This window comes from Selaginella moellendorffii, unplaced genomic scaffold (assembly GCF_000143415.4).
Source record: "Selaginella moellendorffii unplaced genomic scaffold, v1.0 SELMOscaffold_0, whole genome shotgun sequence".
Classification (NCBI taxonomy): Eukaryota; Viridiplantae; Streptophyta; class Lycopodiopsida; order Selaginellales; family Selaginellaceae; genus Selaginella; species Selaginella moellendorffii.
Genome location: NW_003314261.1, coordinates 2,809,589 through 2,929,939, shown reverse-complemented (window position 1 = coordinate 2,929,939; position 120,351 = coordinate 2,809,589). Strand labels below are relative to the sequence as shown.

The 120,351-nt window shown below is 45.9% G+C and overlaps 28 protein-coding genes and 1 long non-coding RNA gene across 40 annotated transcripts; 14 read left to right on the top strand and 15 right to left on the bottom strand.

Annotated features, from left to right (window-relative positions):
* Window positions 1-10,875: 10,875 nt before the first annotated feature.
* LOC9641776 (protein RETICULATA-RELATED 4, chloroplastic) lies at window positions 10,876-12,697 on the bottom strand. Its single transcript, XM_002960233.2, has 8 exons — window positions 12,046-12,697; window positions 11,901-11,969; window positions 11,700-11,831; window positions 11,594-11,647; window positions 11,501-11,545; window positions 11,283-11,422; window positions 11,110-11,235; window positions 10,876-11,048 (listed from the first exon to the last, which is right to left on the bottom strand). The coding sequence occupies exons 1-8, from the start codon at window positions 12,637-12,639 to the stop codon at window positions 11,000-11,002; spliced, it is 1,209 nt and encodes a 402-aa protein (XP_002960279.2). The 5' UTR covers window positions 12,640-12,697; the 3' UTR covers window positions 10,876-10,999.
* Window positions 12,698-27,568: 14,871 nt separating this feature from the next.
* LOC112345088 (D-3-phosphoglycerate dehydrogenase 3, chloroplastic-like) lies at window positions 27,569-28,053 on the bottom strand. Its single transcript, XM_024671135.1, has 2 exons — window positions 28,018-28,053; window positions 27,569-27,910 (listed from the first exon to the last, which is right to left on the bottom strand). The coding sequence occupies exons 1-2, from the start codon at window positions 28,051-28,053 to the stop codon at window positions 27,569-27,571; spliced, it is 378 nt and encodes a 125-aa protein (XP_024526903.1).
* A 322-nt stretch (window positions 28,054-28,375) lies between these two features.
* On the bottom strand, window positions 28,376-29,736 carry LOC9641775 (tetraketide alpha-pyrone reductase 1). Its single transcript, XM_024671061.1, has 6 exons — window positions 29,628-29,736; window positions 29,391-29,536; window positions 29,124-29,312; window positions 28,911-29,073; window positions 28,664-28,853; window positions 28,376-28,590 (listed from the first exon to the last, which is right to left on the bottom strand). Exons 1-6 carry the CDS (start codon window positions 29,734-29,736, stop codon window positions 28,434-28,436), a joined length of 954 nt encoding a protein of 317 aa, XP_024526829.1. The 3' UTR covers window positions 28,376-28,433.
* A 9,246-nt stretch (window positions 29,737-38,982) lies between these two features.
* Window positions 38,983-43,227, top strand: LOC112347190. 2 transcript variants are annotated; one of them, XM_024677661.1, is made up of 17 exons: window positions 38,989-39,077; window positions 39,131-39,158; window positions 39,210-39,969; window positions 40,025-40,277; window positions 40,332-40,755; window positions 40,863-40,986; window positions 41,041-41,237; window positions 41,285-41,385; window positions 41,439-41,672; window positions 41,738-41,901; window positions 41,982-42,185; window positions 42,234-42,299; window positions 42,346-42,482; window positions 42,532-42,614; window positions 42,671-42,896; window positions 42,951-43,048; window positions 43,116-43,227. In XM_024677661.1, the coding sequence occupies exons 3-16, from the start codon at window positions 39,715-39,717 to the stop codon at window positions 42,952-42,954; spliced, it is 2,472 nt and encodes an 823-aa protein (XP_024533429.1). In that variant the 5' UTR covers window positions 38,989-39,077; window positions 39,131-39,158; window positions 39,210-39,714; the 3' UTR covers window positions 42,955-43,048; window positions 43,116-43,227. The 2 variants fall into 2 exon arrangements, with proteins under 2 accessions (XP_024533423.1, XP_024533429.1); XM_024677655.1 differs by having other exon boundaries at window positions 38,983-39,077; window positions 39,131-39,969.
* A 1,699-nt stretch (window positions 43,228-44,926) lies between these two features.
* Window positions 44,927-45,570, top strand: LOC112347206. The gene is made up of 2 exons (XM_024677698.1): window positions 44,927-45,424; window positions 45,493-45,570. Exon 1 carries the CDS (start codon window positions 44,978-44,980, stop codon window positions 45,401-45,403), a length of 426 nt encoding a protein of 141 aa, XP_024533466.1. The 5' UTR covers window positions 44,927-44,977; the 3' UTR covers window positions 45,404-45,424; window positions 45,493-45,570.
* On the bottom strand, window positions 45,361-47,461 carry LOC9641774. Of its 2 annotated transcripts, XM_024677686.1 has the most exons (5): window positions 47,355-47,461; window positions 47,008-47,294; window positions 46,555-46,832; window positions 46,349-46,412; window positions 45,361-46,285 (listed from the first exon to the last, which is right to left on the bottom strand). In XM_024677686.1, the coding sequence occupies exon 5, from the start codon at window positions 46,219-46,221 to the stop codon at window positions 45,541-45,543; it is 681 nt and encodes a 226-aa protein (XP_024533454.1). In that variant the 5' UTR covers window positions 46,222-46,285; window positions 46,349-46,412; window positions 46,555-46,832; window positions 47,008-47,294; window positions 47,355-47,461; the 3' UTR covers window positions 45,361-45,540. The 2 variants fall into 2 exon arrangements, with proteins under 2 accessions (XP_024533454.1, XP_002960277.1); XM_002960231.2 differs by lacking the exons at window positions 46,555-46,832; window positions 47,008-47,294; window positions 47,355-47,461 and having other exon boundaries at window positions 46,349-46,423.
* Window positions 47,462-47,709: 248 nt separating this feature from the next.
* LOC9641773 (zinc finger CCCH domain-containing protein 18) lies at window positions 47,710-50,098 on the top strand. Its single transcript, XM_024677677.1, has 8 exons — window positions 47,710-47,813; window positions 47,904-48,836; window positions 48,901-49,077; window positions 49,146-49,325; window positions 49,386-49,435; window positions 49,495-49,602; window positions 49,656-49,764; window positions 49,811-50,098. The coding sequence occupies exons 2-8, from the start codon at window positions 47,914-47,916 to the stop codon at window positions 49,878-49,880; spliced, it is 1,617 nt and encodes a 538-aa protein (XP_024533445.1). The 5' UTR covers window positions 47,710-47,813; window positions 47,904-47,913; the 3' UTR covers window positions 49,881-50,098.
* On the bottom strand, window positions 48,648-49,711 carry LOC112347208. Its single transcript, XR_002992704.1, has 4 exons — window positions 49,641-49,711; window positions 49,432-49,581; window positions 49,112-49,377; window positions 48,648-49,049 (listed from the first exon to the last, which is right to left on the bottom strand). It is a non-coding gene; the product is annotated as an uncharacterized LOC112347208 (long non-coding RNA).
* On the bottom strand, window positions 49,743-53,479 carry LOC9641772 (uncharacterized protein sll0005). 2 transcript variants are annotated; one of them, XR_002992700.1, is made up of 15 exons: window positions 53,195-53,479; window positions 52,988-53,137; window positions 52,754-52,930; window positions 52,559-52,702; window positions 52,384-52,489; window positions 52,181-52,329; window positions 51,997-52,122; window positions 51,808-51,951; window positions 51,653-51,740; window positions 51,224-51,597; window positions 50,846-51,166; window positions 50,532-50,789; window positions 50,286-50,476; window positions 49,912-50,170; window positions 49,743-49,846 (listed from the first exon to the last, which is right to left on the bottom strand). XR_002992700.1 is itself a non-coding variant. In XM_024677669.1 (13 exons), exons 1-13 carry the CDS (start codon window positions 53,393-53,395, stop codon window positions 50,336-50,338), a joined length of 2,379 nt encoding a protein of 792 aa, XP_024533437.1. In that variant the 5' UTR covers window positions 53,396-53,479; the 3' UTR covers window positions 50,229-50,335. The 2 variants fall into 2 exon arrangements, 1 of the variants encoding a protein (XP_024533437.1); XM_024677669.1 differs by lacking the exons at window positions 49,743-49,846; window positions 49,912-50,170 and having other exon boundaries at window positions 50,229-50,476.
* A 156-nt stretch (window positions 53,480-53,635) lies between these two features.
* LOC9662996 (sorting and assembly machinery component 50 homolog B) lies at window positions 53,636-55,436 on the bottom strand. The gene is made up of 4 exons (XM_002960229.2): window positions 54,972-55,436; window positions 54,417-54,902; window positions 53,851-54,348; window positions 53,636-53,788 (listed from the first exon to the last, which is right to left on the bottom strand). The coding sequence occupies exons 1-4, from the start codon at window positions 55,434-55,436 to the stop codon at window positions 53,708-53,710; spliced, it is 1,530 nt and encodes a 509-aa protein (XP_002960275.2). The 3' UTR covers window positions 53,636-53,707.
* Window positions 55,437-55,480: 44 nt separating this feature from the next.
* Window positions 55,481-58,803, bottom strand: LOC9662995 (biosynthetic arginine decarboxylase). Its single transcript, XM_024671945.1, has 9 exons — window positions 58,040-58,803; window positions 57,816-57,970; window positions 57,576-57,758; window positions 57,350-57,421; window positions 57,121-57,300; window positions 56,934-57,068; window positions 56,797-56,883; window positions 55,938-56,738; window positions 55,481-55,883 (listed from the first exon to the last, which is right to left on the bottom strand). Exons 1-9 carry the CDS (start codon window positions 58,593-58,595, stop codon window positions 55,542-55,544), a joined length of 2,511 nt encoding a protein of 836 aa, XP_024527713.1. The 5' UTR covers window positions 58,596-58,803; the 3' UTR covers window positions 55,481-55,541.
* Window positions 58,804-65,604: 6,801 nt separating this feature from the next.
* On the top strand, window positions 65,605-67,520 carry LOC112345018 (pentatricopeptide repeat-containing protein At1g56690, mitochondrial-like). Its single transcript, XM_024670894.1, has 2 exons — window positions 65,605-65,685; window positions 66,045-67,520. Exons 1-2 carry the CDS (start codon window positions 65,605-65,607, stop codon window positions 67,518-67,520), a joined length of 1,557 nt encoding a protein of 518 aa, XP_024526662.1.
* On the top strand, window positions 67,506-69,265 carry LOC9662994 (protein APEM9). Of its 2 annotated transcripts, XM_024671350.1 has the most exons (7): window positions 67,506-67,637; window positions 67,687-67,866; window positions 67,911-67,988; window positions 68,040-68,295; window positions 68,356-68,654; window positions 68,704-68,844; window positions 68,901-69,016. In XM_024671350.1, exons 1-6 carry the CDS (start codon window positions 67,585-67,587, stop codon window positions 68,813-68,815), a joined length of 978 nt encoding a protein of 325 aa, XP_024527118.1. In that variant the 5' UTR covers window positions 67,506-67,584; the 3' UTR covers window positions 68,816-68,844; window positions 68,901-69,016. The 2 variants fall into 2 exon arrangements, with proteins under 2 accessions (XP_024527118.1, XP_024527125.1); XM_024671357.1 differs by having other exon boundaries at window positions 68,704-69,265.
* LOC9662993 (9-cis-epoxycarotenoid dioxygenase NCED4, chloroplastic) lies at window positions 68,764-70,679 on the bottom strand. Its single transcript, XM_002960227.2, has one exon. It carries the CDS (start codon window positions 70,662-70,664, stop codon window positions 68,856-68,858), a length of 1,809 nt encoding a protein of 602 aa, XP_002960273.1. The 5' UTR covers window positions 70,665-70,679; the 3' UTR covers window positions 68,764-68,855.
* Window positions 70,680-71,027: 348 nt separating this feature from the next.
* On the top strand, window positions 71,028-72,662 carry LOC9662992 (hsp70 nucleotide exchange factor FES1). Its single transcript, XM_024671342.1, has 7 exons — window positions 71,028-71,293; window positions 71,347-71,438; window positions 71,508-71,658; window positions 71,717-71,844; window positions 71,910-72,068; window positions 72,135-72,317; window positions 72,377-72,662. Exons 1-7 carry the CDS (start codon window positions 71,038-71,040, stop codon window positions 72,578-72,580), a joined length of 1,173 nt encoding a protein of 390 aa, XP_024527110.1. The 5' UTR covers window positions 71,028-71,037; the 3' UTR covers window positions 72,581-72,662.
* A 1,974-nt stretch (window positions 72,663-74,636) lies between these two features.
* LOC9662991 (protein TRIGALACTOSYLDIACYLGLYCEROL 1, chloroplastic) lies at window positions 74,637-75,891 on the top strand. The gene is made up of 2 exons (XM_002960886.2): window positions 74,637-75,620; window positions 75,677-75,891. Exons 1-2 carry the CDS (start codon window positions 74,637-74,639, stop codon window positions 75,818-75,820), a joined length of 1,128 nt encoding a protein of 375 aa, XP_002960932.2. The 3' UTR covers window positions 75,821-75,891.
* A 38-nt stretch (window positions 75,892-75,929) lies between these two features.
* LOC9641770 (pentatricopeptide repeat-containing protein At1g06140, mitochondrial) lies at window positions 75,930-77,891 on the top strand. Its single transcript, XM_002960885.2, has one exon. It carries the CDS (start codon window positions 75,930-75,932, stop codon window positions 77,889-77,891), a length of 1,962 nt encoding a protein of 653 aa, XP_002960931.2.
* A 28-nt stretch (window positions 77,892-77,919) lies between these two features.
* On the top strand, window positions 77,920-80,386 carry LOC9662990 (malate synthase, glyoxysomal). The gene is made up of 3 exons (XM_002960884.2): window positions 77,920-78,504; window positions 78,641-79,294; window positions 79,692-80,386. Exons 1-3 carry the CDS (start codon window positions 78,136-78,138, stop codon window positions 80,337-80,339), a joined length of 1,671 nt encoding a protein of 556 aa, XP_002960930.1. The 5' UTR covers window positions 77,920-78,135; the 3' UTR covers window positions 80,340-80,386.
* Window positions 80,361-82,244, bottom strand: LOC9641769 (mitochondrial inner membrane protein OXA1). The gene is made up of 9 exons (XM_002960226.2): window positions 81,739-82,244; window positions 81,581-81,671; window positions 81,473-81,520; window positions 81,358-81,416; window positions 81,229-81,304; window positions 81,038-81,169; window positions 80,879-80,986; window positions 80,767-80,821; window positions 80,361-80,706 (listed from the first exon to the last, which is right to left on the bottom strand). The coding sequence occupies exons 1-9, from the start codon at window positions 82,221-82,223 to the stop codon at window positions 80,525-80,527; spliced, it is 1,236 nt and encodes a 411-aa protein (XP_002960272.2). The 5' UTR covers window positions 82,224-82,244; the 3' UTR covers window positions 80,361-80,524.
* A 36-nt stretch (window positions 82,245-82,280) lies between these two features.
* Window positions 82,281-83,758, top strand: LOC9641768 (sideroflexin-5). Its single transcript, XM_002960883.2, has 3 exons — window positions 82,281-82,796; window positions 83,160-83,393; window positions 83,531-83,758. Exons 1-3 carry the CDS (start codon window positions 82,321-82,323, stop codon window positions 83,730-83,732), a joined length of 912 nt encoding a protein of 303 aa, XP_002960929.2. The 5' UTR covers window positions 82,281-82,320; the 3' UTR covers window positions 83,733-83,758.
* A 26-nt stretch (window positions 83,759-83,784) lies between these two features.
* On the top strand, window positions 83,785-86,548 carry LOC112346362 (poly(A) polymerase I-like). Of its 2 annotated transcripts, XM_024675166.1 has the most exons (15): window positions 83,874-83,942; window positions 83,997-84,116; window positions 84,215-84,305; window positions 84,413-84,523; window positions 84,578-84,675; window positions 84,724-84,807; window positions 84,868-84,995; window positions 85,059-85,131; window positions 85,190-85,235; window positions 85,291-85,400; window positions 85,455-85,562; window positions 85,612-85,674; window positions 85,731-85,792; window positions 85,843-86,140; window positions 86,208-86,548. In XM_024675166.1, exons 3-15 carry the CDS (start codon window positions 84,257-84,259, stop codon window positions 86,430-86,432), a joined length of 1,455 nt encoding a protein of 484 aa, XP_024530934.1. In that variant the 5' UTR covers window positions 83,874-83,942; window positions 83,997-84,116; window positions 84,215-84,256; the 3' UTR covers window positions 86,433-86,548. The 2 variants fall into 2 exon arrangements, with proteins under 2 accessions (XP_024530929.1, XP_024530934.1); XM_024675161.1 differs by lacking the exon at window positions 84,215-84,305 and having other exon boundaries at window positions 83,785-83,942; window positions 83,993-84,116; window positions 86,208-86,537.
* A 1,601-nt stretch (window positions 86,549-88,149) lies between these two features.
* LOC9641767 (protein SRG1) lies at window positions 88,150-89,494 on the bottom strand. The gene is made up of 6 exons (XM_024670748.1): window positions 89,249-89,494; window positions 89,179-89,196; window positions 88,955-89,040; window positions 88,569-88,893; window positions 88,407-88,514; window positions 88,150-88,224 (listed from the first exon to the last, which is right to left on the bottom strand). Exons 1-6 carry the CDS (start codon window positions 89,492-89,494, stop codon window positions 88,150-88,152), a joined length of 858 nt encoding a protein of 285 aa, XP_024526516.1.
* A 223-nt stretch (window positions 89,495-89,717) lies between these two features.
* On the top strand, window positions 89,718-91,460 carry LOC9641766 (angio-associated migratory cell protein). Of its 3 annotated transcripts, none has more exons than XM_024672506.1 (10): window positions 89,718-89,831; window positions 89,887-89,997; window positions 90,065-90,198; window positions 90,275-90,419; window positions 90,477-90,560; window positions 90,609-90,703; window positions 90,759-90,820; window positions 90,905-90,998; window positions 91,061-91,215; window positions 91,273-91,460. In XM_024672506.1, exons 1-10 carry the CDS (start codon window positions 89,732-89,734, stop codon window positions 91,340-91,342), a joined length of 1,050 nt encoding a protein of 349 aa, XP_024528274.1. In that variant the 5' UTR covers window positions 89,718-89,731; the 3' UTR covers window positions 91,343-91,460. The 3 variants fall into 3 exon arrangements, with proteins under 3 accessions (XP_024528274.1, XP_024528269.1, XP_024528260.1); XM_024672501.1 differs by having other exon boundaries at window positions 90,056-90,198; XM_024672492.1 differs by having other exon boundaries at window positions 90,044-90,198.
* A 2,100-nt stretch (window positions 91,461-93,560) lies between these two features.
* Window positions 93,561-95,643, bottom strand: LOC9641764. Of its 4 annotated transcripts, none has more exons than XM_002960223.2 (10): window positions 95,322-95,643; window positions 95,141-95,247; window positions 94,954-95,076; window positions 94,775-94,868; window positions 94,650-94,724; window positions 94,514-94,596; window positions 94,255-94,459; window positions 93,914-94,187; window positions 93,764-93,849; window positions 93,561-93,709 (listed from the first exon to the last, which is right to left on the bottom strand). In XM_002960223.2, exons 1-9 carry the CDS (start codon window positions 95,557-95,559, stop codon window positions 93,771-93,773), a joined length of 1,278 nt encoding a protein of 425 aa, XP_002960269.2. In that variant the 5' UTR covers window positions 95,560-95,643; the 3' UTR covers window positions 93,561-93,709; window positions 93,764-93,770. The 4 variants fall into 4 exon arrangements, with proteins under 4 accessions (XP_002960269.2, XP_024527823.1, XP_024527830.1 ...); XM_024672055.1 differs by having other exon boundaries at window positions 93,561-93,700; XM_024672062.1 differs by having other exon boundaries at window positions 93,561-93,849; window positions 95,322-95,483; window positions 95,520-95,643.
* LOC9641763 (condensin complex subunit 3) lies at window positions 95,542-99,274 on the bottom strand. Its single transcript, XM_002960222.2, has 14 exons — window positions 98,867-99,274; window positions 98,577-98,771; window positions 98,382-98,524; window positions 98,063-98,328; window positions 97,939-98,015; window positions 97,731-97,878; window positions 97,246-97,673; window positions 96,742-97,199; window positions 96,638-96,698; window positions 96,369-96,584; window positions 96,187-96,320; window positions 96,007-96,134; window positions 95,888-95,950; window positions 95,542-95,833 (listed from the first exon to the last, which is right to left on the bottom strand). Exons 1-14 carry the CDS (start codon window positions 99,230-99,232, stop codon window positions 95,607-95,609), a joined length of 2,910 nt encoding a protein of 969 aa, XP_002960268.2. The 5' UTR covers window positions 99,233-99,274; the 3' UTR covers window positions 95,542-95,606.
* An 80-nt stretch (window positions 99,275-99,354) lies between these two features.
* LOC9662988 (anamorsin homolog 2) lies at window positions 99,355-101,142 on the bottom strand. Of its 2 annotated transcripts, XM_024672074.1 has the most exons (9): window positions 101,025-101,142; window positions 100,708-100,967; window positions 100,503-100,633; window positions 100,282-100,407; window positions 100,135-100,207; window positions 99,915-100,070; window positions 99,717-99,847; window positions 99,590-99,664; window positions 99,355-99,522 (listed from the first exon to the last, which is right to left on the bottom strand). In XM_024672074.1, the coding sequence occupies exons 2-9, from the start codon at window positions 100,847-100,849 to the stop codon at window positions 99,484-99,486; spliced, it is 873 nt and encodes a 290-aa protein (XP_024527842.1). In that variant the 5' UTR covers window positions 100,850-100,967; window positions 101,025-101,142; the 3' UTR covers window positions 99,355-99,483. The 2 variants fall into 2 exon arrangements, with proteins under 2 accessions (XP_024527842.1, XP_002960267.1); XM_002960221.2 differs by having other exon boundaries at window positions 100,708-101,142.
* A 674-nt stretch (window positions 101,143-101,816) lies between these two features.
* Window positions 101,817-102,606, bottom strand: LOC9662987 (mitochondrial import inner membrane translocase subunit PAM16 like 2). The gene is made up of 4 exons (XM_002960220.2): window positions 102,522-102,606; window positions 102,380-102,467; window positions 102,182-102,315; window positions 101,817-102,113 (listed from the first exon to the last, which is right to left on the bottom strand). The coding sequence occupies exons 1-4, from the start codon at window positions 102,522-102,524 to the stop codon at window positions 102,003-102,005; spliced, it is 336 nt and encodes a 111-aa protein (XP_002960266.1). The 5' UTR covers window positions 102,525-102,606; the 3' UTR covers window positions 101,817-102,002.
* A 116-nt stretch (window positions 102,607-102,722) lies between these two features.
* LOC9641762 (phosphomannomutase) lies at window positions 102,723-104,204 on the top strand. Its single transcript, XM_002960881.2, has 11 exons — window positions 102,723-102,876; window positions 102,933-102,977; window positions 103,032-103,098; window positions 103,194-103,270; window positions 103,328-103,363; window positions 103,430-103,485; window positions 103,547-103,646; window positions 103,699-103,794; window positions 103,853-103,942; window positions 103,993-104,044; window positions 104,104-104,204. The coding sequence occupies exons 1-11, from the start codon at window positions 102,820-102,822 to the stop codon at window positions 104,160-104,162; spliced, it is 735 nt and encodes a 244-aa protein (XP_002960927.1). The 5' UTR covers window positions 102,723-102,819; the 3' UTR covers window positions 104,163-104,204.
* A 6-nt stretch (window positions 104,205-104,210) lies between these two features.
* On the top strand, window positions 104,211-105,617 carry LOC9662986 (dolichyl-diphosphooligosaccharide--protein glycosyltransferase subunit 2). Its single transcript, XM_002960880.2, has 8 exons — window positions 104,211-104,265; window positions 104,313-104,451; window positions 104,508-104,619; window positions 104,688-104,768; window positions 104,815-104,895; window positions 104,958-105,185; window positions 105,243-105,365; window positions 105,442-105,617. The coding sequence occupies exons 1-8, from the start codon at window positions 104,253-104,255 to the stop codon at window positions 105,556-105,558; spliced, it is 894 nt and encodes a 297-aa protein (XP_002960926.2). The 5' UTR covers window positions 104,211-104,252; the 3' UTR covers window positions 105,559-105,617.
* The last annotated feature ends 14,734 nt before the right edge of the window (window positions 105,618-120,351 follow it).

Sequence of the window (120,351 nt, the reverse complement as noted above, 5' to 3'; positions counted from 1 at the left end):
AACCCTCGCGTATTGAGACTAGTCCCTCAATATCACTAGATGATAGCTTACCGTGTCTGCCAAACACCCTCGCTATCATGCCTTTTGTGTTAGTCTCATTTCGGTCCCAAATGCTATTTATGGAAAGTGTCTAGATTCGCTCATTTGGCATATCTATGGAATGTAGAGATTGGCCTGAACACAATGGTGTTCATCCCGTGTCCAAATTCGCAATCTAGCGCCATTCCATATTTAGTAAGTTTTGAGCTTGTCCCAGAGACTAACTCCTGATACTAAGGGAGGCTTGGGGTGAAAGCCCAAAGCGTGTGTTCCTCAAGGGGGGGAGGGGGGGGGGGGGGGGATATGGGGGGTTCCAAATGTATAGTAGGGATAGTGGGTAGGTTGGGCATGGCTGACCAACCTGAGGCATAGTTTAGCTCCCGCTTGCGTGCCTATCTTTGTTCTGTGTCCGGCTTGGGTCTAAGCCCAAGCTCCACACCATGCTAGTTGGTGGAGTACCTATATCCTCATGTTATGCCACTGGTATGCTGAAATAGTGCCAAACTCTGTTTGGCTGCGTTTTACGTGCTAGTCTTGGCATTAGGATGTTGGTTGCTCTAGGACTATTCCAAGTCGCTCCGGGCTCCTGTCCCTTCGCTCCTTGGGCTATATGCTCGAGAGTTGCTCCGTGGTCCGGTTCCATCACTCCTTGGCTCTATACTTGGGAGTTTGGCACCGTTCCTTCGTTCAGTGGCCCAAGGCCCTAAACCTCGGGTTCCGCACCATTGTTCTTTGGACACGTGGTATATGACACGTGGCATAAAGAGGGTTTAGGTTCCGCTTCGTGGTGTTATCCTATGGTAAATCACCATAGGATGAAGGGTCAAAACCACGTGCACTACACACTAGCTATTCTTAGCCAAATTGATTCCACTAGAGTCCTCCCCTTATTATCTTTTTGGAGCTCATCAAACCCCCTAGGGTCTGGGAGATGATCACTTTGGGCTTTCACCCTTGGACTCGGACTCAGTCTTGGTCTCAGTCTCGGTCTTAAATTTGGACTCATTCTTGGCCTTAGGCTCGGTTTGGTCTGGGTCTTAGTATCAATCTTGGACCCAGTATTGGTTTCCATCTCGGACTTAACTTTGGGCTCCATCTCGGACTCCATCTCTATAGCGCACTTGAATTTGGAGCCGAACTCCAAGCCTGTTGTGTTACGAAATAAGGGTTCAATACACTCACAATCCCACGACCACTAGCTCCCCATATTTAGCACCTACATGCTAAATGGTGTTAAACAGTGTTTAGCATGATTTTGGCACACCGGTGGCCTAACGCGAGGAGGAGGGTACCCCACCAACTAGAGCAGTGTGGAGTTTGGGCTTAGACCCAAGCTGGATGCAGAACAAGGGGCGACACAACCCAATGAGAGCCAAACTAATGTCTCATGTGGTCAGACTTGCATTCCAACCATTATCCCTACTATACATTTAAAACCCCCATAACCCCCGTACCGTTGAGGACACACGCTTTGGGCTTTCACCCTTAGCCTCCCTTAGTATCAGGAGTTAGTCTCTAAGACAAGTGTGAAACTTACTAAATATGGAATGGTGCTAGATTGCAAATCTGAATGCAGGAACAACACCATAGGGCTTAGAACACTCTATATTTTGTAGATATGCCTCTTGGACAGATTTAAACATTTACCATAAATAACATATGGATTCGGAACGAAATCAACATATAAGACATAATAGCAAGGGTGTTTGGTGGACATGGTAAGTTACCATGTAACAATATTGAGGGACTAATATTAATATCTTGGGGGTTCCCAACACTAGCAAGTGCAAGTTAACGAGTGAGTTTCTCTAATCAAGTCAAGTATACTTGACTAATAGCATTTAGGAATTCCATCCTTATGCTCATCTAGTCAAGTGCACACGCAATGACCAGTTTCTCAACTAGCTTGAGTGGAGACTATAAAAAGAACCAGCAATACCAACCTCCTACCGTCATGGCAGTAAAGAAAGAGTGTCCATAAGGACTACCCAACAAATATCTTTCGATATTCGAAGTCATATTTGTGACAATCTTAGACTCCTTTTAAACTCTAATTGGACTTTATCTTGAACTCCTTCTTGGACTCCATTTTGCATTTATCTTAGACTCCTTCTCAGACTTTAACTTTAGAGTCCATCTCGGACTCTTTCTCAGACTCCATCTTAAGTCCATTTTAGCTCCATCTCAGACTTGATTTTGACATATACATGTTATATATTGGTCCTCTTGTGTTCCTTTTCTAGAAGCTCACTTATTGATCATTTCGTGCTCATTCCTCGAGCACTTCATTGGGAATTCCACTTCTTCTCTCAACTTTTCAAATTAGAGATTTTAGTCCAAATGTATTATGCTTATTTATCTTCTACTATATGGCACCCTTTTGGCTCCACTTTGGGGCTTAGGGATTTGTGTCTCACAAATCCACCACCCATAGATGAAGTTCAATGTCCTCATTGAGTGATAAACAATTTCATAAAGTAGCTCTATCATGGATTACTATTTTCTTTAGCACCAAGTTAATATTTAACATTAGAGCCTTACCATGCCTTTCCCATCCTCTAAAGAACATAGTCTCTCTAACTTAAAGTTTTATTAGATCACATATGATGATTCTCTCCCTTTGTTTGTTTAGTTTTCACTAAACCCATTAAAGACACCTTCTTTATCTCAATCTTACTATTTATTCTGGAGTAATCTTAGCCTCCATCAACATAATTATCATACTTTAGAATTATAATATTTATTTTTCAAATCAATTTTCTTACATTGCATATATCCACTTAGAGTTTTTGCTCTCTTCACCCTACCCCTCAGGTTGAGCCCAGCGGGAGCAAATTGGACCTGTTAGATGTCAATCAACATATGTGGTGCCATTCTTTTAGCCAACCAATAGAGTCGGATCCAAGACCGCTCCGATACCAAATGTAAGCTCCTAAGTTTGGACTTCCCAGAGGTCACCCAACCCAATACTATTCAAACCCAAAGACGCTTAACCCTAAATATCCCAAAACCCTTAATCAATTGGAAAAGGGGGTGCACTCTTGTAAATGGGCCCTTTCCCTTTATATTTAAACCCTATGGATCGTATTTCGAGTCATTCCCTTTGGTTGCTTACACTTGGACTCCATCTCAGACTCCATCTCGGCTCCATCTCGAATTCCATCTCAGGTCTATCTCGGACTCCGTCTTGGGTCCATCTTGACATTTCCACATGTCATGTGTTGGTCCTCTTATGTCCCTTTTCTAGAAACTCACTTATTGCTTACTTTATGCTCGTTCCTCGAGCACTTCATTAGGAGTTCCACTCCCGCTTTCAATTTTTCAAATCAAAGCTTTTAGTCCAAACGTGTTACTCTTGTTTAGCTTTCGCTTTAGCCACTACCATATGGCACACTTTCAGCTCTACTTTTGAGGCTTTAGGATTTGTGTCTCACAATTTGGTTATGCCCCTCAATTCTTATAATTCAATTTTATCCCTTTACTACTCACTTTTTGGCCTTACACCTTCCCTTGCCTTAGTAAGTATTATTAGGGATGAATCTACTCAATAACTTAAGGAGTGGTTCTTAAATCTGGATATGCTCACTGTGTAATCCCATATATTGGGATTAACGTCACTATGCATGGGCCTCTTTATACCTATTGCTAACCATGCCAAAATCCCTTTTTGGTTTTATCCAATTCAGATAGACAGACTTCTTCCGTCAGATAACACCTTTTATCCATTATTTGTTAGGGACTTAGTCCTTTGGGCCTTATCTAATTCCTTTATAATTCCAAATACCACTCATTTGTATTTTAGAGTGTTTTGGTATCTCAATGATGACTTTTTTTGACAATGAACATTTTTCTTTATGACATTGACTTACTATATCTTAACATAAGCAATTTATCCCCCTGAAGGGTACATTTAACCTCCTTACCTCAATAAAAAGTCTTGGGTAGTTAGCTTTTACCAATCCAATCAATTATTTTGCACATTTTGCTTAGTTTATTTATAGTTGTCAAAGTCTTACAACTCATTGCTAGTGCTTCTACACCTCAATCATTATTTGGGTCACCACACTCTAATTGCATGCCTTCCAACTTAAGCTATACCATTTTCATTTCTATTGGAATTTCTTTGGTAAGGGGTTCTCATAAACCCACTAACTTAATCTCAAGGCATCACACCTTGGCATATTTGGTGTTTCCACACCATCAGCTTTACAAGTTTACCCTTATGATACTTCCCACTAGTGTTTAGGTATTTGCCAAGACCAAAGTAGCCATTTGTCATGCCAATTATCAGTTACCACTACACTTTAGTGTTCATATACCTTTACCATAACTTTAGTATGGCACATTCTGTCATCAAAGAGATACCCACTATTCTCATACTTAGATTTTATAATCCTCCTTGTCCTTTGTAAGATATAACACACCTTAGTCCAAATGCTTTCATTAGTCCTTTAGGACCATTTTTTGATTCCACTCAAATTATCTAGCTTTTTGGACTTTGATAATTCAATGACTCGTAAGGTCTTATCCTCCTGGCTAATTTTGAGGTGTTAGTTCACTAGAATATATCTTTTTGTATTCATGTCCTACTCACAAGAACTATCTTTGCAAGTGTTACTCCAAGACTTGATTAGTTTTCATTCCTTGTGGGCTATCTTTACCCTTTAGGATTATCTGTCCATATGATGAGAATACCGATTCATCTTCTAAGTACAACCTTAACTCTTTGGGTTTATCCCACCATTTATAAAAGTTAGCCCCAGCTACCATTTCAAGGACTTATGTCCTCATCTATATTTGACCTCTCACAGTTATTAATTCTAGTTTTAAATTCATGGGCATCAACCTCAATTATATAAGGATAATTTTGTGACTCCTTTATTTTTTTGGAGTCTCTATTTTTCCTATGATCCCACATATAATTGTTTACCAAAACTACATTAACCAGTTTGCTAAGTCAAATGCTCATCTAGATCATGTCCTCAACTCTCTAAGGAAAACTTTATATTGTTCCCAAAATCCTAAAGTCGTTCCTAATTGACCCCTTTATATCCACTACATTGCCAAGATATTCACTTATGGACTAAGGTGGAGAGTCATACTCTTTTGACATGCTACTTCTCTTGGGACCTTTCAATTCCAATATTAAATGGTGATATATTTGACCACCAATAAGAGTTGGACTAAGGAATAGCTTCAATACTAAATTGTAAGTGATTAATTTTTTCATTCTACTTTAATCACTTAACCACAACTTCAACCACTTGGGGGAGTCTTACTCACAACCTTAGATTCCAACTCGGACCCCATCTTGGATTTTATTTTGGGTCCATCTTGACACTTCCATGTGTCATGTATTGGTCCTCTTGTGTCCCTTTTTTAAAAACTCACTTATTGCTCGCTTCGTGCTCGTTCCTCGAGCACTTCATTGGGAGTTTCACTCCCACTCTTGACTTTTCAAATTAAAAATTTTAATCCAAACATGTTATTGTTGTTTGGCTTCTGCTCTGGCCACTACCACATGGCACCCTTTTAGCTCCACTTTTGGGGCTCTAGGATTTATGTTTCACATAATGAAGCTCTAGAAAAGTCTTTGAGTTGCTCATTATTTCCCAACACTTTACCACAATTTCACATGTATGTAAAAAATGTAATATTGTTACCTCTTTCAGCAATCAAACTGAGATTCAAAGAGGGTGAGAAGACACTTGGGCCACAAAAGCTGAATTGCATCATTGGTGCACTCCCTCACTAGCCCTACCTATGATGCTGCTGATGCACCACAAGCAGAGCAGCCATGGAACTCTAGAATTGCATGGTGTAACACTTATCACCACACCCTCTTCCCTTCCCAGCCATATGTGCATGCCACCCATTAGCCACCATAACATTGAGCTAATATTCCTAAAAATGATGGCTATTGACCTTGGCCTAGACTGGGATGGCCTTCTATTTTTGAGAACTATAGTTTTGAGGCTGCAAGAGGTTGGTTGTTTTTATATATATACATTATTAAGTTTCACATTAGAGCAACTTGCCATGGTTTTTCTTCAGTTGTGGATCTCAGCTCATGCACTAGTTCATTGATGCTGCTTGGGAATGTCAGGAAATCTTCCTAAAGAAAATACCACCAATACAGAAATTGAAATTGCAATCATACAATTTCCCTTACCGGAGATTCTTAGAATATTTAAGTACACTCTAGAATAATCCTCAAACTATTATATTAAATCATTTAAATAGATATAAGCTCATTGTGTACAAATAACAAGGTTAATATTATTCTGTATATACTTCATGAACAGTATGTATGTATAACATTAAATTAAGTAGTATTTTACTTTTTCCTGATATTTTGAAATTGGTTTTAATGGTTATAATAAATAATATAGAGAACTGGCAAAATGATATTTTCAAACTATTTTTATTTTTATGGTGTAATAATATTTATTTTTAACATTAAATATAAGAAAGTAAATACAATTTTTATTATATAGTCCTTGCTAGAGAAATAATTATTTAAACTTTAATTATATATACTTTTGAAACTTTTTCTAAAACAAATCCTGTAAAATCTTTTAGATTATTTATATATTATTAAACTTTATTTTTAATAAATAAATAAATATTTACATTTGTTACAAGTTCTACAATTGGAAGCTCACTGTTATTAATATTATATCTGATAAATTTAATACTCCATTCTAGATTTATAACTATTTTATTTTATTAGAAACAAAAAAAAGTCCAGATGTACAACTATACTATTACTAATATAGCAGGATTTTGACAGTTGTTATATTGAATTCAATCCAAACCACTCATTCTTTTATATTAGAAAAGGTTTTAAGCTATTACAAATATGAGTATTCATAGTTAATAGAGAAGGAATAGATATATTATTTTCCAATTTATTAAATCTAATTTAATATCCCCATATAAAAGAAATAACTCATTAATTAGAATTATAAATAATATTTAATAAAAATATTTAATAAAATATACTGAAATGCATAAAAGAAATATTTTATTATTTTTAATTTTCATTTTCTTAATAACAGTAAATAGCTATAAATCTAGAATTGGAAAAATTGGAATATTAGATTCAGCTGATGTTAGATTAATAATAAGTAGTTTAGAATCTTTATTAGTGAAAATTTTGACTGATGGTTCTCAAGATCCATATCCATCTAATTATGCAGATGGAGATTTAATACCTACTTCTGAAGGACTTGTACATTTAATGATTAAAACTAAAGATCAATGTTATATTGAAAGTCCAGATGGAATTACAGGAATAGCTTTAAGAAGAGGTTTCAGAAATATATATAATCAAATTTTTTCTGAATTATCAGAATATTGTACAGACAATTTTCTTAGAGAAAGCAACCATTATTTAATAACATATAAAATTACAAATGATTGGGAGTTTGAGTTTCCAAACTCAATTGTAAGTACTACTTTTAAAAAATATAATTTAAAATGTCATATTGAAGCTTCTATTTTATATAATCCTGCAATTTTACATACTGAAATGTTTTTAACTTCTTCAAATGGTAAAAATGTATTATTATTTCAATCAAATTGTAAGCTTGTTTTGTTCTCATTAAAAAATAAGGTATGGGAATCTAAAACTAAAACAGAAAATATTTTTAATTGTAAGTTAAAACTTCAAAATGATGGTAACTTTGTCATATATTATAACAAAGAACCTCAATGGTCTACAAATAGGTATTGTAAAAATTGCATTTTTCCTGTATTTCTTGTTGTTCAGAATGATTGTAATATAGTAATTTATACAACAAAATTTCCAAACTATATAATGTGGGATTCAAATACTGAAAAGCATATTCTATGTTCACTATAATGTTTTTATAAGCTATTTTGATAATTCAACAGCATATACAATATTTTAATTATTATTTATCATATTAGCATTGCATGGACAGCATTTAATGGGATTAGTAGCATCACTTGGCTGCTTTGGTGTTATATTCTTATTTTTATATAAACCCTACTAACTCTTTAGCTAAAATACTAAACCTTTCTATGGTGATCTAGATGTAATGATGCTTATACTATTTGACCCAATTTACTATAGATAGTGATCTCATGGTAAATTATTTTTATCTCAGAACTAAATATTGCCATGTTTAACCATATTTAGTATAGTATTAAGTATAATAATAATAAGAAAAACAAACCTTACTTTTACTTCTTTTCTGTTCTAATGCTTTTAACTTCTTGCAATCTAATCTTAAATTTATTAATTTGTATAAAAGAGGCTATTAATGCAACTACACATATACCGAATAATATCACATCACATTTTTGGCCAATAAAAAAATTTATATAGTTTTTCAGCCACATGACGATGTTCCATATGCCCACATAGAATAAGAGAATCATGATAGGTGTGGAGAAAACGTGGAATAAAAATCAAAGGCACTACCAATCATAAATGATTATTAGGATCCATCTAAGAAGGTTGTTTTAAGGGTAATATTAAGAATGTAAATGCTGAAATACCAAGTCATCAGCAAATGATATAAGATTTTGAAACCTATTGCAAAGCCTTCAGATTCATGGCTCAACCTTTTAAGCTTAATAAACCTTATCAAAAGAAAGTAAATCTTACTCCACACTTTGTGTACATTAAACATCAAGTATAACAACTACCAATAGCACAAAATCCTCATTCAAAAAATTTATATATACTGAAACAATAGGCTTGCTAAAAGCATGAGAAAAAAGCGAAAAAGGAAGAGGAACTATAGAAAGGATATCAGCATTAGCCATTCCCCAAATAATGAATAATATCAAAATCATATATTTGAAGCTTCAAAGCCCACTGAGTAGTATAACCAAGAAGGTTCTTTCACTTTAATAACAAAGTAACTATAGCATGATCACCTTTTAGTAATGTCCGAGAATTATGTAGATAAGCATGAAGTTTTTTGAAACCCTAAATTATTGCTAAACACTCTTTTATTGTGGAGTAGTTCACCTCTACCAGTTGTAATGTACAATTAATGTATGCAATGGGATGGTGTTGACTAGGCACATTTGAGCTCTTTTGCATCAACACATCTCTAAGACTGATATAAGAAGCATCCATGAGCAAAATGAAAAATCGAGTGTAGTTAGAATATGCCAAAATTAAAGGAGTTGTCAATAGCTTTTTTAGATTTGTAAATGCCCCCTCACAATACACAGACTAAATGAAAGATGATGTTGACAACTTCAACAATACTTACAATGGTGCAATACGATCAGAAAGACGATCAACTAAATGCCCGAGATATTGCACCTTGCCTAAGAAGTGCTACACATCATTCACACACTTTGGAGTAAAAAACTTGAGAGTAGCCATAAATTTGTCATGATTAACTTACAAATCTTCATAAAAAATATGGTACCCAAGATAAGTGGTGTTTTTGGACCAAACATGCACTTTGATTACTTCAGCTTTAAACCAACTTCTTGCAGCCGATTAAATACCTTACGAACATCACAGACGTGTTCCTCTTATATCCCCTCCAAATGGATTGAAACATCATTAATAAAATCAATAGTCATTTTTGGCATATTACAAAAGAACTTCATCCATCATCCACTAGAAAGTCATTGGAGCATTGTTTAAACCAAACGATATCATTAAAAACTTATACAAACTAAATGGTGTACAAAAAACAGTCTTGGGAATATCTTTCTTAGCCATTAGCACTTGTTAGTACTCAAAAGCAAGATTTAACTGTGAGACACAAATCCCTAAGCCCCAAAGTGGAGCTGAGAGGGTGCCACATGGTAATGGCTAAAGTAGAAGCCAAATAAGCATAATAAGTTTGAACTAAAAGTTTTAACTTGAAAAGTCAAGAGCAGGAATGGAACTCTTAAAGAAGTGCTCGAGGAAAGAGGATAAAGCAATCAATAAGTGAGCCTTTAGAAAAGGGACACAAAAGGACCAACATATAATATGTGGAAGTGTTGAGACCAAGTTCGAGATAGAGTTTGAGTTGGATCTGAAATGGAATTTGGGATAGACCTGAGATGGACTTGAGATGGAGTCTGAGAACAAGTCTAAGATGAAGTTCGAGATGGAGTTTGAGATGGACTTTAGATGGAGTTTGAGAAGGAGTCCGAGATGGACCCGAGATGGAGTTCGAGATGAACATGAGATGGAGTCTGAGATGGACCTGAGATGGAGTCCGAGATGGAGTTTGAGAAAGAGTTAGAGAAGGAGTCAGAAATCGAATCCGAAATAGAGTCTAAGATCAAGTCCAATATGGGAACCAAGACCAAGTCCAAAATCAAGATTAAAACCAAGACCAAATGATTAAATCAATAATACACATCATCCCTAGGACTCCTATAGAAGAACTCCAGCTAGACGCCAAGATTGGCAACAAGCTATACCACACATTGTGTATACTGCTATCAATTAAGTCTGATTATTTAATTGGAATCATATAGCATCAAGCAATTGCATTAACTACTACTCTAGAGTTAAAGGAGAAAGAAGCTACTACTTTGCCATGAAGATGAACAAAAAAAATGAAAAAACAAAAGAAATGAAATAAAAATAACTATAAAGAAATAGAGATCTAAACAATGCAAAAACTAAATTTAAACCAAAATCCCAAATCTAAACGCTCATCAGGACAATCAAAACTACCCCTCATCTCCACCAATATGAGTGTATAGAATATAAAAATGGAATACAAAAATATACATATCAATTATCCCAATAACCTTCAAGACCAAATGATCCAGATTGAAATTAATTTGATAATGGTTATCAAAATCCCATTATACTAATAATAATATACAACATTGTAACCATACATTTTCATTTCACATATCTTAATAATATATTAATAATTTTAAGAATATCCTAGAGCATTGATTGTGCAATTTCAATTTCAATTTGCTTCTTCAGACCACGTCTTGTTCAACAAGATCATTCACGTATTTTCTGAACACCAACCCATCGAGCATAATCTACCCACCTGTTTACAAGCAGCAGCATAAGAGGAAGAAGAGAAACCATTTTTACTTCTTTATACTCACATAAGGGAGCCCAGAAACGTGTTGCCTGTTCGGACCGCAAAGCAGAGTACACTCAGGGCAAGCTTTTTGTTGTGAAGCATTGGCTCCAAAATCCGTTGCTCCACCACCCCAGCCAAAATTTGGTACCTGCACACAATCGTTAGCATGAAAAGCCGAACACCAGTTTCTCATACCGCAAGTTACTCGACACTGCCATGTAAACGCCATATGCCAGACTTGTAGAGAAAATCGGCACATCTTCAGCCTCACCGGCGAAGTTCTTGTCCAGTGACTTTCTCACACTGATGAGACCATTCGTTACCGCTGTGCCAACCTGAAAGAAAAAAGAAAAGGTCGCAGGAATGGAAAAAGCAAAAATCTGAGAAAAATAGTGACAAAAATGGCGGCTTACCAGAGATGCAGTAACTCCAACACCTAAAAGCTTTGCTCCATTTCTCTGAAAGCCGTGGACGTGAGCGGTTGCAGAAACACAGGTTTTACTTACCCCAATAGCTCCCATCCGCTGCAGTAGAGAGTAAGAAGTCCCTCTAATGGCAACCTGGAAAGAACACAAGAGTTGCGTTTTGGCAACGCTTTGAGCAATACTATACCTGAAAAGCATTGTCTGGACACCCATAGAAAAACTTTGCGAGCTTGCCAGCCTCCATTGCAGGCGCCGCGCGCAAGGACACTGTCGGAGCAGGAAGCCAAACAAGCATAAAGTCGGCAATCAGTGCCATCACCTGTCACAAAGAAACACCGGTTCAAGAGAGAAGGTAACGAAACACAAAAAAGTATATTAGAGAACTTACAATGTCTGCAAACACGAAATCCAACTCCTTGGAGAAGTTCTCCTTGCGTCGCTCCAGTTCTGCCGCAGTCTAAGTACATTTGCGAATCACTCACGAGAATGCAAGTAGAAAAGAAGAGAAGAAGAGCTCACTTGCCCACGCATACCTTGGTGAAAATCCCCACACCGCATTCGATGAACACCTTGGTGAGGAACAAATCGTCGGCCAGGAGTCTCTCCATGAACCCACTGAACTGGAGCAGCCATCCTCGCAGCGGGGTCTTCTCCAGCAGCACAAATCTCTCCACAATGGCCGCTGTCACCCTTCCATCCTGGATCGCGTAAGCCAGGTCTCGCGGGATGTTGTCCAGCGATCTCCCAAGGCTGGCCAGCGCGAGCAATGCCTCTGTCCTGTTCTTATCGCTGCTGGAACCATCGTCTCCGCCGCCAGAGCCGCCGCCATAGCCCCCTGTGGAACCATTGCCGCCGCCGCCGCTGCTTCCATCGTCTAGCTCCATGGACGCGGATGCCTGGCGGGGCACGAATCTCGACCGCGGCCCAGCCATCCTGGCGGCGAACAGACCTGACGATGCCGCCGCGGCGAAGACGAGCTTGGGGGTTTTGGATCGCGCATGCCGGAGATCGACGCGTTGCCTCTGAGAGAAGATTACCAGGCGCTGCTGCTGCTGCTGATGCTGGGAGGACGCCACGCCATAGCTGGATTGCGACGATGACGCTGCGGCTGGGATGCACAGCGCCATAGCCGTCCCCTTCGCAGGGGAAAAAGAAAATGGCAATTCCAACCTTTAGTTTTCTAATGAACCCTAAACTCTTAACGGTCCTAGAGAGATCTTTTGCGATCGATTGAGGAGCTCGCGGCGTGCTCATTTACAGCGATCGATCGATCTTCCACGCCTCCATCGATCGCCTGGATCGGTCTTCCTGGAATGTGGGTGAGAAATATCTTCGTTGTCTCGACTCACAGTGGGGATTTCTCAGCGATGATCCATTCCGCAAAAGAAAGAGCTCGATCGGCACGCGATCGCTGCAAAAGAACGCGAAAAATCTCTCGCTTTCCCCCACATTGTCCGATTGTTTTCGATCGAGGGCGACAATAAGAGGTAAATTACTTACCTAGCGTTTTAACTTTTTTTACGCTAGCCTTTATAAATCTGCATGTAGGTCTTTCAACAAGGCGGCGGTAGTAAGGTCTTTTCATCGATTCGAGAGGAGTCGAGTTCTTAGGCGGCGACGAGCTTCTTCGTTATCGACCGCGGCGTCGGTGAGTTTCTTCTTGTCTCGCGTTCTTGATCGTGGTCGTAGCAGAACTCTTGAAGAGATTGCTCGTTTTCCCGTCTTTCCAGTCTTTGCCATCCAACAAAGCCGCGAGCTTTGCGCTCCAGGTGAGTCGATCTCTCGTTTTTCCTTGCGAGCCTCATCGCTTTCTTCGAAAGGTGAGCCATGGGTGGAGGATGGGATGACGATGGTTTCGAGTTCGTGGAAGAAGTGGAGCGTGACGAACAACCGGCAAGAGAGGACATAGAGCTTGATCTGGTCGTGGTTTCTCCCACTGCTGCTAGCGCCGCGGCCCCCTCGAGGGAAGCTTGCGCTCTCTTCAGCCTCATCGAGGTGAAGTCGGACAAGCAAGACCTGAGCTTTGTGGAGAAGGTGCTGCTGTCCGAGTCCCAGATCTTTGAGCTCTTCAACAAGCTTGCTCCTGGATCCGTCCGGGTGGAGGATCAGCGATGGTTTCTCGACACGGGACTTTTGGAGGCTGTGTCGCTGGAGACGGTGGGTTTTTACGGGAGCAAGGGGTTGATGGTGGACATCTTTGCGAGAGAGAAGGCTTTCGTGGAGGAGGACATCGCCAAGCTGAGGTCCGACCAGCTTCCGGCGGGTCTCTACGGTGCCTTGCACGGCCGCAAGCTCTTGATCTTCTACTGGCAGCCGAGCAAGAAGTTCACGGATGCGAGGAGGAGCGACATCTCTTGCAACTTCATACGCTACTTGGTGGAGCTGTGCGATGTGGTGTATAGCTGCATTGAGCTGGAGAATGGTGGCGCGTCCATGGCCTCCATTGGCACGTCGAGCAGCAAGAGAAAGCGGACTCAGCGGCTCCAAGTTTCCATGGTGAAGTCGAGCGACAACGATTTCAACGTCAGGAGAGGCTTTCGGTTGCCTGCCGGAGGTGGAGCGTCGAGGCTCTCTCCTCGCAAGCTTAGTGAAGGCTTCTATCGCACTGGGCTGCTTGAGACCGAGAAGTACACCCCCAAGGAGTCTTTCTCGCACGATCACGCGACCGTGCCACCGGAGAAGCTCGGTGAAGTCGTGAAGAGCTGGGGGGACGTCCAGATCGACTACACGGGGATGAAGGACGAGGACTTTATCCTTTTCTGCGAGAGCGCCATGCCGGATGTTGGTCAGGAGCTGCGTGAGGCATTGGCAACTCTGGATGACAAGATCAGCGCCGCGGGTAGCGAGTTTTCCAGCACTGAAGAGCTCTTCAACAAGGAAAAGGAGGAGGTTCTCTCGGTGTTTGCAAGAGGTCTGAATGCTTACTTGAGGCTTGCCTGTCCATGGGAAGAAAAGCTTCTTCTGGGAGGTGGCGAGCAGCGGGCCTGCACAGGCTCGGTGGACTTCATCAAGTATCACGAGGGGTGGAACGAGCAGTCCATAGAAGCTGACGAGAAGGCGCTCTCGGAGATGGAGGCGAAGCTGCTCGAAGTTTTGGGAGCGGACAAGAAGAAGAAAGTATTCATTGGATCGAAAGTCTCAGTGCAAGGCTTTCCGGGGTTCTTCGTCATTGCTCGAGAGGGGAAGCGGTTGTCCGGGCCTATGACTTATGGGGAGACTTTCACCGCAATCAAGGATCACTCTCGGGTTGAGGCGCGTCTCTTAACAAGAAATGGTGGTCCTGAGGTGGTTTCATCCGACAACTTTGATCTATTTGCCGGAGACAAACCGGTAGCGAGGAACACCAGGTTCCTCTCCGTGGATTATCCAGCAGGAGATCATTTCAGGCAGTGGCTTGGTTTCTGTGCGGAAGAAGTGGGACTCATGCTCAAGAAGAAAATCCAGCTTGCAGCTTCTCTGAAGGACCAGGTGGATGCAACCGAAGATTACCTTTTGCAGTGCATTCTTGCGGACTGCCTAGACGAATTCGGTAACGTGGACTTCGCCAAGAAGCTGAAGGAACTGCAAGGCCGTGAAGTGGAGGATCCCTGTCTGTCGGATTCAGTCCGGTCTCTCTGCATGGGAGCCTACGTAATGAGACGGCAGCAGTTCATGGGGATATTTCTGGACTTGGTGGAGGACAGTCTCTTCCATATCCTCAAGTCCAAGGTGAAGCTGGAACTGGAAGCGCAGCATAAGGCACGGGTGGAGTCTCTGAAGCAGAAGAAGTCGGACGTGGCCTCGGGTTACAAGATGAAGCTTTCGCAGAGCGATGCAGAGGCGCTTCCAAAGATCAAGATCAAACGCTGCAGACCAACAAGTGGTGGCTCTTCGTGGCGAGTTTTCAACCTTCTGAAGGGTGATGTGCCAAAGATCTCTATTAGCTTCCTGAGGCAGCAGACGCACAGTGAGCGGATTATCTGGAAGGTGGTGGAGTTTCTACCCCAGAAGAAAGAGCTGGAGTTGCAAGTGGCCAAGAGCGAGCATATCATCGTTCCAAGTAGTTCCGGGCTCCAGACCATTGCTGATATCGACTCCCAAGAGTATACTCTGAGCAACGTGATTCTTCTCAAGTCTGGCCAGGTTCTACTTTTCGTTAAGGGCGTGGTGGAGTCGTGCATGGCAATCTATCTCTGCCAAAGTCTTGGTAGCAGGATTCGCATTCCTGAGAGGGAGCCTATGAAGGTGCTCAAGAGGGGCTTCGACTTGGCTGCTTTCGATGAGGCGTCCAACTTCATTGCCTTCTACGAGCAGTCCCTTGCAGCGATCAAGATTTTCCGCTTTACCGATGGCTTCCGTGAGCTCTTCTGGACTGGCGTGGACATAGAGCTCGACAAGTACCACGGCAGTACCACTATCACTGGGCTCCACCTTGTTCCATCCAGAGCGGAGCTTCTGCTGTTCGATGCAACAGGCTGCGTGAGGGTGTTTGAGGTCGCTCAACCAGCGATGATGAAGCCTCGGACGATCCAGTTGCCGGATTCTTTTCTCAAGGCCTGCGTCACGCCGGATGGTCTCTGCCTGGTGGCTATTTGCAAAGGTGAGGAGATTCCAGAAGCCGAGAACTTCCAGACGCTTGTAGCTCAAGTATACAGGCTTGACGACACTTGCGAGCTCATCAAGACAGTGACGGTGCCGGATATCTGTGCCAGTAGCGTGCATCTACTCGAAGCACAGGTCGTCTTGTTCGGAAGCCAAACGCATCTCCTGGTACTTGACGACGAGAAGAACGTCCTCCAGTCGGCCGTGCTGGACGTAACTTTGGCGTCCCAGACTTGCCAGATTCGCCTGCGCGACAATCGTGACTCCACGGAAGAAACACCCAAGTCGACGAGCTCCTGCCACGAGCTGGATTACCTCTACCACATCTTCGACAAGTACGCAGTGAGCCCTTCTCTGCTGAGAGCGTCGCCGAGGTGCATTACATTTCGGATGGTCGTCAGAGTGCTCAATGGATCCCACGACGGTAACGACGCCGAAGTCGTGAAGCATGCTAAGATGGCGCTGGACAAGCTTCGTCGAGAGAAAGGAAAGGAGGTTCTAAACGTGGACATCTCGTTCGAGGCTGAGCACTTTGATCGCAAGCTTGAGGTCCGGACAAGCCGGCGCTGCCTGGGAGATTTCTTGCGACGGCTTTCGTGCCTGGTTCCCGTCCAGATTGCTAGAGCAGAGAACAACAGCTTGCGGCCTCTGATCAACGGCATGAGAATGGCAGCCGATGTCAACTACGCAGACTCCATCTCACTTGCGGAGATCGTCCGCTTTGGACTTTACGACGCTGTCATCCAGAGCTGGAACGGGCCTGTCAAAGTTATATCCTCCATGGGGAAACAAAGCAGCGGGAAGTCCTACCTCCTGAATCATCTCAGTGGCTCTCTACTGGATGTAGCAGGGGGACGATGCACAGACGGTGTGTGGATGACTACTTGCACGGCGGAGGATTGCTTATATGTCATTCTCGACTTCGAGGGACTTGGAAGTTTTGAGAGGAGCGAGCAAGAGGACATGCTACTCTCGATTCTTAATGCTGCAGTCAGCAACATCACGGTTTTCAACAAAAAAGTGAGTTTTGTAGTGAGACTTTCATTGTTTCGAGCTTTCTGATATGCTGACGTGCAGGACTTCCACCTTGATAAGGAAACCGAGGCTCTGTTCGATCGGTTCCAGGCAGGAGTGAGCTTGGTTAAGCAAGACGAGAAGCTCTTCAAGGGTCTGTTCTACATGGCTATCAAGGACGTGGACGCAGCAGACGTCGAGGACCTGAGGCACGAGTTTTACTCCAAGATAGCGCATATTTGCAGCAAGTCGGAGGAGAATTTCCTGACGAGAATGTATGGTGGGGAAGTGGAGATATGCGCTATGCCACCTTTCAACCGTTGCGAGTTCTACGAAAGCATCTCCCAGATTGCTCACTGCGTGGAGGAGTTGGAGCCGGTTCACACGAATGGGAAGAGTTTTCTGCGGGACCTCAAGCTCATAATCGCTCAAATCAGCTCAAAGGACTGGTCGCCGATTGATTCCAAGAGGATCGCCTTCAAGCTCACCATGCTTGCCAAGAACTTGCGCTCAGCCGTCGTCCAGGGGTGTATGGAAGATGGCAAGCCTCTCGTCAACTTCGACACCGAAGAACAGATCGACGATGCAGCTCTCGGTATTGAGGGTCTCGCTTTCAGTGTTGAGGATGCCGGCCTTCGTCTCGGCTGCTATGGTGACTTGGATTTATCCAGAGCGGTGCTGGAGCAGCTGCTGGGCGAGTTTGAGAAAGTGATGCCGCGGACTGGTAGAGGTGATGAAGAATGGCACAGGAAAGCAGAGATTTTCCTCGTGGAGCTCGTCGAGAGGCGCAAGGACCGTGTCACAAAGTGGATCGGCTCCAACACTGCTGCGTTTGCCACCGAAGGCGACGTCCAGAAGCTGGTGCTCGAGGCGGCAGCGATGATCTCTGGCATGAAGGAGAGCTTGGCTCTGTGCAGCTGCAAGTGTACCCGCTGCTTCCTCCGGTGCTCGTTGGAAAAGTCTCACAAGAGCTCGCACAGCTGCAACGGGAACCACCGCTGCTCGGAGTTTTGCACGTACTGCGTGGAGGAGGGAACGAGCTCCGCGAGCCACTGTGCGGACGTTGCAGGTCACGAAGGCTCCCACGACTGCAAGCTCAAGAGCCACACCTGCGGCCACGAGTGCGAGCTCCTCGGCGCGTCGAGCAACTGCAACAAGGTGTGCTCCAGGAAAGTCGGCCACCCGGGCGAGCACAAGTGCAACTCGAGGCAGCATATGTGCAAGGAGAAGTGCCAGCTCCCGGGCTGCGACAACATCTGCGTCTCACCGAGCGAGCTCGATCACAAGCTCCACGCATGCCACGAGAAGATGTGCCCGACACCGTGCTGCATGCCGGCGTGTCACCGCAAGTGTGCCACCGCCGACCACTTCCACTCGATGAAGAGCGGTATCCAGCACTTCTGCGAGAGCGAGCACCCGTGCCAGGAGGCGTGCCAGTCCCCGGGGATTTGCGACGTGGTGACGGAGGTGGTGAAGAAGACGAAGACGTTCGTGGGGAAGCGGTCGCAGTTTGAGTACGAGCACGTCTCGGAGCAAAACGGCGTGAGAAAAGGATGCTGCGTGCCGGTTCCAGCTTTCAACAATACCCATTCTGGGCCTCACGTCCACACGACGAACCCGAGCGCCATCCACTTCTGCCCGGTTCGCTGCCAAGGCTGCGGCTACTTTTGCAACCTGGCCATCGGACACCGCGGGCTGCACGACACCACGCACGGGAACATGACGGACAAGTTCTTCGCGTCCGAGACCGAGGAGGTGGACATCCTGGACCGGAAGTACTCGTGGGGGGAGTCGGGCGCCGCAGAGATGTGCATGATGCACTGCAAGGCCCGGGGCCGGGGACACGTTCATCTGGCGGTGTGCGAGAGGAACAAGTCCGTCTTTGGAGTGTGCAAGGCGATCTCCATCCCGGACGGTGCCAGGCACGAGACGAAGAAGTATGGGCCCGACTTTAACGTCGCGAAAGACGAGCTCACTCACGCGGCCTACTGGAAGAACATGCGCTTCAAGGACCCGTGCTCGGACGAGGATCAGCGCTTGTTTGCGCTGTGTGCGCACTCTTGTGCGTCGTCCGAGCACCGCGGCGATGGAGCAAACGAGCAGAGATCTTACTGCACGGAGAAGCTGTGGCACGCGCCAGTGAGCTCCATGTCCGGAGTAGCGGGCTACGTGAGCGAGGACGGGCATGTCTTCGTGTGCAAGCACCTGAGAGACGCGGCCAACCACGTCGTGTTCGTGATCGACAAGTCGGGATCCATGGGCTCCCCGGATGCGAAGCCGAGGATGGCGAGCTTTCCTCCCAGCCGGCTGGGATGCGTGTACGAGGCCATGGTGAGGTTCATCCGGACGAGGCAGGCAGCGGGGATCCGCGATTTCATGTCGGTGGTGCTGTTTGAGAGCTCGGCGGTGATAGCTATGGAGAAGGTGGCGATGGCGGAGTCGCAGGTTTACGCGCTGCTCGGACATGACAGCTCGGGTGGGACGGTCTACTCGGCGGGGCTCCAGCTCGCGGAGGAGATACTTGGGAGGTCTGCGGGGGATGCGAAGGCTCCGGCGATTATCTTCTTGAGCGATGGTGGGAATGCTGGTGGGAGTGATCCGGTGGCGTTCGTGAGGAAGATCAAGAGCGTGGAGCCGAGGCTGGTTGTGCACACGATTGTGTTCGGGAGTGACTTGTTGCCGAGGAAGGTGTTGGTGGACATGGCTCGCGAGGGCGGGGGTGTGTTCCAGGTGAGCTTGGATGAATTGCAGCTGGGCAGGAGCTTCGAGGCACTCGCGAAAAGTCTCCATCCCACGGTGGCTTCGCTCGTCTAGAGCTTAACGAAGGATTCTCTTTGTCTTATACGTTTTGCTAAAGGACAATTGGTTTTGTTTGAAGACTATGGTTTCAAGTGTTTTCAAACTTTTAGACCACAAACTGGACGGTCTCCTTCCTATGCTTGATTATTCTTATATTTGCAATCCTGGAGATTTGTGATATTGACCAGGCAGATTTAAGATATCTTTTATCTTGGTATCCTAGAAATGTGCACATGAGGGGCAACATTTGCCCCGCTACAATATCCTCACTCAGGCGAGGTGATGTCTTACTAAAACCACCATGCCCTACTGTATTGTATACATTATGCTAGAATCCTGCAGGGGCGAACCATGGGTGATATTTAGAGCTGTGCATCACTAAAACCACATGCCAATCCTAGAAACATGCTCTAAGACTCTATAGTGTATGCATTAAGTACTCTATACTGTATACTAGAAACCTGCACAAGGTGTGAACTGTGGGTGATATCTCTAAGTCCCAGGATCATGCTCTAAGATGCTGTACTGTATGCATTGACCATATATTGCTGATTTGCACTAAAGCAAATAAGACTTTCAAGATGGTATTAATTATATTTTTCCAACACCAATGCTAACCATATGAAGAGGCTTAAAGATACTATACTAGTGACAAAATTTAATATAGTACCTAAAGAATAGTAAGTTGCTACACTCATCTCAGATAAGACTCAAAACTTTGAAAATTTTAGTTTCAATTTTGAAAGGAGGAGAGTTGAAAATATGAGTGATATAATTAACATTATTCCTACAAAAATACAATTTGTTACACATTTATCTTCAATTTATTATCATTATCTTTATTATCCTTTTTTTTCTCTTATGTGGTTTAATTGTGTTACGTAAGGAGATAGTGATTATAGCTCTTGACTCTTACCTCAATAAAAAATATCACAAAAGTTGAAATTATCAATACTAAAAATTATAAATATTTATGTATTTCTCTCTCTTCAAATGAAAGTGAGAGTTAAGATCCATAAATTGTAAACATCAAATCTTTCAAAATAATATATTTTAGAGAAGAATCAAATCTCTATTATATATATAATAAATTTATATTAAAAATTGTACTTTACCTTTCAAACTATTGCATTGCTTTGTAAGAGAATTTTATTTAAAATTTAGTAATTTAAATTTGTGAGTGCTTGGAATATGGAAAGGGAATACAAAAATATGCATATCAATTAGCCCAAAAACCCTAGCTTATATACAGGAGCGAGTGGTCCGGATTGAAACCAATCCGACGGCTACCAAAATCTTATTATGCTAATACTAGTATACGGCATCGTGGCCGTACACTTGGCCCTCATATCATCCCCTCCTCTCGGAATAATGGAAGACCATCAGGGTTCTCTTGTAGACGGGCTGGGATCTAGAGGAATATCAAGAGGAGGCATCGGCGGATCTGTAGATGGTATTATCCGCTCCTGATCCTTGTGTATGAAGCGTTTCAACCGCTGCACATGCACAATCTCTGGAGGATTGGCCTGCTGGACGTCATGCCAAACCTCATAAACTTGTGGTCCAACTTGCCATAACATCTTATATAGTCCTTTCCACTGTGCAAGGAGCTCCTTAGATAAACCATGTACCGTAAGATGCGGAAAACAGACTAACATCAAATCATCAACATTGTACTCTGCATGTGGACGATGATAGGAGTTGTAGCGCCGTTGTTGTCCCACTTGTACGCGGCCTAAGTGTTCGGCAGACTCCGCTCGGATAAGTGGAAGAATGCTTGTCAAATATTGATCCCGTGACCTAGCATTTGCAGCTCGTGGCAATCGCGAAGGTAAACCCAGCTTCGTTGGTAATATTGGATCATGATCATATAGGAGTTTATATGGTGAAGCACCAACAGAACTCTGCACCCCTGTAACATATGCATATCGATGAGATAGCAAATAACTATCCAATCTGAATGCTGAAAGTTCACATACTTCGCAATCATCCCCTTGAATGTCCAAACAAGCCGTTCCACCAGACCATCTGATTGTGGATGATAAGCACTCGTGAAAGTGTGGCGAATCCCCAACCGAGACGTCAAAACATGAAATGCCTCAGCCATAAATGCGGGACCATTATCTGAAAGAATCCGCTCAGGACAAGAATGCTGGAACACCACTCGATTGAGGAAGAAGTATCCAACAGCAGTTGCAGAGGTGCTAGCAAGAGCACCAACTTCCACCCAACGAATCAAATAGTCAGAAGCAATAATAACATACTCATTACCAACAGTCGACCATGGAAAAGGTCCCATAAGATCAAACACCACCAACTCAAACGGACAGGAAACTGCAATTGATTCCAACCGTCCTTCCGCAGCCCGAGGGGGAGTATTACGAGCTTGGCACCAAACGCAGCTACGCACATACCAGATAATATCACGTCGCATCTCTGGCCAATAGAAAAACCTGCATAGCTTCTCGATTACACGACGATGTCCCATATGCCCATCTAGAACAGGAGAATCATGGTAGGCATGGAGAAACCGCAAAATAAAGATAGAAGGCACCACCAGCCGTAAATGATCATCAGGATCTGTCCCCACAAAATAAAGAAGGGCATCTTCAAGCCAATATTGAGAATGTAAATGCTAGAAAGACAAGTCATCAACAAGTGATGCAAGATTCTCAAACCCATCTCGAAGCTTTCGAATCCATGGCTCAATCTTTTGAGCCTCGCGAACCTCATCAAGCGAAGCTAGATCTTGCTCTGCACCTTGTGGACACTGAACGTCAAGTATAGCAACTGCTGACAACACAAAATCCTTGTTTAAAAAATCCACAGATGCTGGAACGACAGGCTCATCAGAAATATGAGAAGAGAGTGAAGAAGGAAGAGGAGCTCGAGAAAGGGCATCAGCATCAGCCATAGAACTCCCTGGGCGGTGAACAACATCAAAATCATATATCTGAAGCTTCAAAGGCCACTGAGCAGTACGACCAACCAGGTTCTTCCGCTTTAATAACAAAGTAACAGCAGCATGGTCACCTTCAAGTAACGTCCGAGAACCATGTAGATATGCATAAAGTTTCTCGAAACCCCAAACTGCTGCTAAACACTCATTTTCTGTCGTGGAGTAGTTCATCTCCACTGGTTGTAATGTACGGCTTATATATGCAATGGGATGGCGCTAACCAGGCACACTTGAGCTCTCTTGCATTAACACACCTCCAAGACCAATGTCAGAAGCATCCACACGCAAAATAAAAGGTCGAGTGTAGTCAGGATATGCCAAAACCGGAGGAGTTGTCAATAACTCTTTGAGATCCCCGAACGCCCGCTCGCAATCCAGAGACCAGATGAAAGATGACGTTGATGACTTTAGCAACGCTCACAATGGTGTAGTGCGATCAGAAAGATGATCCACAAAACACCCGAGATACTGCACCTTGCCCAAGAAGCATTGCACATCATTCACACACTTTAGAGTAGGGAACTTTAGAACAGCCACAAGTTTGTCAGGACCAACTTGCAAACTCTCACGAGAAATACAGTACCCAAGATAAGTTGTGTCCTTGGATCCAAACACGCACTTCGACCGCTTCAGCTTTAAATCAACATCGCGTAGCCGATCCAACACTTTACAAACATCATGAACGTGTTCCTCCCACGTCCCCTACGAGTGGATCAAGACATCATCAATGAAGTCAGCTGTCACCTCTGGCATATCACAAAGAACCTCGTCCATCATCCGCTGGAAAGTTGCTGGAGCATTGTTCAAACCAAACGGCATCACTAAGAATTCGTACAAACCAAATGGTGTACGAAAAACAGTCTTAGGAATATCTTCTTCGGCTATCGGTACTTGCTAGTACCACAAACCAAATGGTGTACAAAAAGCAATCTTAGGAATATCTTCTTCGGCCATCGGTACTTGCCAATACCCAGAAGCAAGATCTAGCTTGGTGAACCAACAACTTTGCCCCAGACGATCCAAGAGATCAGCATGTGCAGAAGAGGATACACATCTGGGATCGTCACTTCGTTTAACGGACGATAGTCGATGTAGAAACGAATACTCCCATTAGGCTTCGTCACAAGATGAGGTTCACATGCCCAAGGACTCTGCAACTTCCGAATAACACCCTTCTCCAACATCTCCTTGACATTTGCACGTAAAATCTTGATCTCCTTGGGTGACCGACGACGAACAGGAACCTTGATTGGACAAGCATCCCCGGTTGGAATTGGATGACATGTGGCAATCTTGGCCCCACACGATAGGTCAAATTCAAAGAGATCAGAATACGCTTTCATGAGCCGGTCCACTGCTGCAACACAAAGATCGTCGGAGGGATCGGAAAAGGGAAGAGCAGAACAAGATGGAAACATAGGAGGAAATAGTGGGGAAACAAAAGTAATGGAAGCAGAGGTAGAAGTAGATGAACAAAGAGGTACAGAAGTGAGAGGAATGGATGAAACATAAGGAAGTATGAGACAAGGGGGAGAAGCTTCAAAATCACACTTGGCATGATTGCACTGCAACCAATCCATACCAAGAATGAGGTCAAAAGCTTGACTCGGCACCACCCGCAATGACTGCAACTCAAGCTTGAGATCGCCTATACGCACAATCAGGTCCACCTCATCCCATGCACAGGCATCCGTACGGCCGTTGCCATAAAAAATGAAAACTGGTTCCGCCGCATGACGCAAGTGTAAACGGCAACGTGTGGCAATAGGTCGAGCAATAGAAGATAAACTCGAACCTATATCAACCAACACGGAGAGAATAATAAGAGACCTCTTGTTATAAAAATGAGCTTTGAAAGTAAACACTGGATGAACCGATGCTAAGTGAACCCCTTGATGATACTCTTGAAAGAAAGATGGAGGGGTCACTGACTTATTCGCGCAAGGTCCTTCCGTTACTTGTGCGACTCCTCATTTCCCGGATGCACCTCGGTGTCCAAACCTTCCACCGCAACAGCACCAATGGGACGTTGCTGACGCCAAGGTCTCCACCCAGGAAATGGAGGTCACCAATCCGGAAAGCACCGACAACGCCGATAAGTATGACCAACTTCATCACATGCCCAGCAACAAACATCACGGCCACGACCACGTTCTTGCCCTTGTCCTTGGACTCGAGTAGCAGCAGCATCAACCTTCATTGGAACAGGACCATCACTCATAGGAAGTGGAGCGGAAGGACATGCAGTAAGAAGTGGAAGAGGTGACGTCTCATAAAGTTGTGCCAAGCGAAGAGCATTGTCAAGGGTGGTAGGAGCAAGTGCATGCATAAGGCCGACAAGATCTTGACGAAGTGCTGGCCACAACATTCCTAGCTTGATCTGCTCCGACAGATTGGGCTCCACACGAAGCAAAAGACTTCGGAAACGAATGCCAAATTGCATCACCGACTCAGATGGCCCTTGGCGAAGACGATGCAATTGTTGGAAGGCATCATCACAATCGTTGGCATCTCCGAAGGCGCGTTTGAAGACGTTCGGAAGAACACTCTAATCCTCACGAGTGGCCGCACTCAATCCATTGTACCACTGCAATACCGTCTCTTGGAGACACGTGGGAAACTCATGCAAATGTCGAGCATCATCCCAAGAATGATATGTGGCAATCACCGTGAAATGATCGAACCAATGGTACACATCATCCCCAGGATTCCCACGAAAGAACTCCGGCCGAATGCGAGGATTGGCACCAAGAGCAGGACGAGTTGGACCACGTGCCGTGAATGTCGCTATCAATTGAGTTTGGTTGTTCAATTGCAAGCACATAGCATCAAGCAATTAGACCAACTGCTGCTCTAGAGTCAAAGGAGGAGATTGCTGATCTACCATGAAGACGGACGAAGAAAGAGCAAAAGAAGATAAACGACAAAAAACGAGAAGGAAATGGGAGATCTAGACAATGCAAAAAGCTAGATCTAAACCAAAATCCTGAAAGGGAAGAACAAAAGAAAGGAAATAAAAAAAGCTAGATCTAAATGATGCAAAAGCTAGATCTAAACCAAAATCCTAAATTCAAGCACTCCTCAGGGACAATCAAAGGTGCCCCTCACCTCCACCAATATGAGTGCTTGGAATATGGAAAGGGAATACAAAAATGTGCATATCAATTAGCCCAAAAACCCTAGCTTATATACAAGAGCGAGTGGTCTGGATTGAAACTAATCTGACGGCTATTAAAATCCCATTATGCTAATATTAGTATACGGCATCGTGGCCATACACTTGGCCCTAATATTAGTATACGGCATCGTAATTGTACATTTGGCCCTCACAAATTTAAATAAATTTAATATTTAAAAGCCACAAAATACATAATACAAATTTTAAGGAACTGATAAGATTCTTTTTTTTTCAGAGAAATTTTATTTTATTATATTTTTGACCAAACTAAATATTTAAATTCTTAGATAAGAAATCTTCTTGATAATATAAGTATAAATAGTTATAAAAATATATAAATTTTTTAATTTATAATATTTATAGTGCTTAATGACTAATTGAGGTACTTTCATGTAAATAATACAAAATAAAACATTTTAAATTTATACTGACTTGTTTATTAGGATAGGTATTTTTCATTTCTTTCAATGAAGTTTCTTTTGATTTTATTTAGTATTTTATATGATAATATCCTTAATAATTATTTGGTGAAATTATGAAAGTTAAATAGTTTGTCCTCCTTACAACTTTTATGAAGTGTTAATTTTATAATTTGTAACTAAATTTTACTACATATAAATCAAAATTACTTTAAAAGATCATATTATTTTCTCATAGATGTAACTATCTAATTTTTGTCCTCAGCTTTATTTATATTGTATTTTTTAGATAGATAAAATTATTATTTTTTAATATAATAAACTATAAATTTAATTAAATATATACTACATACAAAACCTTAAAATAATACTAATTCAAATAAGAAGATTGACTAGATAACAAAGAGCTAGAAACATAAGTTGTAAAATTATATTCATGCTAGCCAACTAAAAAACTAACAACTATTTACATTTTATGTTTTTATTATTATAAAATTAATTTAGTTTAAATTTAAAATATAAAATTAATAAATATAAGCTTTAAATATTAACTTCTTGCGATTGAAATAAATTCTATCCATTTATAGTTTTGAAGTTATTTAGATTCAGAAGAAATACTATTTTCTCATTACTAGTAAACTCATTGACAAATTTTTTATTAACAACTTTATTTTTCAAGAGAGATCCTTTGTAAAAAATTTAAAAAACTTATTCTTCTTTAGTTAGGCAAGAGCTTTTCTTTTTGAATTTAAAAAAAAATTGCTTCTATACGAATGGCATCCATCAAGATCACAGAAAAGATTCAACAAAAGAGAAATACAAAACAAACTCAACTCAAGAAAAAAAGACATCAAGCTCTAATTGGAATGGGATATTGACCTTGAATATCACACAAATAAAAAATATCGTAAAAGGTCGTGTGACCATCACAAAAGTATATACCTGGTTCGCCCACAGTCCCAACGACGCCTCCTCCAAAAACGACTAGTGACACTCTGACCATAAGACCTCGGGTCTCTCACACAAGAATGATCAGTAACTACTTTCAAACCTTGTCAATGCTGTCATTCCCTTCTCTTGAGCAATGATCTTCCAGAGATTGCCTCTCAACCTGTGATAGAAGGAAGCTTCCTACCGTTGGGATGGCCCGGATCCTGTGCAGCACTTCCTTCCTCATCCACGCCTATTGCCCTCACTGCCTGCTTCCTGGGCGATGTCATCCCCACGCTCATGAAGCTCACGTTCACGCTGAGCAGACCGCCAGCTTTCCCAATTATCCCTGGCTGATCGACCTGTTTACACAGGATGACCGATCCCTCCAGTCTCAATGCTAAACTCCCCGACCTGCAAGAGGTGTGGAAACCCATCCTTGATCCTGCCCACCACCACCCCGTGAACGTGGACTCCACGTTGGAGATCTTCACCACGATGCTTTCCAGCGGCTGGGCCTGGGTGCTCCCCCCTTCGGCCGTCACTGTTCCTTAGTAGGCTGATGAAGGCGTCCGAAGATGCTTAAGGACAACAAGGTGGTCCAACACGACAATGTGATAGTTACTCCGGAAATATGTGGAAGCTTAGCAGCATTCCTCATGGCTAACAAAATGGAGACCTTAGATTGCTGAAGCTATTGACGTGGAAAGCTTTCTGCTACGCTCCAATGGTTTCCTCCAAGGTTTGCCAATTTCTCCAGGTTTTAATAGCCGGCGGGGGCGGAGTCAAGGACCATCAGCTATAAGTCCGCCCGGCCCCGGACGATCTCGATTCCTAGTACCTGGTCGAGCCAGTGTAATAAAAAACACAAACCTAGACTTGCCAACTTGTTGGTTCGACAATGACACCACACCTCTAATCTGGAGCAATGTCAGCAATACAAAGTTAAACAGTTGCCATACATGAGCTCATGAACTTGCGGAGACAGAGAAAGATATTACTCTTCGACATTTATCTTCTATTGAATCAGAGAGATTTGATTCAAGGAGGAGAAAGTGTGTTCGTGTTGCCTTTGCGATCCAAGCTCGCAATGCAATCGTCAAACATTTGCTCCAGTGACTTGAATTGGAGCCCAAGATCGTCTCGAAGCTTTCTGGAGCTGAATCCCTTGAAATTTGCCGGAAAGACAACCTCGATCCTGCAAGAAGGCAAGCGAAGGCATGAGTATAAAGCTACGAAATAAAACTAGTCTTTTGTTTGCGTGATCTTACTCGTCGGTGGAGGCGATTGGGAGCTTGGGATAACGCTTGGACATGAAGCTGGCGAGCTCGATAGCACTCATGTTGATCGCAGAACAAACGTATCTTCCACTAGCGTTGGGATTTGTATAGGCAAGGAGGTGAGCTTGAGCAACGTCGTCGAGATGGACGTATCCACCATGATCGAACCACCGCTTGTCTCCTACAAGGTGTTTGGAATCTCAAGAACTTTTTTTTTCTCGAGATTGAAAGGCTTTACCTTTGAGCATTCGGACAATGTCGGCAGTACTTGTGGTGGCGCTGGACGAGAGAAGTTCTCCAACGATTAAGCTGGGAGAGATTGTGATCACATCTAGGCCGTTGTCTTTCCCAAACTCGAGTGCTGCTTGCTCGGCTAGAGTCTTTCCCAGAGGATACCACATCTAGACTTGAAAATCTTGTAAGAATGAGCTTATGGAAATAAGAAACTTGCCTCAAGCTCACGGCAGTAGTCTAGGGAGCTCCACACCGATTCATCCAAGACGTCATCGGGCTTGAAGCCGTCCCTTACACGAACAGCACCTACGGATGACGTGCACACCACTCGCTTGACTGTCGTGGATCTTTTGCAAGCATTGAGCACGTTAAGAGTTCCAAGCAGGCATGGATCCACAATCTCGGTCTGGAAGAACCAAAGAACAGGTAGAAGCTGTAGACCAAAGCTGCAGAGAGCTGAATCGAAGGGGTCAAGCAAAGTTACCTGGGGATCCTTCTTGTAGATCACAGACACGGCAGCCGCGACATGGAAAACTCCATGGCAGCCTTGGACAATATCGTCAAAGGCGCCTTCAGTGACAAGGTCGGCGTTCTTGAGCTCCAGCCTCTCACTAGCCCCTGGAAGCTTTCACAGGTGGGAAGTCTCCTCTATCACAACAAGAGAAGCAATTTCCAGTTACAATCAATTCGCATTCTTGTCTTCCTTCTCATTTCTACGTACCTGACTCGCGTACAGTCCCGACAACGTGATATCTCTCCTCCAAGAGCCGCTTCAAAGATGCCAGGAAGCCAGCAGCGCCGGTGACACACACCTTCTTCTCGTTCTCCATCGCCCGTTGACTTCGGCTCTCTCAAGCAAAGAAACAATTATCTCAAACCTTTCAATAGTGAACAGTGTACCCCAATATTCCCTGAGCGATGATCTTCTGGAGATTGTCTATCAGCCTGTGATAGAATATCCTAGAGCTTGAGCAAGGATAGCCCCAATCCTGTGCATGTTCGGCTTTGCTTCTTGCATCCAGACGTAGTCAAAGAACTAACAGTTCGGGCTCCAATGTTTTGGGGTTTAGGGTTCTAAGGATCCCTCTGCCCGGCGCCCGCCAGATGGGCGACGCCACAACGAGATGGCCGCCAACAAGCCATCAATACAACTATCCCCGATTGCGCAAGAAACTCCGCGCTGGAGCGGTGAGCACGAGGACAAAGGGCGCGACGAACCGAGGCTGGGTTTCGAGGATGGACAGACTCCTCTACGCGTTCGTTTCCCGAAGAAGTACCTCCGTTCGAGCTCCAAGGTTTTCTATTTTTCTAGTTTTATGATTTGTCTATGCTTCTCGAGAGGCTGAAATAGTATATATTGGATCCTATGCACTTAGTCACTCGCTTGGCACATTCTAACGAAGGATTTGGTTTGTTTGGAAATAGGTTAGCAGATGCTGAGATCGCAATCGAGCAACCGTTCGTAAAGTTCACGACACCGGTCACTGGTTCAAGCTTACTTCCCCGAGCTGCAAGGCCCAAACCAAAGATTGCGCCACTGGTTGATCGCCCCGTGAGTCCCATTCTACCAGAAGGCTTTGTTCTCAAAGCTCCAGTCTGTGGTCATCCTTGGCCTCCGGAAGGAAAGAACACCAACAAGACTGACATAAAGGTGGCGGTGACAGTTAAAAAAGGTGGTTCCATTTGGAGAGATCAGACTTAAGGGGAGATTCAGTTTCTAGCTCTATAATTCTTTTCATTTGATGTGGTTCATGTTTGATTTGAACTTTTGCGTTCTTTTCGCTCTTTCTGTGTGGAATGTGGAGTCTTTTCCATTGAGAACGAGAGGTAAACTCTACTGGCCTAGTTACCTAGCGTTTTAACTTTCTCTACGCTGCCAGCCATCATAAATTTGCATGCAGGGTCTTTACCAAGGCGGCGCTAGTAGCTAGTGTCTTGCTCTTTCTAAAAATCTCCAGCTCTTCGGCGGTGAGCTTTTGTTTCTCCGCAGTGAAGTCGATCGCACTCCCGACGCCATCGCCCGTTAAAGATCGAAGAACTGGTGAGGCATTTCCAGTTTTTGATCGTTCTTCCAAGCCGCATTGAGCCGAGGTGCGTTGATATCTCGTTTATTCTTGCGTGACCTCATCGCTTCTCGAAAGGTGAACCATGGATGGAGGCTGCGATGACGATGGTTTCGAGTTCATAGAAGAAGGGGAACTCCAAGGCCGTGATGCACCCGCAAGAGACGACATGGAGCGTGATCTGGTGGTGGTTTCTCCTACTGCTGCTAGCGCCGCGGCAACCTCGAAAGAAGCTGGCGCTCTCTTCAATGTCATTGAGACAAGCAAGACCTGAGCTTTGTGGAGAAGGTGCTGCTGTCGGAGTCCCAGATCTTCCAGCTCTTCAACAAGCTTGCTCCTGGATCCATTCGGGTGGAGGATCAGCGATGGTTTCTCGACACGAGCCTTTTGGAGGCTGTGTCGCTGGAGACGGTGGGTTTTTACGGGAGCAAAGGCTTGCTAGTGGACATTTTTGCGAGAGAGAACGCCTTCTCTGAGGAGGACATCGCCAAGCTGAGGTCCGACCAGCTTCCGGCGGGTCTCTACGGTGCCTTGCACGGCCGCAAGTTCTTGATCTTCTACTGGCAGCCGAGCAAGAAGTTCACGGATGCGAGGAGGAGCGACATCTCTTGCAACTTCATACGCTACTTGGTGGAGCTGTGCGACGTGGTGTATAGCTGCATTGAGCTGGGGAATGGTGGCGCGTCCATGGCCTCGATTGGCACGTCGAGCAGCAAGAGAAAGCGGACTCAGCGGCTCCAAGTTTCCATGGTGAAGTCGAGCGACAACGATTTCAACGTCAGGTGAGGCTTTCGATTGCCCGCCGGAGGTGGAGCGTCGATCCTCGCAAGCTTAGCGAAGGCTTCTATCGCACTGGGCTGCTTGAGACCGAGAAGTACACCCCGAAGGAGTCTTTCTCGCACGATCACGCGACCGTGGCACCGGAGAAGCTCGGTGAAGTCGTGAAGAGCTGGGGGGACGTCCAGATCGACTACACGGAGATGAAGGACGAGGACTTTATCCTTTTCTGCGATAGCGCCATGCCGGATGTTGGTCAGGAGCTGTGTAAGGCATTGGCAACTCTGGATGAAAAGATTGGCGCCTCAGCTAGCGAGTTTTCTAGCATTGAAGAGCTCTCGAACATCAAAAAGGAGGAGGTTGAGGTCTGAGTGCCTACCTGAGGCTCGTCTGTCCGTGGGAGGAAAAGCTTCGGGCAGATGGCGAAAACCGGGCCTGCACAAGCTCGCTAGACTTCAGCAAGTATCATGAAGGGTGGAACGGCCAGTCCATAGAAGCTGACGGGAAGGCGCTTTCGGAGATGGAGGCGAAGCTGCTGGAAGTTCTAGCAGCGGACAAGAAGAAGAAAGTGTTCATTGGATCGAAAGTCGCGGTGGAAGGCTATGACAGATCCTTCGTCATTGCTCGAGAAAGCAAGAGGTTTTCCGGGACTATTACTTCTGGGGAGACTTTCACTGTAATCTCGAGGGATCACTCTCGAGTGGACGCTCAGATCATAACAAACTCCGGCGGTGCTCGTGAGGTTGTTTCATCCGACAACTTTGATCTCCTTGTCGAAAAGAAAACCGTGTCAAAAATCATCCGGCAGGAGACCATTTCAGGCAGTGGCTTGATTTCTGTGCGGAACAACTGGGAGTCGCGCTCAAGAAGAAAGTCCAGCTTGCAGCATCTCTGAAGGACAAGGTGGCTGTCACAGACGATTGTCTTCTGCAATGCATTCTTGCGGACTGCCTGGACGAATTCGATAGCGTGAAGTTCAACAAGAAGCTTACGGAACTCCAAAGCCAGGAACTGGAGGAACCCGAGTTGTCGCATTCAATCCGCGCTAGCTGCATGCAGCAGTTCATGAGAATATTTCTGGACTTCGTGGAGAGCAGCTTCTTCCATATCCTCAAGTCTAAGGTGAAGCTGGAACTTGAAACGCTGCATAGAGCTCGGGTGGAATCTCTGAAGCAGGAGAAGTCGGACGTGGCTTCGATCTACAAGGCGAAGCTGTCACAGAGGGACGAAGAGGCGCTTCCAAAGATCTGCAAGCCAACAAGAGGTGGCTCTTCTTGGGGGATCATCAACTATCTGAAGAGTGACTCGCCAAAGATCGCCATTAGTTTCCTGAGGCAGCAGATTCACAGCGAGCGGATAATCTGGAAGGTGGTGGAGTTTCTACCCCAGAAGAAGGAGCTGGAGTCGCAAGCGGTCAAGAACGACCATATCATCGTTCCAAGTAGTTTGGGGCTCCAGGCGATTGCTGATATCGACTCCCAAGAGTAGAGCAACGTGATCCTTCTCAGGTCCGGCCAGGCGCTACTTTTCGTGAAGGGAGTGGTGGAGTCGTGCATGGCGATCTATCTCTGCCAAAGTTTTGGTAGCAGGATCCGCATTCCTGAGAGGGAGCCCATGAAGTTACTCAAAAGGTGAGGTTTGACTTGGCTGCTTCCGATGAGGCGTCCAATTGCTTTCTACGAACAGTCCGTTACAGCTATAAAGATTTTTCGGTTTACCGATGGCTTCCGTGAGCTCTTCTGGTCTGGGGTCGACATACAGTTGGACAAGTATCACGGCAGCACCACCATCACTGGCCTTCGCTTTGTTCCATCCAGAGGGAGCTTCTGCTGTTCGATGCAACACGCTGCGTGAGGGTGTTTGAGGTCGCTCAACCAGCAATGATGAAGCCTCGGACGATCCAGTTGCCGGATTCTTTTCTCAAGGCCTGCGTCACGCCGAATGGTCTCTGCCTGGTGGCTATTTGCAAAGGTGAGGAGATTCCAGAAGCCGCGAACTTCCAGACGCTTGTAGCTCAAGTATACAGGCTTGACGACACTTGCGAGCTCATCAAGACTGTGACGCTTTTGGATATCCGTGTCAGTAGCGCTCATCAGCTCGAAGCACAGGTCGTCTTGTTTGGAAGTCAAACGCATCTCCTGATACTTGACGAGAACAACGTCCTCCAGTCGGTCGTGCTGGACGTAACTTTGGCGTCTCAGACTTGCCAGATTCGCCTCCGCGACAAGCTTGGCTCCGCGGAAGAAACAGCCAAGCCGTCGAGCTCTTGCTACGAGCTCGATTACCTCTACCACATCTTCGACAAGTACGCAGTGAGCCCGCCTCTGCTCAGAGCGTCGCCGAGGTGCATTACATTTCGCATGCTCGTCAGAGTGCTCAATGGATCCCACAACGGTATCGACGCCGAAGTCGTGAAGCATGCTAAGATGGCGCTGGACAAGCTTCGTCGAGAGAAAGGAAGGAGGTTCTAAACGTGGACATCTCGTTCGAGGCTGAGCACTTTGATCGCAAGCTTGAGGTCCGGACGAGCCGGCGCTGCCTGGGAGATTTCTTGCGACGGCTTACAATGATCATGATATTCTAGGCTTTCGTGCCTGGTTCCCGTCCAGATTGCTCGAACAGAGAACAACAGCTTGCGGCCTCTGATCAACGGCATGAGAATGGCAACCGATGTCAACTACGCGGACTCTATCTCTCTCGCGGAGATCGTTCGCTTTGGACTCTACGACGCTGTCATCCAGAGCTGGAACGGGCCTGTCAAAGTTATCTCCTCCATGGGGAAACAAAGCAGCGGGAAGTCGTATCTTCTGAATCATCTCAGCGGTTCTTTGCTGGACGTAGCTGGAGGGCGATGCACAGACGGTGTGTGGATGACCACTTGCACGGTGGAGGGCTGCTTATATGTCATTCTCGACTTCGAGGGACTCGGAAGTTTTGAAAGGAGCGAGCAAGAGGACATGCTATTCTCGATTCTTAATGCAGCAGGTTTCAACAAAAAGGTGAGTTTTGTAGTGAGACTCATTGTTTCGAGCTTTCTGATATGCTGACGTGCAGGACTTCCACCTTGATAAGGAAACCGAGGCTCTGTTCGATCGGTTCCAGGCAGGAGTGAGCTTGGTTAAGCAAGACGAGAAGCTCTTCAAGGGTCTGTTCTACATGGCTATCAAGGACGTGGACGCAGCAGACGTCGAGGACCTGAGGCACGAGTTTTACTCCAAGATAGCGCAGATTTGCAGCAAGTCGGAGGAGAATTTCCTGACGAGAATGTATGGTGGCGAAGTGGAGATATGCGCTATGCCACCTTTCAACTGTTGCGAGTTCTACGAAAGCATCTCCCAGATTGCTCACTGCGTGGAGGAATTGGGGCCGGTTCACACGAATGGGAAGAGTTTTCTGCTGGACCTCAAGCTCATAATCGCTCAAATCAGCTCGAAGGACTGGTCGCCGATTGATTCCAAGCGGATCGCGTTCAAGCTGACCATGCTTGCCAAGAACTTGCGCTCAGCAGACAGAATTGAAGAGGTCAACATGGTCGCATTTATAAAGACAGCCAACGAAAGTCGCAAGATCGTGCAAGCCTCGCGTCAACTTCGACACTGAGGAACCGATCGAAGATGCCGTTCTCAGTATCGAGGGTCTCGCTTTCGGAGTTGACGATGCCGGTCTCCGACTCGCCTGCCATGGTGACTTGGATTTATCTGGAGCTGTGCTGGAGCAGCTGCTGGGCGAGTTTGAGAGGGTGGTGCCGCGGACCGGTAGAAGCGATGATGAGTGGCACAGGAAAGCAGAGTTTTTCCTGGCGGAGCTTGTCGAGAGACGCAAGGACTGTGTCACAAAGTGGATCAGCTCCAACACCGCTGCGTTTGCCACTGAAGGCGACGTCCAGAAGCTGGTGCTCGAGGCGGCAGCGATGATCTCTGGCCTCAAGGAGGGCCTGGCGCTGTGCAGCTGCAAGTGCGCCCGCTGATTCCTCCGGTGCTCGTTGGAAAAGTCTCACGAGAGATCGCACAGCTGCAACGGGAACCACCGGTGCTCGGAGTTTTGCACGTACTGCACGGAGGAAAGGACGAGCTCCGCGAGCCACTGCGCGGACGTTGCCGGTCACGAAGGCTCTCACGACTGCAAGCTCAAGATGCACACTTGCGACCACGAGTGCGAGCTCCTCGGCGCGTCGAGCAACTGCAACAAGGTGTGCTCCAGGAAAGTTGGCCACCCGGGCGAGCACAAGTGCAACTCAAGGCAGCATATGTGCAAGGAAAATTGCCAGCTCCCGGGCTGCGACAACATCTGCGTCTCACCGAGCGATCACAGACTCCCCACGAGAAGATGTGCCCGATGCCGTGCTGCATGCCGGGGTGCCACCGAAAGTGTGCCACCGCCGACCACTTACACTCGACGAGGAGCGGTATTCAGCACTTTTGCGAGATCGAGCACCCGTGCCAGGAGCTGTGCCAGTCGCCGGGGATCTGCGAGGAGGTGGTGACGAAGACGAAGACGTTCGTGGGGAAGCGGTCGCAGTTTGAGTACGAGCACGTTTTGGAGCAAAACGGCGTGAGAAAAGGATGCTGCGAGCTTTCAACAATACCCATGCTTAGCTGCACGTACACACGACGAGTGCCATCCACTTCTGCCCGGTTCGTTGCCAAGGCTGCGGCTACTTTTGCAACCTGGCCAGGGGACACCGCGGGCTCCACGACACCACGCACGGCAACATGATGGACAAGTTTTTCGCGTCCGAGACCGAGGAGGTCCGGAAATACTCTTGGGGGGAGTCAGGTGCTGCGGAGATGTGCATGATGCACTGTAAGGCCCGGGGCCGGGGACACGTTCACTTGGCGGTGTGCGACACCGTCTTTGGAGTGTGCAAGGCGATCTCCATCCCGGACGGTGCCAGGCAAGAAGTATGGGCCGAACTTTGACGTTGCCAAGGACGAGCTCACTCACGCGGCCTACTGGAAGAGCATGCGCTTCAAGGACCCGTGCTCGGACGAGGACCAGCGCTCGTTTGCGCTGTGCGCCTACTCGTGTGCCTCGTCTGAGCACCTTGGCGATGACGGTCAGTCGGCGGCGAGATCCTACTGCACCGAGAAGCTGTGGCACGCGCCCGTGAGTTCCACCTCGGGGGTGGCGGGATACGTGAGCGAGGACACCTGAGAGAACCACGTCGTGTTTGTGAGTTCCTGGGACGTGCAGCCGAGCATGGCCAACTTTCCTCCCTGCCGGCTGGGATGCGTGTACGAGGCCATGGTGAGGTTCATCCGGACGAGGCTGGCGGCTGGTATCCGCGACACCATGTCGGTGGTGCTGTTTGGGGGGTCGGCGGTGATCTCTGTGGAGAAGGTGGCGATGGCGGAGTTGGAGGTTCATGCGCTGCTCGGGCACCACTGGTCGGCTGGGACAGTCTACTCCTTGGGACTGGAGCTCGCGGAGGAGATACTTGACAGATCTTTGGAGGATAGGAGGCCTCCGGCGATTATCTTCTTGAGCGATGGTGAGAACAATGGTGGGAGTGATCCGGTGGCGTTCGTGAGGAGGATCAAGAGCGTGGAGCCGAGGGTGGTTGTTCACACAATCATCTTTGGGAGTGACACTTCGTCAAGGGAAGTGTTGGAGGAGATGGCTTGCGAGGGCGGGGGTGTGTTCCAGGTGAGCTTGGATGAATTGCAGCTAGGCAGGAGCTTTGAGGCGCTCGCGAAGAGTCTCCATCCCACGGTGGCTTCGCTCGTCTAGAGGAGGACAATATGTTTTCGAACAATACGTTTGGTGGTTTGGTATTGTTTAAAGGACAATTGTTTTTTTAAAGAACATTATGTTTTGGTAAGTTTTTTATAAAGGACAATGCGTTGTGTAAATTGTGTTTTAGGGTTTAGGGTTCTGCATCCTCCATGGCGAACAAGATGCTCATCGCGGGCATGGCGAAGAAGAGGAGGTTCACGTTTGGCGTCCCTCTGCCCGCATTCTTCATGCCGCCCAAGCTCATCGGCCCCCGCCGCCGCCCGCCAGTGCCTGAGCCGCCCGTGGAGCAGTTCTTCCTGGCGGCGCCCGAGGATGTGCACAACGGCGTCTCCTTCCCTCGCCCGCATTGGCAGCGCGACAAGCCGCTCGGGCATCTTTACAAGGAGGATCCTCGATTGCTGAAGAAGCTCCGCGCAGGAGCGGCTGCGCTCCAGATCGAAGGAGGTGAGCAAGAGGTAGAAGAAGCAACAATAGTGGAAGAAGAAGTAGAAGAAGTGGAAGAGGAGATTGAAGCACAGGGCGAAGAAGAGGAAGTACGAGTTGCTCCCATAGAAATTCCAGAGGGCGGATTCCTCCCGCTGTGGAACTTGCCGGACAATCCATACGCGAGGAAGAATGTCAAGAGAGTTGGACGGGGTATAGGATCGGGGAAGGGGAAGACTTGTGGGAGGGGACAAAAGGGACAGAAGGCGCGACGAGGGCACAAACCGAGGTTGGGTTTCGAGGGTGGACAGACTCCTCTACGCGTGCGTTTGCCGAAGAAGTACGAGAGCAAGTCTCCATTCGAGCTCCAATTCAAGGTACTTGCCGTATTCTACTCTTTTTCTCAGAAAACGCGATTTTGATGGATTTTTCTTTGTTCTGTTGTTCAGGAGGTGACGCTGGAGAGGCTGAAAGAGCATATATTGAAAGGAAAGATCGATCCCGGCAAGCTGATTACCATGAAGACACTTCACGTACGAACATATTTTACTTTTTAACTTTCTGTTCTTCCCGACTGAAACTTTCTGATCTGTAGGATACGCGCTGCTCTGGGAAGTACATTCAGGATGGAGTTTTGCTACTGGGACGCGGTCTCAAGAATTTTGACATTCCTATTCACATTGAGGTCTATATTACGCACTTCATTCGCTTGGTACATTCTAACAAAGGTTTGTCTTTAAAACAGGTTAGCAGATGCACTACGGCTGCTAAGATCGCGATCGAGCAAGCTGGAGGGACTGTCCGCAAAGTTCACTACAACAAGCTTGGAATGAAGGCGCTGCTCGATCCACTCTGGTTTAAGAAGAAAGGTCGCTTGCTTCCCCGAGCTGCAAGGCCCAAACCAAAGATCGCGCCACTGGTTGATGCCATCGGTCGACTCCCGGCCCCCGTGAGTCCCATTCTACCAGAAGGCTTTGTTCTCAAAGCTCCAGTCTGTGGTCATCCTTGGCCTCCGGAAGGAAAGAACACCAAGAAGGCTGACAACGATGAAACTAAAGGTGGCGGTGGCAGTTAGAATGGATCAACAACGCTAGAACAGAACAGATGAGGATTCTGGTTCCATTTGGAGAGAGAGATTAAGTTTCTCAGGAGATCTTGCACGCTAAAGTCAGGTACTTTCTTAAGTTCTAGCTTTATAATTCTTTTGATTTGATGGTGTTTGCAGAAGGCCTCTTGAGCACTATTCCTTCAAAGTAAGCTTTCAATAGTGCTCAAAGAATTTCATAATGGTTCTGTGTGAACAGGCCTCTCAATCGATCTTACAGTCAAAGCTTTCGAAGTTTTCTCACGGTGGGGACTTGGAATTTATAGTTCCAGGGACTCAATTTTCATCGGAGAATTGCGAGCCCAGAAAGCGAGAGTTTGGTGGAAGATGAACGGATCATCGCAGCCGTTCGTCAAGCTACCGACAGTGGGCGATAATGCGAGAAAATCGCTGCCCGTCGATTGGCCCCGATGCGAGAATGCTTTTTCCCGCGTGGACGCGGTGGATGGCGCCACGTCGGCTAACTGGCAACGTGCGATTGATTTCAAGGCTTGATATGTAGGTTTCGCTGCTGGCATTTTCTTTGATTGATAGAAGCGTTCTTCCTTCTCTTGGGGATATCTTGCTCGCCATTCCCTGTGCTTGCGAGATTTCGATGAGCTCTCGATCGATGCGAGGAGCTGTTCTAGCTAGATTTCGTGGCTGTTCTCCTCAGGATCGCTCTTTGCCCTAGGGAATTTGCTGCTTGCGGTCGTCGCGATAGAATGTCGGCTGTTCTCTCCAGGCGCACGACTCCAGTCCGGGGATTATCGCTCAAAGATTGCGATCCAGAGCGGCTCGTTGCTCCGTCTTCCTGCATTCTCGACGGGAGCTTCGAATCCCCGAGCTCTTCCAGCGATGAGGACTGCGAAATATCGGTCCCGGGGGATGATTCTTCCTCGGCATTGCGGCTGCCGTATACTCCACCGCGAAGGAAATGGGAGGTGTCGGTGAAGAATGGGATCGTTACGACGAAGGAGGTAAGCTAGAATCTAGATTTCCTCAAATCGACCAGAGAAACCTTTGCGATTGTAGGTGAGTGTAGATGAAGAGATATCACAATTCAGCGGAGACGAGGAGGAGGAAGAAGTGAACGATTTCAGCGAGGACGCTTATCTTTGCGAGGCTGTTCTAAGGTCCGTGTTCGCTGTCTCGTCGCCCGCAAGGAGCCTGGACGATAGACTGGCCGATGCAGAGACTGTGACTGGCGCCTTTTCGACGATCGATCGCGCCATGCTCCACAGCGTGAAGCTCCGAGCCCAGAAAGCGGCACAGTATCGTCGAGCAGGTCTTGAAAGACAGATCCATGGTTTTCAAAGACTCATTCGTTTTTGGCTTTTAGAGCTCTCGCTTTGGCTGGACGCGCTGCAAAACAATCAACTCCAGTCCGTCAACCTGGACCAATTCGAGGACCCTCAAATTTATGAGCGCTGGAAGCAGCAACAAATGCAAGAGGTTTCCACGCTGATTGCGAAGCTCGGTGAGCGTCCATCTTTCTCTGGCTTTGTCCAAGTGGACGTGGTTTCGGTGGACAATCTTAAGCCATTGGAGGTGGGCTGCGTGTCGCCTTTAAGTTGCAGCAGGGAAGCTTTAAAGCAGCTCCATGTTTATTCGTCGGTCACTGTCTTGCCGATGCGATCTGGATCAGAAAAATTCGGCACGGGTGATCTTGGGAAAGAGCCGACTCCTGCTTTTTTAACTGACGTTGTTCCCAGTACCGGGAATGCTGAATGGCAAGCAGCATCGCCGTGGATTCCCGTAAGCAGGTTGGTACTTTATGCTTTTCTGTATAGTTTGCTCTTGTTCATTGGCACCGACGTGGCCTGCGATTTTTTAAAATTTTCGTGTTTAAGTGGGCTCTGAATTGCTGTAGTGTGCAGGACAAAGTGCTTATAGAAGTCTGGGACAGACAAATAGGGGGGTCATCTTTCAGAGCGTCTGGAAAATCCAAGCTCAAAAAGGTGTTTCGGAGTAGGAGCTCCAGTAGGAGCCTGAAGGCAAGTTCACATCACTTTCAGAGTGAATTTTCAAGTGAGTGTTTTTGCTTACAGGTGGCGCCTTGGAATCAAGATCCGTTCCTCGGACAAGTGATTGTCTCTTTCAGTAACATCGAGTCTCAAGCACTCAGCCAGGGTGTTATGCAAGGAAAGACTCCATTGATGTCATACATGCTAGCGGATGAGAAGGGACGACAGAAGACCAGTGGAATACAACTGCGATTTTCTTGTTCGTGCGAAAGATTTTACAGGTTTGCTAGCTTATGATATTAGATCTAATTTTGAGCTGCGCCTTCAGAGATGCTCCTTCCAACAAATTACTCTTGAGACCACCGGTTCCAGATGTCGAGAAAGCATTTGATGCTCTAGTATCCATGGCCTACAAGCCACGAAAGGAAGGTATGTTTCGAACCACGTTAAGTATTATTTTCCTGTTTAACAATTCTGTATAGGCAACGTTGACGTTGCTGCACAGTGGCATGGTATTGTCGCTGGCTTTGGTTTTCACTATCGAATACGTAAGCAAAGATGCAGCCTGGGTATTGTGATGGTTTTGGCACGGAATTTCCATATTAACGTCCATATCCTGTCCTCCATTGTGGAAGAGTGGCTTCCTGTTTGTGACTCAGCACGAGAAGGACAGCTGACGAAAGACGAGCTTGGATTACACACAGCAGTGGTCTCGAGTATGTCCAAATGTTACTCATTTCTCTTTCCTTTTCCGTGATTTTGTTGTTTAAACTGGGTGCAGTGCTCGTAAAACCGGCTATTGATGCGATTGAGAACTTTCAGACTGTTTTTGCGCAAAATCAACCATCTGGAGGACTATCATGCCTTCTCAAGTTGTTGGGCCTTGTTCTCCGCTGGGATCCGGATCCTAAAGAGATTCTCATTCCACTGAAAAGCTGGATAAAGGTAATGCCTCTCTTACGGTTGCGGTGTCCTTGTCCACAGTGACCATAAAATCTCTCTCTTATCCTCACTTTATCTATTAGAACTCATGCGAGAAAAGATTTTATCACCACCTCTTTGGCGGCATTTCTTCCACTCAACAACCTACAGAGATTTCTCTTCAGCATTTGTCAAATGTCATAAAACTGGTGCATGGGGACGTAACGGAGTTAAGAACTTCTTTCAAAGATACATTTCCTGAGGCAGTATCTTTGACTGCTGTAGCTGTTCCTGTCTATTACAAATTGGTAAAGCGGCATGGCTATTCAAACGTTGTATTTAATTTTGCTCTGCAGGTGTCCGCGTACGTAATAAACTGTATCCGGGTGGCACAAGTGAAGATGTTTACTAAAGATTGTGAGGTATAGCTTGCAAAATTGTTTCTAGATCTAACTTTCTTTCTTACAGAGTTTGATAATGGAAATGCTGTCTTTTCATAAGGACATTGAATTGGCCGGTGAAAAATGCGAGCTTCTGGATCTCCATGGGATATTTGGAGACTACATCAATCAACTAATTAGCACCGCGAGAACAAGAATGGTTGAGTAAGTACTATGTATACAGAAGATTTTTAAGTCATGCTTTTCTTTTTAGCTGGGTGAGCTCCAGTATCACTGCAGAAAAGTGGGAGCCTCTTTCAGCTCAGTCGGGTGCCTTATTTTCTTTCTCCGTTGTAGGTAAGAAGTATAACAGAACTTCTCTTACAGAAAATAACTTTCTTTTTCTTTTTTAGATTTATATTTTATGCTTGGTGAAGTTATGGACGAAATGATGACAAGGCTTGCAACACTTCCGTTTGGCAATTTTTACTTTAAAAATGTTGAAGACGCGATCTGTACAGCCGTCAGAACATACGTTGAGCTTTTAGAGAAGTTGTGCTTGCGGGATCTTCCTGAAGAAACCACCGCAGAGGGCATATCATCTTCCGAGCTAAGTATTTCGAAGGCACTTTGCGTGAGGTAATAATTTTTATTTTGTATAACTGAAAACTGAATACGATGGTAATGGACCAGTTGAACAACATGAATGCTGTCATGGAACAACACCAGGACTTGGAACGGAGGCTGATGGAAACACAGCGAAATAGTAATGGACGCGAACCCTTGGAAACGTAATGCAAGGACGCGTCTTGCGTTTTTATTTTTATACTAATCATTGCTATCATCTGAACTGGACAGAGATGCAGATGCGAACAATCTGAGCTTGTTCAAGATTTTGGAAAGGCACGGAAGTGTGAAAGATGGTCTCAATCCCAAGTTTGAGGAAATACAGCGGTTCACTGAGCAAACAATTGACAACGTCGTCGGCTCCGTTGTCGAACTTCTACAGGTTTTTCTTTTCTTACAATGCTTTCAATTTCTGAACACTCAGCTGCAGGTTAGAATTGGACGCGATTTGCATCTCATCTTCGATGAGGCAGCAATTAGTGATGGTGAAACACTTGATCAGAACCTGCAACCGTTAACCGGGCATCTAGATCAGCACCTCATGGTCATGAATGACTCTTCGCATCCAGTCGTTTTCCAAAAACTAATCACGGTACGTATTGTAAAGAAGAGGGTTGTTGTACCTGAATCTTCTTCTATGCAGGAGATATGTAAAGCTTTAGTTTTCTGTCTGGAGGAGTTTGCGCTGAATAGGGACGAGGATCCGAATCCGATGACCCCGAAGCAAAGGAGGCTCCTTGAAGAGAGCCTTTCGTTTTTTTATGACTACTTTTATGGTGATGGTCAAGGTCTGGACAGTGGACAAATGGATACTATAACTGCCCGTCTACGTCAGATCCTGGCTTGCTGGGATCTTGACACTCGTGACTTGTGTTCTCTTTACTGGAGAGCTTGGGACCAGTTTAATACTCAGGAAGGAAATCAACAACCTGAAGTTGACGGGAACAGTGGCACGCTCCACATTCTCGACTATTTATGGCTGTTGAAGCAGAGGACTGATGATGAAGCCCATGAGATAGTCGAGCAACAGAACTTCATTGCAAACAAACGAATGATGCAGGTAAATTTGCTTTTCGCTGGTGTCGTTCCTCACGGTTTGGCCTTTTCTCAGTTCATGTTCGGTCTTCCAAAAGAAGAAGAGCTGGTGGCGTCGTATTCTTGCAGGTAAAGGCGCTTATGATTTTTGGAATATTGTTTTTAATAACTTCCCTCCGTTTGCAGAAATCCTCAAAAAGTGCGTGGCACACTATACGTTACACCAAAACACATTTGCTTTGCCGATACGAAGATGACTCTTGCCGATAGCCGAAACCTGTACGTGGTCCCAATTGATCGCATGATGCGCATTGAGCTCTCAGGCAAACGATCAATCGTGCTAATACCTTTCCATCAACGCCCTCTAGAGTTCAGCAAGCTGTCCGATCGCGATGCAGTTTGCAAAACAATCTTTGATCAGGTGAGCTTTCGACTTGAGTACAAGTTACTCGAACTAAGCTGAATCATACACAGGTCGTTGGCACAGGGTCACATTTGGAGAAGTGCATGTCGCCCATTTGGTCCGAGAAGGGGAGACACGCTCCACTCAAGTCTAGTAACAGTGCTGTCAAAGGTGCGTGAGTGCAAGGTTTTCATGAACAGCTGCTAAATTAATTTGAACGTGAGCAGTCTTTAAATGCTGGCGGCAAGGAATGCTTCACAAATACAGTGGAACCTTGCTAGTAACAACGGCTTATATCTTGTTTACGCAAGATGACAAGCAGAAGGTAAGAGCTTCAGTCTGTGAGGTCTAATAGCTCTCTCATGGCGCGCGCAGGTAATACAAATGGACCATACCAGCATCTCCAAAATCCATGCCAGCAGACGAGGCTTGAGACCCAGCGGCGTGGTCATTGAGCTGAAAAGCGGGGAAGATGTAAGTTGCTTCCTTTCAGATCATTTTTCGACTGAGAAAGCTTGCAGTGTGAATTTTGCGACTTTGAAGGCTACACCGCCCCCGCCAAGGAGATAGCGAAAGACCTGCACAGCTTGGTCTTCCCTGGCTAGGCGCCGACGTGGACAGCCACATTCAGCTGACATTCAAGCCCTAACGACCTATGGCGGATGAAAAGGCCACAAGCGGCGAGCATGCGGACTGGACAACGTCGTTGGAGTCGGACAGCGGAGAAGTGAGCGGAGTCCAAGTCGAGGCTGCCGGAGCCGAGGCCGCAGCTGCAGTGGAGCGGAACCACGTAGAGAGGATGAGACGAGCAGACAAGGCAGAGGAGGAGAGGGGCGTCGCTGCGGCTCGAGCCAAAGCAGGAGAGACCATCGCCGGGATAGCGTCGGGCTCGGTGCCGTCCCCCAGGAGAGCTTCGTCTCCTGCCGCTCCCGTTTGGAGGGACAAAGACGAATGTGAGGCCGCTGCCAAGGACAGAGCACGCTTGGAGAAGATTGCGAAGGAGATGGCCGACATAGCGGCAACGAGAAAGCAAGAAAGAGAGACCACGGCCAATCCTCGAGACCTCCACGACCTCTCTTGATTGAAACAACTTTCATACGAGGTACACTCAAGCTTTTATTCTCTCGATCTCGTCTCACGGAGAATTTTTTCTTTATTCTTCCCTGCCAGTTGAGAATAAATCCCGGAGGGTTTGCTGTAAATTTGTTCAATCTAGTTTTAGTCGATTCTCTGCGTCTCTAGTTTTTCTTTCCGTATCGCGTGCTCGTAGTAACTCCGCATTGCCAGGGGCAGGAACAAGGGAAGCAGGAAACAAAAGAGGTTGAAGCTCCAGAACACCATGTTGGCAACCGCTACAAACTTTGCAAAGCGCTCCCAGCCGCCGCCGCCACCGGGCCTCGCAAACTCGACGTCCATCCAGCTCCAGATGGTAAACAACCTCCTCGCGTTATACGCGATGGGAACGAACGCTCGAATGGGGAAGGAGACCGCGTCGGAGCTCCCGGCAACCCTCTCGGACATGATCTGGAAGACGAGCAGCGCGGTGTGAGGCACTACCGATCGAAAGAGCTGCCGGTCACCGCGGTAGAGTCCGACTAGCAGGAGGGCGAGAGGAAGAACAAGGCCAATGACGGCTGCCACCGAGACGTAGTACCTGAGGATCTTGAGCTTGAATCCGGTGTAAGCTTGCGGCGGCCGGGTCGCTGTGACTGGAGGGAACGCGAGCTTGGCGAGGGCGAAGAGGTAGAAGGACGCGAATGCCGCGAACTGGAGCTCTGGGATGGGGATGAATCCATCGCTGGCGTAGAAGATGGCGGCGAGGTAGCAAGCGTAGAGTAACACGGACCTGATCGGGGTGGAAGAAGGCCGGGCTTTTTCCTGCTCGTTCTTCGCCGCCATGAAACGCGCTGTGATAAGAAATGCCAAGTGGAAGGCGAGCTTTGCCCCACGTGTATAGATTTTTCTACGTGAAGACAATAGAAAACATTAGCATTGAGAGAACATGAAGACAATAGAAAAACCATACCACGATCACTGTTGGGAGTCAATGGTTTCGTTTTTGCAAAGCTAATTTTTTCGCAGCGCTGTTCCTGCAGATCCAAGCAACGTCACCGTCAGTGTCTCACAGAGCAAGACTGCTCTCGGAATTTATAACGCATACTCCTATGCTACAGAACAAACAAAGAGCCAAAAAAACTAAAGAAAAACAAAAGAAAACTAGAGATTTCTTACCGAGGATATGGAAGTAAACTCTCCCTCAATCACCAGAGCCTGGCCACTGCGACAAAAACAAAATCCCGCCTGCCTACAGCACGTTCACTGGGACCAGGAAGAGGAAGAAGAGAGAAAAAAAAAACAGGAAGAAAAGGAGACGGTTTTGTTTCTGGGGCCAGCGTCGTAAGTCCGATGCATTGCACGGTCCAAAGGCAGGAGCAGTAGCAGGAAAAAGAAATCGAGAGCGGAAGCTTACGTACAGCGGGTGGTGCTGATGCAACACCATCAATCACTGCCTGCAAGCCAAGCGAGCGACGTAAGTTTGTAACAAAAAAGAGGAAACAGCAGGCAGCAGAGAAAGCAAAACAAAAGAAAAACCAAGCGAGAGATTGGTTGACAATGAAAAATCTCTGGAAAAATCAAAAGCGAGCTGAAGCAGCAGCACACAGCAACAGGAGCAGAGCTACTTACCGCCTGCAGAGAGTGAATGAGTAGGTGCTACGAGCAACGAGCGAAGAGTGGTATGGATATACAAGACGCTGGAAGATCTTTGCCACCCTTTGAAAAACTTTTGCGTAGTGTACTTTGCAGCGAGATTTCATCGACCCAAGCTTGAGTCACCGAGCTGTAACATATCATTACCCTTTTGCGTACTTTACTGTGCAGCGAGATTTCATCCTGCGTAACAAACCAAAGCCTTTAGTCACTGAGATTGTAACATATCATTATTCTCCTCGGCCTTTCTTCTTCGCATTAATCTGCGAAGAAAACGAAGCTTTAGTATCTTCTTTTTTTCTTTTCTGGGCTTTAAACCTTACCAGGAAAACTTTGTCCTCGGTTCCTCTCAATCTTTGCAGAGCAGCGCTTGCTTCCTTTTCTCCTCCTTGTGACCGATATGAATATAAAACTGACGCCCTGTCTGAAGGATCCCTTTCTCGGCTTGCGCGACCTGCTTTCTCTGGCTAGAGGAAAAAGCTTTCCTTGCTGATGCTTCAAAAGTCTCGCTCACTAAAACAGTAGAATCCGTGTAGTATTGAACTGCAGCCTTGTTTTTTGCCTTTTCTTTGCAAGGGATCTGCTGAAGAGCCCATCCGAGCTATAGTCCAATAATTCGAATTTGTCAGCAGGTCTCGGGAGAGTGATTGGTTGAACAGTGGAGAACGAGGGTCCCCTCCCCCTTCCCCATTTTTGAAGCAGCAGCTTGAGGGAGCCGATGAACTGCACGAATCACTTATCGCAGGATTAGTACATCCGAAGAAAAAAAAACCACACACGAGGTATGTTACCAGTAGCATTCTGTGCAGCTGCTGCTGCTACTGCTGCTGCTCCTCTCCTCGGTGCTCACCTCGGCTCCATTCATTCTGTAGAAAAAATCATATGGATCCTTACGAGCTCACGAGAATGCTGTACGCAAGAGTGCAGGCTCTGGATCCCAGGTACGTCTCAAAGATCATTGGATATCTGCTTCTGCAAGACGAGGCAGAGCAAGATATGCTCCGGATGGCCCTCGGCTCGGATGCCCTCCTCTTCTCCGTGGTGGACAAAGCAAAGCAGGAACTTGGCCTCTCTCCCAGTCCTAATGCTCATTTCGATCATCCTGCTCCATTCTCCAGGCCTGAGCATCCACCTTTCCACTTTAGTACCGCATTCGATCACCAGCTTCAATCCACTTACCATCTCAGAGACGTGTACCATCCTCCCCTCGTCAATTCCCATGTCCCGTTCCAGAAGCAACTGCAACAACAAGCGGAGTTAATGAATCGGCCTTCAATGCAAGATATATACCAGCACCAGCCTCTCTTTGGTGCCGGAGTTTTCCCAAACGATCATTTCTACCCGGAAACTTTCGCGTTCCTCAACAGGAACAGATTGAAGCAGCAGAAGCAGCAGCAGCAAAAGTCAGACGAACACGATCTGATGCTGAGTCTCTCGGAGCACGAATCTCCAAACAGCAGCAGCAGCAGTAGCAATAACAGTAGCCACGCGTGGAAGCCTTGCGTCTACTACTCCCGGGGCCACTGCAAGCACGGCAGCGGGTGTAGATTTCTCCACACTCCGAACTCGCTGGGAATCGAGGAGCACGGGACAGAGTCGGCTCTGGAGAGGCTGGAATTGGAGATTCAAGAGCTGCTCCGTGCCAGAAAGTCACCGGTGCCAATCTCGTTGCTTCCGCAGATGTACTTCGAGGAATTCGGGAGCGCTCTCCACGTTGACGGGTTCCTGGCGACTCCCGAGGCCGTACAAGGATCCGGTTTAACCAGCCTGCTTTGCCATATGAAGAACACTCTCGTCATCGATCAGTAAGCCGATCGATCTTCGTTCGAGTCCGTCTTGCATGCGTCTGACAAGTAGTTCGCTTCTCAGGCCCAATGGACAGCAGGCAGTCGTCCTGGTTGAAGAAAGTTCCAGGCTTGCGGTTGCGGCTCATCGTGGAGATAATTATGATCATAATGGCATCGTAAGTCCCAGCTCTCGTCAGATATATTTGACGTTCCCTGCTGAGAGCGCTTTCACTGAAGAGGATGTGAACGCGCACTTCAGGTAAAGAAGTTAAAAACATATCAAAAGATAATACCTCTCATGTAGCTGCCTTGTTGCTTGCTTGCCAGCGCTTATGGTCCTGTTCAGGACGTACGAATCCCTTATCAGCAGAAGCGTATGTTTGGATTCGTAACCTTCATCCATGGAGAAACTGTCAAGACCATTCTGGCCGAAGGCAATCCCCACTATGTTTGCGGAGCTCGTGTTCTGGTCAAGCCTTACCGTGACAAAGTAAAATACACCGACAAGTAAGCTCGGATCACATGGAGACTTTTTGTATGTTTGGCACAATATGTTTGTCTGTCTAGGAAAAATGCTGATCAACAATCCAGGAATGCGAGAAACAACACCGACCTTGGTAACTTTGCATGGTATTTTGCTACGTTCCCGTGTTTACACGCGGTGTGATTTTCCCAGCTTCTAAACTGCCCGAAGAAAGCATGCAGCAGCAGCAGCAGCGAGAGAATTACCTCCAACAGAAACTAGTAGAGTTTCGACTCCAAGCTGTAGATAAACCACAAGATGGTAAGCGTGAGATATTCTTTCACGGAAATCCGACTTACTGTGGAGTCTTTCAGGTGCCACCGACGTGTTACTAAAGGAAACGAACATCAACTTAGGATACATCTTAGGAGATGACGACACACACAGAAAAACTAGCCATAGCAGTCGCAATACTTACTCGAGGTATTGCTCTAATCTTATTGATGCAAGTTTAATTTTGAGTTTCCAGAGCTGCAAGTTTCCCAGAGAACCCATTTGCAGTTACCTACGAGCAGGAAACCACCAAGTTAGTCTCTTGACAAAGCGGAGTAAATGACAGAAAGTACCAACAGTTTTCAAGTAGTTATCCACATTTCGCTCCCCATAAGACCAAAGTTTTGGCAGCTACATTTATTTGTACAGGGCCCTGTGACAGTCGAAATATAACACGTCAGGCCTGTGAAGCCCTTTTCCAGGGGTTCCCACTGCTACAATCAAAGAAGGAAAAATTAAAAAAGTATAAAGCAGATTGCTAGAACTGGCCTGAGATTGCGTACAATTAACATAGAGCGAGATTCTTCATTGCATCGCTCTGGCATGCTCTGTGCATCTAGAGGAGACAAAGCACACGGAAGTGAGAAGAACAGACGCACAAATTCAGAGCCCCGTGTCAAACAGAGTTTTGATTTCAATTGACTTGCAACTTACAACTTGAGAGATTGTACCTTTGCCGTGACTTTGTCTTTCGCCAGTCATCCAAACTATTTGACGTGCTTCACAAGAAAACTTCCCGCAGGACTCTGGCAACAACACGCGATGCGAAACGGCTCACTATCTCTGGAACCAGCTTCGATGAAATGTTTGGAAGAATGGGTTGGAGTTCTCTTAGTAATCTGAGCACTTCCAATCCATTTTCCTGCGTTTGATGGAAACAAATGGGGTCATTATCACAGAAACAAGTCACAACATACCCGATCGATTGTTCTGAACGATGGAGTTCCTTCTACAAAAAAGGAGATGATTTTATATACGTTGTTCAATACAAGCTCGTCTTCTTCTGTGATGGCTGTAATGGTGGGGAGTAGCCGATGAGGCATGAAAGGCAAAGCACTGGCAAAAACGCCAACGACAGGCATAGACCTTAAAATGGTATCGATTCTGTTCAGGCCCAGTAATGGCAACGCACGAGCAACTTGCTCCCTAGACAGTGCATCCAGTCCTTTCACAACCTGCAGCCAGAAGTTTTGGATTGCGGAACTAGAGATGATACTGAGTAAATTCATACCTCGTCTAGTATAAATTCGCGAAAGAATTCTCCACGCTCGGAGACCATAAATCCCAGCGCCACCCTAGCGTGCATTTGTCCGGACGGAAGATCCTTACTAGTCGTTCGCAAGATAATGTCTCTTGAAGTACTCGGTAACGAACCAAGGGATGCCATATCCCCACCGAGTGCTTCACCGCCTCCACTTTTAGCAGCCACAGTAAATGACTCAAACGCTTCCATAACATCGATGAATCTGTCCACGTCGAAAACACCGGTTTTCCCGTAGAGGGTATACCGAAGAGCTTCTCTTAATCTTGGAGAATCATCTGTAAGAAGCCTCTGCGTAACAGAAAAGAAAATTGAGTGGCAATGGTTTAGAAAATAAAACATACATACCTGTGCGATGTAAGGATACGCTTCGTCTACTATTGCGAAGTCCGGGTTGCCTACTAATGCAATGCCTTCCAGAACTCCAATAGCTCGAATTATAAGAGCAAAATATGGAGGAATCCGGAAAGGATAATCAAATGTGATTTGAGCCAGATCGGAGGCAAGTTCCTGAAAGTTGATGTTCTTGGCACCACCGCCTTCTAGAGCTTGATCAAACACTTTCGCCAAAACAGGCATAATCGGATTTAGATTCACTCCTTCGGGAATGAAATCTAGCTTCACAAAATCCTTGACAATAGCCTCGTAGTCACGATGAATAAGATGCGATATCGCTTCAATCATTCCGTATTTTTGGTCATCTGTTATTTGTGTCATCAGACCTGCATGCGAAACAGTTACTAACATTTTCAATCCTAACGCATACAAGGAACCTACCAAAATCAAGTATGGCCAACTTCCCATCAAGAGTGCGTATTAGATTCCCAGGATGTGGGTCAGCGTGGAATAAACCTGTATCTAGCAACTTCACAGTCAAATATTCAATGAGAAAACAATCGGAAGCCGAAACAATGGAATATATAAGCACGTACCTGTTTTAGATAGCAAATTACACCTACATTTACAAGTTCTCCGACATCATCAGCTGTACTTTGAGAAAGTTTCTCTCCATCAATCCATCCGGTTGTTAATACTCTTCTTGATGTATACTTGGCGTAAGTTTTTGGGACAACTACCTGCAGCAAAGATGGTGATCAATTGAATCATTCAAAAGCTCAAACCTGAGGAAGGTCTTGCCGCATCATTTCTGCAAACCTAGTTCCATTCCGACCTTCATTGACATAATCAAGCTCTTCGAAAAACCGTGCAGCCCATTCATCCACAAGACCAACAACATCTGTAGCTATCTGTACTACAAGCGCAACACAATTATGGCAAGAAAATTACATCGAAGGTAAAACTTGCCTGTGGAAATTTTCGAAGAGCGAGCCCAAGTTTTCTGATGATGTACAAGTCAATAGTTACAGTCTCAAGTACGTAAGGCCTTTGAACTTTTACAGCCACAGGTTCTCCCGTCTCCTTAAGCCGACCCTTATAAACTTGCCCCAGAGATGCTGCAAAGATCAACTTAAAGAGAAGTATAGAAGCAAATTTCTAGTTCTTCATACCGGCAGCAATAGGAGATGGAGAAAGCTCCGAATACAGTTCGGTCCATGGCTGGCCCAATTCTTTCTCAATAAGATCCATTGCAATATCGTTCGGAAATGACGGCACCTAGAAAACATTTAAGAAGGCTATAGTCACAATGAAGTGCAAATCAGTTCCAAGTTCAATCCAACGTACTTTGTCACAAAGCTTCTGTAGCTCAGTCATGGCGGCAGGAGACAATATATCAGGACGAATGCTGAGAGCTTGTCCAAGCTTGATATAGGCAGGTCCAAGCGATGTTACAATTTCCCTCAGCTCGATAGCTCGCGCGACTTCATTCTGCAAGTAAAGTGCCTTCACTCAGGGAAACAACAAAATAAGTATCGTTACCTCTTTCAGCTTCTTCGAAACGATGTCTCCAGCGAGGTGAGAAAGAAATCCGCCAGCAACACCAAGCAACTGGAAAATGCGAGTGAAAACAGCGGCAGGGCGCTTTCCCCAGTACGCAGATATCGCTTGGGGGCTATAAACCAGGGGCAGTGCTTCCTTGTCTCCTTCTCTGTCAACCTGGAAACATTGCAAAATATGGCTCTTCATTTTGGCTCGACGAAACATATTTCTTACCTCGACAAGGCGAAGCTTTACGGTCGATGACGCGAAGAGCTCGTCCGAGAGATTCTGTCCTCGAAGCCCACGCATGAATGAAGCGACTTGCTCGTCTTCTTCGAGCTGAGCTCTCATCTTCTTCACTTCCTCCGCCATATCTCCCACTCGCTGCCATGCGCGCCATGAGAAAACCAATCTAGCGACAAAAATCAAAACAAAACGTACCATGCTTCGGCCAGCACTGCCATTAATCCTTGCGCTCCCATTGACATTCCTACGAGAAGATTTCGCCTCGGAAGCCGGAGGATCCGAGGTAGCTACCGCTCTAACACAGAGGCAGCGACGAGATCGCTGCCGATTAGAATCATCATCGCAGAAGCCGGACGACAGCCGCCTGGGAATGGCGCCTCCGGACTGGAGCAGCATCGCCCCGCAATCGTATCGATTGCACCGTCGTCGATCGATCGCTCAATCCCTGCGAGACACCATACCCAGTCGAAATGCTGGAAATAAAACCCTACGCCCTCATTTTTCCACGAGGCAGCCACCACAACCTCAAGTTGGAGGCCGCTGTTAACCCACGTCAGCGCCACGAAGGCTCGTAGTTGACTAGCGGGTGGACCGGGCCGGTCAAGGCACAAGCTAAGAATATACTAAATTCTAACATTAGACTACTCAAAAATCCATTTATTCGGACAAATTTCTTCATAGAATCGAGTCAAAAACGTCCCGTCTCTTTCACGGAGGCGAGAAGCACAACTGGAATCCTTTCCTGACGCGATCGTTTTCCTGGTACTTGAGAACTCGGCAGTAGTTTATCTTCCAAACCAGCAAAACACAAACTTTAGGAGAAACAAAGAGAAACCAAAGATCAAACAGACCTCTAGACGAAACATTCTCGTCGGGATGACCAAGCCCGCGCCCACCGAGGACCGGAACCCCGAGAAGAACTTCTGCGCCGTCATGTTCTTCCTGTCCGCTAGGCTCAAGATGTTGCCCGAGCACGCAAAGACGTGAGCGTGGATGTCGTGCTCTTTGAGAAACTTGAGCGGCAGATCGAAGGAGAGGTCCGCGAAGCCGTTGATGGCGAAGTCTCCACCCAAGGTGTCCCTCTTCCCGATCTCCTCTTCGTTGCCGGACTTGACAAGCCGCCTGAGTTCCCTGGGACCGACTCCACGCGTTCGAAAGCCGACCAGGCTGAACGGGCCCCGGAGCTCGCTCACGAGACAGCTCGGTCCTCCCATGTAAAACCGGTCGCTCAGAGGCGTCGACTTGCTCAGGAAATCCTTCCCCCAGGGAACGATCAGCCCAGCCGAGGCACCGAGATTCAAGGCTGCGTTGAACACGCCTAGAGGAACAGCGAAACGGAAATCTAGCTCCTGTAATGCAAGAAAAGAAGACATCAGTAAAGATAAAAGGCAGAGAAAACATCGTGACTTTCAAGTACCTGCCTGAAGAACCGCGAGAGCCTGGCGTCGGGTCCCAAGCCAGCGATCTGGGAGGAAGTGGAAAATGCGAATCCTTCAGTTGGTCTCACAGACGAATCCCGGGTGTCCAACCTGTAGCTATACTTCACAGCCGAGAGCAAAGAGTGACCAAGTTGGCCGCGAACAGTCTTGGACGCTCTATGAGACGGATCGGCAAGGTTTCTCCACGTCAAGTTGTAGCTGAGCTCGTGATTGTTGTCGTGGATCAAGCCAGTCGAGACCCCTAGCAGCCTTTCTTTGTAAGACGAGTACTTGTGCCAGTCCTGGGAGAGTAACGAGACCCGAGTGAAGAAACCAGCAGGCCAAGTTCTAAACCTGGGGAAATTCACTCCCACACTGTTCTCAGCTGTGGAGTCCCAGCCGTAGCAGCCAGTTCCATCCCAAGTTTCTCCATAACCCAGCAAGTTCTTCCACTTCAAGGTTCCCTCCAGCGACCATTTTCGAGACTGCAGTACAGTTTCCATGAGAAACATGAAAACTAGAAAATAAAAGCTCGAGAGACCCAGAGAACTTACTTCTGGCCTGGAAAACATCCCCACATTGCACGAGTAAGGCCTCTCGGGCTCCACGACCTCGACGATCACATTCGTCGTTCCTGGCAGCTCCGGCGGCCCGACATCGAAATTGATGACCCACCTCTCAAACACATCCATGCGCTCCATCTGGACGCTGGCCTTGGCGGCCTCCAGCAAAATATCCTGGAGCGTCGTCGCCTCCTTCATCTTGCCCAGGACCGACTCGATCACCCAGTCCTTGGTGCGCTTGTTCCCCTTGATCTGGATGTCGTGGACGCGCACATTCACATCCTCCTTCTCCATCTTGTGAGCCAGCCGCTCGAGCACTCGCCGCTTCCTTACCGCATTGGATCCATCCGCCGCCTCCTCCTCCTCCTCCTCCTCCGCCCCATCCTCCGCCACATCCTCCTCCGCCGCGCGATTCTGCTCGCCTCCACTGCGAGCGTCGTCGTCTTCGCTCGCCATCGCCAGAGCCCGAGAAACCCTAGGGTTCTATAGATACGAAGCAAAACCCTAAAACTTTTATCAAGAGAATCTTTTTCCTGCTTTAAAATAATTGGCGGGAGCATATCATCGGCTCAAGTAAGTGTAGGATCCCAAGCTTCTCTTATAATTCACTAGCAGTGCTTGCGCTTCTTCCACCGAGAGATGGCCCTTTGCGACGGCGTCCTCGGCCTCCCTTCGCAGCTCTTCGGTCATCTCGTCGCCTACGTGCTGGACGGCTCGCATCACTTCTTCCATGGTTTGGCCCCGGATCACTCTCTCGATCGTGTAGCCTCCCCGGCCGCTAGAGCTGCCGTTCTTGAGCAATGCCGCGGCGGAGGTAAGGATGTCGCTGCTCGTCTGTGGCTTGATCTTGACGTGAATTATGTTTGTTCCACCGAAGAGATTGTGAGCGCTTCCCATCACCTCCTGACAGAGCTTGAAGTTTTAGTACCGGAAACAAAAGAGAGAAGGAAACTTTACCTGGTAGACACCACCGAGGAAGAGTCCCATCAAGTAAGGCTCTCCCTTGCGCAGCTCGTGAACAGGGAGGGCGGCTGCTACTTCGCCATTCTCGCCGATGAACCGATCAAACTTCCCATCGCTGTCACAGGTAAGGTCTGCCAGAGTAGCTTGAACAGTCGGCTTCTCGGTCAGCCTTTGCAGTGGAATGATCGGGAAGATCTGGTCGATGGCCCAGGCGTCGGGAGCCGAGCGAAAGACGGATAAGTTGATGTGGTAGACTGCGGCCAGTGAGTCCCTCAGCTCCTGGAGCTCGTCCGGAAGATCTTCTCCTTTGCACAGTGCTACGACACGATGGCAGAGTGCTTCGTACAGCGCGTCGGCTTGAGCTCGCTGCTCCAGGCTCAGGCATCCGAGCTTGAAGAGGCTGGATATCTCGGATTTGAACTGCTTGGCATCGCTGTATGACTCTCTGAAGTTGGACTCGTCCATGGTATTGTAGACCTTCTCAAACGTGTGAAGGAGGTACTCCCCTGGATCTTGATCGGCGGCCGGGCTTGTTGAACAAGGCGGACGGTTTGAGTTGGCACAGCAGCCTCGACCATTGTCTTTCAGCTGGCTATAAGGCGAGTTATTCGTCAGAACTTCCAGATTTGCGAGGGAAGTGTTCTCGGACCGCTCAAACGTGCTGAGAACGTCGAAGACAAGAACGGAATGATGGGATGCCAGGGCCCGCCCGCTCTCAGATATGATCACGGGTTGAGCAACCCCTTTTAAAATGCAAGCATCGACCAGAGCTGCCACCACATCGTTTGCATAATTCTGGGATAGAAAAGAGAAAACCATGGTAAGCTTCGAAAACGTAAAAAAAAAGGCCCACCTGCATGCTGTAATTTGTTGAAGCACTCGATTGAGTTTTACTTCCGTCGTAGTCAATACCAAGCCCGCCTCCGACGTCAATATATTGCTGGAGAAAGCTTCAGATGGCCACTATACCGAAAGTAAAGGAGTACATACCATGGGTGCGCCCATCAAAGCTAACTCGCAGAAGATGTGGCTTCCTTCGCGCATGGCTTCTTTGATAATAGAGATCGAAGGAATTTGCGAACCGATATGAAAATGCAGGAGTTGAAGGCAATCCAACATGCCTTCCTGCATGTTCCAAGTGTTAGTATTAAATCCAGCATAAAAATGCGTAACAAACCTTTCTCAACGTATACACAACACGAACGATCTCAGTCACCGTGAGACCGAACTTCCCTTTGTCGCCTGAAGAACCACCCCAATGCCCGGTGTGTCTGGTGCTTAGTTTTGCCCTCACACCGACCATGGGTCGAACTTTCAAAATTCTGCACGCTTGGATTACCATTTCTAGCTCCTCCATCTGTCATAGGTTCATTGATAAACTACTTGAAATAAAAAGAAATACAAACCTGTTCAAGAACAATGATGGCATTCACGCCAAGCTGCCTCGCCAGTAACACACTCTCAATATATACCCGATCCTGCACATCAGCACCACCAGTTAGAAACAAAAATTAGAAAGTAAGAGAAACAATTTGTTGTCAAGAGTCCATCGACGCTAGAGTCAATTACTCACAAGTCAACAGCACACAACTCATCAAGCCTCGACACTGGAACAGGGTCACAAATAAATGCCTTGTATCCGTTGCAGATGAGAAGCGCGTCCTTACTGCCCCTTAGCTTTGCAATAGCTATCAGAAGTTCGGGTTTAGAGCCTGCTTCTAGCCCAAACTTACACTGATCCCCAAACTTCACAATGTCTTCGAGGAGATAGCGGTCGTGGTTACACTTGATAGGAAAAACTCCTTGAAAATGCCGCTACACGTCAGGAGAGCGAACTGTTGAAAAAAAGATCAAAAGAAAAGAGAAACTTGCCTGATAGCTGAACTTCGCAATGGCATTGTTGAAACAGTCATTCAGCTGGCGAATCCTGTGCTGCACTATTTCGGGGAAACGAAGAACCATTGGTAGCTGAAGGTTTCTTCGTCTGAGGCTCTCTATCAGATCCACCAAGTCCAGTTCGTCCGCGCCTGCCATTAACAAACAAAACAGAAAATATTAAAATTCTTGCCTTCGGACAACTTCAAAGATGAATTTACCATCCAGATGCCCCTGGAGATGGACGCTAACGTGACCTTTAGAATTGATGAAAAAGTATGGCGCGCCCCACCCATCGATCTTATACAGCTCCGCGCTGTCATTGATCGTCCATATCTCTTCCTCCAAGTCTCTTTGATCCGTGGACACAACATCATCCCGCGAGATGAACCCCACCGACGACGTCTCAGAGATTGTGAGCCTCTCCAGTATGTCAAAATCCTTCCTGGCGGACGAGTAGTGCGTGAGGACACGCTTCTCGATGGCTGTGCTGCTCTCTACGGACCTCGTCTCCTCGTGAGACCTCGTTCTAAACTTCCCACTACACCAAGCGGCTCTCACAAAAATATTTAGAACCTGGACTCTCCTGGATCGAGACGACGCCCTAGCACTGGCGCTGGCACTGGCACTGGCACTGCATTGATCGGGCGAGCACGGGCTCCCACACCCGGGCTGCGTCCACGAGAACCACCGAAACTGGGGCGGCCCGGCGATTCGATCCAGCGCGTTCTTGTACTGGAGCGATGTCGACGACAGCATTGGCGTGATGCCCGCCATGGCGCTGGCGCCGATCAATCGCTGCGAGCGAAAGATCGATCAAAATCCAGGGCAGCCGCGAGAGATCCAATGCCTCCGGCAGCCGATGCGCCAATGCCCCACCGCAAACATTTGCCCTAGCGCAATTCACACCCTAACAATCCATGGCGCGCATTGCAATGCGCTCTCCCTTCGCCCCATGACGTTTCCCATAAGGGTTTTAAGGGGTTAAAAGATAGTTAAGCGAGGATAACCTGAAGCATATGCTAGGGTGGTTAAATCTGGCGTATCCAGAGAAAATATATTACAAAATATTTAACCACTGAAATAACTTTAAAATCATGTCAACTTCAAAATAATGTTTTTATTTGGAGCAATTATTACAAGGGTTATTACATACATGTCCCACCTAAGCCTATGGAATCCGATCTTGCAGGTGGTCTAGATGCAAACCACATTAAATTAATGTATGAAGTTATTTGATATAATAATAAGGAGGGAGTGTTGACCTTTCTGGGCTGCCAGATTTAGCCAATGGCAGCCGTCCGATAGGGGTAGCTGTAAAAGGGTTATTTCCTTAACCATATCTTAACAAATAATTCTATTGATGTTTGCTATCAAGCCAATAGGAAGTAGTTAATTGCCTGGGGTGAGAGAAGAAGGCGCTACCACACATGTCACATGCAAAGTGTTAATTGGCATTGACACTAAACCTTTTGCAATGGAGATTGTTGAAATTAAGAGGGTAAATTCCAGGATTTAGTGGAAAGCATTTATAATGACAATACACCTTCAAATTATGATTCAAGCTTATATTTAGATCTCTTTCCTTTGATTTAGGGTTTTATGGGCTATGGGCATGCTCTTGCCAATCCCTTGCAATGGTGCTTCACATTCATCCCAAATGTGCAAATTCCTGCATAGTGCCTTTTTTTTTTGCTGCAGTTGCTAGTCTACTACCTGTTTTGGGAATTGAGACAAGTTGCAACGACCATGGTTGGTCCTGATTGTTCTGAATGCCCACTGGCCAACCGGCTGTGAAAATGCCGAACGGCTGAACGGTTCATAAAATTTTTTTGATAAAAAAAAAACATTTTTAGTAAAACCACATTAATAAAAGTAGGAAAACCAAAGCAGATGATCCCTCATGGCCTATAGAAGCACTCATAGGTTGAGATTGACTAACACTTTGTATACCAGCTCCAGAAGCAAATGCCCCATCAAAATGTCTACTTTGTAGATTTGCTATAGAAGGTAAAGACAAAGGGGTATTAGTGATTTGCTCCACCAACATTTGGTGAGTTTGGTTCTGAATATGAAGAGAAACATTTAAAGCACTACATGCTTCAATATCATACCCAGAAATTTTAACAAGATACACCTTAATTCGTTTTGGCAGACCACCATACATTTTTCCACAATAATTACATTTCCAACACCCAACTCCTTTGCCAAAAGCATAAGGAGTGAGCTTGGTAACATAGGACCATGCTCAATCAGGCACCATTGCTCAATTGTGCCAGAATCGCTTGAATCGCTAGAATCATGGAATTGTAATTTCCATTTTAGGGCAAAAATTTCAAGCATCGCGGACTGGGCGATTTATGAGGCCTTAGCGAGCTGCTCCACGCTCAATTGAAAACAAAGGCAGACCGACTGGAGAGTGTTGCCCTATAGAGCTCGGTACGCACGTAGCTCCTATAGGCTATAGCCCTCTTCGTCGGATTCTATGTAGGCTTGCTAGGCTGCACATTCATGGATGGATGGATTGCTCCATAACAGTAGGAGAACAGCAAAGTAGTGGAGATGCAGTGGCAATGGTGATAGTTGCAACAACATAAAAAATCTAGCCCTTGCAAGTGTGATCACCATTTTTTTTGTCTAACGGAATCACCAAATAGAGCTGTCCAACTGCATTCGGCTGACTGCGTTTGGCGGCGGTCGGGATTTTGGCCGAATGCAATCAGGACCAACCATGGCGATGACACCGGAGCCACTGTTGTAAGTGGATTTTCTTGCAATGAGATTGCATTTTCTCAAACTTTGTACTAGCGATGGAAAGATTTTGGGAGAGTCATTAAGTTTGTAGGTACTTTTTTTTCTCTCTTCATTTTTATTTTGTTTTCTTTTGTTTCTTTAGATTCAAAGGCAAAGTTGCTTCAACAGTATGGTGGTGTGATGTCTCTAGCAGCATGTCTAAACCACTAGCAAGCAATCTACAAAGTAAGCTATTCTCCTTTCAATGGAAGTTTTGGAGTTCTTTTATATTCTTTAGGTGGTGGCACAAGCTTTAGAGAAGGCAAAAGTGAAGGAGTTAGAACTTGTAACAGTAGTTGTGACAATTGGTCTTGGCTTGATTCTATGCTTAGATGGTAACGTTCTTTATGATCTTCCTTGAGCTTATTGTTGTGCCTAGTGTCGGGAGAACTATATTGGGCATCACATTGAAGAATTGCTTAGCATGTAGTTTCCTAGCCACTGGCACCAGGGGAGGGGCATTCATCGCTCACATGCTTCTCATTGTGGCAAATTTGCATAGTGTAAATATTTTACTTTCTTTACTAGATGAATTCATGGGTGCAAAGATTAGGACATTGGGTGGTGAGTGCTAGCTAGACTCTAACAGTAGGTTCTATCTCTTGCTAATTGCGCTATCATAGTGATGGAAGTGTGGTATCAAAAAATTTTGGGTTATCCAAGTGCTAATATACAATGTTTTTGCTAATCTAACCAGTAACAAGTTGTATCTATAAGATGATAGATTATGTATGCCTTTGGTGGAATCACTAGATCAAAATCCAAAATTGGTAGAGAATTCTGTTTAACAAGTTACCCAAGCGAGTGAATATTTATTTTTAAATGAATAACTTTATTTTTAATGCTCTATAAAAAATAATCAATTTACCCATTCTTATTCTCTTTTATGAAGTATTATAATCTTAAATATTTCAGGTCAAAAATAACTTTTATAATTTAATTTAACAGTATCTACAAATATAATAAGAAAACTATATTCTATACAGATGGCCTATCTAAATATCATTAAAACATATAGAACCTAACACCAAGTGATAGTGGGTTGATTTAGTTTTATGAATGTGTAGGACCATGATCAAAATTTCAAATGTTAATATAAAAAACTTAAATAACTTTAACAATAGGAGTATATATTATATTTTTATATGTAGCCTTAGCTATTTATAATCTAACTCATAACAAAAAAAAACTAAAATAATGTATGTAGTATTTGATGAATTAGTAATATTTTAAAATACTTTTCCTAACTGCAAATATAGTTTATTAATACATAATACTATGCAATATAAGATTTGAATTTACAGTTTCAATAACATATATATTTACAAATAATTATTTTCTTGACTAGATCTGGGAAATAATATATTAATGTTCCTAATAGCTTATTGTTTTATATTCTAAGTAAAACACATAATTAAGTAATGTCTTTCAGTAATTATTCTCTCTTCTAGAGCTCTAGGGTTTGTGAAGAACTGGGAGAAGAACAACCAACACAGTGTGACTTGGAAAGTTATAACCCAATTCTTTCTCCTTTTTGTAGAGAAGCTTGAGAGTGCTTTAGCCATATTTAGAGACTGATAGTCTAAGTGTTTGTTTTCTGTTGACATGTATGTGATTTCCTTGGCCTTGTCATGGAGCAAGTTGTGTAATTAAAAGCACTCCTTGCATAACCTTTGAATGCTTAGCCGAGGTTGTGGACAATGAATGTAAGCTCTTAAGTTTTCTTCCTTGCTTCTTGCTTTCTTATGTGAGTTTCATTTTTTCAATGTGCCTGTTTAATGGGCTCTTGTATTGGGCTGTGTTGCTACCTCTCGGCGCACTACAAAACCAAGCTCTAGGAGAAGTACAAGCTGCCTAGATCACAGAGCCAAGATTTTATCTCCCACTGCTTCTGCAAGTGCTATTTACTTGCACAAGAGTTCCAGCAGCAAAAGGCCAAGAGCATCAAGTCCACCATGGTTGATCAAAGTTAGGGTAAGCACAAATTATTTTGCTATTCCAACTTCCTCTAGGTGTGAGTGGAGACTAGGTGCTGGGGTAGAGAATTGCTGGGGCATAAGCCATGGACAATAGGCAACAAAAAATGTTGCCTGGGTCTATGGCCCTTTTGCATTGCTTGTCAATTTTTTTTGGCTCTTAGAAAACTCTTGTGAGGGATTGTGTGCGCAGAAGAACAATAGCTTTTGGGGTTCCCATGGAGATGTTGCTTAGGTGGCAAAACCATTGGGCCACAAATATCGTTTCCTAGCTTGGATACTATGATTAAAATTCATTTTGACTTAAACTTGCCTCAATCAGTTAATATAATTAAGATGACATTTACTCTGTTTTATAATTTTCTTCTTTATGTATATGTTTAGTTGATAGATAAAGTCACCTGTCACCAATTGATAAGCTATACTAATGATTGGGCAATTACAGCAATTCCATATGATGCTTAAGGTGTGGGTTAGCTTAGTCTTAATAAACAAAATTAAACACCTTCATAAATCTTATATACATAGAATATCAGGTTTTGAATTTATAGTTTATATATTAATAACAATCATTTTTTATATTTCTTTTCTTAGTTTTACTTAGGTCTGGGTAGTAGATTAACATTTTATTGTTCTATATTCTAAGAAAAGCACATGGAAAAGTAATTATTTACTAAATCTATATTACTTAAAATTAAATTAATTTTGAGTTTAAGGGTACATACAATTTTTTTAATTTTAGGTTATATTTGGGTCTGAGTAATATATTAATGTTCTTAAATCTTGGTTATATATTTATTCATATTCCAAGTAAACACATAATAATTAAATAATGCTTCCCCAAATTAATGATAATTAATCTTCTTAGTTCGTCTTTACATTTCTATGAGTCTGGGTAAGTTTTCTTAATATTTTAGGATTCTAAATTTATCTATATTCCAAATAAAAACATACTTTGTAGGGTTTATAAATATGCATGCATATATATTTATTACCTTGGCTAGGTAATACACTAATTATAGTATTATAGCATATGGACCATCTATTGGGACTAAATCTAAAATACAAGTTTAAACCCTAATTAATATATTTATTGCTTTATCCTAAGCAACCACATTGGTGGAGGTGAGAGGTATTGTAATTTGTCATTAAAGAGCAAAGCTTTTAGACAGTGCTTTGCTTTAGTGTTTAGCATTGCACTTTTTGGTTTTATTTCTTCATTCTCTTTTAAATCTAGATTTGTATTAGCCTTTTGCAAGATCTAGAGTTTTAGCTATCATTGTGCTTATATCTACTTTTTCTTCTAATTTTCATTGCATTCTCTTCTTTTACTATACCATGCTGTCATCAATTAAGGAGTATATCACTTAAGCTTTAGATTCTTATGGTAGTCTGTAATCACCTAGCAAAAGCTTTAAATGTTCCACCTAATTTATTATCGTCACTTTTTCATTTTCCAAAGGGGACGATAATGTAAGATCTGTGAATATATGTATGTATATACATGTATTACCCTATAGTACTTGTTTATTTAGGACTGAATTTAGTCCATCTATTTTTATATATAAGCAGTGGTTTAAACCTCAATTAATATATTTATTCCTATATCCCAAGCATTCACAACTTTATATATAACTTATAATTAATAAAATTTATTTTTAGTAATTCTTCTTTTATTGTTTTTTTTGGAAGTGTACTAAATATATTTATTCTTATAACTATAAAAAATTAATCTTAGCAGTTTCTGTTTTAATTTTTCTGGGTTGAGTAATTTCTTAAAATATTAGTATTATCTTTATCAATAATATTTACTTAGTAATTCTTATTTTTCCCTTTAGTGTTTGAAATAGTGCATAGGTCTTAAGTTACCTGAAGACAATCACCAAGACTGTGGATGGAGTTATAAGTGAGAAAAATCATAATGCCATATAATACGAGAACTCAAAAGCACAATCCCTATACTCTATACTATTATATACACATATAAAAATATCAAAAGAAAATATTGTATAAAATTATTGATTTTTGTACTCTTCCAACATTTTCTGGGCAATATTAAAAGGCAATTGAGGAGATAAAAGCTTCACCTTGCCAACCTGCCAACTTTTGTTGGGCAATTTCTAGTTCATATACTTTTTACAAATTCTTGCAACACTCCCCAAGAAGCATAAGACCCATGGCTTTAAATATGCTGCAATGACAATTGTTGTGGCTATTTGTCTGCAAATCTTATCAGCATCTATTATAATCACAGCATATGCATAATATAGGCACAAATTAAATGTCTCTCATAACTAAATTTAATCACTAGATTAAATTAAATATTATATTTAGTTGTGCAATTTTTTTATCTAACAATACAATCTTTATACCTTTTCTTGGATTGTTACCTAAAATATTTCTATATTTTAAGCTCTATCGCCCTGTGCACCACCTAAGTAGCTCACTCATCGACCATGCTGCTGGCCGCTCGTGACTCTATGCCACCTGCTTACAAAACCCTAGCATGATGTAGAAAAGATCTACTGCAAACATTTTGTTTGATGTAGATTGCATGGCCATCAGTAGAAATTCTCTAAACTGGAGTTGACGCTACTGCTCCAAAAACTTCCAGGTTGTCAACATAATAAAGTCTAAGTGTGGTTCATCCTAAAGCAGCTTATACTTGAAACTAAAATGTGATACTGTCACAAAGTAGCGTCCAAGATTCCTAACTTCAATGTGAATCCGGTCTGTAGCTTGGAAAGATTTATCAATGTTTCTTTCCCAGTGGTAAATCTGAATTCCAATAAGGCAAGTAAATTTCAAGTAAAATTTAGATTTTAGATTTGGAAAGCTTTTTCTATCTGTAGAACGAGAAGGAGTGGAGGCTCTTGGGAAAACTTTTGTGAATGTTTGCATGGCCAATGAGAGGATGGCTGGGATAGAAGAAGTTTATTGTTTGCTGTGGATGAGGGCCAAATCACAACACGTGGTCTAGCTCCCTCCTCTCTCTCAAGTGTTGCAATTTTGATTACATGCACAACATCGCTGCCATCACCAGGGATCGACCTCCACACACAAAGCATACTGCCGAGGTTGTGAATGCCAACACTATGGTGAGCATTTCTTTTTTCGCTGCTTTTTCCCCAGTTAGCAATAGAAGGTTTCCAGTGGTTGTGTAACCACTGGGTCTTCTCTCACGCAATGATGGTGAGCCAAAGCAATCACGCCTTATCCCCGTCAGCTCCAGGAAATAAGCTTTCTAGGACAGTGTTTATGAGAAATTGGGATAGAGCTGATGATCGTACAGAGAGGATTTGCCACAAATCGCAGAGCATTTCATTCCATAAATCCATATCCATCCCTAATTTGCTGCATTGGATGAAAGACAAAAACTTTATGGTTCTTAGGCTAATCGTGCTTGGTATTTCCTTTTTACTTTTGGTAGTTGCAAATGTCAATTGTGAATTGCTAGGGAAAAGACTTACGCTCTAGCAGAATATATGCATATGCGCATATGCTCAGATTTCCCGCCATTGGGTTTGAGCGGCATAGCGATGAAGCCAAGAACAAGGGCAAGGATTTTGTGGCTTGGAATTCGCTCATCTCAAGTTTCGCTTCGATAGGCAATGCCTCGGGCGCAAAGAACGCCTTCGATGCGATGCCGGGGTGGACGATCGTGTCGTGGAATGCGCTCCTGGATGCTTATGCTAGGAAGGGGCAGCAGCTCCGCCGGATGGAATCTCTCCTCGGCGCCATGCCCGAGTGGAATGTCGTCTCCTGGACAATCATGCTCAAGGCCTTCACGAACGAGGGCCAGATCGATTCGGCGGTGGCTGTCTTCGATTCAATGCAGGAGCGCAGCTTGATCTCCTGGACGATCTTCCTCCAGGTGTACGCCGCCAGATCAGGGCTTCTAGCCCAGGCCAGGAACGTCTTTGAGAGGATGCCCCAGCACGACGCGGTTTCTTGCAATGTGATGCTCGTGGCTTTCGCTCAAGCCGCTGATCCAGCCAGCGCCAAGCGCGTCTTTGATTCCATGCGACAGTGGACCGATGTCTCGTGGATTTCACTCCTTGCGGCATTTGCCCGGAATGGCAATCTGGAAGGCGCGAAGAACACATTCGACACCAGTCCATTCCGGAATCTCCTTCTCTCGACCGCAATGCTCCAAGCGTTTGCGCAATCCGGCCACATCGATCAAGCCCAAGATTTCTTTGACACCATGCCGGAGTGGGATCTAGTCGCTTGGAACAGTCTTCTATCAGCATTTGCCCAGGCTGGGGATCTTTACAGCGCTTTGCCAGTCTTTCGGAAGATGCCGATCAAGGACATTGTCTCTTGGACGTCTCTCCTCGGGGCTTGCTCCAGGGAACCAGCGGCGGCATCGATCGTCTTCCATTCCATGCCGCAGCGAGATATCGTGGCCTGGACCTCGATCCTCGAGATCTACTCGCAGGCTGGAGAGATGGGCGTAGCTCGAGCTACGTTTGATCGGATGCCCGAGCTGGATACCATCTGCTGGACAGCGATGATCTTCGCGTGCTCGCGCTCGAAAGCTGGCGAGCAAGCGCTCGAGCTCTTCGCGTCGATGCAGATGGAAGGGTGGAATCCAAATGGCGTGACATGTCTCAATGTTCTTGCCGCTTGCGCGCATCTGGGCCTCGTCGATCAGTGCCAGGGATTTCTGGGATCGATGAGCCTGGATCACGGGCTCTCTCCGGGGATCGAGCACATCTCCTGCGCGATCGACCTCCTGGGCCGGATGGGAAGGCTCGAGCAGGCGGAAGAGCTGCTGCGAGCAATGCCGTTCTCTCCGGACGCCGCCGCGATCCGGGCACTTCTTAGCAGCAGCCGGACGCACAGAGACGTCGATCGCGCTCGCCGTCGCGCGAGATCGTCGTGTTCTTCCCTGGCCACCATTCCTCTTCTTTCCAACGCGATGCTGTGAAAGACGTGAGAAATAGGTATGGACTAGATCAAATATTAGGGCTCTGTTTTTAGGGTTTATCACAATGCTGGGCGAGGAAGGGGATGCGCTGTGGGACGATATTGTCCTCGCTGAGAGGTAAATTTCCACTCCACCTCTGCGGATCGATCTTATTTTCGTGCTCTAGATTCCTCGTTAGCGCGATGTATGCCAGTTCTTTGTCCAAGGCGTCCGAGGTTCTTGACAAGCTGCGGCTAAAATCCTCGGACACTCGACGGCTTCTCTACGCTGTTAACGATCAAGGCCTTAGAGACCTTGTTGAAGCTGCTGGAATGGTGCTTGTCCAAGCGACAAGCGAAATGGGGAGGTAACAAATAGCGCTAGTTTTAAACGGTCTAAACTTCTTTTCAGGCTTGGATCGTTATTTAGCATCTTGGAAGATCATTTCGAGAGTCTGGAGTTTATACCGCACTACTTGGTTCTTCCAGCGTGAGTCCTTCTTTTTTGTCATATTTTTTTTTCTAAACGACAGCTCTGTAGAATTTGTCTACAAGTCTCATCTCAGCTCCATTATCCTGCTCATCTAGCTCTTCAGTGCTACCTCGATGGCTGGTCCAGGGATGCCCAACAAAGTGGCTTTTACACTAAAACTGTCAAAGAGTGCACTATGCTGTTGCCGGAGGATATTTATGCCGACTTATCAGAAATCTTTTCTGTGCACGTATTACGTCTCAACGACCCCAAGTTGGTCCTCAGCTGGACGGAGAAACTCGACCTGCCGGAAAGGAGAAGGCAAGTAAGTGGTCGTCCCTTCAGAAATATTCATTGCGTTTTTCACGAGTTGTTTGTTTGATAGGAACTGTTGGAAAAGCTTCTTGATCGTACCGTCCCTACGCCAAAGAACAAAGAAGAAGAACAGGGAGCCGGCTTTCTTGGTGACAAAGAATCTGCACCTACAAAGAAAACGAGAGCTCTCCAATCGACATCGCTACGTATAAGCTTTGCTTACTGGGTAAAGCTCCTGGTTGAAGTGCTTCGCATATTTTGGATCCAAGCATTGGCTCGAATATCATTCCAGTTCTCTGCAATAGGAAAGAGCCTTGCAACGATTATTATGGTGTATGCGTTGATCAAGAAACGCCACCTTATCCGGAGGTTTGAGCTTATGGTTATCTACTCTAGATTCAAGTGCTTGATTTTGTAGGGCCATGAGCAACGTGTTGCGAGGCGCTCTCACTGGACTAAAAGACTTTTGGGACCTTGCTTTCGGATTGCAAATAAATCCATTGGCTGCGGTGTCAAACGCTGGACATTGACGTGATATGGACCTACACACATTAGTTTGGTAGCTACTTGTTATACAGGCTTCTGCTGAGCTAACTTTTCCTTGTTCACGAACAGCCCATGGAAACCGTATGGTACTCTCGAAGGGAGCTCGATGGACGCTACTGTGTCTAGCTTGGGAGAGCTCGCATCCATAATAAGCAGTTCGGAGACGCCAGTTATTTCATCGTGGACGTAGCAAAGCAGAAAGCCGTCATCTTCCTCGGCATCGTCGTTCCTGGGAACGAAAAATGGCTCACTGCCAAAACGTCCCGTTCCAAATTTTCTCCATGCAACCACAGCGGGGTCATACTCGAGAGCTTCTTCAGAGATGGTCGTCACGTTGGAACATCTGGGAGCATTCAGATCGAGCTTTGCAACTCCAGAGAACTTCGGCCAGGGACCATAAATCGAATAATAAGCATACCTCGTCTTTCTGGTGATCATCCGGTGATCGACTTGGCCGATCTCGAGAACTGCAGCAGTGACTCGTGTTACGGTAGCCAGGCTCGTCTTCATATCTAGATGGACTTCACAGACTGTGTTATGAACGGAAGCCGGATCATCAAACATGTTCCTGAGCGGCCATGTCTTTGCAGCGATCAGCACGATCTTTTCTCCGCCGTCCTCCTCCCAGCCGGTCACAAAGTGCAAACTCGTGAAGCCAGGGACGTCGAACCATTTCAAGCCGGACACATCCTCGGCGTTCCTGGGAAGAACACCAAATCGTGGGACTTTGTTCTCGTCGCACACAACGGCAGAGGTTCTCTTCAGGAAGAGATCTTGGAACCGGAAAACTATCTGCGTCTCCGGGAAGACGACGAAGTTCTCGGTCGCCACGAAGTCGTGCATCATAACCGGCTCGGACAGGGGAATTGGAACGTCCTTGGACTTCACTCCTCGAGCAGAAACTTTGAAGTACTTGAGATACGGCTTCGTGGCGACGCTGTAGCTGTAACAGAGCAGCTCTCCAGTCCGTGGATCCAGCTTGGGATGAGCTGTCATTGGCGACTTGAGCTGGTTCTCGCCATCAAAACCGAACCTTCCGACGGTCTCGAGGTCGCCACTCTCGCAGATACGAACAGCATAAGGCATGTCGTCCTCGGACATGGCGAGAAGAGTTCCATTGTGGAAGACAAGCCCAGCGTTCGCAGTCCCGATTCCTCCAGTGGCATCGACGATTCCCAGCGCGACTCTCATGGCGAAGAGTGTGATGCGAGCGATTCCTGGGACTCCGTGACTATCTCCCAACGGATTCGGGAACAGGGACCGGCCAGCGGAAGCTTCGTGCTTGTACCTGTTGGTCTTGGTGTAGCGGCAGCAGTAGTATGGAACTCCACCAACGAACTTGACAGCGTGAAGCATTCCATGGCCGTCGAAGTAGTGGTATCCTCCCACCGGCTTGAAGAGCGGATTGGCACCGTTCCGGATGTAGATGCCTCCTTTCAGGCACTCCGGGATCTCTCCTCGAACCAGGGTGCACGGCTGCGGAGGGACTTCGCAGGGAACCGGCGCAAAGTTGTCGGCGAGCTGGATCTTTGGGTCCGATCGCGGGGGACGCACCACTCGCGGCTCGATGAAGTTTGCAATGAAGCTCTCGGCGGCGTCGCAGAGCCGTCCTGCAATGCCCGTGTATGGCTTTCTGGCGGTGGTGGTGGTGGCGGCGGTGGCGATGGAGGAGGAGCTTAAACTAAGTAAGCTTTTCAGTTCTTTTTCTTCTTCCAGTGGCTGCTCCCTGACTGCTGTTGCTCTGATTCCAGGGTGCTGGCTTTGCGCTGCTGCTCGCGTCTTGCTCACTGGAGAGAGAAATCCGGCTGCTCCATGATGAAGTACGAAAGCCATTCTCTGTGAGATTGCGAGACGAGACCGCGAGTACTCTCAAGGTACGCAAAGCATTGACGTGGAGACTACTCAGAGTAATGAATCAGTATGAGTCACTGTACTCGCTCAAGCTCAAATTCAGCGCTACAAGCAACAAAGACGGATGCCTTGCGGGAGGGACAATCTTGAAGATCTAGTTGATAAAGTTGTGGCTCCCCATCGATAAGACCACTCGGCTTGCCATTCCCGGGCCTACATCTCTATACGTAAGCCAGATTTAAACACATGGTGGCGCGAGATTTTGAATTAAACATTGGTTACACGTGGCAACTTTTCACTGGCATGCCACGTCCGACGTGGTGGCAAATTTTAGGGTTTGCGATAGGGAAGGGGAATGGCGAGAATGGCGATGGCGATGGCGCTGGTGTGTTTCTTCTCCCTGGCCTGCGGGGCGGCAGCGGCAGCGGCGCCGCCCACTGTGCTCTCTAGGATAGCTGGGCTGGACGCGAAGCTGAATTCGAGCCGGGGAGGCTTTGCGTGGGTGACTGGAATCGACGAGAAGGATCTGGAAACCAAGGCGCAGGTCTCGCTGTTGGAGGATACCGAGGTCGGGTTTCCAACGCTAGATAGCCTTCTCCAATGGGCCATAGGTATCAAACAATGCTTGCTGGGTTGGATGGTATAAGATTCGTGTTCTTCGCAGGACACTCTGATCCAGAGAAACTAAAGGACTCTGCCAGGGAAACCATGAGGCTGACTCCCGAGGAACTCGCAAAGCGTCGAGCGGATATCAAGGTGAGGAAAGAAACCTGGAGAAACGAACTGGCTGTGTATAATGGATTTGTTTGTTTCTGTGCTTATTAGGAACTGATGGAGAGATTGAAAATGCCATCTGATGCAGATTTGATGAGAATAGCGATCAAGGATCTTAAGAATTCTTCTCTCTCGGTTGACGAGCACAAGCGTGCTTTGGACGAGCTACTGGAGCTCGTTGAGCCGATTGACAACGCAAATGGTACCTGTTTTTGTTTTCCCTGTTTTGGAACTTTCACTGAAAAATCTCTTTCTCTCAGATTTAAACAAGCTGGGTGGCCTGGAAGCTGTGATCGATGTGCTCCAGAGCCCCGAAGAGGACATCCGGGTAGCCGCAGCGTGGGTGCTGGGAAAGGCCAGTCAGAACAATCGTCTCGTCCAAAGTCAGGTAAAACACCTTGTCCGATGGAAAGCGGCGGCTACATGAACTTCTTCATGTCTTTATCATTGTAGATTTTACAAATGGAAACACTTCCAGCTTTGATGAAAATGGTTACGGCTACTTCCGAGGAGGAGGCCGTGAAGGCTCTGTATGCCGTTTCCGCTGTGATCAGGAACTATCCCGCTGGCCACGAAGCGTTTTACGAGCAAGGTGGCGCGAGACTCTTGCAGGTAAGCGTCGTGGAAACTTGATTTCTCGCTCCAATCTCTGTTAATCTTCTTGTTCCTGTCGAGCAGGAACTGTTAAGCAGCTCTAGCACGAGCCAGAGACTCATGAAGAAGGCTCTGTTTTTGGTGGCCGACTTAGCCGAGCAGCTTGCGGAAGCTGGAGGAGGTTTATCAAGCTACGTTCCCGAGGACGAGCTAGTGGAATCTGTTGTCCAGATACTCGGTTCGTCGGACTTGGACACTCAAGAAAAGGCAAGAAAGCCTCTCGAAGTTTTTGTGAGTTTTAACTTGCGTGAACTTTTGATATGCAGGCACTCATGGCTCTCAAGAGCCTGGCTCGCGTCGGGAGCACGCACAAGACGCTCAAGGGCGTGTCGGGGTTGGATGTGGCGCTGGAAAAGCTCCGGCGGACGCTGGAGCAGCTGATGCTCGAGCAGGATCATGTGGAGCTGGCCAGGGACATGGAGGAACTGAGGAAAGAAGTAGCAGCGTCCTTGCAGGTTGGACGGATTTGAGCCGACAATACAAAGGATTGCCTTTGGTTTGTAAATTTTTACTGCCTGCTCGAGAAATCAAGTTTGTAAAGCTTTCTGTTTTCATATGTCCAAAAGGTTTATTTTGAAATTATTTTTAAAGAACTTTCCAATATATTTAAAATATATTCTATTATCTAACAATTTCATTTATGTTTATAATTTATAAACATACCTAAACACCTCCCAATATATTCTATAATCTAATGATTCCTATCCCAAACTTGACATTCCAGAACTTGCTCTCTTAGCATTTCTCCAGCCTTTTTGGATTCACACCAATTACTCACAGGGATAATACCCAAGAGCTTTTGGAGAGAGTAAAGGCTCGTGAATCTTCTCTTAAGCCATTTGCATGGCCTCTTAGGATTGCCTTGAAAGGATCTTGCCTCCCTTTCTTCCAGTGGAATTTGCAGTTTCCCAAAAATATCTCTGTTCACTTCGTCTGCATAGCCCAGAGGTTTACCAGGAGATAAGTGACCAGTGATTTGTATGGAAATCTTGCTACAAACTTCCCTGGATAACACAATCAGAAAAACCAAAAATGAGCTCTACTACAACATGGCATAGGGTCACAATCCTGGCTATGCAATTTACCCACTCACCTTGCCCTTGATGTTGTTGAAGGGCAATGGTGCCAGGTAGCACGAAATCTCTGCCTGCTTTGCCACTGTAGCCTCAGCAGCTGTCTTGCTGTTGGATCCTCCTCCTATGTATTCTTTGTTTGTCTATGGTAGTTCATGAACTTTGTTCTTGAGGCGAGCTATATGGACATTGGATAAATGCAGGAAATCTTAAACAGGTTGATGGGATTTACCTCACAGCCCAATTTACAATTTAGTATTATCAATTAACTAGACAAGTTTGTATGATGGGTTTAATATGTATAGCATTCTGTAGTTATCCAAATTTTGATAGTAACTATGTTATGAAAAAAATAAAAATATTTTTAAGGTTATAGGATTTACAATTTATTATTCTTTAAAAGCTAAAAATAATATATAATGTAAAGTTTTATTTACTAAGAATTTTTCTGGAATTTAGTATTCATAGTAATAAAAAGGATATGTATTATAAATCTTTAATTATTTTTCTTTAATCTTATACAAAATTTTAAATTCAGCAAATAAAACTAATGAAGTTTAAGTATAATTTTAATTTTTGTTTTTTATTTAAATATTTTAAGTGTGTGGGGTTTTAATTTTGTGAGAAAACTGGAGTATTGTATATGTGTATTGAGATTTTAAAATGGTATTGATAAAATGTAAAAATAATGTTATACATATAGTGCAACTATTTAATATTAAAACATCTGAGACTATCATTGTATATTTCTCTTTTTCTCTTCACTTTAGGGTTTTAAAAAGGTTACGTTTAATATTAATTTAGAAAGATTATATTTATGCCATGTTAATAAGTTTTTCTTTGCAATATTCTAAATATTTTATTTGTCTAAGTACAATGTTACATAATGCATAGTAATTATAAAAATGTAAATAAAAATTATCTATTTACTTATGATAGTTAAATATATTTTTTTAAATTTCTTATTTTTTAATTAGGGAAAATAATTAATAATATATTTCTAAAATGTTATTTTGTAATATCTAAGGTTATTTTTAGTTTGCTAAAGAAGAACTAAATAAATATAATTAAAATATACTTAAATTTTTTAAAATATTCTACTATCTAAGGGTTGTCATTTATTTAGATTAATTTTGTTAAAACATTTTTCAGTGAAATCTTTAGGCTAAAGAAAAAAATCTTTTGACTTTCTATGATCTTCGTAAAAAGTCTGTATGTTTATAATTTATAAATTTTTTTAAACATTTCTTAGTATATTTTAATTTATGATACCATTTAATATTATTTATATAATAAAAATAAAATTATGTTTATAACTTATAATATTATAAATTTTTAATTGATAAACTGAATTAAGTTTTACTATTAAACATGCTACATGTTAATGTGCAGCACAACCACTTAATTCTATTATTACAGAGAAGGAAATGTATAATATTAAAAGTTATTTGGGATGGAAAAGTTTGGATGTGCTAAAATGGCAAATTTCTCTAGCTCAAATGAGAGGCAAATCTTTGTGTGGCTGGCCAAGAACCCTAATAGGCAGGAATGCATGGCAGATGTGGCGAGGGCGCTCCTCCGTGCAAAGATTCCGCCAGGTCTGTCATTGCTCCATCGCCGCCACTTCTTCCCAGCAGATCGCGGCGCTCCTCGACCGCCGCGGAAGAAGCTAGCCTGCCTCCAAAAATGCCGGGCAGGGTTTCAGCAGCAGAGCACCGATGGCGCGCCTCTATCGTCCGCCGCCGCAGCCACAGCCGCCGCAGCAGCAGTAGAGGCCGATTCTAGCCCCGTGCTCGCGGGATGGAAGCCGCCGCGCTACCTCTGGCGCGCGCTCGCCACACTCGTCATCGGCGGCCAGGTGATCCTGCGCACTCTCCAGGGAAGAATCCACGTCCGGAACACCGTCCAGCAGCTGGAGGCCGTCGGCCCGGGCTCCCTGGGCGTCAATCTCCTCACCGCCTCCTTCGTGGGGATGGTCTTCACGATCCAGTTCGTCCGCGAGTTCGCCAAGCTCGGCCTCACGCGATCCGTGGGTGGCGTCCTCGCACTGGCGCTGGCGCGGGAGCTCTCTCCGGTGGTGACGGCGGTGATCCTCGCGGGCCGGGTGGGCAGCGCCTTCGCGGCGGAGCTTGGGACGATGCAAGTATCCGAGCAAACCGATACTCTGCGTGTTCTTGGGACTGATCCGGTGGACTACCTCATCACTCCCAGAGTCTTGGCGTGCTGCCTGGCGATGCCGTTCCTCACGCTCATGTGTTTCTCGGTGGGGATGGCGGCGAGCGTGCTCCTGGCCGACTCGGTGTACCGGGTGAGCGCCAACATCATCCTCGACTCCGCCGCGAGAGCCTTGCAGCCGTGGGACATCGTGAGCACCATGATCAAGTCGTTCGTGTTTGGAGGGATCATTTCGATCGTGAGCTGCGCCTGGGGAGTGACGGTAAGCTTTGAGAGCTTTGATCGTTCTAAAGCGTGTTCTTGGCGTGTTCTTTGCAGACTCTGGGTGGCGCTAAAGGTGTTGGAGAGAGCACGACCTCCGCGGTGGTGATCTCGCTGGTTTGCATCTTCATCGCCGATTTCATCCTCTCGTGGTGCTTCTTCCAAGGCGCTGGGGACGCGCTGAAAGCCGCCATGGGATAGATGGTATGATCTTTGGGATTTTGTTCTAGCTAGCTTCCTCTCAATCGAGAAGACGTGGAAACTCTCTAGAACTGATGCCATGCTTGGCCTCCTGGACGAGGACTGTGCCATGGCGCGCATCTCTGGCGTCTTGGACGAGATGGAGCGCGCCAAGAGCCAGGCGGCGCCGTCAACGTACGCGGCGGTGCTGCGGCGCTGCGCCGACGATCGCGCGCTCGAGCAGGGGCAGCGCATCCACGATCACATCCGCAAGTTTCACGGATTGAGCCAGGACCGGTTCCTGGCCAATTGCCTGGCCGATATGTATGGCAAATGCGGCCGCCCCGACGAGTCCAGGAAGATCTTCGACGCCATCGCGGACAAGAACGTCTTCTCCTGGACGATCCTCATCGCCGCCTTCTCCGAGAGCGCGGATCGCCGCTGGGAGGCCCTCCATCTCCTGCGCTTCATGGACCAGTCCGGCGTAGCGCCCAACGCCGCTACGTTCGTGAGCGTCCTCGTCGCGTGCTCGGAGCTGCGATGCCTCGACGCGGTAATTGCGCTTCACGCGAGAATCGCGTCGCTGGGGCTGGATCTGGAGATCGTCGTTGGAACTGCGCTAGTGAATGCGTATGGGAAGTGTGGTAGCGTCGATCGAGCTAGAAACGCCTTCGCAAAGATGCCGAGAAAGAACAGCATTTGCTGGACCGCGGTCATCACTGCAAATGCCCAGAACGGGCGTTTTGGTCCTGCGATGGAGCTGTACGAGAGAATGGTGCTCGAGGGTCTCAAGCCCGACCGCGTCACCTTTGTGAGCGCGCTGGACGCGTGCGCGAGCTCGCCGCGATCGCCACCACCGCGGTACCGCGCGGTGGCGGCGCAGAGGATCGCCAGCCTCGCCGCCGCCGTCGCCGCCAGCGGCCATGGATCCAGCCCCATCGTCGCCGCCGCGCTGCTCAACATGTATGGCAAGCTGGGCGAGCTCGATCGCGCGCGCGAGATCTTCCACTCACTGCCCGAGAGGAATGCCGTGATGTGGAACGTGATGATCGCGGTGAGCAGCCAGGCGGGAGCGATCCACGAAGCGCTTGGCTTCTTCTGGGCGATGAATCTGGACGGCGCCGCCAGGCCCGACGGCTCTACCTTCACGAGCATCATTAGTGCCTGTGCCGCTGGCGGTGTGCCGCCGGATCTAGCCGTGCGAATCCATGGCGCGCTGCTATCCTCCGGCGTCACGCTAGACGACCAGCTGCTTACCGCGCTACTCGGGCTTTACGCCAAGTGTAGCCGCACAGATGACGCGCGGCGCGTCTTTTCCGAGATCTGGGAGAAGGGCGTCGTGCCGTGGACGGCGCTCATCTCGGCCCTAGCCGCTGACGGGCGATCCAGCGACGCTGTGGCAGCGCTCCGCCGGATGGAGCTCGAGGGCGTTCGTCCCAACGAGTATACATTCGTGGCGGCGATCGAGGCCGCGTCCCAGCTCGGGATCGCTCACGGGCGATCGCTCCACGCGCGGGCCACGTCCGCGGGGCTCGACTCGGATCCCTTCGTCGCCAACACGGTCATGGCCATGTACGCGTCGTGCGGCAGCATTGCCGAGGCCCGCGCGGTATTCGACGGCATGGGCCACAGGAGGAACCTGGTGTCGTGGAACTGTATGATCGAGGCACTCGCGCGGCACGGACACAGTCTGGAATCCCTGGAGCTGTACAGCGAGATGGAGCTTGACGGCGTACCGCCTAGTGCTGCCACGTTCGTCAGCGTGCTGGCGGCATGCAGCCACGTCGGGGAGGTAGAGCTCGGCTACCACTACTTCGTGGCGTTCCGGCGCGACTATGGGATCCAAGCCGAGGCGGAGCACATTGGGTGCGTGGTGGATCTCCTGGGCCGCGCGGGATGGCTGGACAGCGCCGAGAGCTTCATCCAGAGCCTCCCAGCGGCGGACCTGTCCAGCTCCTGGGCGGTACTGTTGGGCGCTTGCAAGACACACGGCGACGCGACGCGCGGCGCCCGCGTCGCGGGGTGGGCACTTGGGGTTGACGGCCAGGATGCCGCCTCGTATGTGACGGTCTCAAACCTTCTTCGCCGGTAGCCGTTGATCGTTGACATTTGTTGACCAAGGGAATTTTAAATGAGCGGTCGGGATTAACTTGGCCGCCATTGCCAAGTGTACATCTTCCCTGTTTAGAAAGATAGGCTCTGACCTCGGATCTTTCCGAGTATAGATTTCATGTCAATAATGCGCAGCTCGTCCACACTCCTCCTACGTATCTCGTCGTATCTTCTCCCCTATCCTAGGGTTTCCAGCGATCGGTGATCGATCAATTGGTCACAGCATGGAGAATGGCTACTCTTCCAAATCGCTTCCGCTGGACGCGCCAGCGGGCATCCGGATCCGCGGGCCTCTCTCGGATCCCTCCCTCAACCGGATCCTCAGCCGCGAGGCGCTCCAGTTCGTGGCGGATTTGGAGCGCGAGTTTCGCCCGCGCGTGAAATTCAACCTGGGATGCCGGCGGGAGGAGCAAGCGCGCTACGATAGCGGCGAGCTGCCAGGGTTCGATCCAGCCACGCGGGAGCTCCGCGAGGGCGATTGGAGCTGCTCCAAGACGCCGGCCGTGATCGCGGATCGCCGGGTGGAGATCACTGGCCCCGTGGAGCGCAAGATGATCATCAATGCCCTCAACTCGGGCGCCAAAGTTTTCATGGTGAGCAGCGAAGGATTTCGAGAGTTTCTTGAGTTTCTTGCGAAGATTTTGGATGATCTATTGTTCTTGTGGAATTTCTAGTTCTTGCAAGATTTTGGATCGAATTGTCTAGTGATAATTTCTTGTTTCTTGGCAGGCCGATTTCGAGGATTCCCTCTCTCCAACCTGGGACAACATCGTGCGCGGCCAGAAGAATCTCTGCGACGCTGTGAATCGATCCATCTCCTTCGAGGACAAGGCCAGGAACAAGCACTACAAGCTCAATGACAAGACCGCGGTGCTCTTCGTCCGCCCCCGCGGCTGGCACCTCCAGGAAGCCCACATCGAGATCGATGGCGAGCCCGCCACTGGCGCGCTCATCGATTTCGGCCTCTACTACTTCCACAATCACTCCTCCTTCCGATCCAAGCACGACGGCTATGGCCCCTTCTTCTACCTCCCAAAGATGCAGCACTCGCGCGAGGCCGCGGTGTGGAACGCCGTGTTTGATCGAGCCGAGGAGAGGATGGCCGCGCCGCGCGGTAGCATCCGCGCGACGGTGCTGATCGAGACGCTGCCGGCGGTGTTCCAGATGCACGAGATCCTCTACGAGCTGCGCGAGCACTCGGCCGGATTGAATTGCGGGCGCTGGGACTACATCTTTAGCTTCGTCAAGACGGTGCGCGCTCACCCCGATCGACTGCTGCCCGATCGCTTCCAGGTGGGGATGACCCAGCACTTCCTCAAGAGCTACACGGAGCTGCTCATCAAGACGTGCCATCGCCGCGGTGTCCACGCCATGGGAGGAATGGTAAGCCAAAATTTTCTCCTCTCCTCCCATTCCTTCCAGAATTTCTTTCCCTCCATCGATCTCTGTTGCCTATTTCCTAGATTTTGCTGCTCATCGATCGTGATGCTCCGACATATCTGCCTGTTCATCCCGTGATCGCGATCGATCTACAGTCCACTTTCTTGCGTGATTCTCCGAAATATCTGCCTATTCTTCCCTGATTGATAACTCCGACCTGATCGCTATCGATCTACAGTCCACTTCCCCGAAACATCGATCGATCTTGCGTGATTCTCCGAAATATCTGCCTGATTGATCGTTCTTTCATTCGGATCCACTTCCCCGAAATATTTTCGCTTGCTGACCGATCTTTCACTTGCCTGTATCGATCGATCGCTTGTCCGATCCGACCGATCAGGCCGCGCAGATCCCCATCCGCGACGATCCCGCCGCCAACGACACCGCCTTCGAGCTCGTCCGCGCGGACAAGCTCCGCGAGGTGAAGGCCGGGCACGATGGAACCTGGGCGGCGCATCCCGGACTGATCGAGCTGGTGACCAAGGTCTTCGACGACAACATGCCGCGCGCCAACCAGCTCCACATCAAGCGTGACGACGTGCACGTCACGGAGGCCGACCTCCTCCAAATGCCGCGCGGCGTGAGAACCCTAGAGGGCCTGCGCCACAACACACGTGTCGGCATCCAGTACCTCGCCGCGTGGCTCACGGGGACTGGCTCCGTACCGCTCTACAATCTCATGGAGGACGCGGCAACGGCGGAGATTAGCCGGGTCCAGAACTGGCAGTGGATCAAGTATGGCGCCGTGCTGGATGGCGAGATCGTGGCCGTCAGTGTGAGCAAGGAGCTATTTGGGCGAGTCGTGGAGGAGGAGATCGGGAGGATCGAGAGAGAGGTGGGGAAGAAGAGGTTTGAGAGTGGGCGATATCGTGAGGCCGCGGCATTGTTTGCGAGGCAGTGCACCAAGGAGGATCTGGACGATTTCCTCACGCTGGATGCGTATCGACGCATTGTCAAGTTTGTGCCAGCGCTCCAGGCGCGTTTGTAGAGGGTGATCTTTGGAACTTTGGAATAAGAATAAGCCTCTCTTTCGTATCAGCTTTGATACTTTTGGAGAACATGGAAACGTTGTCTCAGATTTTTTTACACTGGTGGCAGCAACTTTATGATTAATTGTTCTTCGTGTTTCCTGCAAAACTTGCTCTAAATTACCTCGCAGAGATTTTGGTAGGCTCAGTGGACCAGGCGCCTTGCCTTCTTCGAGTCGCCGGGATTGAAACTTACGCCCGGTGGAGGAGTGATTGCCTTTCTCGCCGGGGGTTTGGAGCTGGTGATTGTAGGCGGCGGCGCTGGAGTTCCCAAGTGAGACGTGTCCGGGATGTCGAGATATGCTTTGAATTTCTTGTTTCGCAGCACTGAAGGAACGAATGCGACGTGAGAGGCGTCAATAAGTAAAGCGAACAAGCTCTACTTACAAGCACCCTGAAGCATCGACCACAGGTTGGACGTCACCCAGTAGCAAAAAAGAGCCTACATGTCAAGAAGCAGAAAGTAGTAAGAAAATATACCAGGAAAACTGTCGATTACCTTCGGAAACTGCGCAGTGAGAGGCAGAAACAAAACTCCCATTCCTCTCAATATGTTCTTCATGGTCTTCTGATTCGGTTGTCCTTGCATTCCGTCGACAGCATTGAGCTACCACAGTCTGCCAGTAAGTGCAAAAGCTAGACACACACTACTTCATACCTCCACTGTTATCAGGAAAGTGGCAGTAGTAATGAAAGGCAGAATATATAGTTCGTCCGGAGTTGTCAAGTCCGTGAACCAAAACGCACCACCCTCTTTGAAAGAATCCATTTTTTCTGCCATTGTGCGCAGCTGTTAAGATCCATCATCACCACAGTTGCTTGCAATTAACAAAGATTGGGACTACGCACCCCAAAAAAGAAGCACATGAAGATAGGTCCTTGAAGCAGCGCGCCGATAAGAGGAGTAAAAGGATCAGTTTTGTGTCTGTAAGAAAATGTAACCCGCTGTGTCTTGAAAACAAGACTAAAAAGACATACTTTGCAAAGAGCTCAGCCATTTTCCTCTTGTTCTCGGCCAAAGCGACAGGATCATAGTTCTGATACAAGCAACAAAGTTGAAAACTTGGGAGATAGATAATGTGTGCATACTTACAGCTTGTTCCATATCAACTTTGATCTTCTCGAGATCTGGTCTCAACAGCTAGGAGGAAAAGCAAAGTCTCAAGACCAAATCTTTCTCAGAAAACTCACGAGAACTTACCGCAAACCTTGCCGTAGATTTCACTTGATAGATAACCAGTGGAAGAACCATAGTACGAACGGCGACCGTCGTGAGAGCTATGGACAACCACCTCACAAGGAAAAAACCAAAGAAGAGAGAATCTTAGAGCTAGAAAACCAATCTGAAGAATTTCTTACCAAGGAAGACCTGTAACAACGTGAGTCGCGTATATAACGTACTGCACTGCCGCTGTCCAGGGGAAAGACTCGGACACCGCCAAAACGATCTCTTTGCTAAGATCGTAAGTGGCACCAGCGGCGCCGGACACGATTTCCTGCGCGGCATCCGCCAGCGTCTCCGGAAATCGAATGCTCTCCGCCGCACTCTCACTCATCGAGCTACAAAATCGAACGGAATGGCCGCCGCCAAGGCCAGCAGCAGCAACAGCCTTGCCCAGAATCCTGGAATTCCCAAACATCGCGATGCTCCTGGCATCCAGCGGGAAATGCCCCTGATCCCGCCGCGATGATTCATCCCTGTGCGCGGCGAAGTGATAATCCGCCCTCGCGAATTCGTGAAACCTGGACCAGGATCGTTGCCCGGAAGAATGTGATGTGTGGCAATCGGCGAAGAGACTGGAAGCTCCCCCTCCGAGCTTCCGGAGAGCTCGTCGCGCGGCCATTGCCACACCCTAACCCTAAGCTAAAACCCTGTCCGACGTGGCAGAAAAGCCCTGCTTTTAGGGTTCTTCGTCACGCTTCTCTCTCTCGCCGGCGGCGATGGACGAGAGCTCCTACTGGTCGCGCGTCCAACGGATTTTCAACATGATGGACATCCGCACGGCGTTCGTGACGAGCGCGCAGGTAGACGCTGCTCTCGATCTCCTCGAGCAGCACGAGCAGGGCGGCGAAATATCGGCGGAGAAGCTTGATAGGGCGCGCAAGATCAAGGAGGCCGTCATTCATCCCGACACCGGCGAGAAGATCTTCCTCCCGCTCCGCCTCTCCTTCATTATCCCTTGCAATCTCGTCCTCGACACCCTGATGCTGTCCGCGCGGGGATTCTCCCAGAACGTTGGGGCGCAGTGGCTCAATCAAACGTACAACTGCCTCCACTACTACGCAAATAGGAACGCCTCTAATGCCGAGAGCATGGAGAAGATCTTCCAGGCGTACCTGGGCGCTACCGCCAGCTCTGTTGGCGCCGCCGTTGGCCTCAATGCGCTGCTCGATCGAGCTCCCCAGGGCAGACCATGGTGAGTCCTTCGTCCATCTTCTTTTCTATCTTGCCTTCCTTGAGGATCGATCTTATAGATACTTTCGGCCTCAAAGCTCTTTCTGGATCGAGCTCCCTGGTACGCTGGTTTTCTTTTCTTTTTTTTTTTCTTCCTTCTTCTTTCCTCGGTTTGTTCATTGCTAGAACTGCGAGATTTTCATGCTTAGCAAGTCCTTTCCTCCGAGAAGCGTCATTCTTGTTGTCGGCTTCTTCTTTTTTGTCCGCATAGTTTATTGTTTGTCTTGAGCTCTTCATGGTTTCTGTCACGAGTTTCAAGGCTCAAAGAATCGTCAAGAGGTTTGCGAGTTCCAAAATCGTTCGTTCTAACTTTCCCTCTTTTCAGGACGCGGTTAGCTCGAAAGCTTATCCCCTTTTGTGCAGTGGCAGCGGCCGATGTGCTCAACCTGGGAATCACTCGCAGGGACGAGTTCCTCCAGGGGATCAAAGTCTACGATGAGAAGGGCGAGGAAGTTGGGGAGAGCCGACGAGCTGGAGCCATGGCAGTCAGTGCTTGCATACTTGCCCGTGTCAGTGCCGCTGCTCCAGTTCTCCTCCTCCCACCTCTTGTGATGCACAGGTACTGTAACTTCTCCTTTTTAGCTTGGCTTGCTCGATGGATTCATGGCTTCTGCTGCTGCTAGATCGTTGTTCGCTTCGTGAGAAATTAGTTATCTTCCTCTCAAGATCGATCAAACTAAAGCTTTTTCACTGCAGATTGGAAAGAACGAGATTCTTTTTGCGGCACTCGTATCTCAAGACGCCGGCACTGATGGGTATGATCGCATTGTCGATCCAAGCGGGCGTTCCTCTCTCGTTTGGAATTTTCAAGCAAAAAGCCTCGGTGGATGTGGCGAGCCTGGAGCCATCGCTCTGGAACTGCAGAGTCTCCGAAGTGTACTATAACAAAGGCCTCTGATTTAAAACAAGAAGCATATTCTCGCCTGAGGTTTAGGGTTTAAGGGTTATTCTAGGGCTTTGGAGCTCGAGGAATGGGGGACTAGGGGCTCGCGGCGGGAGAATGGCCCTGCCGGGACTCATCAGGCCGAAGCGCTCGTCACTAATCTTGTCGCTGCGCTCGTCCTACGCCGCATTGCTCTCTACATTGTCCGCCGCGGCTAAAGATCAGGTTAGTGGCGCCTTATCTCATCGCTACACGCTGCTAAAGCGCCATTGTAGATAGTGCCGCTGATTGACGTGGAGAGAGATCCAGCGTTTGGGACTGTGAGACCTGTGGAAGCAGCGCCGCTGCCATTGCCAGTAGCTATCGATGGAGATGATGAAGACGCCACAGACGATGAAGGTTCGCATTTTAGATTTTTTTTCTTATTACTTGGATTCCTGGTGTCGAAAATGTGGTGTGGATTACTTCCTTAACTTTGTCTTCCATGTTCTTGGCAGAGAACTTGCTTTAAGTTTGTAGTTGTGTAGAAGGAGGAAAAAATGGTTGTCCTCACAAGTCTGCCTCTTTGTCTTGCCGCGGTCCTTGCAGGTGATTTCATGTCACTAGTGTAAAAACTTTCTGGTTTTCCAGTCGTTCTTCCTCGTATCTGCTCGAAGTTTTTGATTGAATTCTTTGTTTGTTACGTTTCTTTGCAGACAGTGCTGCAAATCCCAAGTGGAAGAAGTTAACAGGCGCCGAGTGTGGCATCTATCATGGTAACATTCCCCAAAGTGCGTGGAGTGTTTTACAGCGGCTTAAGGACAGAGGTAGAAGTCGAGCGTTGGAAAGACTTACCTTCTGATGCATCAAAGTGTGAGCAGGCTATGGTGTCTACCTTGTTGGAGGCTGCGTAAGAGATTCTCTGCTAAAGCAGGCTCCAAAAGATTACGATATTATTACCACAGCCAATCTTGACGAGGTAAAGAATCGCCCCTCGAAAGTATTCAGGGCTGACTCGTTCTTGCAGGTCAAGAAAAGTTTTTCTCGTTCCATGATCGTCGGTAGACACTTTCCTGTATGCCATGTAACTTGTTTTGGCCACACGATTGAGGTAAAAGTCACTACCTGGTTTTTCTGTTCTTTTACTGGCATTCGTTTTGCGCTGCCATAGGTGTCGAGCTTTCACACTGTTTCTAGCGTAGGTAGGAGAAAACCCAGAAACATTATGAAGGACTTCTTTAGCAAGGAGGACTTGTTTCGATGTGAGAACACAATGAGCCGAGATTTTACCATAAACGGGTATGTGTTTACAATGTGTTTTTCAACAAAAAAAATTATTATTATATTATTTTACTTTTCCAGTTTTATGTATGACCCGTTCGAGCGGACTCTTTTCGATTACGTTGGAGGTCTTCCTGACCTGGAAAAAAAGAAGGTAGTCGGTCTAGCCTTTCTCAAAAAAAAAAATTATTCTCATCTTGTTTGCTTTAAAGGTCCGGACTATCATTCCTCCTGACGAATCGTTTGCTGAAGATCCTGGTAAACCTCTACTATCGCTAATCCGTGGCTTCTGAGCTTCAATGTGTTTTTGCAGCTAGGCTGCTCCGCGGAGTGAGGATAGCAGCCCGACTTGGCTTTCGTTTTAGTCGGGATACATCACAAGCTGTCAAAGCGTTCAAGTCTTCTCTAATGGCTGTGAATCAGGTAGAAATTTTATGTTCTTGTTTTCCAAAATGCCGAATAAATGGAACTTTTCAGGCTAGACTCATGCAAGAACTCAATACAATGATGGCTTATGGTGCAGCAGCCGCTTCAATCCGACTACTTTGGAAGTATGACTACCTTGATGTAATGCTCCCTGTGCAGGTAACCAATGTTTTTTCGTTGTTTCCGAGTACTGACTCTTTCCTGTCAGGCATCCTACTTTGCGCGATGCAAGCTTAAAAGATCGAGCAAACCACGTAAAAATCTACTCACGGTACAAAAGTTGAATGTTTCATTTTTTGCGTCCTCTAAACTTTCAAAGCGCTATAGGACCTTCTCACGATTCTCGACAAGTTTTCCACACCAGACAAGCCCTGTCACACAACTCTGTGGTATGCTAGTTCTAACTAGAGCATAATTTTTGGTATTTTCTCGGTCACAGGGTCGCGTTATTAGCCTTTCACCTTGCTCTGGACGAGAAAAGAAGCCACCTTGGAGCCACGGCTGCGCTGCTGGCCATACGCCATCAAAACATGAACTACGCACTTAAGGATCTCGCCAGGTTCGAAGAGAAGCTGAGGCAAGGGGAGATGACCATCAACGAAGCTTACATGGAGCGATCCATCGGCGTGGATGACAACAACACCATAGTCGCCGAGGCACTTCATATAATCGAGGACGCTGTCTCGGGCTTGCAGAAGATGCACGGCAATCCGGAGAACGAGCCATCAACTTACGGGGTAAGAGAGAAAGAAAAAGTTTGATCAAGGAAGCCTTGCGCTTACTTACACTGCTTCTCTCTTTCAGACTCTCATTTCTCGCACAATGTACGCTAAAGTTCTCAAGCTCTTTCATGGAGCCAGGGATCGGGTTCGCGTGGAGAGCTTGTATGCCAAGCGCGCTACCTCGGATCACATGAGGAAGCGAGGTTTCGTGGAGGGCGTGGATGCCGAAGTTGTCCATGCTCTCTCGTGCATCTGCCTCAACACATTATACCTTCCCGCAAAAGGCAATGTGTTCCTCTTCAATTGACGTGTACAATATCTCTCTTTTTTTTTGTAGAATTTTCTTTTCATGCGACAAATTTGCCGCTTTAGACGAACTTTTAATGCAAAGTTATCGCATTCCAACGCGACATGCTTGCGGCTATCGCTGACATGGATCTTAATTTTGGAAGAATTACACACTACATAGACAAAAGTATATCTCTCGCAAAGAATGATTTAAGCGTCTTTTGGCTATTTTTCACTTGAAAGCATTATTATTTTGTCTTTTGGAAAGTTTATTTGTCTTTATTTAGATGATTTGTAGTGGGATTATTTATTAGTTCCTGTATCCCATGTGGCTTTTGCATTAGAATACAAGACAACGTTTCCATCCCTCTGGATGACCAAAGACGAGCTCAAGAGGCAAGGCTGTGAGCATTGCCTAGGAGTAGACCACAAGAGAAAATCATTCTTATCAAACAGCCCAAGCACTCCCTCGAAAGAAAGACTAAGAACACAGTCCAGAGCAAGTGTTCCAGTCGCCCACACAAACTTAACACCATCTTCCCCTAGCTCAAAGAAAATCAGGTTACATGCACTTGTCACATGGAAAGCATAATGCCTGTCATGAGACAAAAGCGAGCCACCCTTCGATAGCCTTGAGTTGAATGGACTACTGCTCTCCAGTTCAAACCCTGCAACCCAGCAATCTGTAGGTGCTACTAATCCCATGGATGTTTCGATGTTTCTTTCTAGCTCCTGTTTATGGGACAGTGAGTCTAGCTGATATCCCCATGGCGGTGGGGGCGGTGGTGTTTGCAATGGTGTATAAATATATTCAAAGACGTCTTTACCAAGATGGGCCTCAAATCTACGTGGGTATAAACCCGACCTCCTGATGCTTGAGAATTGAGCTCTCACCCTTTCAATGAGTGCACCAATTTGGAGCTTGAACATGTAGCCTGTGATATGTGAGAAGGAGCCCGAAGAGCATCCTTGTCCGCCAGCATAGAGATCATTGCCATACCGACCACAAGCCCAATGGAGACGTTGAGAGGCAACCCCTGCAACATCTTCGAGTGCTCTCGAACCAATTTGGATCATAACATTATCGTTTATTCGATTTAGCCGCTCAAGTATGATGTCCAGAGTCCGATTGAACACCACTTCAACGAGAACATAGTCAGAGCCCTTGAACGTGAATCCAACAGCTGTGGTAATTATAAGTAGAAAGCATCCCAAAATGCCATACACTGCCATAAGAAATTAGTATGGCTGCTGTAAGGTTTATATACTAGCCACTTTTGGCTCTAAGTTTTAGATTCGATTATAACAATGTAATGTTCTAAATTCATTAGATCAAAAGGGAGGCCTTTTGGTCCAGAATGAAAGATGTAATTGTATTGATCCTTGGAAAGGTTTTCAAACCCACAGATGACTGCTGAAATTATGATCATGCAATAGCTCTATGCTCCAAGCTTTTGTATTTTCCATTGCTAATCACTTGGAAGAATGTTTGTGTGTCAAAGCTTTGGAGCTTTGGTATTTTTAGGTGTTTCTTGTCCATACATGGAGTGAACTTTTAGATCTTTTGCATATAAACACAAAAATCTCTAAAATAAATTCTAAGGGTTTTTGTCACAATGTTTCACTACCACGCTTTCAATGAGCAAGTTCTACAACACTAAATTAAGGGAAACCTTTTGGAGACTGGAAGCTATTTTATAGTAAGCCCCTGGAAAGGTTTTCAAATCAACCTTGAATCATCCACCTCCATAGGTGTACAGCATTACGATTATTGACTTGGCCAGCACACTTACACGGGTGGCACTGGTAGCCTGTGATTTCGAAGCATAGAGGTGGAATTTAGCTCAATGTGATGTTACAATCAGATCAAAAGTGAATCTACTCGAGCTTTTCCAGGAGCCTTTTGGTTCAAATAGAATGAAAGATATTCATAATAAGTGAACGACTTGTATAGAGCATCCTTGCAAAGTGGCGGCGCTGGAAATATTTTCACGTGCGAATTCATAGATGGATAATTAAACATGACTGCTGAAATACGATCATGTTCAGAGCTGACAACTGCTCTATGCTCCACGCTTTTGTACTTCCCATTGCTAATCACCTGGAAGAAATTTTCTCGTACAATCAAAGCTTTGAATATCAGGAAGTTTAGTACCTGGACAATGTCTCCTATGTTGACAATGAGAGAATTTGGAACAACTTTCACAGATACCCAATCTCCATCTTTTCTTACCTGTAAAGCTTCATGGCCCGAATCCTCGCAAAGGACAGTGATGGTTGAACCATCCGAGTGTGGACTTACTCCCAGAGCTTTATCTGGCTCTGGGCATGGAGGATAGAAGTTGATTCGAAGCGCAGACGAGTATTCACCACACATTTTGTTGATGTAATCTCTAGATAATCCGAGTGTATCGGATATAGCACAATTCATCTCCAGCACAAGTTCCTTGAGATCATCACTGTAACTTTCAATGCCTTCTCTGAAAGACCAAAGTTTAATAATGTATTTGAGAAAGTGTAACATTGTAGGGGAGAAGATACCTGAGTTGCAGTGGCCATTTGTCAATGTTTTTGCGTGATGGTGGCTCAGTGTACACGACCAGGACGTCTACCCAGTCAGAGATGGTCTGAGAAGAGGTATTGTAGCGACCATATCCTTAGATGTTAGAAACGCTTTGGCCTGGTACTTTTTGCCAAGATCTCTTCATCTCCAGCTGCAATTCAAAGAAGTCCCTGGCAGATTTTAGAATAGATCTTGTGCTTGCCACTCCATGGTTGATAACCTTCCAGCGAGTACAAAGAACAATGAGAAAAGAGAAGAAGAAAGCAACATACCTGAAAGAAGCCCCATTCCTGGCAGGCGCTCGCGAGCTTGGCAAGCTCGGGTGCCCTTCTAGAATCACCTCTAAGCGCGGTCATGTCAATGACGGGTATGAGGTCCCCTTGATTGGCAGCATCCTCCACAGTTTGCACAAAACTTGGTGGAACTTGCTTGATTCCATTTTCAGCGAGAACTTGGACGAGCTCGTTCTCGTATTCTTGATCATCCACCATACAAGGAGCTTGTGCTTGAGGCGCCATTCTAGCACTAAGGAGCGAAATGCTACTATTTGCGCAAACTGTTGGAAACTTAGCTACATTGGAAAGCTTGATTTCCCAATGGAAAGACAAAATATGTTTCAAGCCTTGTTCAAATCATTGAGAAGACTTCCTCAAAGAGACAAGAAGTATAAGCCAAAAAATTTGTCTAGTGCTTCAAAGAGATGCCCGTTATATTAGGGCTACCATTTAGAACCCTAAAACCCTAGGTACAGGGAAATGGCGGAGGAGGAGATTGCGATGGCTCGAATGTCGCTAGATGAAGATGGAGGAGAGGACGTCGACGAGGATTCTATGCACGTTTTCGTGGGCCATGACGGTAAGGTTCTTGGGAAATTTTGATGCTTTGCTAAAACATAGAGCTCGTACTACAGAGCCTGTTGTTTCCATCGCTTGCTACTCAGCTCTGGTTGCTACTGGTGGCTGTGACAACCGGGCATTCATCTGGAGGATCGGTGATGAAGCACCCCCTCTCCTCCTCCAAGGTTGGTGTCTTTTTTTTCTATCTTTTCCTTTGGTTTTCTTCTATAGATTTTCTTCCAGGCCATACAGATAGTGTCACGGCCTTGGCATTCAGTGGCGATGGCCTTCTCCTCGCCTCCGGTGGAGCGGATGGAGTTGTCAACATATGGAATCCATTTTCTGGGGATCTGAGGCATAGACTTGAAAGTCCGGGTGAAATCGAGGCATGCTTTCTTCTCTCTTTTTTTTTTTCGTCTCGTTTTTTCGACTCAAAAAACTTCTCGTGTTTTTTTGATGCAGTGGATCCGGTGGCACCCTCACGGCCATGTTATACTCGCTGGATCCGATTTTTCATCGTGGATGTGGAATGCTGACAGTGGAGTTTTCATGACCATGTTTGTTGGGCACCAAGGCACAGTGGTGTGTGGAAGTTTTACACCCGATGGTAATGTTATCTTTGGGACGATGGAAAATCATAGGCCTGGTTTTTTTTTCTGCGCAGGGAAGCTAGTTTGCACAGGATCTGAGGAGAGGTTTTCCGTTTGGGATCCAAAATCTGGAGCATGTATTCATGGAGTGAAGCAAAGTAAAGTCTTGCTTTTTTGTTTATTTCGTTCTCACGAAATTTTGGCAGATGTTAATTGCCTCGCCTTGAGCAATGACTCCAAGCTCGCTCTCACAGGCTCGTCATGTGGACTTGTCCGCCTTATCAGCATACAAAATGGCAAAGTTCGATTCACCTCTAGTTCTATCATTGAAAGTTCCTCTTACGTATGCCTTTCAGGTTCTTCACGTGTTCAATGACGTGCACGACGCGTCGGTTGAGTGCGCTGCTATATCTCCCAGGTAAAGAAAAAAGAACCAAAAGGAGCGGGAGCCAAGAGAGATTTTAAAAAAAGTTCCTGATGTAGTCGTTTCTCTGATTTGTAGTTTGGCGCTAGCAGCCACGGGAGGACAGGACCAAAAGCTCGTAATCTGGGACTTCTACCACAGCTTCTCGCCACGATTGACTTGCGAACACACGGTACACAGTAGCTCTTTTCTTTGTTTTCGATCTCTTTGCATCGATCCTTCTCCGTTTGGCAGTCTGGGATTTACAAGCTTGTGTGGTCGTGCAATGGCGAGCAAGTCTTCACTGGCTGTGAGGATGGCAAGCTCTGGCAGTGGGACGCAAGGAGTGGGGCGTGCTTGAGAACTTATCGCGGTCATGGCGAGAGCATTCAAGGGATGGCAGTAACAAGGTAGAGCTGTGAAAGTATTTGGTGTGATTGCGTTGCTCACGGTTCTCGGCTATGCAGCGATGGCCAGTTCCTTGTCTCTGCGTCAGACGACGAAACAGCACAGGTGTTCTTTGTTGGAACGAGCTAACGAAGAAAATTTGTAAAGCATGGCACGGGATTCTGCAAAGAAGACTCCCGTAGCTAGTTTCGGACGCAAAAATCTTTCTTGGACTTTTAACTTGCATTGAGTTTCATTGACTTGAATATATTGTCTTTGCATGGACTTCAGTGCATGAAATGAGCCCATACCACATTTCAATTTAAGTCAATGAAAAGTCAACAAAGTCAATGGAGCTCTTTAACTTGAAATTGTTTTTTTCGGAACACCTGAATCGAAAACAGGTTGAAGAACGAGAGGTACTCAGAATGTCTCGACAGCTTTTACTGCTCTTCACATCAAGTCCTTACTCTCCAGCTTCCTCATCTGTTTCAACGTGAAGGGCTTAAAAGAAGGATCAAAGGGCCCGGCATGCTTTAAAACTTCGTTTCTAACTTTCTTTCCTGAGACACTCCGTGATCACCTTTTTTCCATCCGGTTTTCATTTCTTTGCAGAAGGAAGAACTCTACTTTGCACAAAGCAATGAACTCTCGATCATTCGTGCTTCAACAATTCAACTGGAATGCAAGTTCATCGAGAGAGAGAGAGAGAGAGAGAATTGCAAGTACCTTTACAAGGCTAGTGGACCAAGGAGGATCCCGTCTCCATCTGGTACTCCATGCTTCGGCAATCGCTTTACTCCCCATGCTGAATTTGCTCGGTTGTAGCAGTGAATCTCTGCAGTGTTGAGGACAAAGAACATGACCTCGTCTCCTCTCTCTGTCACCCGTATATGAGCCGGGACTCCATGGATCTGTCGGAACTCTGTCGGAACCCTGGCTGGAACTCCCCGGTTTCCCTTCTTCACCCGCTTGTGGAAGCTCTCGGGGGCAGCCGGCCACGGGCTCCCTCTTGTCCAGGAAAGATTCTCATTCTCGAGGTCCAAAGTCCAGGGAACGTATGTGGCACTGCTGGTGATCTCCAAGAGCTTCACTTCTTGGCCGTTGAAGTAGACAAGACCGGTGTCAACACTTGCGAGGCGCGGAGCTTGGAGCATCTGTGGTGTTGGACCGTCCAGTCGGAGGACTCCCACATTAAGCCTGACGAGGTCCATGAAAACAATCGTGTAAGAGCCACCGGGCATGAGCACGCCAAGTTCGAGCCAGCGGTGGTGAGACTGGCCAGCCGGATCATCGTACTTTGTCTTCGACCATGGTAGCCAGGTGCCATCTTCGGTATAAGTCGTGATCATCACCTCACTGCTCGCCTGGTTTATCAAGCATGCGAACTCCGTCCTGTATAGAGCTGCTAACACCTCTCTCCAGCCACCACTTTCTTCGGCGAGGGGGAGCTCCGAAAATTTCATGCTGAGTGGCTCGTAGATCGCGTACTTTCCAGGCTCCAAAACCACGAGAAGAAAGTTTCCGCTGTGTGTGACGATGAACCTTCTCCTTAGAAGATGCGACCCCAACGCTTCCGGGCTTCCTGGCTTCTCTGGCAGTGTCACTGGCTTTCGAATCCAGCCATCGTCGTTGAGTAGCCAGGACACCTGTTCGTAGGCTAGTCGAGGGGATTTTGCCTGAAAGATCATCACCGTGCTGGCGAGGGATGGTCTAGCGCTGACGTACTGAGACACCTTTTCCTTCCAGGACTTGGACACACACCTTAGTCGTGCGAGATCATCCAAAGTCAATCGCCGCAGCACCTCGACCTCCAAATCCCAAGAAGGGATCCAAGAAACGTTCTTCCCGACGTTATTGGACTCGACAGCCAGGGTTTCCTTGCCAGAAAGCGCCGAATCCCCGGAATCTGCCAGCGTCGCGAGACTCTTTGCCCCATTGTCCAGCTCCTGGATCTAAGAAACACACCAGATTGTGGCAAGCAATGCCGATTCATGATAATCGAGGGGAGAATAGCTTACGATCAAGGAGCCGGCGCCAATTTCTCCAGAGGAATCCATGATCGCGAGACCTTTGCCTGGCGCCTGCGAAAGATATGATCGTCCATCCACACTCGTCAAATCAGAGGAGAAGGAGCTTACGGTCGGAGCGAGGGCGGCATTCTTGTCCGAGAAGTCCAGGATTCCAGCGCGGCTACGCATCTCCGCCTGTCGGCTGCCCTCCGCCATCGCTCGCTCTCCAATCCAAAATATTTCTTCCCGCTTAGCGAGGGAGATTTAAACCGTTGATGACATCTTCTCTTAACAACCGTTAGATCGTCGATGACCTCTTCTCTCAACAACCGTTGGATCGGCGATGAAATCAACCGTTAGATCATAAGCGTCGAAAAGCTTGATTAACAATTTTGGAAAGTATGGAGCATGGAGCTGTGAACGTAATCGTTCTTACTTTGCAAGGATCGAGCGTCCTACTCTATATACAAGTCACCTTCTATTCTTTTGCACGGTTCTATTTGTACTGATACATTTGTTAAGAACACAAAGATTAAACGAGAGACTCGAATGAATTTACCTCAAAGTCATGAAACAAAGAGTCGGCGAACAGTCCTTATGTTCTCCCGGCAAATGGGACAGATTGCGTTCCCGCTCGCTTTGATTCTGTTGCAAAGACCAAAGGAACGAGAGACCATTCACGCAATGAATCTAGAAAAGAATGAGTTACCTCTCTCCGCACGCATAGCAAGTCGCACAGTGGCCGCACGGATCAAAGAAACTGTCTTTTGGCGCATCCAGGCAGATTGCGCATAGCTGCTCGTCGCCTGGACTTGAATGTGAACCTTCCGCAGGCCGATGATCAACACTAGGCTGCTCGTTTGATAGTTTTTCATCAATAAGCGGGGAGGCGTCTTCAGGCTTAGTTTTCTCCTCTTTCCTATTGTCAGCTTTCTTGCAGGGATTTTTCTTCACCAGAAGTACCAAAACAGCCACCAAGGCTCCTACAGACAGAAGCCGAAGTTAGTGCCACACAACAAAAGAAAAACAGAACTTTCAACCCAAACGTACCAAAGCCAACTACGAATGTAGCCCAACGAGCTTTGTACCTGACTCTCATGTGTTGCAACCCATCGTGTTCCGAGGTGGTCAACAGAATCGACGTAGATTGAAAGAGAGGAAGCTTGATTTTGCAGACGTCCGACTTCAAGGAGCACCGAGAATCATGATTTTTCGTGCTGTAAGCTTTTAGCTGAGCCTCGAGCCGCAGAGCCACCTATCAACCCCGCAAAAGTTCCGAAATTAACAGAAACCATCACACTGTTTCTACCTCTACATAATAGTCGTTCATGTTTCCGAAGGCGAAATAGTAATCACCATCTTCCTCGATGAAATACTCGAAGACTCCACTTCCTGTCCAGACATAGTCAATATACAGTTGCCGACATGAACGATAAGCGCGCTACCTTTCACTTTCTGGCGGAAAACAGAAGAAGTTGGATGCAATGGATCAGACACCCAAGTAAGGAAGTTCTCTTTGCCTGCACGAAGAACAACCAGTGAATCCACGCACCACTTAAGCAGCAAGAACCTTGAAAAATCGCAAATATAAGATTCGAGTCCGGCTCCTTGACGTTGTATTTTATTGTTATCACAGAACCTTTGTTGAGCCACAATGCCCATTCCTACCGAAAAAATAAATAAATAAATAAATAAATCAAAACTGCGAACAAGACATGCAAATGCTATAGAAAAGATCGCGACTCACACCTGGTGGCTTTGGGCATGAAAACCTTGATCATAGTCATGTGACCATTCCAAAACGTCTTCCAAAGCTGGACGGTGGTGGAACGAGTAAACAACTGGTTCTCCAGTTCCCTGAAATCTTCTCACCTAAAGAAAAACAAAAAAATTTCAAGGCCACTCCAAAGGAGAAGGAAGATCAAAGAGGAAGAACCTGGATTTCTCGTACAAACAGTGGATTGGTATCGATGAGACGCGAGTAGCCCAGTCCAGCTTCGATTTCCAGTGGAGGATGGAGGCCAAACAAAGACAATACAGTAGCTGCACCGACAAATCTACAAAGAGTCGGTCTCTAGGAACAAGAAAGAGAGCGCGAGAGAGATCAAATGCGGTACCTAGAATGAAAACTGGGGGGAGCCAACAACAGGCCGAAGGGCTCCCCCTTTGCGTGCCGGATTGTCGGTGATCCGCGATGCGATCGCGATCATAGCTGGAGTGCCGATAGGGATCATAAGCGCCGCTCCAATCGTCCCGAGAATCGGAGCTCCCAAACGTACCCGAGCTTCCCCCAGCGGCATGAGCTCCAAACGTACCCGAGCTTCCCCCAGCGGCATGAGCTCCAGATCCCTCCATTTTTTTGATCTTCGAAAAACCCTAAACTCTGGATCTTTCTTACAAACTTATATAGGAGACTCAAGTTCTTCCTCTGACGTTGTCTCGCTCTCTTCCGACTCGAAATCGATCATCTTGCTCTTGGCGGTCGCTCGGATCGATTGCATTCGCTCCATCGCCACTGTCTTGCAATTCCGCTGCGACCGAGCGACGCTGGCGGTGGCTTTTGGTGGCGTCTGGACGCCACTCTCGGAAGAATCGGAAGAAACACCTGACGGAGCTCGTGCCTTGGGCTCTGGAAAGACAAAAGTTGGATAACCAGAGTTTTCTTGAACTTTGAGAGGCTTACTTCGCCCAGCTGGTGTTTTAGCTGCTTCTGGCGGAGCGTCTTCGGCAAGGAATCCCAACGAAGCTTCACAAAAAGAAAAACGTGTCGACGTAAAATCTAGGACTTCATGTCTACGTTACCTAGGAGAGTCTCTAGCTCGTCGTTTCCAATAGTTTCATCCTTAGTCGAGTCCAAGCTCTTGAGCTCTGCAGCCATTGCCCTGAGTTCCTTGAGCAGAAGCTTCTCTCCCGCCATCTCATCGATGACCCTGCCGAAAGAAAAAAAAAAAAAATCAGCTGGTCTAAATGCTGGTAACTTACAGAGAAAGGAGCGGTCTCATAACCTTGATCTCTTTCTGTCGTGACGGCAGAAACTTTAATGAAACGAGAACCTTGCAAAGCACGGACTTGTAAGCTTTAACAGCTAGTGTTTTTCTCGATGAAAACCGCATTATCTGGAAAGTAAGCTGGTCACAGTGTCAATTAATGGTTTTCATATCTACCTCACGAGCTAGATCGATTGCAAGGATTGCGAAGTCAGCGGACTCATCGGGGTTTTGGTGCGAGAACAATGGGTGCTTCAGGAGCTCAAGCATAAACCGCGACAATTGAGACGCATTTTTTTTCCTGATCGCGGCGATATGTGAGTTGCATGCACTTCCAGTAAGACCAGGCCATTCTTTACGCAACACAGGGACGAAAACCTCAGCGATGCACCGCTGCAAACACGTACATAGTTGATGGATGGATCAGACAGAGCTTTCAATATTACCTTATGTTCTGGTGTAGCCGACGCGTAGTTGTGAAAGAAAACAGAAAGACATTGTCCCAACCTGGAGAAAGTATTAGCTTTTGGCACGAGCAAAAACGACGTACCTCGGGATGCTTTTCGTGTCTTCGTCGAAGTACATGCGAAATAAGTCACATAGAACCCTGCTCCGGACAAGGCCCAGCTCCGGAAATCGCTTACTATGCAATAGCAACTTTGCAAAACCTTCGGCTGCAACACTTCTTGCGGACTCTGTTTCCCCTATGTCCTCCTGAACATAAATATCGTGTTGGTCGCTCAGAATATCTGCTAGCAGCTGCAGAAGAGGCAGCTGCATCTGCCCAGGAGAATGAGATGCCCGCTGACTGTCCATTAACCCAGCACCATGGGACATCAAAAGGTCGAACATGCCTTTGATGGCCATGATCTTCTCAGCACCAGAACTCTTGACAAGAGCTTCTTCAAGTTGGCGGATAACCCGCACGCTTGGATGCTCTTCGGACAAACAGTACAGGGACAAGCATCTGACGCCTGCTCGTCGAACGTCCGCCACCAAGTGGTTGGCCTATAGCAAGCATCAGCGTTAGCGTCGACCATTTCAATTCACTTACCGCAGGGATGAGTAATCCGTCAACCATCTCTTGTGTTTCCATTACATGAGCAGGGAACTGGCGTATTGATCTCAGGTTTTCCAGTAAAATGCCGGTTGTTGCCAAACATTGAAGCCATTGAAGAGCACCGGCCCCTCCTTCTCTGCAAACTTTTCCCAAGTCCAGTGCAACTTGAGCCATCGCCTCCTCAAAAGCATCTGGGGTTGCATGAACTTTCTTGGCAAGCTGCACAAATGCGTCGGACCATTCCTTCCCCCCTCCCAGATAGATTCCATCTCCAGTCATTTCGGGACCGCGATCAGGACTTGTCCACTGGTAAAGAAAATTATTTATCGAAGCCGCGGCGCATTTTCTGCTTGCCATGTCCGAAAAGTCAAGCACGTTGGCTAGCAGGAGGAGTTGGCGAGACACAAACGATTGACTTGATCCTTCAGAAAAAGTCATTAGCATTAGAAGATTAGCATCGACTAGAGAGTATAGTATACCTGCGGTATGATGTGCCTCGACCAGCGTAACAAATTCTGCAACCGTTGCCGGTAGTATCGAGTCCAGCAACTGAGCTTTATCAGCCGCAACGGCTTCAAGAACGTCAGCTTGAGCCCCTCGAGATTTTGCCGCGTCCGAGCTCTTCGCCTTCAATTAAGTTAACAAACTTTTCAAAATCTAACGCAGCATTTAGACACAAAACGCAACCTGAGCCTCCGTGTGTAGGTGTGCACATAGCGTTCTCCAATACAGCGCTTCTTCAGGTTCCATGAACCGAATCTTTCCTATAAAAAAAAGTTGAAAAGCGAGAGGTACGCAGAATGTAAGTTACCTTCATTGGTGCCATCATGATCTAAGTAGTCTCTAAGGCTTTTACTGTTGTCCACCACCATGCAGTCTTCTGTCAAAAGTTGTTGCATCACAAGCTCTCCCGCTTTCTCATTTGTTTCAACGTCAAGGAGCTTAAGAAGGATCAAGGGATCCTTCTGGCAATCTCTCGTGAGCCATCCATCTTTCAACAAGCTCCTACACTCGACTTGCACTGTGGACTCCCTGTCCAGCAGTCCACGCTGAAGCACAAGCGCCCGCTGGCGAATACTGTTAAAATTAAACGTGAATCAGCTCCTGCTAACGAAATCTCAAACGCTCACCTCAGACTCTGTATGGGAATGTCTCTTATGACTGAACACGCTGCTTTCCGAACCGCTGCGCTCACATCGCCCGTTCTGCTAACAATATCCGAGATCGTTGCATTTAAGACCGGAATGGCCAAGAGAGCTGCTTTTCTCACGTCCTGGTAAAAGTGTAAGCAAGCGAGAAAACAAAGAAATACAAATAGAACTTACGGGACTAGGATCAAATTGTAAGGAAAGTCGGTACTGCGAATTGTCTTTGTCATCGGAAAATAAACGACCCAGAGAACGAGCAGCAAAAACTCTGATGCCGGCAATTTTATCCTGGATTCTTCGTTCCATGGCAGCAGTCATCTCATCCCAGAGCTCCGCATTTACTTCAGTGTCCTCTCCCAACATCATGATCACCTATAGGGCGAAGAAAATCGTGAGCTTGATCGATGAAAACTATCGGGTGAAATAAGCACACAAGAAAAAAGAAAGAACAGAAAACCTATGCTCACCTCAGAAAGAATTTGGCAGCTACGATATCGGACGCTCTTGTTGGAAGAATCAACCGCAGAGAGAAGGAAGTCTACGAAATCCTCCAGAAACGCATCACACTCCGCCGCATTCTCGTCCCTAAACGAGACTACGCTGGCCACAAACTTGACAATCCGCTCTACTGCTGGCTCCTTCTTCATGACATCGAAGATCGGGGTCACAAACCTCTTGAAAAGCCCTGCGAACTCTTGCTGGTCTTGCTGGCGCCTGGATTTGACAAGATCCTTGAGATGCCGCCGATGCGATGCGTGCGCCTGCTGGCACTCGTTGAAGATCCGGACGAGCAGCGCTTCGGGCGAAGAATCCATCGCTGCTGTGACCCTCATTCTTCCACTCTAGGGCTTTTTTCAAATTTACGCGGGAAAAACAGTGTGAAAGGTTGCGTGTTCGAATCCAATACCCGTCGAATTTAAACTTCCTGGATTTGGATCATCCGATCGACACGCTCTTTCTAGTCAGTTTTCAACAGTTTTTTGATTTCTAAAAGAAAACATATCAAAGCTTTTGCTCCTTGCAAAACCGGAATTTTGTGACAAGGGGATGATCCATTTACGTCCCCGGCTATGAATCATATCGCTCAAACATCAGCTGTTAGCAGCGTGCCCGAAAGAGTGATCTGAAAGGGAAAAGAACGCAAAGAGTTATTGAGACCAAGAGGACTCGATAAGAAAAGGCTCGCTCACCTTCTCGCCAAGTTTGAATGGAGGAAGTCCTCGATACGGGCAAGTTCCACAACGAAAAGCATCACCCAGGCCACACTGGAGAGCGACTTATGAGAACTTTGGAGCGAGAAAAGGCAGCAAAACTTACGTTTCCACACTGAGATATCGGATTGTTTAACAACTCGTCCGGAAGTTTTCCTTCCTCTTCAAGCTCAGCACGGCCACAAGTGCAGTTCTTGCAGGCCTTGCGACCAGCATTTCCAACTTCACAGTCGTCAGCTGCAAACAAAAGAGGAAGAAAATGAGAAAAGGCACAATTGAGTGTGAAATTCGAGACGGATCAGACCTGCAGGCAATTCGGGGCGTTTCAAGTCCTCCTCTGTAAGCAAACTATCCTCGTCGACAAGATCGAAATCATCCTCATCCAAATCCACCGTTGGGAGTTTCCAGCTTGCTATAGCAGAAGAACCGTTTGAAGTTACGGCGCGCTCGACTGCCGTGCCTGTTAAAAACTTCTCTGGTTAGTTCCCCACATTTCTATAACGTCCAGATGATTTTCTTGTCACCTTGAGCCGCCACTGCTTTTCTCTTGATTGGAAACGAGACTCCAGCTTCCCATGCCGGCTTTTGTGCTCGAAGCTTGAATTATACGAAACGAGAAAAGAGAAGAACGAGGTAAGGATCAAGAGAGAAGCTTGAAATATTTGTCGTACCAAAACGGAGTGACTCAGGGAAATTCCTGATAAGCCATCTGCGAGAGAAAGCCCTTCCACAGGTTCCATTGTCTCAATGCTTACAAAGCCGGCCAATACAAGGCTTCGCTGTACTGCTGCCTTATCCTGAAATTCACGTCAAGTTAGCAACTTGAACACGAGAATCACATGAGCTAAGTTTTAAAAAAAAACGAAAGAAAAACGAAGAAAAAAAAATACACCTCGCTCGTACGAACAACGAGAATCCCTCCCGGTTTCAGCACTCGAGAGACCTCCTTGACCCACTCTAGTGACGCAATTCCAAGAGAAATTACGACTTCCAAGCTAGACGAAGATTGCTTGAGCTTCCCACCTGAAGAGGAAAAAGAAAATATTAAGTCCCGATGAAGAATAAGAACAAGGTAACGAATGGAAACATTGACTGACCGAATTGAGATGCATGAGTAGAGATCGCGAGGCTCTTGCCGAGAGCTGCCTTGTCCGCGAAGGCGCTCATCGCCCAAACGACGGCGCTTCCGGGCAGCGCAGCGGCATCGGTCACCAACAGCACGACTGGCTCTCCGACCATCCTCGATCTATCTGTCGATCGATCTACACGGCGCCAAGCGAAAACAAGAAAAAGAGGGAAAAAAAAACTATTGCCAGCAGCCAGCCGCCGCCTTGCCAAAGCAATTAAAATCTCAAGCCTGCATTCGCAGAGGAGAAGAAATGGCTAACCGACACAGCCGATAGCTCTAGCTCACCCCAATCACACGCCGAAATCGCGAGATTTCTTTAAAATCCCCGATCGAGACACGCGAGCGCGCAGATCGGCAACGCAAGAACACACGCTCTGATTCCTCCGCACACCCAAAAAAAATTGCTCAGCCCTAAATTCCGAGTCAGGTAGTTTGAAGGTTTTAAATAGCGCCCTTGGGACCGGTCAGCGTCGTTGTCTGACGGTCAATAAAGATGCCCGCCGAATCTCCGCCCTCCACAGGGCAGAATATCCGGTTCCGGTGTACGGCACACGTGGCGGACGCGCGCCTCGAGTGGGCCCCGCAACACGTGGTGGCGGTGTGGAAGGGACGTGACGTGGGCAAGTCGCCGGTGACGTGTCACGAGACGCCTTGCCACGTGTACGACCAACACGTTCCCAATGCGGGCAATCAGTGTGCCAGGAACACGAGAAGCAGACATGAAAGGGATATGAAATAGGCTACAATGGACGATAGGTAATTTTGTATAATTTCCAGCCATGATCCTTTGATCAGAAGGAATCCACTGCTTAGCACCCACAAAAGTGGGAACAATGCTTAAAAAACTTTTCTTTGGTGTTCTTGCGGATCCTGACACAAATTCCATGCAAACGTTAATGGAGACCAGCGTTTTCACCGACAGGAGCACCCAAAAATTCCACCAAAACCTCGCTTTGCTGAGTGCTTTCATATCGATCCCGCACGAATGCTTAAAAACTTTTGGGCGATTTCGCGCACTGGATCTGGATGGATATCACAGCAAAGAAAAGTTAGATCAATCCAAAGACGCGCTCAAGCTGTCCGCCAAAAGAACCTTATTCTTCTCCAGTGAGATTTAAAAAAAAAACAGCAAGCGTTCGCTCTCATGCTTCGCTCTAGCTGCTGCGCTCTTAGCTAGCTAAACCATTTTACAAAACCTTCTTATGCCGATCGTTCTTCCCCCCCACCGTTGCTAAAGAATCCCCCGTTGCTATCGTCGCGGTATCATCCCCCTGCCCGTTTCGCGGCTTCTAAACATTCTTTTGCCCTGTGAACTTTGGATTGGAGATAGAAAGTTCCCATCTCCGCATTCTTCTGAAACATCTTGTCGTATTTCTTCAAAGGCAAGAAAACGAGAGAAAACAAGTGTTAGACGAGAAGAGCGGCACAAAGATCGCATTTACCTGTAGAACTTCTTCCCAGGGAGTGTTTTCAGCCACTCCAAGGATCATCCTCGCTTCATGCAAGGTCATCGACTTACTTGTCTTGTGTGCAAGGTTTTGGACCGTCTCGTGAGCAACGCCAGATTTATTTGCATCTAGAACACACTCAAACAGATATTTTCCTCTCTGATCAAAATCTCTTCTCTAGAATGGACTCACTGACGATCGCTTGCTTGTACGCCTGAGCAACAGCTTTCACCAGCGCTCCTCCTCCAAGAACGAGCAAGTTCGCGATGATCTTCCCTGCCTGGAAAACCACGGAGATTCAACAAACGCTCGGAAAAAACTACAAAAATCCCACCATGTAGCGGCAGAATCACTCTGTAACGATCGAGAATGAGAAAACGATCAAACGATTCCTCCCGGCGATTTCAGCCCCAGAAACCCTAAAAGAAAAATCGACCAAGAGCCCTAAATCCCAGGCTCTTAAGTACTGCTACGTGGCCGCCTCACAACCGTTAATCTAAGTTTGCCTTTTAACCTTTTCGCGGTGTGTATTTAATTCCTTCGCACCAAATCGTAGCTGGTTTGGGCGGGGCGTGGGGGCGCTCCTCTAGAATAGATCTTCTCTAGGTATTCACAGATCTATCTCGCGAGCAATGGCGGGTGTGATTGCGCTGTTCGATGTGGATGGAACGCTCACGCCGCCGAGGAAGGTCAGATTTTCTTTGCAGTTCCCCATGATCTCGCTGATTCTTGATCGAATCTCCAGGTCGCTTCCGTTGAAATGCTAGATTTCTTGCAGGAGCTCCGAAAGGTATGTAGATCAAATCCCCTGTTCCACAGAGGTTTCTAAGGCTGGTGCAAACAGGTGATCACTGTCGGGGTCGTCGGTGGCTCGGATCTGTCGAAAATCTCGGAGCAGCTTGGCAAGAACAGTGAGTAGAATCAGATTCAAAGCACTGCTGGAAGGATTTTCTGATCGTTTTATTCCCCTTTCCTTTTCCTTGTTTTTCCTTCCGTTTTTCTTCAGCTATCAACGATTATGACTATGTTTTCTCTGAGAATGGCCTTGTTGCTCACAAAGGTGGATCTCAAATTGGTAGCCAGGTAAGATCTGTCATCTGTTTTTGCTCCCTGAAGAAACCAATGCCTTTTTTGCCTCAGAGCCTAAAAAGCTTTCTTGGAGAAGATCAGCTCAAGGTAAAACAATTTATTTTTTAAGAAAATGATGTTTTGAGCCGATGGTAACGTTGGAAAACGATGCAGGAATTTATAAATTTCGTGCTTCACTACATCGCAGATTTGGACATTCCTATCAAGAGGTAAGATCTGAGAGCTTCTAAGGCCAGACGGAGTTTCTGATGGATTTCTTGGTTTTGTTAGAGGAACTTTTATCGAGTTTAGGACGGGTATGCTAAACGTTTCTCCTATCGGACGTAATTGTAGCCAGGAAGAACGCGATGCTTTCGAGCAATATGACAAGGTAAAGAAAAAACACTGTTATTTTCTAGTGCTCACTGTTTCCTCTCAACCAGATTCATAACATACGACGGGACATGGTTAATGTTCTCAAGGAAAAGTTTTCACATTTGCCGCTTACTTACTCGATCGGTGGCCAGATTAGTTTCGATGTAAGCTCCAGGCACACTGCTCGCCTTCTCGGATTCTAAACTTCTATGGTTTTTCCAGGTTTTTCCCAGAGGCTGGGATAAAACTTACTGCCTCCAGTTCCTCGACGATTTCAAGGAGATCCATTTCTTCGGAGACAAAACTTTCAAGGTACGTGTACCATTTCTTAGCGTCTTCAAAAACTCGGTTTTGATTCTCAGGGAGGCAACGATCACGAAATTTTCGAGTCGGAGAGGACCATCGGGCACACTGGTATGTGAAAATCTTTCAGGTGTTTCGCTACAAACTTACATTTTCTTGGCTTCTCGCAGTCACCAGCCCTGGAGACACGAGAGAACAGTGCACGCGTTTGTTCCTCACAACCATGTAATTTAATTGAGTGATTAAATTAATCAATCCATTAAATAATAAACATTGTTTAACAAGACCTAACCCTAGCTAGGGTTTTTTTTGGCGAGCGATGGGCTTGCGAGGTAGGATCCGCGGCGCAGTGATCTGATTTTCGTCTGTGGATTTCTAGGGTTTCTTGCTGCGGCTCTTCTCATCTGCCTTTGGAGCTTGATTCAAGCCGATCCCAAGGATGCGTCGACCATTCTCGTCTCGGATGTCGCGATCTCTATCTGGGACACCGACACTGGCAGCCCCGACTACAAAACAGAGTAAATTTTGCTCTGCATTTCTTTCTTTGGAGTGCGAGTGGAAATTCGGCTGCCAGGTTGAAATTCGAGGAGAAAAAATCCGTTGGGATGTCCGCAAACCACCTGCAAAAGCTTAAGATTTCTTTCAAGCTCACTACTCCAGAAGGAGCTCTATTTTCCGCTCATCAGGTATGACTTTTTTTACAAAGAAGTTTTTTTCTTGCTCGAGATCTTCTGTATTCCTTGGGTCGTGGAAGGTGTTTTTCCGATTACGGTATGGCAAATCTGAGCGTCTGTTTCTCTTCAAGTCGTCGAAAAAGGGATACGCTCTTCAGCTGGTAAGCTGCCATCGCTAGTTTTACGCAATTCCCAGCTCTTGTATAGGATTTCCTTGGACTCGTAGAGGAGCTGCATTATCTATCGGGCCAATACGACATGGATCTCATTGTCGGGGACGCCAAAATGGTACATACACTTTATCTCTCGAACAAATGCTCATTTTTTTTTCTGTCTTTGCTTTCAACCAGGCCAACTCTTTCCTCTGGAATCTGGGAAGTCTGGAACTCGACCTTCCAGAGCCTCCAGAGGGCGCGTCAAAGAAAACACCGGCCTTGGAGACCGACCCCATGGCTGTTTTCAAACCAAAAGCCGAGGTAGCACACATCTTCCGGACTCCCGAGAAACGGCCTCCAACAGCGCTCTCTTACACGTTTCTGGCCTTCACCATCCTTCCCTTCCTCGCTTTCCTTGTTGGGGTATGGCAAAACGCTTCCTCTATTTTATAGTTCCTTTGATTTTGAATTCTCTGGCAGATGAAGCTGTTGAATATCAACTTTGGCAACGCGCCTACTTCCGGTCTTCCAGCTCTGTCGGCTCTTGCGTTTCACGGTGGCCTTGCATCGATCCTTGGGCTTTATCTTCTCTTCTGGCTCAAGGTATAATCATTTCGCATTGTCATTTCAGTAGAGCTGTGACCTATGCCTCATTTAATGATTTTTTTCTTTTTTGCAGCTCAATCTCTTCACAACTCTGCAGATTCTGGGATTTCTTGGCCTCCTCACAACTGTTGCAGGGTATGGTATCTTGTCACACCTTGCAGATGTGTCCTACAAGGTTAAAGTAGCATAGCCTTGTATCAAATGCTGGACAAAAGTTTTGAAGATAAGGAACCTGTTTTTCGTTTATAATTGTCAGCTTTGTGCATACAATGTACTAACAAATCACTATTTTTGTGGTTTTGCTACATATTTTTCCACCCTAAGCTGGATTGGGGAGGAGAGAATAAGAAAATCATAATGATTTTAAAAATTGTCAAGTAGATACTTTTGATATTAGGATGTGTGAGTGTTTAGAATATGAAAAGGGAATACAAAAATGTGCATCTTAATTAGCCCAAAAACCTTAGCTTATATACAAGAGCGAGTGGTCCAAATTGAAATCAATCTGACAGCTACTAAAATCCCACTACGCTAATATTAGTATACGGCATCGTAACTGTACACTTGGCCTTCACATTATCCCCTCCTCTCGGGATAATGGAAGACTATCAGGGTTCTTTTGAAGATGGGCCGGGATCCGGAGGAATGTCAGGAGAAGGCATCGGTGGATCTGTAGGTGGTATTAACTCCTCCTGATCCCTTTGTACGAAGCGTTTTAGCCGTTACACATGCACAATCTCTGGAGGATCGGCCTGCTGAACGTCATACCGAACCTCATAAACTTGTGGTCCAATTTGCCGCAACACTCGATACGGTCCTTTCCATTGCACAAGAAGCCCCTTAGATAAACCACATACCGTAAGATGGGGAAAACGGACTAACACCAAATCATCCACTTTGTACTCCGCAGGTGGACGATGATGGGAGTTGTAGCGCTATTATTGTCCCACTTGTACACGGCCTAAGTGTTCGGCAAACTCTGCTAAGACAAGTGGAAGAATGCTCGTCAAATACTGATCCCATGATCTAGCATCGGCAGCACGTGGCAATCGCGAAGGTAAACCCAACTCCGTTAGTAATATTGGATCATGACCATATAGGAGTTTATATGGTGAAGCACCAACAGAACTCTGCACCCCTATAACATATGCATACCGAAGAGACGGCAAATAACCATCCCAATCCGAATACTGAAAGTTCACATACTTCGCAATCATCCCTTTGAATGTCCAAACAAGCCGTTCCACCAAACCATCTGATTGTGGATGATAAGCACTCGTGAAAGTGTGGCATATCCCAACCAAGACGTCAAAACATGAAATGCCTCAGCTATAAATGCGGGACCATTATTCGAAAGAATCTGCTCTGGACAAGAATGCTGGAACACCACTCGATTGAGGAGGAAGTATCCAATAGCAGTTGCAGAGATGCTAGCAAGAGCACCAACTTCCACCCAACGAGTCAAGTAGTCAGAAGCAATAATAACATACTTATTGCCAGCAGTCGACCGTGGAAAAGGTCCCATAAGATCAAACGCCACTAACTCAAACGGACGGGAAACCGCAATTGACTCCAACTGTCCTTCCGCAGTATGAGGGGGAGTATTACGAGCTTGGCACCAAACGCAGCTACGCACATACCGAATAATATCACGTCGCATCTCCGGCCAATAGAAAGACCTACGTAGCTTCTCGGTGACACGACGGTGTCCCATATGCCCACCTAGAACAGGAGAATCATGTTAGGCATGGAGAAACCGCGGAATAAACACCGAAAGCACCACCAGCCGTAAATGATCATCAGGATCCGTCCCCACAAAATAAAAAAGGCCATCGTCAAGGTGATATTGAGAATGTAAATGCCGGAAAGGCAAGTCATCAGCAAGTGATGCAAGATTTTCAAACTCATCTCGAAGCCTCCGAATCCACGGCTCAATCTTTTGAGCCTCGCGAAACTCATCAAAAGAAGGTAGATCTTGCTTTGCACCTTGTGGACACTGAATGTCAAGGACAGCAACCGCCGACGACACAGAATCCTCATCTAAAAAATCCACAGATGTTGGAACAACAGGTTCGTCAGAAACATGAGAAGTGAGTGGAGAAGGAAGAGGAGCTCGAGAAAGGGCATCAGCATTAGCCATAGAACTCCCTGGGTGATGAACAACATCGAAATCATATATCTGAAGCTTCAAAGCCCATCGAGCCGTACGACCAACTAGGTTCTTCCGCTTCAATAATGAAGTAACAGTAGCATGGTCACCTTCAAGTAACATTCGAGAACCATGTAGATATGCATGAAGTTTCTCGAAACCCTAGACTGCTGCTAAACACTCCTTCTCCGTCGTGGAGTAGTTCATCTCCGCTGGTTGTAATGTACGACTTGTGTATGCAATGGGATGGCACTGATCAGGCACACTCGAGCTCTCTTGCATCAACACACCTCCAAGACCAATGTCAGAAGCATCCACGCGCAAAATAAAAAGTCGAGTGTAGTCAGGATATGCCAAAACCGGAGGAGTCGTTAATAGTTCTTTGAGATCCACGAATGCCCGCTCACAATCCAGAGACCAGATGAAAGATGACGTTGATGACTTCAGCAACGCTCGCAATGGTGTAGTGCGATCGGAAAGATGATCCACAAAATGACCGAGATACTGCACCTTACCCAAAAAGCGCTACACATCATTCACACACTTCGGAGTAGGGAACTTTAGAACAGCCACAAGTTTGTCAGGATCAACTTGCAAACCCTCATGAGAAATACGGTACCCAAGATAAGTTGTGTCCTTGGACCCAAACATGCACTTTGACTGCTTCAGCTTTAAACCAACGTCGTGTAGCCGATCCAACACTTTACAAACATCACGAACGTGCTCCTCCCACGTCCCCTCCGAGTGGATCAAGACATCATCAATGAAGTCAGCAATCACCTCCGGCATATCGCAAAGAACCTCGTCCATCATCCGCTGGAAAGTTGCTGGAGCATTGTTCAAACCAAACGGCATCACCAAGAACTCGTACAAACCAAATGGTGTATGAAAATCAGTCTTAGGAATATCTTCTTCAGCCATCGGTACTTGCCAATACCCAGAAGCAAGATCTAGCTTGGTGAACCAATGACTTCGCCCCAGACGATCCAAGAGATCAGCAGTGTGAGGAAGAGGATACACATCTGGGATCATCACTTCGTTTAACAGACGATAGTCAATGCAGAAACGAATACTCCCATCAAGCTTCGTCACAAGATGAGGTTCACATGCCCAAGGACTCTGCGACTTCCGAATAACACCCTTCTCTAGCATTTCCTTGACGTTTGCTCGTAAAATCTTGATTTCCTTAGGTGATTGACGACGAATAGGAACCTTGATTGGACGAGCTTCCCCGGTTGGAATCGGATGACGTGTGGCAATCTTGGCCCCAGACAATAGGTCAAATTCAAAGAGATCAGAATACTCCTTCATGAGCCGGTCAACTGCTGCAACACAAAGATCGTCGGAGGGATCAGAAAAGGGAAAAGCAGAACAAGATGGAAATACAAAAGGAAAGAGTGGGAGAACAAAAGTAATGGAAGCAGAGGTAGAAGTAAAGGGACAAAGAAGTATGGAAGTGAGAGGAATGGATGAAACATAAGGAAGTATGAGACAAGGGGGAGAAGCCTCAAAGTCACACTTGGCATGATTGCGCTGCAACCAATCCATACTAAAAATGAGGTCAAAAGCTTGACTCGGCACCACCCGCAACGGCTGCAACTCAAGCTCGAGATTGCCCACATGCACAACTAGGTCCACCTCATCCCGTGCACATGCATGTGTACGGCCGTTGCCATAAAGAATGAAAACTAGTTCCGCCGCAGGACACAAGTGTAAACAACAACGTGTGGCAATAGGTCGAGCAATAGAAGATAAACTCAAACTTATATCAACCAACACGGAGAGAATAATAGGAGACCTTTTGTTATAAAAATGAGTTTGGAAAGTAAACACTGGATGAACTGGTGCTGAGTGAACCCCTTGATGATACTCCTGAAAGAAATATGGAGGGGTCACTAACTTATTCGCGCAAGGTCCCTCCGTTACTCGCGTGACTCCTCATTTCCCGGATGCATCTCGGTGTCCAGACCTTCCACTGCAGCAGCACCCATGGGACGTTGCTGATGCCAAGGTCTCCATCCAGGAAATGGAGGTCACCAATCCGGAAAATGACGGCAACGCCAATAAGTATGACCAACTTCATCACACGCCCAACAGCGAACATCACGGCCACGACCACGTCCTCACACTTGTCCTTGGACTCGAGCAGTAGCAACATCAACCTCCATTGGAACAGGACCATCACCCATAGGAAGTGGAGCGGAAGGACGTGTAGCGAGAAGTGGAAGAGGTGATGTCTCATAACGTTGTGCCAAGCGAAGAGCATCGTTAAGGGTGGCAGGAGCAAGTGCATGCACAAGTCCGACAAGATCTTGACGAAGTGCTGGCCACAACATTCCTAGCTTGATCCGCTCCGACATATTTGGCTCCGCACGAAGCAAAAGACTTCAGAAATGAACACCAAATTGCATCACCGACTCAGATGGCCCTTGGTGAAGACGATGCAATTGTTGGAAAGGATCATCACAATCATCGGCATGTCCGAAGGCGCGTTTGAAGACGTCCGGGAGAACACTCCAATCCCCACGAGTGGCTGCGCTTAAACCATTGTACCACTGCAACACCGTCCCTTGGAGACACATGGGAAACTCACGCAACCGTTGAGCATCATCCCAAGAATGATATGTGGCAATCACCCTGAAGTGATCGAACCAATGGTACACATCATCCCCAAGATTCCCGCGAAAGAACTCCGGCCGAACGTGAGGATTGGCACCAAGAGCAGAGGAGTTGTACCACGTGCCGTGAACACCGCCATCAACTGAGTTTGGTTGTTCAATTGCAAGTGCATAGCATCAAGCAATTGTACCAACTACTACTCTAGAGTCAAAGGAGGAGATTGCTGATCTGCCATGAAGATGAACAAAAAAGAAAGAGCAAAAGAAGAGAAATGACAAAAAGCTAGAAGGAAATGGTAGATCTAGACAACGCAAAAAGCTAGATCTAAACCAAAACCCTGAAAAGAAAGAACAAAAGAAAGGAAATGGAAAAAACTAGATCTAGACGATGCAAAAGCTAGATCTAAACTAAAATCCCAAATCCAAGCACTTCTCAAAGACAATCAAAGATGCCCCTCAACTCCACCAATGTGAGTGCTTAGAATATGGAAAGGGAATATAGAAATGTGCATCTTAATTAGCCCAAAAACCCTAGCTTCTATACAGGAGCGAGTGGTCCAGATTGAAACCAATCCGACGGCTACCAAAATCCCACTACGCTAATATTAGTATACGGCATCGTAACCGTACACTTGGCCCTCATAGATGGATATTTCAAATTCACAGATGAATGAAGGTAATAATGTAACATGGTTTATATAAATTAATATACTAATAAGTACTCAACTTGGTATAAATGAATGCCATCAAATTAATATATTAAACTATAAAATGTGTTCTCCATAGCCCAGAAACTTCAAGAAGTTTTCAAAACTAATATAGCCCCCACCCATCAAGTTTATGTACAAGTTTCAAACACTTTGAAAGTAATATCATGCTGAGATGTAATGCTTTAAGTTTTACTCTTAAATCTACATCTGTTCTACATTCTTCGTTTTATTTAAATAGTATAAAAATAATATAAAAGGAAAAGAAACTAAAAATTGTATCTAGACACTTTAGCATCAAGAGTAAGCATTTTAATATTAACTTTAAGTAAACATATTGTTCACTTAAAAGCTATGGCTGTAAACTCTAGAAAGCAAGAATTTGTATTTAATCAAAAGCTGGCTCCGCTTATACAGGTTTGCAAGTCTTGACTACGACATAATTAAATTGAAAGTAAATGCCTGAATGAGAGAAATAAAAAGTTCTAACAGATTCTAAATTTACCATATTAGAGATGGAGCATAAAAGTTCTACTTATGACATCTACTTAATGTTGAGGGAGGTTTCAGGTGTTCTAGCATAAGAGTGACAACACTCTCAACCAAATTTGTTTCTAGTCATTCTATGCTTATAAACTGTGGAAATGAGAGGTTTTGCAACTTCTAGATTTCTTTAACCAGTTTCAACTAGTGATGTTCTACTTCCAATGTTCTACAGTATCTTTTCCAAATTATGATATATATCATCAAAATTATATATTGCCCTCAAATAACCAAGGCTGATGTGAAGAACATCTTGAGGTAGCTAATCAGTGTTAAATTTTGTCATTCAAGATCCTCTTCATAGAAATATCAAACTTCAGGTTTATAAGAGGTCTTGTAAAAACTTTACTCATCTTCTTGTTTGATTTAAGAGCCTTTGGCATAGCAGTCTTAAACACTAACCAAAAGTGTATTAGAAATCTTAAGCTTAAATTTGGTTAAGATTTCCTCTTAAACATTATTTAAGGTTAAGGAGTAAAGAAAAAGAAAAATTTGACTGGAGTTATGATGATGAATTCTTTTATAGAAATGATGCATATATACCATTATATCTGCCAATGGTTGAGAAATGGAATGTCTAGCTTTATTGGGTGCCAACCCCAACACCTTAGTGTTGATATCCTAGACTTTTCCTATCATCAAAAATTCCAAAACACTAGTGATCAAGAATAGTCCATACCTGGAAACTTACTGCTTGCCTTGGATGCTCACCAAATGCTCACAAAAATCTGCTAACTTGCACCACTAATTAGCTGTATAAGTAGTAAAAGTAAATTTCTGGTGCAAAGAGTATGTTTCTTACTTCTAACAGAGCGTGCTTCTATGGTCAATGTTAATATACTTGAAGAGTTTAGCAATACATATAAATTCACACATAGAGCCTTAGTGTATCCATTGTGCTTTCGAAGAGATGGATGATGGTGAGCACCATGTTATGCTATGGTGCCTTATAGCATCTTGAAACTTCCCATGTCTCTAGAAAGAAGGTACACATGAAGTTTTTCTCAGTGACTCACTAAAAAGTGGTAGGAAAAAATTGAAGAGAGGTGGTGGAAGAGGACTTGAGCAGGTTTCTTCTGCTCAACATAGACATTGAGTTTAGAGCTATCACCTTTTAGAACATATCAAAAGTAATCTGTGAGTTCATCTTGCAAAGACATGTTCTCTTTTGACCACAAAACATTTAGTGTTAAGAAATTGCTAAAATAGAGAAAAATAGACATAATAGTATAGTGTGGTGTTAGACTATCTACTATTATAAGGAGCAATTGCCAAACTTTGTGGGCCACCTGATCTGGCTAATTGGTGCCATTAGATGCAGGGTAACCTGGTAAATATCAGTTTCTTACCGCACTTCCTTTTGAAATATTTTTGCGAGGTTTTGGGCTGATGGCATGGCCTGGGCCAGAGGAGGAGGTGTGAGCAAGACCTGTCTGTTTGCATGGCCCAGGAGGCATAAAAAATTCTCCTTTTACCGCAGCTCATCCCAGCCACAAAGTTTCCAGGGGAAGCAAGAGATGAGGCATTGCCCAGCGACAGAGATGGATGCCCACGAGCTCCAGGGTTTGTGGAGAAGTAGCAGAGGAGGCGACCAACAGGTGGTCAACAGCCACCTAACACCAAAGATGGAGGCTTAGGAGCTCTAGGGTTTGTGGATGGGCATATTGAATTTGTTGTGCTTAACTCATGCATATGCTCTCTTCCATCCTTTTTGCAAAAGTTCTCACTTAGTGGAGTGCTATGGCCAACACTCTAGAGCAATGGAGCACCAAGTGGAGTCCCATAGCTATCCAAAAGTGGAGTGCCATAGGAAATTGATTGATTCAGTTTGTTACTGGCACTCAATTCTCTAGTGAGCATTTACCATTTGAATTTGTGGGTGGAGACTAAGTGCTGGGGTAGAGAATTTCTGGGGCATAAGCCATGGACAGCAGGCAACATTTTAAAAAATATTGCATGTTGTGTCTATGGCCCTCCTACATTGCTTATCAATTTTTTTTGGCTCCTCAAAAACTCTTGGGAGGGATTGTGTGGGCATGAGAACAACAACTCTTGGGGTTTATTTAGGGCATAATTGTTGAGTCTGTTGGTGATTCTACAAGAGATGTTGCTTAGGTGGTGAAACCATTAGGTATTGTTTCCTAGCTTGGATACTATGATTAAATTTTATTTTGACTTAACCTTGCCTTTTTTAGTTAATATAATTAAGATGGCACTTAGCCTGTCTTACAATTTTCTTCTTTATATATAGATAGAGTTACTGATGTATTGATTGGGTAATTATAGCAATTCCATATAGATTGCTTATCTTTAAGCCAAATAATGCTTAAGGTGTGGGTTAGTTTAGTCTTAATACAAATAAATTGAACACCTTTATAAATCTTATAAAACATTTTTTGATTTATAATTTATATTAATAACAATATTTCTTTTCTTAGTTTTACTTGGGTCTGAGTAGTAGATTGTGAGGTCCAAGTATACAGTTACAATGCCATATACTAATATTAGCATAGTGGGATTTTGGTAGCGTTAAATTAGTTTCAATCCGGACCACTCACTCCTATATATAAACTAGGGTTTTTAGGCTAATTAATATGCACATTTTCTATATTCCTTTCTCATATTCCATGCACTCATATTGGTGGGGGTGAGGGGCACTTTTGATTGTCCTTGATGAGTGCTTGGATTTGGGATTTTGGTTTAGATCTAACTTTTTGCATTGTTTAAATCTAACTTTTTTTTATTTCCTTTCTTTTATTCTTTCCTTCCGGGATTTTAGTTTAGATTCAGCTTTTGCAGTGTTTAGATCTCCCTTTCCTTCTAGATTTTTTCATTTCTTTTCTTTTGCTCTTTCCTTTTCATTCATCTTTATGGCAAAGTAATAGTCTCCTCCTCCTTTGACTCTAGAGCAGCAGTTGGTGCAATTGTTTGATGTTATACGATTGCAGTTAAACAACTAAACTCAGTTGATGGTGGCATTCACGGGTACAGCTCCTCCTGCTCTTGATGCCAATCCTCATGTTTGGCCGAAGTTTTTTCATAGGAATCCTAGGAATGATGTGTACCACTAGTTCGATCACTTTACAGTGATTGCCATATATCATTCTTGGGATGATACTTGATGTTTATGTGAGTTTCCCATGTGTCTCTAAGGGATGGCATTGTAGTGGTACAATGGTTTGAGTGCAACCACTTGTGAAAATTGGAGTACTCTCCCAGACATCTTCAAATGTGTATTTGGACAATTGTGATAATGTGTTTCAACAATTGCATCACCTTTGTCAAGGGCCATTTGAGTCGGTCATGCAATTTGGCATTCGTTTCCAAAGCCTCTTGCTTTATACGGAGCCAAATATGTCGGAGCAGATAAAGCTAAATGTTGTGGCCAGCACTTCATCAAGATCTTATAAAACTTGTGTATGCACTTGCTCTAACCACCCTTGACGATGCCCTTCGCTTAGCACAATGTTATGAAATGTTGCTTCTTCCACTTCTCGCTACACATCCTTCAACTCCACTTCCTGTGGGAGATAGTCCTGTTCCAATTGAGGTTGATGCTGCTGCTGCTTGAGTTCAAGGACAAAAGTGATGACGTGGTCATAGTGGTGATGTTTGTTGTTGGGCATGTGATGAAGTTGGTCACACTTATTGGCGTTGTCAATGTTTTCCGGATTAGCGGCTTCCATTTTCTAGGTGGAGACTTTGGCATCAACAATGTCCTATTGGTGCTACTGTAGTGGAAGGTCTAGACACTGAGATGCATATGAAAAACAAGGAGTTATGTGAGTAACAGAGGGATCTTACTCAAATAAATCAATGACCCCTCCATCTTTCTTTTGAGAGTATCATCACTCGGCATCAGTTCATCCAATGTTTATTTCCAAGTTTTTTTTAAAATAAGAGGTCTCCTATTATTCTCTCCGTGTTAGTTGATACAAGTTTGAGTTTATCTTTTATTGCTCGACCTTTTGCTACACGTTGTCGTCTACATTTGCATCGTGTGATAGAGTTAGTTTTCATTCTTTATAGCAACGGGCGTACACATGCATGTGCATGGGATGAGGCAGACCTTATTGTGCGTATAGGCAATCTTGAGTTTTGGTTGTAGTCATTGCGGGTGGTGCTAAATTAAGCTTTTGACCTCATCCTTGGTATAAATTGATTGCAGTGCAATCATGCCAAGTGTGACTTTATAGCGCATGTGATTATAAAATGAGATTTAAATATACTGTCACTAATAGATCTTTGGAACTATGTGGGATAAATAGGGATAAAATAGCCACTAAGGGCTCTTTCATCAAGCAATTGCCCCTTTTTTAGTTGGTTTAAAAGGAGAGAAATAGAATATGCTATAGATTTTGAGGGTTCTCCTTTTTGTCTTATACCTTCTTATATTTCATTCATTCCTCTCATTTCCGCATCTTTTCATTCCTCAATTTCTACCTCTGCTTCCATTACTTTTATCTCCCCAATATTTCTTCCTATGTTTCCATTTTGTTCTACTCTTCCCTTTTTTGATCCCTCTGACGATCTTAGTGTTGTAGTGGTTGACTGGCTCATGAAGGAGTATAGAGATCTCTTTAAATTTGACGTATCGTTTAAAGCCAAGATTGCCACACGTCATATGATTCCAACTAGGGATGCTCATCCAATCAAGGTTTTTATTTGTCGTTAGTCACCCAAAGAAATCAAGATTTTACATGTAAATGTTAAAAAAATGTTGGAAAAGGGTATTATTCAAAAGTTGCTGAGTTTTTAGTTATATGAACTTCATCTTGTGACAAAGCCTAGTATTCATTTCTACATCAACTATTATCCATTAAAAAAAGTGATGATCCTAGATGTATACCCTCTCCCTCATATTGTTAATCTCTTGGATCGTCTAGGAAGAAGTCAGTTCACCAAACTTGATCTTTCTTTTGGGTATTAGCAAGTACCGATGGCTGAAGAAGATATATTCTTAAGATTGTTTTTCGTACATCATTTGGTTTATATGAGTTCTTGTTGATGTTGTTTGGTTTGAACAATATTTTAGCGACTTTCCAGTAGATAATGGACAAGGTTCTTTATGATATGCCAGAGATGACTACTCACTTCATTAATGATGTCTTGATCCACTAGGAGGGGACATGGGAAGAGCATATTTATGATGTTTGTAAAGTGTTGGATCAGCTATGAGAAGTTGGTTTAAAGTTGAAGTGGTCGAAGTTCGTGTTTGGGTCTAAGGGCACGACTATCGTATTTCTCGTGAGGATTTGCAAGTTGATCTTGACAAACTTATTGCTGTTCTTAAATTTCCTACTCTGAAGTGTATGAATGATGTATAGCATTTCGTGGGCAAAGTGCAATATCTTGGTTATTTTATGGATTATCTTTCTAATTGCACTACATTGTTGCGATCGTTGCTAAAGTCATTAATGTCATTTTTTATCTGATTTGTAGACTATGAGTGGGCATTCATGGATCTCAAAGAGCTATTGACGACTCCTCGAGTTTTGGTATATTATAACTACACTCGACGTTTTCATTTTGCACATGGATGCTTTTGATTTTGGTCTTGGAGGTGTGCAAAAGAGCCCAAATGTGCTTGGTCAACATCATCCCATCATATATATAAACCATACATTACAACCAGCGGAGGCAAACTACTCCACGATAGAGAAGGAGTGTTTAGCAGCAATCTAGGCTTTCAAGAAACTTCATGCATATTTATATTATTCTCGGATGTTACTAAAAGGTAATCATGTTGTCATTACTTAATTATTGAAGTGGAAGAATTTGGTTGGTCATATTGCTTGATGGGCTTTAAAATTTTAGATATATGTTTTTGATGTTGTCCATCGCTTGGGGAGTTCTATGGTTGATGCTAATGCTCTTTCTCGAGCTCCTCTTCCTTCTTTGCTCTCTTCTCATGTTTTTAATGAGCCTATTATTTTAGCATCTGTGGATTTTTTATACCAGGATTCTGTGCCATCTGCAATTGTGTCGTGAATGTGACTGTGGGTATTGAAAGTTACCTGTCGGCTAGTCATTTTAGATATTCTTTCCTTGGTAGGAGGTTGGTATGCTAGACCTTTTATCAATCTCTTTTGTGCTAGTGGAATTAATTGGGTATTTTGAGTGTACTTAGACCAGAAGAGAATAAGGATAGAATTCCTACGTGCTATTACCTAAGCATACTTAGCTTGGTAAGGAGTTCCCATCTCGTTATATATTGCACTGGCTAAAGACAAGAACTATCGCGTATTGAGACTAGTCCCTCAATATCACTGGATGATAGCTTACCATGTCTACCAAACACCCTTGCTATCATGTTTTTTGTATTAATCTTATTCTAGTCCCAAATGCTATTTATGGAAAGTGTTTAGATTTGTTCATTTGGCATATCTACAGAGTGTAGAGATTGTTTTGAACACAATGGTGTTCATCCCATGTCTATATTCACAATCTAACACTGTGCCATATTTAATAAGTTTTGAGCTTGTCTCAAAAACTAACTCCTAGCACTAAGGGTGGCTAAAGGTGAAAGCCCAAAGTGTGTGTTCCTCAAGGGGGGGCGGGGGGTTTCCAAATGTATAGTTGTATAGTAGGGATAGTGGGTAGGTTGGGCATGGCCAACCAACTTAATGCATAGTCTACCTCCCACTTGTGTGCTTGTCCTTGTTCTATGTCCGGCTTGGGTGTAGCGTACGTGGTTTTGACCCTTTATCCTATGGTGATTTACCATAGAATAACCACAAAGCAGAACCTAAACCCTCTTTGTGCCATATGACAGATGCCATGTATCACATGCCATATGTTCAAAAGACAGTGGTGTGGAACCCAAGTTTAAGGGCCTTGGGCCACTGAACGAAGAAATGGTGCCAAACTCCCAAGCATGAAGCCAAGGAGTGATGAAATTGGACTATAGAGCAACTCCCGAGCATATAGCCCAAGGAGCAAAGGGACAGGAGTCTGGAGCGACTTGGAACAGTCCTAGAGCAACCAACATCCCAATGCCAAGACTAGCATGCAAAACAGATCCAAATAGAGTCTACGCTATTTTGGCATACCGGTGGCCTAATGCAAAGATATGGGTACTCCACTAGCTAGCATGGTGTGGAGCTTGAGCTTAGACCCAAGCCGGACACAGAACAAGGACAAGCACGCAAACGAGAGCTAAACTATGCCTTGGGTTGGTCAACCATGCCCAACCTACCCACTATCCCTACTATACATTTGGAACCCCCCCCCCCCCCTCCAAGGAACACACGCTTTGGGCTTTCACCCCAAGCCTCCCTTAGTATTAGGAGTTAGTCTCTAGGACAAGCTCGAAACTTATTAAATATGGAATGGCACTAGAATGCGAATTTGGATACAGGATGAACACCATTGTGTTCAAGCCAATCTCTACATTCCATAGATATGCCAAATGAGCAAATCTAGACACTTTCTATAATTAGTATTAGGGACCAAAATGAAACTAACTCAAAGGACATGATAGCGAAGGTGTTTGGCAGACACGGTAAGCTATCATCTAGTGATATTGAGGGACCAAGCTCAATATCGCAGAGGTTCCTAACAGTAGCAAGTGCAAGTCAACAAATGAGTTTATCTAATATGTTTGACTAAATAGACACTTAGGAATTCCTTCCTTATGCTCATCTGGTCAAGTGCACACGCGAAGACCAGTTTCTCAATTAGCTTAGGCGAAGACTGATAACGGGTCCAACAATACTGACCTCTTGCTGTCGTGGCAGTAAGGAAAGAATATCTGAAAGGACTGGCCGACAGGTAACTTTTGATACCCGAAGTCACATTCGCAACATTGGGTCTAACCCCAAGTTCTACACCATGCTAGCTAATGGAGTACTAATATCCTCGCGTTAAGCCACCGGTATGCTGAAATAGCACTAAACTCCATTTAGCTTCGTTTTCTGTATTAGTCTTGATATTGGGATGTTAGATGCTGTAAGACTGTTCCAAGTCACTTTGTGTTCTTGTCCCTTCGCTCTTTGGGCTGTATACTCAAGAGTTGCTCCATGCTTCAATACCTTTGCTCTTTGGCTCCATACTTAGGAGTTTAGGGTTCCAAATTTAGTGGCCTAAAGCCTTAAAACTCGGGTTCCACACCATTGTCCTTTGGACATATGGCATGTGGCATGTGGTATGACACATGGCATATGGAAGGTTTAGGTTCTGCTCCATAGTTATCCTATGGTAAATCACTATAGGATAAAGGGTAAAAACCACATACGCTATATTTAGTATTAGAGGATACCTCTTAGTGAGTACTATTCAATGAGATTGGGTAACTAATTTCACTGCATATGCAAAGATAAAAATGATGATCCAAATGGGTACACGTTTGGGTGCTAAAACTATAAGTTCATTCCTTGGGTATGAATTTTGATTACTTTTTTGTATTGTACTATATAAGCTTGCTCTTGAGCTCTGTAGTCCAACTTCACTCACTCACTCAACTCAAACACACCCAAGCACTAGGTTTGTCTCTCTGGAACTTTCATTGATTGAACAAGGGTATATCTAGGTATCAATTGGCTCAATGACAGCTAGGTTCAGGAGTTCTTCTAGGTTTTCTCTCATTAGGTGATACCACACTTGATCACAGGTGGGGCAGTGAGTCACCACAGTCTGTTCCGCCTGAATGCTCAGTCTCTCTACTGCCCGGCGCACTCTCAATTGCGGGTGATATGATCTGCATGCAGATCATGTTGAGGGACTGCATGCTGTCGTACCATTTTCATGCACCTGTTCCACTCTTGAATAACTGCCCCCCGTGACCCCTAAATCCTCGGGAAGATTCCAGCCTCTTCCCAGAACCTTCCCGAGGATTTAGGAAGATGAAGTTGGTGAAGTTCAAGTGGTTTTGGAGCCAAGAAGTTTTCGGCAATTATCTTGCATGCAGTGAGGATTTCAGAGTTGAAAATTTCAGAAAGGTTGAATAGTTCTGTGAGAGCTTTCCA

What these genes read in the sequence shown, in the direction of transcription:
- LOC9662994 (XM_024671357.1), top strand. Translation starts at nt 67,585, where the DNA reads ATGCTGGGCGAGGAAGGGGATGCGCTGTGGGACGATATTGTCCTCGCT. An exon ending in GCGACAAGCGAAATGGGGAG is followed by an intron (nt 67,867 to 67,910) that starts GTAACAAATAGC and finishes ACTTCTTTTCAG; the next exon opens with GCTTGGATCGTTATTTAGCA. An exon ending in TGCCGGAAAGGAGAAGGCAA is followed by an intron (nt 68,296 to 68,355) that starts GTAAGTGGTCGT and finishes TTTGTTTGATAG; the next exon opens with GAACTGTTGGAAAAGCTTCT.
- LOC9641774 (XM_024677686.1), bottom strand. Translation starts at nt 46,221, where the DNA reads ATGGCGGCGAAGAACGAGCAGGAAAAAGCCCGGCCTTCTTCCACCCCG.
- LOC112347190 (XM_024677655.1), top strand. Translation starts at nt 39,715, where the DNA reads ATGTCGGCTGTTCTCTCCAGGCGCACGACTCCAGTCCGGGGATTATCG. An exon ending in GGCACAGTATCGTCGAGCAG is followed by an intron (nt 40,278 to 40,331) that starts GTCTTGAAAGAC and finishes TTTGGCTTTTAG; the next exon opens with AGCTCTCGCTTTGGCTGGAC. An exon ending in GCGAGAACAAGAATGGTTGA is followed by an intron (nt 42,483 to 42,531) that starts GTAAGTACTATG and finishes TTTTCTTTTTAG; the next exon opens with CTGGGTGAGCTCCAGTATCA.
- LOC9662996 (XM_002960229.2), bottom strand. Translation starts at nt 55,436, where the DNA reads ATGGCGAGCGAAGACGACGACGCTCGCAGTGGAGGCGAGCAGAATCGC. An exon ending in GGATGTTTTCCAGGCCAGAA is followed by an intron (nt 54,903 to 54,971) that starts GTAAGTTCTCTG and finishes ACTGTACTGCAG; the next exon opens with TCTCGAAAATGGTCGCTGGA. An exon ending in CGAGAATGTTTCGTCTAGAG is followed by an intron (nt 53,789 to 53,850) that starts GTCTGTTTGATC and finishes CTGGTTTGGAAG; the next exon opens with ATAAACTACTGCCGAGTTCT.
- LOC9662990 (XM_002960884.2), top strand. Translation starts at nt 78,136, where the DNA reads ATGGAGAATGGCTACTCTTCCAAATCGCTTCCGCTGGACGCGCCAGCG. An exon ending in CGGGCGCCAAAGTTTTCATG is followed by an intron (nt 78,505 to 78,640) that starts GTGAGCAGCGAA and finishes GTTTCTTGGCAG; the next exon opens with GCCGATTTCGAGGATTCCCT. An exon ending in TCCACGCCATGGGAGGAATG is followed by an intron (nt 79,295 to 79,691) that starts GTAAGCCAAAAT and finishes CCGACCGATCAG; the next exon opens with GCCGCGCAGATCCCCATCCG.
- LOC9662986 (XM_002960880.2), top strand. An exon ending in AGGGATACGCTCTTCAGCTG is followed by an intron (nt 104,769 to 104,814) that starts GTAAGCTGCCAT and finishes GCTCTTGTATAG; the next exon opens with GATTTCCTTGGACTCGTAGA. An exon ending in TCCTCGCTTTCCTTGTTGGG is followed by an intron (nt 105,186 to 105,242) that starts GTATGGCAAAAC and finishes ATTCTCTGGCAG; the next exon opens with ATGAAGCTGTTGAATATCAA.
- LOC9641767 (XM_024670748.1), bottom strand. Translation starts at nt 89,494, where the DNA reads ATGGCGCCTCAAGCACAAGCTCCTTGTATGGTGGATGATCAAGAATAC. An exon ending in ACATAGGAGACATTGTCCAG is followed by an intron (nt 88,515 to 88,568) that starts GTACTAAACTTC and finishes AATTTCTTCCAG; the next exon opens with GTGATTAGCAATGGGAAGTA. An exon ending in ATCCATCTATGAATTCGCAC is followed by an intron (nt 88,225 to 88,406) that starts GTGAAAATATTT and finishes TCGAAATCACAG; the next exon opens with GCTACCAGTGCCACCCGTGT.
- LOC9641766 (XM_024672492.1), top strand. Translation starts at nt 89,732, where the DNA reads ATGGCGGAGGAGGAGATTGCGATGGCTCGAATGTCGCTAGATGAAGAT. An exon ending in ACCCCCTCTCCTCCTCCAAG is followed by an intron (nt 89,998 to 90,043) that starts GTTGGTGTCTTT and finishes TTTCTTCTATAG; the next exon opens with ATTTTCTTCCAGGCCATACA. An exon ending in TATTCATGGAGTGAAGCAAA is followed by an intron (nt 90,561 to 90,608) that starts GTAAAGTCTTGC and finishes AAATTTTGGCAG; the next exon opens with ATGTTAATTGCCTCGCCTTG.
- LOC112346362 (XM_024675161.1), top strand. Translation starts at nt 83,835, where the DNA reads ATGGCCCTGCCGGGACTCATCAGGCCGAAGCGCTCGTCACTAATCTTG. An exon ending in CCACAGCCAATCTTGACGAG is followed by an intron (nt 84,676 to 84,723) that starts GTAAAGAATCGC and finishes TCGTTCTTGCAG; the next exon opens with GTCAAGAAAAGTTTTTCTCG. An exon ending in ATGTAATGCTCCCTGTGCAG is followed by an intron (nt 85,563 to 85,611) that starts GTAACCAATGTT and finishes CTTTCCTGTCAG; the next exon opens with GCATCCTACTTTGCGCGATG.
- LOC9662991 (XM_002960886.2), top strand. Translation starts at nt 74,637, where the DNA reads ATGGAAAAGTTTGGATGTGCTAAAATGGCAAATTTCTCTAGCTCAAAT. An exon ending in GCTGCGCCTGGGGAGTGACG is followed by an intron (nt 75,621 to 75,676) that starts GTAAGCTTTGAG and finishes TGTTCTTTGCAG; the next exon opens with ACTCTGGGTGGCGCTAAAGG.
- LOC9641764 (XM_024672046.1), bottom strand. Translation starts at nt 95,559, where the DNA reads ATGGAGGGATCTGGAGCTCATGCCGCTGGGGGAAGCTCGGGTACGTTT. An exon ending in TGTTTGTACGAGAAATCCAG is followed by an intron (nt 95,077 to 95,140) that starts GTTCTTCCTCTT and finishes GTTTTTCTTTAG; the next exon opens with GTGAGAAGATTTCAGGGAAC. An exon ending in TGCTATGCGTGCGGAGAGAG is followed by an intron (nt 93,850 to 93,913) that starts GTAACTCATTCT and finishes TCTTTGCAACAG; the next exon opens with AATCAAAGCGAGCGGGAACG.
- LOC9662987 (XM_002960220.2), bottom strand. An exon ending in GTACAAGCAAGCGATCGTCA is followed by an intron (nt 102,316 to 102,379) that starts GTGAGTCCATTC and finishes AGTGTGTTCTAG; the next exon opens with ATGCAAATAAATCTGGCGTT. An exon ending in CCTGGGAAGAAGTTCTACAG is followed by an intron (nt 102,114 to 102,181) that starts GTAAATGCGATC and finishes TTGCCTTTGAAG; the next exon opens with AAATACGACAAGATGTTTCA.
- LOC9641773 (XM_024677677.1), top strand. Translation starts at nt 47,914, where the DNA reads ATGGATCCTTACGAGCTCACGAGAATGCTGTACGCAAGAGTGCAGGCT. An exon ending in AAAGTAAAATACACCGACAA is followed by an intron (nt 49,326 to 49,385) that starts GTAAGCTCGGAT and finishes TTGTCTGTCTAG; the next exon opens with GAAAAATGCTGATCAACAAT. An exon ending in GAGAAACAACACCGACCTTG is followed by an intron (nt 49,436 to 49,494) that starts GTAACTTTGCAT and finishes TGATTTTCCCAG; the next exon opens with CTTCTAAACTGCCCGAAGAA.
- LOC9641776 (XM_002960233.2), bottom strand. Translation starts at nt 12,639, where the DNA reads ATGGCGCTGTGCATCCCAGCCGCAGCGTCATCGTCGCAATCCAGCTAT. An exon ending in GTGTGGGGATTTTCACCAAG is followed by an intron (nt 11,970 to 12,045) that starts GTATGCGTGGGC and finishes AAATGTACTTAG; the next exon opens with ACTGCGGCAGAACTGGAGCG. An exon ending in AGCGGATGGGAGCTATTGGG is followed by an intron (nt 11,546 to 11,593) that starts GTAAGTAAAACC and finishes CACGGCTTTCAG; the next exon opens with AGAAATGGAGCAAAGCTTTT.
- LOC9641775 (XM_024671061.1), bottom strand. Translation starts at nt 29,736, where the DNA reads ATGGAGAACGAGAAGAAGGTGTGTGTCACCGGCGCTGCTGGCTTCCTG. An exon ending in TCTACAAGAAGGATCCCCAG is followed by an intron (nt 29,313 to 29,390) that starts GTAACTTTGCTT and finishes TGGTTCTTCCAG; the next exon opens with ACCGAGATTGTGGATCCATG. An exon ending in ACTACTGCCGTGAGCTTGAG is followed by an intron (nt 29,074 to 29,123) that starts GCAAGTTTCTTA and finishes TTTCAAGTCTAG; the next exon opens with ATGTGGTATCCTCTGGGAAA.
- LOC9662995 (XM_024671945.1), bottom strand. Translation starts at nt 58,595, where the DNA reads ATGGCGGGCATCACGCCAATGCTGTCGTCGACATCGCTCCAGTACAAG. An exon ending in TTGCGAAGTTCAGCTATCAG is followed by an intron (nt 57,759 to 57,815) that starts GCAAGTTTCTCT and finishes CCTGACGTGTAG; the next exon opens with CGGCATTTTCAAGGAGTTTT. An exon ending in CTTTGATGGGCGCACCCATG is followed by an intron (nt 56,884 to 56,933) that starts GTATGTACTCCT and finishes AGCTTTCTCCAG; the next exon opens with CAATATATTGACGTCGGAGG.
- LOC9662993 (XM_002960227.2), bottom strand. Translation starts at nt 70,664, where the DNA reads ATGGCTTTCGTACTTCATCATGGAGCAGCCGGATTTCTCTCTCCAGTG.
- LOC9641770 (XM_002960885.2), top strand. Translation starts at nt 75,930, where the DNA reads ATGGCGCGCATCTCTGGCGTCTTGGACGAGATGGAGCGCGCCAAGAGC.
- LOC112345088 (XM_024671135.1), bottom strand. Translation starts at nt 28,053, where the DNA reads ATGAGGAATGCTGCTAAGCTTCCACATATTTCCGGA. An exon ending in AGCTTCCACATATTTCCGGA is followed by an intron (nt 27,911 to 28,017) that starts GTAACTATCACA and finishes GGGAGCACCCAG; the next exon opens with GCCCAGCCGCTGGAAAGCAT.
- LOC112345018 (XM_024670894.1), top strand. Translation starts at nt 65,605, where the DNA reads ATGCACAACATCGCTGCCATCACCAGGGATCGACCTCCACACACAAAG. An exon ending in TTGTGAATGCCAACACTATG is followed by an intron (nt 65,686 to 66,044) that starts GTGAGCATTTCT and finishes GTGAATTGCTAG; the next exon opens with GGAAAAGACTTACGCTCTAG.
- LOC9641762 (XM_002960881.2), top strand. Translation starts at nt 102,820, where the DNA reads ATGGCGGGTGTGATTGCGCTGTTCGATGTGGATGGAACGCTCACGCCG. An exon ending in CGCTCACGCCGCCGAGGAAG is followed by an intron (nt 102,877 to 102,932) that starts GTCAGATTTTCT and finishes TCGAATCTCCAG; the next exon opens with GTCGCTTCCGTTGAAATGCT. An exon ending in TTGGAGAAGATCAGCTCAAG is followed by an intron (nt 103,364 to 103,429) that starts GTAAAACAATTT and finishes AAAACGATGCAG; the next exon opens with GAATTTATAAATTTCGTGCT.
- LOC9662992 (XM_024671342.1), top strand. Translation starts at nt 71,038, where the DNA reads ATGGCGAGAATGGCGATGGCGATGGCGCTGGTGTGTTTCTTCTCCCTG. An exon ending in CCTTCTCCAATGGGCCATAG is followed by an intron (nt 71,294 to 71,346) that starts GTATCAAACAAT and finishes TGTTCTTCGCAG; the next exon opens with GACACTCTGATCCAGAGAAA. An exon ending in ACTTGGACACTCAAGAAAAG is followed by an intron (nt 72,318 to 72,376) that starts GCAAGAAAGCCT and finishes TTTGATATGCAG; the next exon opens with GCACTCATGGCTCTCAAGAG.
- LOC9641772 (XM_024677669.1), bottom strand. Translation starts at nt 53,395, where the DNA reads ATGCTGCTCCAGTCCGGAGGCGCCATTCCCAGGCGGCTGTCGTCCGGC. An exon ending in GTTGGCCATACTTGATTTTG is followed by an intron (nt 51,598 to 51,652) that starts GTAGGTTCCTTG and finishes TTTCGCATGCAG; the next exon opens with GTCTGATGACACAAATAACA. An exon ending in CGTTCAGAACAATCGATCGG is followed by an intron (nt 50,477 to 50,531) that starts GTATGTTGTGAC and finishes CATCAAACGCAG; the next exon opens with GAAAATGGATTGGAAGTGCT.
- LOC9641763 (XM_002960222.2), bottom strand. Translation starts at nt 99,232, where the DNA reads ATGAGGGTCACAGCAGCGATGGATTCTTCGCCCGAAGCGCTGCTCGTC. An exon ending in GCTGCCAAATTCTTTCTGAG is followed by an intron (nt 98,772 to 98,866) that starts GTGAGCATAGGT and finishes TTCGCCCTATAG; the next exon opens with GTGATCATGATGTTGGGAGA. An exon ending in CAATCGATCTAGCTCGTGAG is followed by an intron (nt 96,321 to 96,368) that starts GTAGATATGAAA and finishes CTTACTTTCCAG; the next exon opens with ATAATGCGGTTTTCATCGAG.
- LOC9641768 (XM_002960883.2), top strand. Translation starts at nt 82,321, where the DNA reads ATGGACGAGAGCTCCTACTGGTCGCGCGTCCAACGGATTTTCAACATG. An exon ending in GCTCCCCAGGGCAGACCATG is followed by an intron (nt 82,797 to 83,159) that starts GTGAGTCCTTCG and finishes CCCTCTTTTCAG; the next exon opens with GACGCGGTTAGCTCGAAAGC. An exon ending in CCACCTCTTGTGATGCACAG is followed by an intron (nt 83,394 to 83,530) that starts GTACTGTAACTT and finishes TTTTCACTGCAG; the next exon opens with ATTGGAAAGAACGAGATTCT.
- LOC9662988 (XM_002960221.2), bottom strand. Translation starts at nt 100,849, where the DNA reads ATGGTCGGAGAGCCAGTCGTGCTGTTGGTGACCGATGCCGCTGCGCTG. An exon ending in ACGCCCCGAATTGCCTGCAG is followed by an intron (nt 99,848 to 99,914) that starts GTCTGATCCGTC and finishes TTTTGTTTGCAG; the next exon opens with CTGACGACTGTGAAGTTGGA. An exon ending in CATTCAAACTTGGCGAGAAG is followed by an intron (nt 99,523 to 99,589) that starts GTGAGCGAGCCT and finishes TTTCCCTTTCAG; the next exon opens with ATCACTCTTTCGGGCACGCT.
- LOC9641769 (XM_002960226.2), bottom strand. Translation starts at nt 82,223, where the DNA reads ATGGCCGCGCGACGAGCTCTCCGGAAGCTCGGAGGGGGAGCTTCCAGT. An exon ending in ATGGCTGAGCTCTTTGCAAA is followed by an intron (nt 81,305 to 81,357) that starts GTATGTCTTTTT and finishes ATTTTCTTACAG; the next exon opens with ACACAAAACTGATCCTTTTA. An exon ending in CTTTCCTGATAACAGTGGAG is followed by an intron (nt 80,987 to 81,037) that starts GTATGAAGTAGT and finishes AGACTGTGGTAG; the next exon opens with CTCAATGCTGTCGACGGAAT.
- LOC112347206 (XM_024677698.1), top strand. Translation starts at nt 44,978, where the DNA reads ATGGCGGATGAAAAGGCCACAAGCGGCGAGCATGCGGACTGGACAACG.